Source organism: Cupressus sempervirens, chromosome 5 (assembly GCF_028749045.1).
Source record: "Cupressus sempervirens isolate cs-2001-9-10 chromosome 5, ASM2874904v1, whole genome shotgun sequence".
Lineage (NCBI taxonomy): Eukaryota > Viridiplantae > Streptophyta > Pinopsida > Cupressales > Cupressaceae > Cupressus > Cupressus sempervirens.
Window position 1 is genome coordinate 418447706 of NC_143122.1, and position 144179 is coordinate 418591884.

The 144179-nt window shown below is 33.3% G+C and overlaps 2 protein-coding genes across 3 annotated transcripts; both read left to right on the plus strand.

Annotated features, from left to right (window-relative positions):
- The first annotated feature begins 6150 nt into the window (after positions 1-6150).
- On the plus strand, positions 6151-54367 carry LOC149556560 (B3 domain-containing protein Os06g0194400-like). 2 transcript variants are annotated; one of them, XM_089830908.1, is made up of 8 exons: positions 6151-6353; positions 6424-6508; positions 45365-45430; positions 46102-46200; positions 46456-46484; positions 46562-46730; positions 46810-47016; positions 53909-54367. In XM_089830908.1, the coding sequence occupies exons 2-8, from the start codon at positions 6440-6442 to the stop codon at positions 54269-54271; spliced, it is 1002 nt and encodes a 333-aa protein (XP_089687034.1). In that variant the 5' UTR covers positions 6151-6353; positions 6424-6439; the 3' UTR covers positions 54272-54367. The 2 variants fall into 2 exon arrangements, with proteins under 2 accessions (XP_089687034.1, XP_089687035.1); XM_089830909.1 differs by having other exon boundaries at positions 46562-46697.
- Positions 54368-108725: 54358 nt separating this feature from the next.
- LOC149556561 (uncharacterized) lies at positions 108726-109544 on the plus strand. Its single transcript, XM_089829904.1, has one exon. The coding sequence runs from the start codon at positions 108726-108728 to the stop codon at positions 109542-109544; it is 819 nt and encodes a 272-aa protein (XP_089686030.1).
- The last annotated feature ends 34635 nt before the right edge of the window (positions 109545-144179 follow it).

Below are 144179 nucleotides of genomic sequence, written 5' to 3' on the forward strand. Positions count from 1 at the left end.
GAGGTTGTCTTAAAGGGAGGTCCTAAGGGGGTGTCTTAAGGGGTTGTCTTAAGGGGAGGTCCTAGGAGCTTGTCTTAAGGGGAGGTCCCAAGAGGTACAAGTTTATAAAACATACATCTAAAATCATGTGTATAGTAAATATGAAAGTATGAGAGTTATATAAAAAATAAGTACATATAGTTGAACTAGAGCTCTGGACAAACATTGTATTGTTAGGGTCCTCTTTATTTTTTATTATCTCTAGAAGTTTTTCATGTTCTTCAATAGATAGTTTCCACTTTTGATCTCTACAACATCCTCTTCTTTGTATTGTGTCAAATTGCAACTTTGTCGCTATAACATGGTTACCGTAATTTAATTTTTTTCCTCCAAACATGTATTCAATAAATTCAATACCACTATCAGTTATCCTTTTTTGTTGATAATATGTTCCTTCAACAATAACTAATCCAATTAGATATGATTGTTCATCAACATCTATAGTTCGTTCCAACAACTTGTGTTTTGCTTTTGTGCATTTGAAGACAATAGTCTACGTTTTTTGCATTATCTACTAAGGCTTGGACAACAAAAATATCTCCTACATGTACATAAAAATAGACATATTTTTAAAGTGAAAATTAAATATATAAATTTATTTTTATGAACATACATACATATATATACATATGCACAAACCTGTCGTAACTAAATAAGAAACACACTCATAATCAACTGAATATGCAAGATCATGAATGTCAATGTCAATGTCAACATCTTTAAAAGGAGGCTTTCTGACTATCTCCTTCAAAACCCAATGTGAAACATATCCATTCACAATATTTTCACATACGCTTGTTGGATTGTCCTCAATGCAGTCATCACAAAAATATGATTTCTCTCTTACTTTAAACACTGGAGGTTTGTGGTGTCCTGTACTCACCACTTGATTTAAACTTCTAATACCAAGAATCATTTGACAATTGTATGGATTAGATCAATTTATATCTATTACAAATATAGAAAATAATTATCACGTTTCAAAATAAATATAATTAAAAACTTGAATTTTAAGAATACATTATATATATGTATATATATGCATGTATATAGACACACACACACACACACACACACACACACACACACACACACACACATACATATGTATGTATGTATGTATTACCTTTCACTTCCTAAAATAATGCTTATTGTATTGAGCATCTCGAGTAGGAAAATGATCTTTGCACCATTCAATAATTTAATTCGTACTCTCTATCCCATTACCTGAATGTATAACATGCATATATATAATTTAAAATACACTAAATCTATATATGTGTCTAGATCTATAGAAGATATATATTATAAGTATCAAGAACACACTAGATGCATATGTACCTACTGTAAGAATTTGCCGTAGGGAAAAATTCACCCAAGACTAAGAAGCACTATAACTAGCACGAATAGACCAACAGAGTATGATCAAAATAACAATATGATATTAAATTCCATGTATAGTATACTAGAGGTGCCTGTATATAAAAGCCTCTGTGGTGCATCTAGAATGCCTAGGAGTTAGCAACATGATAAGTCTTACAACCAGGCACATGTCCACCAGGTGTAGATTATCCTCCATTAAGCACAAGAATTAGTGTGATGATGAGAGGATAAGCCTACAAAGGTGTAGCATCTACAATTATGTTGTAGACACCATGTGCTACAATAATAGTGCGAACAACTATGTTGTCTACGTGATGACTCAGTTGTTTATGCAAACTCTAGTGTTGTAGACATCATGTGCTAAATTGGAGTTGCTTACTCCAGTGTTGTAAACACCATGTGCTAAATTGAGTTGCTTACTCAATATTACAACTCATATGAGTACGCAAGCTCCTAGGTGTCTAACCTAAGAAATAATAAAATAATGCATTTATCCTAAGTAAACTTAAGTAAAGTGTAAATAATAATTTTTTACACTAACACCTACAAGTTCATGTTGTTGAAGTGCATGCTTTATACATGCTCTCGCTCCATCATGCTCCCCTTTTCCACATTCACTTTCAAAGAAGTTCCACAAAAACCTAACATTTCTTCTAACATGTTACATGGCTAACCAATTAAATACTTCTGCATATTTAAATTGTCCCGTGAACATGAAATGAGATAAAAAATAATCATATACATCAAATTGAAATACATGTACAAATCAATATAAGTTAAATAAAAATGTACACATGTACACTAACCTACACAACCATCGGATAAGATCCAGTGCTTTGAAACATCTATTCCACGATTTCTAAGATCTCCAAAGAACACTACAAAATAATGAGCCGCATGACTCCTATCATGAACTCTATCATCACTAATATATAAATGAACCTTTTTGATGATAATGTGTTCATTTTCGTCCGAATTTTCTATCTCATCCACCTTAAATTGTGCATGTTTATAAGTCACTTGCACAAATGTTACAACTTGTTTAGAATGATAATATTGCCCTAGAAGCTCTATTTGAGGTGAAAATATATAGTTCTCAAAGAAATCTACAACTGAAAGAATATAACGAGGTGGAAAACAAATTTTTAAATCACAAAAATGTTTACCTTGCCATCGTGCACTATGACAAATGTTGGATAGGTGGATATATCAATGGATGAAACTTGGTCATAAACTCATCGCACCACAATTCACTCTCCTTAAATACAATTTTTTGGGATTCAACTCCCGTCTTATTTGGGTATGTCTCATATTCATAGCTCATCCATGAAATTGGTGTAGATTCATTAATAATCTCAAATTGCAATGGAAATTTACATAAATCTCCACAATCTGCATATTGATTTTTGATGAATTGTACTTTGAACTCATATGAATCTTCTAATTTATCACATAATATAAACTTCACAAATTGTGTCGTACTACTAGGGATGACTGAATTTGGATCAAGTATTGCCATAATTTTTTTATATGATTGCAAGTGTAGACCAAATTCAACATGATTTCGACAACAAAAAGTTTCACATATCTTATTTATGCGTACAAAGGAAGGACACGGGCTCTCAAATATTCTTTGGCATATTTTCACATTTAAAAATTCTTGCTTGAATGTTTGAAATAATTCACTTTGTGCTATATCTATAAAATGTTTTGGATGTTCAATTTTGGCCCCTATCTCTTGATCTTTAATTTGTATAGTATCACGTCTATTGGAATACAAGAGGATGTGGTCCGAAATTCAATAACATATATTTTTACATCTTTAGAAATTTTATTTTTTCAAGGAATCTGTAAATATTCACCCAATTATTCTCATTGTTTTTATCTAGCATATTTCTCCTCCTAATGTATCTTTAAACAATTCTTCTAAACATATGTAGTAAATAAGAAATTGTACGTACTTGTTTTCTATGTGTCAACTTTCTACTAGATATAGTAGTCATCAATGCTCTATGTGCAGTGCTCAAATCACCTCCTCGAGTTGTGTTGCCAATTTTATTATAAGTAGTTTGCAAATTTTCAACTATTATTTTATTAACATTATGCCCATGGTTTTTCCTGTTATCAATACCCAACAACTCCAAAAAAAGCCCCATATCTTTTCTTTTAAATAACTTGACAAATAATTGTGCCTTTCTAAATATACTTTTATTTTTGAAATATTAATCCTGCATGTTTTGACAATACTTTTTAATAGTGTTCTCATTTACCATATGTTTAGATGGAATTTGACTAAAAAGTAGTTCCTTGTCCAAATCCATCAAATTTCCTACACCTAATAATTTGTTTCTATCATTAGAACTACCAATTTGTTTGTTTTCTTGAATCTCATCCTCTTCATGAATCTCGTCTGCTTCATGAATTGCATCTTCTTCATGAACTTCAGTAGGTTGGTTTTGATTACATTTTGTATGACCTTTCATTTTGTCATCTCTTATTCTATCATATGTCTATGATCCAACCTTTTTATTACCCATTGAATACTTTGATCTACAAAAAAATATTTTGATTTAGATTCCACTAGAAATATAATTCAATGCTTCAATATAGAGTATAAAAATAACTAGGTGAAAATACCTTATTGACAATCCTTTGCAGTTGTTGTTAAACTCCACGAAACAATTGATAAATACGACTTCAAAAAATATTTATTTCTGAAAATGCTCCTTTACATTTCGCTATTTACTATATTTATTATAAAATGAAAAAATAATAATTATTTTATATGAAGCCACCAATGTGATTGCTAGCGGTTGGGTTGGGTCAACAAGGGTTACAATCGAAACCATTTCGGCCAAAACGATTATGGTTGAAAGGATTTCAGCCATAACTGTCTATGTGGCATCCTAAGCGGTAGCCACACAAGCAAAAAAAACAATTTCTCCAAACTTTTTACTTTCAAGGCTGATTTCTCCATACAAAATGAAGTTTCTTCAAAAACTAGAAATACGCTTTTGTAGATCTCAGAGTCAAGATTATGGTCATATAAATTTTATAGTATTTTGAGAAATTATAATATGTTATAATTTTAAAATATTACAAGTAGGTATTTTAAGATTCAAGAAGATGTCAGTCCAAAAAAAATAAAAAATAAAAAATCATGTTTATTATTTTTTTTTTTTAAATTTTAAAATGTGTACCTCTAGAGGAGAGAGTCATCTTCAAAAATATGTAATTTGTTTTAAAAAAAAATGTAGATTTGATAGAAAAACTTTGGCGGGAAAAAAAAATCAATTTCTGATAACTTTGACTTTGACCACTTATAACTTGAAAAATATAAATCCAAAATCAAATTTTGCTTTGTTATCCACTAGGTATACATGTCAACTATAATGTTTTACAAAATCATACCAAAATATGATCATTTGCGTATATTTATTTGACAGGAACAAAACTCTATATTTTCAACATTTTTAAAAATTAGAAAATTTACTTTATAAATTTAAAAAATGATAAAATTTTCATTTAATTTTTTTAAACAAAAATTAGAGGCATAAACTTTATCAAATTTAACACATTTCATTAGTTTACACCATCTTCAAATTCTAAACATAAATGCCCCTTTTTTATGTCATTAAAGTTGAATAGTTTAAGTTCTTATATTCTTTTGCTTTATAAAAGGTGACAAAGTTTGTGTTTTTACCCCTATAAGTTACTTTCCCTAAGGTTGAGGTCTCATGGGGGAATGGGAGGTCCCATGAAGAAAAAATATTATTAGTACGAAGTAAACTAGAGGTCCCAATAATATTTTAGAAAGGAAATCAAATTTATTTATTTATTCTCAATACAAAAAAATATTTTAAAGTATATGTTTTTTTATTTAAAAGTTTTAAATAAATAAATAAATAAATAAATAAATAAATATAGGCAAGAGGCTACAACACAATGGTAAATTGTGAACCTTTTATCGAAGAGGTCTTGGGTTCGAATCTACCCATGCTTAATAAAATAATAATTAATAATAATACATAATAATTAATCATAACTTCAAATTTTTTTAAAATAAATAAATAAATAAATAAATAAATAAATATATATAATAAATAATCTTAGCTTCATAATTTTTTAAAATAAATAAATAATAATAATAAAAATAAATAAATATATATATACACACGACTGAAAATTTAAAAAAAGAAAAAGAAAATATATACACACGACCAAATTATTGTTACTTATTGTAATTAATTATTAATTATTTATATATGTTGAGTGAATTCGAATCTAAGATCTTAAATTTTTAGACTGCATTAAAAATTCTTTTCTTTTTAAAAATGTGCTTGGTAAACTTTTTAACGTGATTGGTAGCGTTGGCGCGACACGCCCACTGGTACCACGAGGACAAGAGAGACTAGAACCCGTGACCAACCCTCAGGAAAGATTTAGCCAACCGAGCTAGGACCCCCGCCTAGACTACATTAAAAATTCATTGAACTACAAGATTTAAAATATTCCAATTTTAACTTTTATTTTTAAAGAAAGCCCTTCCATAAAACCTACCCTTAGAAGTCCTTTTGAAATAAAATTGCTACCCTTAAAAGATTAATAAGGGTGAAATCTTAGTACAGCAGAATTCAAATTTTCGAAAAGAGATATGAGGACCAATCTCATGATACGAAAATGCAGATCGAGCATGATATTTATCATTTTAAATTAAATTCCATTCATAATGCGGGGAGGGCCCCCTCCGAGTGTACCCTCGATGGTCACGGATTTCGACACAAAGGCGGGAAACAGCGTCACCCTGAAATTCATATGTATTCTGTTCTCAGTCTTCTTACTTAGCAAGGCAGCTGCGCATCTTCACTTCTTTCATCTTCCTGTAACTTCTCAGACTACAGACTCCTTTCATTCCTTGATATTTTGCCCAGGTATGTATGCAATGTATGTTATTTTAATCACACGCCCTTATTACTCTACTTATAGTATGTCCATTGACAGGGCTTCTACCACAGCAATGGAGACACCTAATTCCTATGAGGAACGCCGGCGGCAGCGAATAGAGGCCAATAAGAAGATTTTAATGGTAAGCCGCTTTCACCCTTAATTTCACTCTGTTTTGGTGCTCTATTTTGAATTGCACATGTTTAACTAGTTTCCGGAATGTCGATAGCATGGATGCCTCCTAAACTACTTTATTTAAGTCCATGTAGTTAGAAACCTTTCTGATCATGATACCAAGTTCAAAAATTTCAACAAATCATCTAGCCTGGCTCTGACGCTAATGTTTAACTTGCTTCTGGAATGTACTACTTGACCCCAAGCCATCTATGTCATGAGCCATTTTTGTATAAGTCTGATACCCTGTGAGAAATGTGGAAAACACTTAACTATATTCTACGGCATGTTAGAAAAATGTTCAAAGCATGTCGCAAACCAGTCCAGACTGGAAATTTTTAGACGCGCCTACAGGTGCTCTATGCAATGGTCCCTTCACATTTTAATTATTCTTTGTATTACAATTAAAATGCCTATGATTTGAAAGGACAGAAAAGCCTGTCTACGAATAATTGTCTCATCAAATTTACCTTCTTTGAAGTAATTTGGTAAGAACTTGTGCAAAATGCTTGTTCACTAGAAAGACATCCTTGAGGGGACAAATGCCTTCCATGAATCCTTGAAGTAGAGCATGATCGTAATAGAATCTAGAGGGTTAGAAACTATGTGTTATTTTACCTCAAAATCAAATAGATAAGGGATTTTGCATCTTATAACTCGTTATGGAAGAATTACCGCTTTAAGTTTATGAGGTCTACAACAAATGGCTGGTCAAATCGGACAAAAGAACTTATAAAGACACATTTTTTTCAGCTACGCAGTCACCATTTTAATATCTATCCATTATAATTTTCTGTCTTGCTCTTTCACCCCAACTTTTCTAGCCATTTAATTCTGTTAAATTTTCTATTCTAGTGTTATTTCACAAATTTTGTGCTGTGCAATTTTCCATTCTTGTATCTCTTTATAAAAAGCTGTTAGCAAGGTGCAAACGTATAGCTTGTCTGTATTGATGGAACTGGGAAAACAATTTACATAAAATAGTGAATCTCAAAATCACCTAGATACGTTGAAGGATTTTTACCTAGGAATCATACAACTCAAGCTATTATATGAGACATTCTTCCTAAATCTCTCACTTCCTAGCTACCTTGCACATGTTCACATCTAAATGCAACTCCCTAGTTTTGGGCTAATTTTAAAGTGGTTACTTTGGTTAATTCGGATCAACCACCCTCCTCTGTGTCTCCCATGTGACTCAAGTTGCTTAACCCTTTGAAGCAATCAAATAATGTCACTGAAGAGATTGACAAATATTTGTTCATATAATGGAGGATTCATAAATACATACATACATATTTCACATTCTCTCCCAGAATGCAATTCTCTCAACCAATTTTTTTTTTGATGGGTAATTTTTGTCAACCAATTCATTCCCAAAAAGTGCATCTGAATAGATGACGAGATAGCTCACTAAGGAAAAATGCAGATTTGAATTTCATTGTAACCGCAACACAGACTAAACCCTTGTTTGCTTAGTTTCTCCATATTGCTAATTTGCGATAAAGAAATCTCCTTTCTTTTTCCTCTCCCTGAGAGGCTTTTTATTCAAAATAGTTTCCATTAGGGATATTACTAATATCTATTTTTACAATGCTTCCACTTCTATAGCTCCAAGCTTATTAGCATATGCCTTTTGTGGATCAATCAATTTAGAAATTTCTACTTATTTTTGCCCTGTTCTCCATATTGGATAGCAATTTCTTTGTAGAAAATTTCATTTTGCTTCGAGCAATGGTTCCAAATTATTATTGCAAGAGCTATTGCCCATATGTCTCTACTATTTTCCCTCTAAGTTGTTTACTCCATACCTTCAACTATCAGATTAAAATTCTCAGGCCAAACCACTTTTATAGATTTCCTCTAATACTATGTAGAAATGCAAACGATTGCTTCCTCAAAATGGAGTTAAACAAGCTCAAATCAACATAAAAAGGAAGGAATGGGAAACAAGAGTTTAAGGAGAATCCCTTCATGTCATTAAGCACTGCCAACTTTGTATAAAGAATCATCGGTTTAGAATAAGGTGAAATGTCGAGAGGAATGTTTTCTATCTATACCGTATTCCTACTAATGAAAAGAGAATAGGTCAACTTAATAGAGGTATATGTCCCAATATGATGTCATAATGTGCAATGTCCTCTTCCAAATTTATCCCAGAATCACAATTGTAACAAATTAGGGTTAGGGTTACATCTTAACCAAGTAAAATATCTCCTTAAACAATGTGATCTTGGATTCAAACTCTATAATCATAATCAAATAGACACATACATACATACACTTCCGATTATTAGGGTTAGACAAGAACACATCACATTCATATATTTTCTATTATACCATACAACCACATTAGGGTTAGGAGGAAGAAACATGATAGTGCCGCCCAAAGTAGTGTACACTAAGCCTAATAGTGGATTGGAACTAGAGCTCTCTTGGCCTCAGGGAGCAGTCAACATGGACATCCATTGGGTGACCTACTTAATGGGGTGTTTGTACCTACTTTCCCTATCTATATGTCATCCTCCTAAAGACAAGAGCCATCATTGCACTGTCGGAAAGGAGACTGTAAAGGGGGTTTCTTGGTTTTTCTATCTAAGCCCAAGAAGGGATTTATATCAGAGCCCTCTTGGCCGTACGAGCTAGTAGCATGGTTATACCTCGGGTGGCCTACTTAGATAACCATCTTATAATTCCCCTCTTATGCCACTGATTCTTTGTAAAAGATGGATTCAGACAGTTCCATTATTAGGCATTTGCACTTGACATTTAATTATATGAATGAACATACATAATAGATAAGTATTGTCAGTAGGGCATAACTCCATATATGCCACAAGACAGTTATGAGATTATAGAATACTGAGAAGAACTGATCATAAATGAGTATCAGACTGCTGCTTTTGAGCCCAGTCTCAATATTAATCACTGTGTTTAATTGATGTATATACCGATAAATGCATATTGATGTATATACCGATAGAGGTTTGATTTTATATTCCTTTTCTTCCTTTATTGGGATGCTTCTTGTTTATCTGCTAATTGTCATCTTCATTGTGTCTTGCTTATTTTATGTTGTTGAATGATTGACTACTGAATGAATTCTTTTGATTATATGATTAAAGGCTTTAGTAAGTGACAATTAAGAGATTGTTGATTAAATGATTGACAAGTGATGATATAATGAGTAGCGGTCTGATATATTGGTGAATTGAATGTATGCTAATTTGATAGAGCAATTTTCTGATTGATTGTATATTTGATTTGATAATTGCTTTTGTGGATTCATGAGTGATGAGTGTTGAGAGATCCTTCAATGCTTGGACTGGTTTCTCCTTTATATTTTATTGGTAAAATGTCACCACCTTTCATATGAACTGCCACCTTTCATATGAATTGAGTCACCAGTTTTCATTGTTGCCTTTGAATATAATATATCACTCCCAAGTTGATTTCTCTTAGATGTTCTTTTCATATGGAACCTTCTCTCTTTTATATCTTCGAATGTGGGGGACAGTCACATGTCGTCATCATGCCTGCTCCTTGCAATGGTCACAACCTTTCACAGTTACCGTCCTTTAGACAAGTTACAACCTTTTATAACTTTATCCTTTTGAGGGAGTCACTTCCTTCTTTTCTTCTGCATTAATTATTTCTTGATTAAAACCTTCATAATTTGTGTTCTCTTTATACTTCTCCTTTATGTCTGCATATACTTTCCTTCTCAATTTGCATTAGCATATTCTTCTATCTCTGCATATACATCTCTTTTATATCTGCATATATTCCACTTTTATCTGCATATAAATTTCTTACAATTCTGTTCTAAGCTCAACAATGATGTCTTCAACCTTTCTTTAATGATCTTCCCTTTTATCTTCTCATTCACAGATCTGCAAATGTAAGTCTGATATAAACTCCTTCCCTTCAAATACACTTCACAACTTAATATATCTTTGCAAGAGTGGCATCTCTTCCACTTTCTTAGTCGTTCCTTATCTTAATTGTTGTTCTTTACTTCTAATTCAGGGATTTTTCTGAATTCTTCTACAATTCCAACCTGATTATTGAAGAGCACACAGGAGATACAGAGGTGGGGGAGGGGTGGTTGGAGAGGGTGGTGAGAGGGGGATGGGGTGAATCAGTATTTCAGATTTTTAAAACTTTAAATGCATAAAACCACATAAAACATGATGAGAGCAACCATCGAGACACTAATACCAAATTTCTCATGGAAATTTCTTTTGGGTATAAAATCAATACACGATAATTTTCATTAACAAATGAGCACTAACCCAGTTAGCATTAGTGAGTACTAAGTTACAGACAGCAACAACCCTCCTCAAAGCACCAGCTTCAATCAGCTGATGCACCAACTTTGACCAGCTGAAGCACCAACATAAAAGCAAAACTCAATGATTTTAGAACACATACTGCTTCTTTAAAATCTTCCCTTTTTTTTACACAAAAGCCCGAACACAAAGCATCAACTCTTCATACTTGCATATTCTGAAAAGCACTGCTCTGAACAATGGATCACTTCTAATCAAAATAACATCGTCAACGCCAATAATATCCTGTCTCCGAAATTAACTTGACAAGGTTATAATTCTGCCTAGTTATTTCAGGAATTAATAAAAAGCAGACCAGAACGGCATCCATTGAGTCTTTATATAGGAAAAACAAGTCCCTTCATTTTATTTTTCTCACATAGTTAGCTATGACAGAACGAGTACTCCAAAGCGTACACCTCTTTCAAAAGTTGCACATGCTGTCATCCATTTTTCAAACTGTAAAATGCTTCTACATTACAAGACTCTATCTATCGATCTATCTATGTATGCTCTACTGGTATGCTTGACTCTAATAATATATTGCGCAGTTATTCTCTACATAAATTATGCTTTATAAAACTTAAAAAAATGCCGCCCAGGAATTAAGTCTAATGCCCAATCGTCGGGAAAGTTCTGACATGAAGATTGAAGGAGGAATCCAATGTTACAAAGATCTGAAAGCCGCCTTACAGAAATCGAAAACATTACAAATGAAAGAAAGAATAAATGAGTTTACTAAAAAAATGCCCAGCATAAGCTCTGATACCTTTCAAACACATGGAGTATATGTAGTGAATACTCATTTAATCTTAACCACCATATTAAAAACCATAGAAGTTGCAACAGTTAACCTTTCTTTCATCCTTTTGAAATAACAATATCCACAAACCATTGGAACATAATAAAGGCAATTCCATAGAAGCCACCAAACTTGAAAATTCAACTGTTGATGTGTCAAACTGACTTGGCACATTAATCTGACAAGGCAAACAAGGGGACAAGCAAATAGGTGACATGCTAATGAAGTAGACAGACAGCCAACTCAAATAGCTCAAGCACCTCAAGAAACTCAAGCACCTCAAGCATCTCAAGTAGTTCGATCCAAATCTTTGGAATTTATACAACCTTGATCATGGACCTTTGACATCAATAACAACATACTCAACAGTCTCCCCCTTTGTCATTGATGGCAACTTTATCTGAAACCAAAATGATGCAAAGAAGCTCTGAAATAATACTGCTCTCCCTGATTTAATCTGAAATAAAATTGCTCCCCTTGCCCCCTTTGACATCAATGGCGAACCAATCTGCATAACTGAAATTTTGGGGATAATAAAATGTTACAATGAAAACTCCCTTAAGACTGTACCGCAATTCAATGATGGAGTGAAATCACTCCCAGCTTCTCTCATTTGATATCATCACGAACGTATATTTTTTTAGTAACCCTGCTTGCATCGACAATCTGTTTACTTTCTTTTCCAATCTCACAGCAATCTAATAAAAAACCAACAATATCTTTGATCATGCAATTGACTCACACTTAAAATATTTTGTTTCAGACTTTCTGCATATAAGACATTTTCAACTTTTGTGTTACCATCATTGAAAACAAGTGTATTTGTACCTTTTATTCTGTTAGATTTATTACCAAACATCTTGCCCTACCTCTATTGATGCATTTGAGAGTGAGAAACTTGATCTTATCTCTACTCATATGCCCAGAACAACCACTGTGTATATGCCATATGTCTTTTTCATTTGTGCAAGAGAGGAAGTTTGCACAATCAAAGATTAAACTAACACTTCTATCTTCTTCTTCCTCCAAACCTTAGCAACCTCCTTAGTTTTGTCCTCTTTCTTAAACTTCTTCTTGGATAAATCTGCCAATACAAACTTTTGTAGTGCGACCAAAATTATTACATTTATTAACCTACAACATTGTGACTTCTAGGGGGAGAAAAATAATTCCTGCTCCTAAATCTAAAACCATTTCTTGCAAAAATTCTTTAGTTGATTGCCTTGTGTCCAAAATAATTGCAAGAAAAACAATATCCATGTAAGGAAGAGTTATTAAACCTGTTCGTATGTGTCTATCTTGAGATAGGAGGATTCTTGACGCAAGGGCAGGGTATATTCAAGCAGAAAGGCTTAACTAAAACATACAAACATGCCCTGCTCATAGTTACATACATAAGCAATATATATATCACATGAAACAATGAAAACAAGATTTTTATGAGGCTAGGCAACTGGCGATCACATCGGTGTAACAATTAAAAGAAAGCTGTCAACATGCTCGACTTTGAGGCCTTTTGGGTTTCGGCCATATACAAGGGAATTATAGATTAGAGTCCAAGCTCGCATCTGCCTCTTCTACATCTAACCAAGCCTCTTATATAGCCAGCTAAGCCACAAGTCAGCTAGTCAAGCATTTAATTACATTATAGATCCAACCTAGGAAGAGTAAACCAAAACCATTGCCAAATGGAACATAAAGCAATGCGCACTCGAAGGTGGATCCACATGTGACTGAGGAGTCGGCTCCTAACTTCGCAATGTGCCACATTAACATTTAGAAACCTAAGTTACCGGTTCGGGTTCAGTTCGAAGTTCGAAGTTCGAGAACCAGTTTGCAAGTTCGTCAAAATTTTGGAAAAGGGTTTGGGTTCGTTAGTACAAAACATATAAAAATTATAAAAAATATATGAATACATACATATTTATGAAGCATGAGCTAAAATTAGAATGTAGCATAGTAGCATAAACACATTTAACAAAAACACCATAAACTTGTAATCATAGTGATCTTACCATCATATAGTCATAGTGCTCATACCATCATATAGTTCAACATCAAAGATTCAAAACATTAAAAATAAATCGTAACATCATGTTCAAGTATCATTGTTTCACGTTCATTGTTCCACTAATGGAATAAAAATCTATCAATATTCTAAGTTCTTCAATCTTTATCTTCTTCTACTTCATTTTCTTCTTCTTTGGCATTAGTTGACTCAGCAATAGAGCTGAGGCCAATGGGATCAGCATTAGCAACAATGCCGTTGGCAGCAAATTCTTCAAAAAATGACAACGAGGGGCCACAAAATAAGTCAATGAGAGACCACCAAAAGCATTTCATAACAACCTTTTAGGTTTGTGGAAGCCAACAACTTAATAAATTTTGCAAAAAAAACACTTTATTGCTGTCCGCGGGGCCTAGAAAGCATGTAGTACGAACTTGGTTCAATTTTTTTTGGCTTGGTTCACCTAGGTTCAAACTAGATCAAACCAGCAGGCAAAAATTGGAACATTGCTCGAACCAGACCCAAACTTCGAACCAGTTCGAACTTTTGTAGGTCCTGGAGGTCTAGGGACGAACCATGGTAACTTAGAAACCGTGCCAAAAGAAACAACATGCCTCACTAGAAGGAAAATGTAGGAAATTGGGACCCCAGAGAACAACTCACAACTCGAGAAATATAAACAATCAAGGCTTGCGCACTTAGGAGGAGGATCAAAGATAGGTCCTCAACATCATGTTAACCGCGCATAACATAGAACCATCAACAGTAACAACTACCTTGCGAACAACATATTGGTACAAAAAAGAAAAGATATTTTGGTGTATGCAAGATTGCTACCAGACCCAAGATGCTCTTGCATCAGACACCTGGCGTTAATAAAGAATTGATGTCCACATTAGGCACTATTCATATTCTGACTTGAATCCAAAGTAACAAGAATCGAAATCGGATCGGAATTGGCAAGGCTGAATCGAATCGTGAATCGGCAATGAATTGGCGATGAATCGGCAAATTTGAAAAAACCCTTTAAATTTAAAGATTTTAACAATTTAAAACTTATTTCATGCACCCTTTATTGAATATAACTTAAAACACACTATAACATCATCAAATAGAAGTTAAAACTTGACATACATAAACATGGAACATAAAATCCATCACATACGTAACTATGTTATCTAAAATGTAAATTGTAGGCTAGTTGAAGTAAATAGAAATCAAATGATCATAATGATTTAAATCATAGAATGTATGTAAGATGATTCATAAGACATCAAATCATAAATGTATGTAAGAATCTAAGATGAAGATCCATGAAAGTTTGAAACATATGTCTATCAATGATTCAGTATCAATATCTGTAAACAAAATATAAAAACAAGGCTCCAACTCAAGCCTCAGACTCATAGTCATCATCATCATCCTCAACATCATCTTGAAGCTCAGCTGCAACCTTAGCCTTAGCCTTTGAGTATCCAGTTTGCCTAGTAGCAAGGCGTCTAATGTAGGTCCTAGAGGACTGTCGAGCCATATCTCTCGCATGTAAGATGGGCTCACGAACGTCGCTAGGGCCTATGCCTGTGCGTGCACGTGTGCGTCTACCAATGCCTGAAGAACGTGCTCTAGCTGCCTTAGCCTCTATATCCACCTGGTCAACCCATGCACGGTCTTCCTCAGTGAAGACTGGATCCACAACTTCTGTGAGCCACTCTGATTCTGGATCAATCTCCTCCAGAATGATCGGAGAGGAGTCAGTGCCCAAAATTTGTCTGATCCTAAGACGGAGGTTGTAATGAACAAAGACAATATCATTCAACTTCTGCACTGTCAACTTGTTTCTCCTCTTTGAATGGATGTGCTCGAACATGGACCAATTGCGCTCACATCTAGAAGCACTGCTTGGTTGACTCAAAATACGGATGGCAATTTTTTGAAGTTTTGGGGTTGTGGCTCCTAACATTTGCCACCATCTATCTGCAACAAGGGAAAATAGAAACAATTAGTTTCATTTACAAATTACAAGTTAACTCTAAAATTATATAATCAACTTTAAGTTTAGAATCTAGATTCATGAACATTGAATATATTATTTAATTTTTACCTGGCTGTAGTGTTGTCTGAGCATTTATGGCCATCCTGCCAAAGAAAAGTGGCCCCTCCTTATTGTTGAACTGGTCTAGCTCAACAATCGCAGTAGCGCCATCTTCATCGCTACTTAACCTCTAAATCACTGTGTATAAGCCAGTGAGAACCTCTGAATCTGCCTTGAACTCAGGACGGAAACGAAATACCGGATTTAGAAAGTAAGTTGCTGCATGGATGGGTCGATGGAGTTGATTTTGCCATCTCCTATCAATGATGTCCCAAATAGGGCCATACCTCTCCTGCACTCCTGCATATTGGGCTCTGATGGCCTCCTTGGCTCTATCCATGCCCTCATAAATGTAGCCCATAGAGGGCTTCTCCCCATCAGCAGTTCGTAGCAAAGCTACAAGGGGCTCAATGACCTACATATAAAGTAAAACAAAAAATTTGAGTCAAAACTTAAATATAAAATAATATAACTTAAAGTAAAAGTAAAATACTAAATTTTAAATTGCAATAAATTTACCTTTAGGATTTCTCTAGCAGGTTTCCAAAAACCATCCTCATCAAATATGCAATCCGCCACATCTATCCCTGCATTGGTCGTAGCATAGGAAGAGGAAATCCAGTCCCGCCCAGCAAACATGCTTCTCAATTCATCCCTTGATGTCAACAAGGACTGCAGGGTGATGAAATTCGAGGCAAACCTCATGATACCTGGGCGAGCTAACTCCTTGCCTTCTGTGTACTTCCTCATTGTGCTAAGGACAAATGAATGATTATAAATGAATTTGCATATGCTTTTTGCCCTTTCCACACATGACTTGACAAACTCAAGTTTGCCAATTTCCTCCAACATGAGGTCAATGCAGTGTGCCGCACAAGGGGACCAAAATATGGTGGGGTGCCTCCCCATCAAAAGTTTACCTACAACAATTTTAAGTCAATTAGAAATTCAAATTTCAAAATTCAAATAAATTTATTTTCAAAACTTGAAGAATTAAAAGTTTACATGTAGCAACATAACTTGCTGCATTATCCGTCACTACCTAGATCACATTTTGTTCTCCCACCTCTGCTATGACTTCCTCAATAGCCTCACATAAGTATGTGGCATTTTTTACATGTGCGGAAGCATCGATGGATTTGATGAACATGGTATATTCTACAAGTAACAAAACAACAAATTAGAATATTAAATGGATCATCAACAAATTAGCATTCAACAAATCAAAATTTACAATTATGTATGTAGGAAAGTAGAATGATCAATCACCTCCACAGGATACAAGAAAATTAAGGAGTGTTCTATTCCTCCTATCTGTCCAACCATCAGTCATGATGGTGCAACCCTTTGCAATCCACTCCTTTCGGTTCTCCTCGAGCTGAGCCCTCATGTCCTCTACCATCTCATCCAAGAGGTATCCGCTCAACTTAGCCTCAGTTGGGGCTTTAAACCCCGGACCATAAATAGCAACCGCATCTATCATGTTCTACTAATAAGGAGCCCCGTCACAAATAAAAATTTAGATGTCAAAGACTCAAATTATAAAACAAGTAGATATAATTAAAGTTACTTTTACTTTTAATTTTAACTTTAAAGAAAACAAAGAAAAAAGAATCAATTACCTGGCTGCAATAAATTGAATGTTGCAAAAGTACCAAAATTTGCATATCTCCTTTCTGGCAGCATCGTGAATCTCCTTGTTCAAACCCATGCCCTCAAGTGTGGGTTGGGAACCAGGAGTAGTGCGGGGCACAAAGTAACTATCCATTTTGTTTTTCCGCACTTTAGGCTGCAATAGGTTGGTGTGGGACTTTGTCTCAGTATGTGACTGACTAGCACTAGCACTAGCACTAGCATGAGCAGAAGAACTAGGATAAAAAGGAGGCCTAGAAGAACCCTTTTCAACACAACCTACGGATGCGGAAGCTGATGCAGACGTGGATGTGGGAACATGGGAGCCAATACCCCTTAACCCTTCAAGTTGCATTTTCCTATTGGCTTTGTCTTTTTCAATTTTTTCTAATGCCATTAAGCAAGTGCATTTTGTCTCAGGAGTTTGGTGAGTGCAAATTGTAACATCGTGTCCAGGTATAGGAGCAATGTGGTATTTCAATCTATAAATACCCCCAGAAGTTATTTTTTCTTTACAAAAAATACATTTTGTTTGATATTTGGTTCTTCCAGGAAACTCTTCGTTATATTTCCAACATTCGTCTTTTCTACCCATTGCGAATTTGCTAAAAATGAAAGCAAAGGCTGCTGCAATAATTTTTTTAATCTAAAATATCAAAGTTTGAAGCTAATAAAAGCTACAAAACAACAAACCCTAGTTTGCAACTTAGTAAAAATAAAGAACATTCAAGATCTAAACTAAAAATCTTGAAAGCTATAAAAATTTAACAAAAAATGCATAATACACTAAAAATTTAACAAAAAATGCATAATACACTAACATGCAAAAAAAAATGAGCACTTATCTCTTGCAAATGAGTTGAGGAGTGTTGAGATTGGCTCCTTAATGCTCCCAATGCAATTGATGGCCTCCCCAAATGGATTGCTGATCTCTTTTGTGCTCTTCCTTCTTGCCGGTTAGAAACCTATGGCTTTTCTTTTCTCTTCTTCTCTCTCACTTTTCTCGTCTTCTACTCATGTTAAACAAATAGAAGGCCCTTTAGGGTTATAACAAAGAGAATATGTCAAAAAGAAAGTAAAAAAAACAAGTGATTTTTTAAAATTTTACAAGTCCATACTTTACTGGTTGTGGGCGATTTCTTGGCAATTTGGGCGATTTTCTTGGATGAATCGCCGATTTGGGCGATTCAAGTGATTCACTCGATGCAATCGGCGATGGCGATTTTCGATTCCAAAAAAATTGCCAGCCATGAATCTGATCGCTGAATTGCCGATTCACGCGATTTTTGGGCAATTCTTGTTACTCTGGCTGAATCATAAAGATCCAACTTAGCTTGTGTAATCGGTGAACTATTTTCAACTGGTTTGTCTTTCCACTGAACTAGATATTCCATGTAATCTTTTCCTCTTGTACTCATGCTTATTCTACTATTCAAGATTTTCTCAATGCTGTCTTTCTTCTTCTTAGGGTAATCCAGGTTATCTTCCATCTCCTCATTTGACTCAAACTACTCAAAGATATCCGCAATATTGAATATGTGTGAAATATCCATGTCTTCTGGTAGTGCCACTTCATAAGCATTTCCACTGTCAACTTTCTTCAGAATCTTACAAGGTCTAAACTTCTTCATTTTCAACTTAATATAGGTACCAACTGGAAATCTATTCTTCTTCAAATGAATCATAACCTCATCTCCAACCTCAAAAGATTTGTGTCTCTTTCTCTTATTTGCTTGTTGTTATATTTTAGATTACTATCTTCCAAATTCCTTTTGACTTCCTCATGCAAAGTTCCTAGAAAAATTGCAAAATCCTCAGCTTCAACACTTCTTGTCTTAGTAGGAAAATCCCTCAACTCTGTGGTTCCCTTAGGATGAAATCCAGTAACAATCTCAAATGGTGTCTTCTTATTACTTCTATTCATAGAATTATTATACGCAAACTCTGCTTGTGCTAAAACTAAATCTCAATTAGCAGGCTTATCCCAAACCAAACATCTTAGTAAGTTACCCAAACTTCTGTTCACAACTTCAGTTTGTCCATTTGTTTGAGGGTGAAGTGTAGAACTAAACTTCAAATTTGTATTCAGCTTCTTCCAAATTGTTTTCCAAAAGTAACCAGTAAACTTAGTATCTCTGTCTGAAATAATAGTATTAGGCAAGCCTGTTAGTATGAATGTTGATGGTATTCCTTTGGGGGAGTATCCTAAGCATTGCTAGAGCACTTGGGAGATTGTTAATGTTGTACTCATGACTATGTTTGTCATTGATGTCAACATAGTATTGTTTTTGTAAAGACTAGTAGAGTAGCAAACATACAATGAGGTCGTACGGACTAAGTATTGATGATTAGGTCAAGCACAGTTAAGGATGTGTTCTACATTGTGTCTTGATGAAGTGGTTAAGTGCGTATGGAGAAAGTCGAAGACATGCAGAAGATATTCAAGATTTACAGAGGACTCTATACAAACAGAGTACTTGAGAAACAATTTTTGATGTTTTGATTGTATCTCCTAATTGAGATAGAATCTCGATATGCAAAGTTGGACAGTGATAGAACATAGCCTGATGATGATGTCAGTGAATGCGCAAGATTAGAGGTCGCACATGTGAGAAGTTGTAAAGACTATGAGCCGAAAGTGTTGTGTAATTGTAAAACAATTGAATATCTTAAAGAGGTCCTATTATAATTAATTGGGAAAGCTTCAAGAACGACTCAAGGAATTGTTTAGAGGACATGGTATAAAGGAAAGATATTTTCCTTGTTTGGAAAAAGGTATGTAGTGTGGATTGTGAAAACAAGAGCATAGTATTTGGTGAATGCGAGTAAGCGATCCAAGGGATTATTGGATGCAAAGTTGGTGATCTAGAATCAAGATCAGAAGAGGTTTGGTCCGGTTAGAGGACAGAAAAGGAGTTATACATTTCTATTATTTTGCAAGAAATAATACGAAGACCAGTTGGATAGTGAGTTTGGTGGTCTTGCCCCTGAAGCTGTTTGGACAGTGGGTCCATCTGCCTTCGACAACTCATAATAGGGTTGGAATCTCCTAACAGGGATTCAAAGTCTCCTAACAGGGATTGATATGCACTGAATGTATTTCATTGGCTCCTAACAGAGTCCATCCTCTAACAAGGAACTTTTATATTAGTACATCATTTTGTGGATACCATCCCCACTGGGGTTTTCCCTCTGATCAAGGGTTTCCCTAGTTAACATATCTGGTGTAATTGTGTATGAGTATCTTTTTATGGTTGTTGATTATATTGATCACATGCTTAAGGATTAATAAAGCTGATAAATGTTTTAATAGTTGGATAACTGATTCACCCCTTTGCACCCCCTCTCAGTTATCTTGTTGGACTTTACTTTCTAACAAAACCATGTAATCTTACCACTTCCTTGAAAAATAATTTAGTTGCATGTAATGCATAAGATGTTTTCTTGTAAGGTATGAAATGAGCCATCTTTAAAAATCTGTCAACCACTACCAAAATAGAACTATTACCTCTCTAGGTTTTAGGCAACCCAAGAACAAAGTCGATACTCACATCTTCCCAAGGCTTATCAGGTATAGGTAAAGTTGAATATAATTTGTACATCCTTACAAATTTGTGGCCAAAAGTATCTATCTAAAATCAGTTTTACGGTCTTATCAATCCCAAAATGTCCACCAAGTCCACCACTATGTTTTTCCTTCGTTATGTTCTCTCTCATAGATCCTTTAGGTATGCATAATTGAATTCCCTTAAACAACATATCTTCTTGAATGAAATAATTAGTCCACTTATCACTTATTGTTTATTCCTTACAAGCTTTCCAAGGTTCAGCAAAATCAGGATCAATTTCATACAAATACTTCAAGTCATCAAAACCAAGTACCTCAACTCTCATCTCTGTCAGCAAATTTATTTTTCGGCTCAATGCATCAACAACCTTATTTAAGTGTCCACTTTTATGTTTTAATGAAAAGGAAAATTTTTGTAAGAACTCAACCCACTTCATATGTCTTTGATTCAACTTATTCTAACTTCCCAAATTTTGCAAAGCTTTAAAGTCACTATACAACACAAAATCCTTAGGCATAAAATAATGTCTCTATTTCTTCAAAGCTTGAACAATAGCATAAAATTCTTGATCATATACTAAATATTTCCTTTTTGCATCATTCAATTTCTCACTAAAGAATGCTACAAGTCTTTCTGCTTGACTCAAACAACTCCAATTGCACTTCCACAAGTATCACATTCAACTTGGAAAACTTTACTGAAACCAAATAAGGCAAGTGTAGGCAATTCTGCAATGTTTCAAAACCCTTTTGTGCTCCATGTGTCTATTTGAAATCCCTTTCATCTCCTCTCATAGTTTCAGTCATGGGACTACAAATAGAATTGAAATTTTTGATAAACTTCCTATAAAAACTTGCCAATCCATGAAGTGATCTTACCTTTCCAACATTCTCTAGTGTAGGCCAATCAAGAATGTCTCTTACCTTTTTAGGGTCCATCTTTAGTCCATCAGCTGAAATTACAAAACCAAGGTACACAATCTCTTCTTTCACAAATGAACATTTCTTTGAATTAATCAGCAACTATTCTTCCTTCAATTTTTGCAATACTTGTCGGATATGTTCAAGGTGTTCTTCCTTACTCTTATTGAATATCAAAATGTCATCAAGGCATATGTTGACACAAAAGTCGGCACCCTTGCTTGAGGTATGACCTTCAAGCAACCTTGTGTAACATGGAAACAACCTCCAAATGTGGGACTTGCGCTCTCAAGCTGAATCTTCGGAGAAATCTGACTTCCTTACTATCAGGATGCACTTGCACTACCACTTTGAAGGAAAAGGGAGAAGGAGAACATGAAAGAAATTGCAGAAATGAAAGGGGGGTGATGCACCAGATAGAAACGTGGTTACTACCTCTACCTATGAATACACTACACGTCAATAGAACCCTCAAAACATACACAACTCTCAGGTTCAATTTATTTCCTAAAGACTCATATACAGATCTGAACAAATGAGATGCTACAAGGAATGTGAATTCACTTACATAACATCCATAAGAAAGTAGATTCAACATACAAACTTGAGAAAAATAAGAAAAAGGTAACATTTAGCATAAGGCAAGCAATATGCACATATACAAAATGGGAGCAAAAAACAGAGAATTATATCACTATAAGGCATAAAAGAACAGAAAAGATCCCTTCACAAATATTTATAATTGCCTTTGAAAGAGTTCAGGCATAACTCTGATGTTTACATTGAGTTCAAACCCAAACCAGGTGGAGTTGAGTTATAAACGAGAGAAATAATTGAGAATCAGAAAGAAGTCTGATCATGGAGTCCAATTCGATGTTGGCAGTGATAGGAAGAGACCAAAACTTGTGCACCCAGTTGCAAGAGATCAAATCACTGAAATTTGATCATTATATGCATTAAAGAGGCATTGAGTGCATTGGCGCCGTGCCAATCAAGGCCCAAGAAGTAGTCGGGCATTGAAGAAATGGCCTTGAAGGCCAAAAAATGCTGGGAGGGATAACAAGACATGTTATCTACCCGTAACATGTAGGGTTGACTGCGGGATTAAATTTGATTTTCCCAAATTTGAATGCTGACTATTGATGAACGTCTCCTCTTTGAAACAGATGGTCTAGATGCCATGGGAAATCTCCCCAATGAGATATTAAAATGCAGTCATCGATGCAGATCGTCTTTGCTATGTGGCACAATTTCGGATCCCAGAGCATCGAAGAAGCATTGCAGCGTGAAGAAACTTCAAAATGGAGATGCGTGACAACATCTCACGTAATTCTGTTTGACAAAACGAAAGGTGATCTTTTAACCCTTCGTGGAATCTCTGCCATCGATTTGTTCATGTGCATATTGAGCGGACTTAAGCCGGAGATGGGACCCTCCACCACGTGGCGCAATTTCAGACCTCGGAACCTTGCGGAGACTCCACAGTATGAAGAAATACTGGGATGAAGACACATGGCAACATCCTATGCAATTTTGGGCTTTTGGGTCTCGAGAGGCATTGGGGTAAGAGTAAGCGTCAGAAAGGCGACGCGTGGAAACATCTCGCGCTTTCGGGAAGATGGGCAAATAGCTCGCGAAAAAACGAGAGCCGTCAAATCTCGCAGTTAAAGTCACCCGACCAAGAACAAAATGAGCTATCATGAAATGTTGGCCGCCAACTTCAGTGCGATAACCCACTGCAAAGAAAACAACTCATTGAAGGTTTCTCTAATCGGATATCAGTGATGGGCTGAATGAGAGCAAAATTGGCCAATAGTATACAATCACAAATTTACTCAAGAACTTCTTCATGACTTCATTCATCAACCTCATGAAAGTACTAGGTGCATTAGTTAGACCAAGGGGCATAACCAACCATTCATTCAAACCTTCATTAGTCTTAAAAGCAATTTTTCATTCATCTCCTTCTTTGATTCTAATCTGGTGATATCGACTTTTCAAATCAATCTTTGTAAAATATTTTGCTACACTCAAAACTATCCATCATGTCATCCATTCTAGGAAAAGGAAATTTGTATTTCACTGTTATCTTGTTTATAGCTCTAGAATTAGTACACATTCTCCATTCTCCATTCTCCATTCTCCATCTTTTTTAGGTGCCAACACAACAATACTGCAGGACTCAAACTTACTCTAATCAAGCCCTTCTCAAGCAATTCTTGTACTTGTCTGTTCAGCTCAATCTTTTCATCAGGTGTCAACTTATGTGGTGCTTTATTAGGCAAACTAGCTCCAGGTATCAAATCCATACAATGATTTATACTTCTCATAGGAGGCAAACCATCATGTACATTATCATAAATGATGTCATGAAATTCTGTCAACAAAGGTTCAATCTTAGGTGCATGTTCTAAGTCATCTTGTTTCTCAGTCTTTCTAGGAATCAAAACATAGTAAACATTCTGTTCTTTCATTTCTCTCGCAAACTTATTACCCTCAACCAAGCATACTTTGACCTTAGTACAGTTACTTTCATCAAACTTTTCCCCCAAAGGCAGCAATATTTGTTTCTTTCCATTTACCCAATAGTATATTGATTCAATCTACCATCATGCAAAGCTTGTCTATCATACTGCCAAGGTCTACCCAAAAGAATATGACAACAGTCCATAGCTTTAATATCACAGAAGACTTCATTATGATAATTCCCAATTTTGAATTTGACAGGGCATTGTTCACTTACAAGTAGTTTGTGCTACTTCTGGATCTAAGCAACATGGTAAGGTTTAGGATGTCTCAATCTCTGCAACTACAATTTGTTAACCAGCTCTTTAAATGCCAAATTATCCTAACTTCCACTATCAATGATTACTTTGCAACATTTTTCAGCAATCTTACATTTGGAATTGAATAAACTTTTCCTCAAAATAGGTTCTTCATCAGCTTCCTCATTCCACAATATCCTTCTTAACATCAAATTCTCACCATTCTCAGGTTTATTAGGTGTTTCATCAATTTCCTCACAAGCCAAAGTATTTCTACTATTACCTCTAGTCTTCTTTACATAGTTAGTGCATTCAAAGGCTCTATGTGCTTCTCCACATTTGTAACAAGTACCTTTAGACCAAGATCTCTCTTCCTTCTTTCCACAATTATTATTCCTAGATTAACCAATATAGCTGCCTCTAGAGTAATTACCTCTTTTACCAACAGGTTCATCTTTCCATCCTCTATCTTGTACTGCATTGTCAAATCTGCTACTTTCTCCATAAGTTCTGCCTCTGCTTCTTTAAAATCTGCCACCTCTTTGTCTTTGTCTTTGATCATGTCTTTTTGTCAATCATTCTTCAGCCTTAAAAGCAAATTGATATGCTTCTTCCACACTATCCATCTTAACATAGCTGATCTCATCTTGAATTGTTGTCCTCAGGCCATTCAAGTATCTAGCCACTTTTTCAACTTCATCATCTACATGTCTAGATCTGATATCCAATTTGTAAAATTCCTCAGTATATTCCTTCACACTCATATCCTTTTGTTTCAAATTTTGCATCTTTCTCGACAAACTAACCTGGTAGTCTATTGGGAGAAACTTCTTTTTCATCTTTCCTAGCATATTTTTCTATGTCTTGATCTTTTCCTTTCCTCTCTCTTGTCTCTCAGTTTGCAAATGATCCTTCCAAAAAGATGCATGACCCTACAGCTTTGTGACTGCCATCTTAACCTTCTTGTTCTTAGGAGTACCTTCATACTCAAAATATATATCCATCTCATAAATCCAATCCAATATTGCATCAGTCTCGAGTCTTCCATCATAGCAAGCAATTTCAACAACAAGTCTAGAGTTAGACCTAGACAGAACTCTCAAAAGTCTTTCCTCATCTTGTTTAATTTTAGGTTCAGGATTTGGATTAGGTGCTGCCTCTTCCTCATTACTAACATCTTCAAGATGTACACTTCTTCTCTAGGCTATTTCTACAACTTCAAACTTGGTTACAATCTGCATCAACATATCCATTATGGCATTATCAACATTTCTTGCAAGATCGTAACCTTTAGCAAGTTATAGGTCAGATTTTCCGATCTGCCACCCTACAACCAATCCAATAAGATTCTCCACGATCCAATGCACAAGAAAGAACTCTTCTCTCATACCCCACTTGACGCAAGGGCAAGGTATATTCATGCAGAAAGGCTTAACTTAAACATACAAATATGCCCTGCTCAGAGTTACACACAGATGCAGAAAGGTTAGATGTAGAAGAGGCAGAGGATGTATTAGGATGTGGAAGAGAATAGCATGAGATATTGAAGAAGAAGATAGGATGCGAGCTTGGACTCTAATCTCATAATTTCCTTGTATATGGCCAAAACCTGGAAGGCCTCACAACCAGGCATGTTGACAAATTTCTTTTAATTATTACACCACTGTGGTCACCAATTGCTTAGCCTCATATAAATATTGTTTTCATTGTTTCATGTGATATATATATATATCACATGAAACAATGTTTCATGTGATATATATATATATCACATGAAACAATGAAAACAATATTTATATGAGGCTAAGCAATTGGTGACCACAGTGGTGTAATAATTAAAAGAAATTTGTCAACATGCCTGGTTGTGAGGCCTTCCAGGTTTTGGCCATATACAAGGAAATTATGAGATTAGAGTCCAAGCTCGCATCCTATCTTCTTCTTCAATATCTCATGCTATTCTCTTCCACATCCTAATACATCCTCTGCCTCTTCTACATCTAACCAAGCCTCTTATACAACTAGCTAAGCCACAAGTCGGCCAATCAAGCATTTCATTACATTATAGGTCCAACCTAGGAAGAGTAAACCAAAACCATCGCCAAATGCAACATAAAGCAATGCACACTCGAAGGCGGATCCACACATGACCGAGGAGTCAACTCCTAACTTTGCAACGCCCCACATTAACATCAAAAACCGTGCCAAATGAAACAACACGTCTCACTAGAAGGAAAACATAAGAAACTAGGACCACAAATAACGGTTCACAACTCGAGAAATATAAACGATCAAGGCTTTTGCACTTAGGAGGAGGATCAAGGATAGGTCCTCATCATTATGTTAACTACGCATAACACGAAACTATCAATAACAGCAACTACCTCGCAAACAATAGACTAGTATAGAAAACAAAAGATATTTTGGTGGATGCAAGATTGCTCCCAAACCCAAGATGCTCCTGCATCAATTCTTGAACTTATTATTTTTGAGTTTTGATGTTGAATCCTTTGAGCCATCAATGCTGGTCTTTTGCTTTTCTTCATTTGTAGGCATAGAACTTTGACCGTCTTCAAGACTAACTCCACCTTTATCTTTATATGATTTGTGTGAGGCAACAACTTTGTCCAAGGGCATAATTTTTTCTGATTTATCTTCTCATCATTCAACTGTGTTGAAGATTTTAGAGAGAAATTTATGAGATGTGAGGGAGAGCTTGTGAGTACATTGCCTGAAGATTTCATGGTCTTTCCTTACTTTTGGAGAGGGATATTGTTTTAGAGTTTCAATTGTTGAGAGAGAGAGAGAGAGTTATTATTATGGATTTGGGCTTGCTTTCTTGAAGATTTATGAAAGTGGAGAAGGTTTTGAATGTTGCATCTCAAGTTTAGATTGCTTTCCTCTCATAGTCTCCTTTTATCTTCGGTTGAATCTTTCCAGGACATGAGGTAGGGATTGAATCGCTCGGTGCCATTGTTTATTTGATGGGATTGAAGTGTTTTCTAAGTTTTAATGCTGTATGGTATTTGTGCTTTTCATTCCTATTATCCTTAATTTTGACAACACAAAGTTGGGGCAACCCCACGCAATTTTCTCATGGATCCGTAGGTGCATGCTCTATGTTTCATGCATGATAAAGTTTCATGAAGGCAATTCATCATCCTTGAATTGTTCTTTATGCAAATTTATTTATGCGTACTTTTTGAAGGTTTCCGTCAAGTTAATCCCCCTAAATGCTTGTTAGAATGAGTTTGTCATCTTTGTCTACAAGCACTCAAGTGTATTCTTCATTTTTACCTTTCTTGGTAGGAGTTTTCAATCTTCTTTTTCCATTAGGTTAATAGCCCTTAGGATCTTGCTTGTTTCAAGCTATCTTAGGTCTCAAATGAAGTTGTCTAGCTCAAGTTATGAAGGAAATGGTGAGGTTTTTCAGGCTAACAACACATTTTATCAAAACCAAAAGTGGGTTCTATATTGGCAATTGCATAAAATAAAATTATTAACATACTAAGTGGATTTTGATGCCTATTTTCAAATTTTAGCTCATTTTGAGTTGATTTGACCATAGTTTTTAATGTTTTAATGAAAATGGCCTTTTTAAAGTCTATTTTCATGTTATTTTAATGAAAACTAGAGTTATATATTATAAATAATTACATGATAGACTTTAAATCGAATTAAGTGGGGTTTTATTGCTCATTGCATATAATTTGATGCAAATCTCCTCCTAAAAGTCCACTACCCATGAAATCTAAGTCCTAAATGCATAAAAGTGAGGTTTTTATATGCAACTACATATTTTTGATTGCCATTGCACATTGGATTTGATTTAGTCAATACAGTTGCTATTTTTGGGCATTTCAACCCTCTAACTTCCCACACTTGGCAAGCAATGAATCTTGACTCTTAAATCCATTTTTTTATAGGATTGAGTCAAGATTCAAAATCTACATAAGTCTCTTTGCTTCAATCATTTCTAAATCTGAAATTCTTTGGATTTATTTCCAATTTTGCATTGAAATTTGAAGAGACTTCTTTCTTTGCATTTTGTAGAAAAGAGGTAAGATTTCTTGTGATTTTCGTAGGGAAAAGTTGTATATTTGTTTGTTCTTTCATTGTTTGCATATCTCTTCATTTCATTTGTAGATTTGCATTTGTTATGATATATAATTTTTTGTTCCTTCTATCTTTCATCTCATTCTCCAAGTTGCATATGCAAGTGATTCGTCTTACTTGCATATGCCGTCCTGATTTAAAAACCCCATTCTTGAATGAAATTACTAAGGAAAACAAACTCCCTTTGCAATATTCTTTTGCGTCCAAAAATCCCACTTTCATGCTTACACACTCATCCGCACTTGTTATTGCCACGTGACTCAAAACTCATGATGGTGGCTGCTTGCACAATTGCTTATGATGCAAACATAACAATTCATTATAAGTGAATGTTATGCTGCCCATTTTCCATGCATTCTTCACACATAAAAGCTTGCTGCCAACACATGCTATTACCCTCCAAAAATCTGTTTTTGGATTTTTCTATCATATAAACACACGTTTTGGGCTCCAATGCATGTGTCCATTCACTGTCCCAAAAGTTTCTAGCCATTCTCCATATGCAATGCTCGCAGAAATTTCCGTTTTTGAGTTTTTTCATTTGAAGAGTTGGTTTAGCCTAAAATCCTTTTCCCTATTACTCAAAGGCCTTCCACTTATATCCTATACACATACTCTTTTAGATATGCAAAGTTCAAGCTTGAGAGACCATGTTATGACTTTTTTTGATGACTAAAGAATGGCAACACACAAAGAAAGTGATGAAAGATGGAATGATTTTCAAGCAACCACCACCATTATATTGTAGAACAAGCAACGATGCAAGTTTTTGTTCCAGATCAAGATGGTCCACCAAACTTGAGCACATGTATAGTAAAGCATCCTTGTAGCAACATGAAGAACACTAATGGGTGATGTAATAGGGGTTGCGTCTTGTTAGACACTTAGAATATTTTCATCATGCATTTGTAATTTGTAATTGGCATGTTGAATGTAATGAAAAAACAAGATGTAATTGCATATGATAGTATCATGTGCAAAACTATAACATGAAATCATCTTGCAAGCGCTTTAAGGCTTTTGGCATTAAATAAGTCAAAGTATGTTAGTTAGCTAGTTAGAGAACAAGTCAAGGTGGTTAAGGGTTTTCCATTTCTTTCTCCACTTTTCTCTCCACTCTTTCCCTATATAAAGGAGGGAGAGCATTGTAAATACTCGTCTTTTAAAAAGACAAAAAATTTCTGCCAGTTTATATATACACTCTAAGACTTTAAGCTTAGATGTTAATTTGGATTGGTTTCAATAAAAGAGGTAGGATTTTTTAAGACTTTGTGCCAATCCAATCAGTTATGTGACGACATTTTCTTGAATGATTGTGAGTTTTAATTCTTTGGTCAAGAGGGATTTGAATGCAATTGTATAGACTTTGAGCTGCCTATTGCATTTAAAGCCAATTTGAACTTTTGAGGACTTTGTGTTGTAGGAGGAAAAAATGTTGTAGTTGGTAGTGGCTGCAACTACTTAGAGCTGAAAACATTGAGCCTTAGTTGTAGGTATTTTTATTAAGTTTGTGAGTGTCTTGTAAGAGACTTTGTACCTTACTGATTATTCTAATTAAGTACTAATTCGGGATAATCGCAAGATACTTTGGGTTCCTATACTTATTCTATAAAATAAAAAAAGTAAATTGCTGCCCCTGATCTTGCTCTTATGTTAATTCTAGGGTCATCAGTAGTATCGTAGCAACAAGGCACTTTTTGATAAGTTGGAAGCTTGTAACTATTATAGTGGTGGTTGTCGTTGTACTAGAAGATCGACCTCTTAATGTCCGATACAACCATTAGACTTATAGAAGACATTGGTGGATGTTAAACCATGCTAGGATTCCCAAAGTGGACTGTTGGTAGTTAGTTCAACAACCCCCCCCCCCCCCCCCAACGCTACTCAAGAGGATTCAAGCTTGTAACATAGCTCTGATACCACTTCTTAGAGTGGCGGATGTCGTTGCACCAAAAGAATGACCTATTAATGCTTGATACAACTACTAGACTTATAGAAGACACATGAGGTTGTTAAATCATGTCACGAATCTCGAAGGGGAACCATGGTAGTTAGTCCAACAGTAAGTTGTATGCAAATCATTCTTGAAAAAGAGGAATTGATTAAGAAAACCACTCTTTTTGTAACATCATTTATGTTCTTGTTGAAGCCACCTAGGTAAGAAGGGGGCCTCCCCCATTACTAAGAGGAGAGAGAAATCTCATGTGACGTTGTCTAAAGTAACAATGTTGTAAGTTGTGGTCATAGTGACTTACAAAGTTTTTAGCTAACAATTCCTAAAACCATCTAGAAGTTTGAGTTCATCTTTGTGAAATTGCTACATGTTTTCCTAGGCCTTTTGCCAACCCATTTTCGGAAATCTATTATTTTCATGCATGAATTTGAGTCTATGGTTGTGGTTAGTTGTAGATGGAGAAGGGAAACTCAAAGATCCCTAATGGGTATCCCTCGTATTTCATTTCCAAGGCTCATTTAATGCCCTTTTATATGCATTTTGTTGGATTATTTCATGTGTCTCGGTTTACCAGTCAAGTTTCTTTGCACGGTACATACTTGTAAGGTCTAAACTTGATACCAGAGGTAGGCCTATGTCTTAACTTTCATATGCTGCTGGTTTGGGGGATTTTTGATAGGTTTTGTGAAAGATACACATAACTTAGTGAAGGCAGGTCTAAACTCCATCTAGGGTTTTCAGATTTAGAACTTAAGCCATAATTTTTGTTTCCTCAACTGAATCTTGATTAAAATCAAAGAGAGACTCTGTAATTACGTTATCTTTAATCCCATCGAAGCAATTGGATTTATAATGTATTTTGTGGAAGATATTAATGACTGTTCTTTGATGACTATTCTTTGCATTTAACCATTGTTTGAAACAAACCAATTTACAAAAGTTGCCAAGTTTTAGAGTTTCTGAACATCTCTATCTTTGACCCTTGTATTTATTAGAATATTATTATTACTTTAATGGTCAATTATGTATTATAGTTAATTACTTTAACAATGTTCGTAAATTTCTTATTAGAAACTTTTTACTTTGCACATTTGTAAAGTCTTTATGATGATCTCTTCGATCATTTGGTAATACATCAAATAGTTTTTACCAACTACTTTGCATAATATGGTATCAGGGCAAATTCTTTTTTCAATAAATAAATTATTTCTTGAATGAAAGTTTGTCTAATTTTTTTTCGAAAATTCTTTTTAGGATGTGTTTGTTCATTTTTACCTAAAAAATGATTTTCGATTTTTTTGAAGATTTTGGGAAAAAATGCTAAACTTGTCTAAAACTCGATTAGGGTTTTCTGAGTCATAATTTGGCAACAATTGGGTGTCATCATTTATTTTTTGGTGCTACAATTGGTGGCCATTTTTTGCAAAATCATGGCTAAGTTTTGTTGGAGTTTTTCTATCTCACTAGAGTCATTTATGGTCTTTTTGGTTGTTTTCTGCAAAAAACGACAACATCAATTCCATTTTTTGTAGTAGCACGTGACCGCTTTTTCTTCTGCAACCCATGACTCTAAAAGAAAGACCTATTTTATGAGTTTTGGCCTTTTTGAGCTCATTTTTGGGCCGCTTTGTTTGCAAATTGTGGCTGTTTTTCCTTCTTTGGGCATTTCGACCCATTCTCCATTGCTCTCTACTATTTTTGGCAGACAAATCTTCACTTTCCACCATTGTTTCTTACAATTATCTATAATTTTTTGAGATCTCATCTAGTTCTTCATTGGTTTTTCCTAGATTGAAATCCGTGCCAATCATACTTCATAATTTGTTTGAAGTTTGCAGCTGAATTTGTCTTTGTTTTTGGCAGCGGGATTCATATTTTTGAATCTATGATCGCCTCTTCTTTAGGTTTCCTATTTGGTGCATTGGGAAACATGCAAGATGTCATCATTGTTTAAGGATTGTCTCAATTAGTTGGCTTTTGAACAAGGGAAGTAAGAAGGGTCTTAGTCTAAAGCCAAATATTGCTAAGTACACAGAGCATAAAGAGTTTGTCTTTTATGCCTTCATAGCTAAAAGATCTATAGACTGTTAAATCTTCAGCTTGGTATATAGATTTTGGTGCATCTCGATATTCAACACACAAGTGTAACTGTTTTATTGATTATTCTCCCTTTACTGATTCAGTTATATTTGGAGAAGGTGAAGAGTATATTGTTGTCAGTAAGGGGAAAATACAAATACAGTTTGGTGGGAGGAACCCTCAATTTATGTTCCATTCACAGAACTTAACCTACTCTCAATGAATAAAATCATGTGGCATTCTCCTCAACTTGACGTTGTATTCAACACACACAAGGGCTCAATTGTTGATTGTGCGATACACACTACTATTGCTATTGGCATTGAAGATCATGGTCTATATAAACTTGGATACTTGTGATTCTCATGAGCATGTTTTCGCAACAAAATCAATATCTATTAATAGTCTTTGACATAAACAATATGGTCACTTGAATGTTCACTATCTTGCTCAGGTTGTTCAAGATTATTTAGTACTTGGCCTACTTGAAATTCAAACTTAGAATTAACGAGTTTGTGCAACTTGTTAGATTGGAAAGCAATATAGGACACTGTTTGAGGATGATGACTCATGACGAGCTAAGGTACTACAGTTGGTCCATGCCAATGTATGTGGTCTAATGAATACTCCTTTTATTATTTGGTGTAGGTATTTTTTAAGTCTTGTTGATGATTTTAGTAGAAAAATGTGGGTCTTTCTTGAACAAGAATAATTTACTGTATTTAAAAAATTTAAGGCTTTAGTAGAAAAAGAGTTTGGTTGTTCTATTATATCTCTTAGGTTTGATAATGTTGGGGTGGGGGAGGGAAGACTCGTGAGGAAGCCTAGATTGGTTGCAAACCTAGGATCAACCATTTGAAAGTTTTTGGCTATTTAGCATATGTTTAGACTCCAAATGCACAAAATCCAAGTTGGATTCCAAGAGTCAAAAGCTTATGTTTACAAGTTATAGTGACAATTATAAGGATTACCAATTAATTGGTGTAGACACTGATCATCTTATCTTTAGTCGTGATGTTGTCTTTGATGATGAATGAGGACCATTTCTCTCTTCCTTGTTTGAGCAAAATTCTGATGATTAGTCTTTGAAGGCCTCTTATTTGGGTGTCAGTCTTCCGTTAGGTCCACTTGATGGGAGGGATGATGTAGGACCTGAATTTGATGATGCCCTACTCAACTTTCCTACGAATGATGGTAATTTTTTGCTTGTGGTTATTCCAGCTCTAGTTATACCTCCTCCTTATGTTGGTACATCTACTCTTTGGCCTAAATGGTGGGCTAAGACTATCAATGATCTTTGTCCTAGTGAGATTTTTGAGGGCTGATGTTCTAAAGATAAGGGCAAACAACTAGATACAATTAACTTTTCTCTCATGGCCAACCTTCATAATATTTATGTTCCTCTAACATTCAAATAGGCAAAAGGGATTCCAAAGTGAGAACATTTTATGGATGTAGAATAACAGAGTCTTGTGAAGAATCACACCTGAGTTCTCTCTTATCTTCCTAAAGGGAAAAAACCTATTAAATGCAAATGGGTCTATAAGGTCAAGTATCATGCAAATGGTACCTTAGATAAATACACGGCCATATGAGTTGCTCGAGGATTCAAACAGCAAGAGGGAATTGATTATTAGGAGACCTTGCTCGTACTGTCAGGATGAGTACAAGTCATCTTCTTCGTTGTCTTGCATTTTGTCATCACAAAATGTAGGTAATAGTACGAAACTTTTTAAAACTAGTTTCACATCTATCTAAGTTGAATTTGATATTCAATTGCTTAATATTATTCAATCAATCAACTCCAATTTGTATATCAAATTGTTTTACTGAAGGCTTTTGTCAAGTCCTTTTCGTTTTTCTTTTTGTCGAGCCTATGCTCAATTTTTGAGGCATTAATCGTCCTTTTCTTTGCTTTTGAGTGTGCGTTTGTTGGTTTTTAATCCTTTGGTCTTGCTCGAGTCATGACTTTACATTTCCCCTTTGATTTAATCTAACTTAGAGCGTAATCGGAGTTGTCAGTCAAGAGATATGACTGTTTTAATGCTCAAAAAGTGAACTTTTTTGATGCAACAACATGAATTAAAAATATCATGTTATATTTTTAATTTGACATTCACTTTTTGAAAAATATAACTTAAATTCACTTTATGTTATGTTTTAAGTTACTTTATCATTTAAATTTTCACTTAAAGTAACTATAGTGCATTTTATGTTATAATTTTAAGTCAAGCTACTTTTTAATTTTTCACTTAAGTGACTATATTAACTATATAGTTCAAAATAATTTTTAGCATTAAAATCAAATGCTCTAGTAAATATTACTTTTAAAATATTATTTACATGTTATATTATTAATATGATATGTAAATATAATTTATGTCCCACTTAAGTAATATTTTAATGAATTTAAATTGACATGTGTTTATTAAATCACTTAAAAATCATCAAAAATGTACATTTTATATGTCATTACATGTAAAATCCCAAAAAGTGGACCTTTTACATGTCATTTGCATATAAAATTCAACTTAGAAACATAAGTCCATCAAAAGAGGACATTTTTGATGTCTTAGCATGTAAAAGTAATCAAAGGTGGACGATTTTGATGCCATTGCATATAACTCATTTAAAATGTGCAATGACATCGAAAAGGTGAGTTTTATAACTTAAATATGCCTAAAACATGAGCTTTCACTTAAAATATGTAGTCAATCCAAAAAGGTGAGTTTTCAAACCAAATGCATATTTTAAAACATGCCATGCCTCCCAAAAGGTGCGTTTTGCACTATGGAGGGATTTTTAAACATGCAATTGACACCAAAAGGTGCAATTTTCACCTTATGCATATTTTAAAACATGTTATGAACACTAAAAGGTGTGTTTCGCACTAAAAGTTCATGTTCTTGCCCTCAAGAAACCCGATTTTGGAAGAACACATGCAAAGAGCCTCCAAGAACCCGATTTTGAAGATTGTGGGAGATTTACTTCATGGTTTTTCATGAAATCTTCTCTACTAGGTCGTTTTTGCTTAGCAATGGGTTTTCAAGCATTGAAATTCAATTTATCTTGCTAAAAAATGTTTTTTCAAATTCCTTCCAAGGGCATGATTTTGGAAAAATCTTCAAAAAACACCTTTTTTGGCTCATGTTTTTGCCCCAAGAGGAATCGATTTTGCATTTGTGGTGTTTACATTGCATCTTGGTACACGTGTTCAACTTTGGAGGCTAAAATGTTTTATTTCCATGCCTTGAAGAATCACGTTTTTGACCAAAAACATCCCATGAGCATAGTTTGCCAAAAACGTTGGAATTTAGAGCAATGATAGGGCACATTTTTGGCATCTACCATTAAAAATGCCTTATTTGCTGCCTTCTCCATTTTGAATTTGCAAGGTTTGAAAGAGTCCAAGTGTTTTTGAAGAAATTTTCAACTTTGGAGGATCTTTTTTCATCATTTTTGGCATCTAATATTCATGTAAGTGGACTTATTCTTTCTTGCTATTTAATTTGTGCTTATCTTGCTGATTTTATGCACATTATTGCTTGATGATTGCCACTTGTTGAAATTGATAATATGGAAAGTGCATTTTTCCTTTAAAAATGATGAAATTGTTCATTTTCATGTTTTTGGTTTTTCCCCAAACTCCAAATTCGAATTTCCATGTTGAAGTACTTTGCTTGTTGACATGTTTGAGTCATTTGCCAAATGTACGTTTTTCTTTTGAAGTTTTTGTGTTTTGTGTGCTTGCTTTTCAATTTTCTCCATTTTGGAGAAGTTATAAATTCTTTCAAAAGAACTTGTTCTTGTTTCATTTCATGCGAAATCATCACATTCCATTTCCATCTTCCAGTCACAACATTTTGAATCTCATCAGACAAATGCGATTACATGTCTTCCATCTCATTCACCATCCGCACATGCATGTAATCTCATTTTCCGCTTCCATTCTCACTCATCTCACTTTCTGTATTCACTCGCACAATAGGATTACACAAAAAGCTTTACGTGTAATTGCATCTCAAAACCTCATTTTTCATTTTCATGTACTTTGACTTCACCTTTTCACCAAAGATGACTATAAAGTTCATTGTCCCTCTTCCATTTTCCATTTCCATCTCTCCATATGCACTCATGCCTTCATGAGCAAATACATGTTTTTCCATTTTTCCCATCTTTCCATGCTTTTCATCTCATCCGTTATCCACACTTGCATGTACAACTCAACCTCCATCCGCATTCGCATTTCATCTCATCTTTTATTCCTTGTTACATGTTGCACTTACATGTAGTCATTTTTCATGCAATAATGTCTTGAAAACCCTAAGTCACGTTTGAAAATCAGCAATCTTTATTCACACGCATTCCCATTCGTTTCACCTTCACACATTCATTTCCATCTTCCATTTTGTACCTTCTTAACACTTCATTCCCATTCCATTTCCGTTCACATTAAATCTCTATTCGATGCATACGTATATGATTTCTTTTTGAGATCATTTCATCGGATCTACAATGTCTTTATTTCGTTTTCGAACCTTTGTTGCTGATCGAGTATCAGTTTGTATGGCAATTCCCTCTGATGATGTGTTTATGTTTTGAGATTTTTGTATTGCAGCGCAAGTGCAAGAGATGCCCTCACCATCAAAATCCAAATCCAAAGGCAAGATGAAATATCAATTTGACAAAGAGTTGGCTCATGCAACTCCATCATCAGTTGCATGTGATCTTGATCCATTGCATGTGTTCTTATTCCATCATCATTGCACAAACTTGTGCACCGTCCATACATGAGGCACCCTTTCTAGATGAAGTAGATGATGATGAGGATTCATTCTCCACTGTTTTCACACCTTCTATTCCAGTCTTGAAAGTCAATACAATGGCTCTTCCTATTTCTTGTGCTGCTTCTCTCATCTTGGCAAATGAACAATACGAGCATTTGGGAAATGTGTTTGAGGATTTTCCAACTCTTACAAGTAGTCAAGTTTCCCAACTTGATGCATTTTTGACGGGTTTTGAGCTTTTCCTGAGGGAAGTTTCTCATCATGTTCCTATGCATTCAGCTGTGTAGACTGAATCTTGCTCAGTCATGACGAAAATACAATTTGGATCAATGCCAATGGTCTCTACTATACCTACTTCTCGGGATGAAAGTTTCAGTTTGCCTGCATGGTTGAGCAGAATAACAACAATGAGAAGAGAAGTGGTTGTGCCTCCAGATAATCTCCCTGTCAAGAAAACCAAATCCAAATCTTTGAAAGCTAGATTGTTTCAAGGATTTTGTTTGATTTGTATAAAACCAAATTTGTAGAAGTTGCCGTGCCCTTGGTGGACAAACTTGTTGACGAACTTGTTTTGATTACAAGTTCACTAAGGTTGAAATTGGGAAACAATCACGTCTCAGTTGTTTACAAGATGCTCAAGATGCATTAGCTAATGTATCAAAAAACAATCATGAGCTATGGGAGAAGAAAAATCAACTCAAACAGGAGGTTTCTCGCCTGAACAAGGTCATTTGGCAACAATATTATCAAATTGCTGTTGTTATGTCTTAGACATTCAAGGAAAGGAAGCTGATTGAAGCCGCCAAGTCTTGGATAGGAGAAATCATCTCTGAAGGAGTTCGAGCCATTACAGAGACATTTGCAGTTCTTGGGCATGTCAAAGAGATCAATGAAATGGAGCAAAACATGATCTCTTCTTTGACTTAAGAAGCAGATGATTTGAAGGAAATCCTCAATGATTGGGATGAAATTGCAAAATTTGATCTAGATGCCTTGGTCTCATGTGACATGCTTCCGTAATGTGAAATGTTCTTCAAATTTCAAGGCCTTATTGGTTTCAAAGAGGAAACATTAAGGAAGCTGATTTCAAAGTCGCACTCGGAGTCATGATTTCAAACTCTGAGTGTTAACAAATTCAAATTGGTCAGGTTTAGTTGATGATAAGACATCCACTTCTAGATATGTGTTTAGTCTGGGATTTGGTGCAGTCACCTAGACTAGTAAGAAGCAACATACAATATCACTCTCCTCCATTGGAACAAAATATCGAGGAGATGTTAAAGCATCTTTTGAGACAGTTTGGCTTCATCAGATGCTTGCGGATATGCATTTATTTTAAGTAGGCCCAACTCCCTTGCTTTCGGATAGTCAAGAGTTCTCAAACATGCCAAGAACTCGATCTTCCATGAAATAACCAAACATATGGACGTTCATTGTTGTTACATTTGGGAGTTGGTTAAAGACAAGATTGTTTACTTGTAGTATGTTCCAACAACAGATTAGATTGCAGATATTTTCACCAAGCCTCTTGGTTTAGAGAAGTTTGTTCTATTCATGGGATGACATGATGTTGTAGATAGATTGACCATTAAGGGAGGGCGTTAGAATATTATTATTACATTAATGGTCAATTATGTATTATATTTAATTATTTGTAGATAAGATCACCCTTAGGATCTTCCTAAGTTTCTTATTAGAAAGTTCCTATTTTGTACATTTCTAAACTCTTTATAATGATCTATTCGATCATTTGTTAATACATCAAATATTTTTTTACCAATAACTTTGCATAATAGTATTAGTGTAGACATAGTTTAAAAAAATTGCGATATATCGCAGGATATTGTGATCAAAACTGCCAAGCAATATACTGACCAAATCAATCGCCGACCATATTTTGAAAAAATCGCACTGCATTTGGGATGAAAAAATCACGATTTTTGGCTAAAAAACCTGTTGATTAAGTTAACTTGAAAAACAATAAAGTTTTCTAAAAAATGTTTAGAGTTTTTTCATTTTTTTGTAGGCTGCGACGGCTAACAAAAGGGTTGCGATGGTTGCTAAGGAAAGGTGCGATTATTGAGGACTGTTAAGGCACACAAATTCAGACTACTGAGAAAACGTAGAAGCACATATTTAGACATTGGAACTCTTTTGACGATATGCCTCAAAGATGCCATCACATGGAGTGCTAATTGTAGGATACACACATAATGGTTTTGCTCTTCAACAGGTTATAGAAAACATTTTTGGAAATTTAATATAAATTTGTCTAAGTATGCCAAATTTCATCCCCAATGAATGACTTGGAAAGTCAATGCATAGTAATCAAATCTCCTCATATACACATCTCTATTATGTTCCTGTATACACACATCAACATCACTATATATATTTTTATAGAGCTATAAGTTGTAAATTTATATAAGTTATGAATTGATGATCATGAGTTTATAGATAAGTTTAAAAAATACAAATTTTAATTTATTTGAACTAGTTTTGTAAATTTACAATACTGTATAATACAGATTTATAATATTGTATATTAATAAATTCATTATAGAGAGTTATAAATTAGTATAAATTGATATCTGTATGTCTCATAAATTATAATCTTGTTAATTTTTTCTTAATGCTAATATGCATATGCATTGAAAATTAACAACATTTATAAGTTTATAGTGTTTATAAATTATAAATTCATTATAGAGAACAAATATATTTATTTATAGTCTTCATAATCATTTATTAATATATATCTATAAAAATTATATATTTTCAAATGTTCGATAAAAGTGCCGATTTATTGCCTGTTTTTTTCTCGAGTTTTTGGCGATTTTGAATTTTTCAAATTTTTAGAGCTAGCCGAGAGATTGCTGAAACCAAGTTTTTCAACTATGGGTGTAGCATTTGATTTTATAATTAAATTCTTAGTGCAAGATCTATTGAAGTTTCTTAGGTATTGTTGGGTGAATCTTTTGTGACTGATAGTTTGGATAAAATTCAGTCACAAAATAGGTAGACTGGCCACAACATGTGAGACAGAGTCTTTCTTACCTTAAAGGGAAGGCCCCCCCTTCTCACCGTTCCTTGGATCAAGTCAATGTAAGGAAGAAATTGAAAGATTTTGAAAGGGTATTACCAATATTCTTTCTTTCTAACTTTTAGAAAAGAATCCATTGCGGAGCGAGTAATGGGCAAGATGAAACCTCTAACTGCACTTCTATCTAAAGCTGTAAACAGTGATACCAATAAACCAATACTAACTCGAAGGCTAGTTGAAGGTGTACTAGTTTGTCTCTAAGTTCGGTCTTAATCTGTGCTATAAGAATAACCATTACTATTGGGGCACAAAGACTTCTAGAAGTAAAGAATTCTAACTATTGTCATGAATTAAGAAGGCGACACAAGCTTCAACCAAAGCTCCTAGTCTATGTGGTTATCGCTCCCAGTCAAAGCTTCAGCTCCAATTGCTTCTTAATTCTTTATGCTCAATTGCTAAAGACACAAAAACACATGAATCAAAGATAACAAATGCAAATCATAGTCAAAGCTTCCAAATTGCACTATCACAATTGAACTCAAACAAAGTTCAGCTACAATTGTTTCTTTGTATTCACCTTTCTTTCAAAATAGTACTACACAATCAAAGTTATGCTTGCATGATTGCTCCAGAGCTCTCTTGCATACAATAAAAGATGATTTTTACAATGAGGGGGCACTCTTTTATACAAACAAATGAGTTGAGAAAAAAGGGGAGTAAAAAGCGGGAGCAACTCAACCAACTTTGACCCGATCAAACTAGGTGAGGGTAATTATTGGATTACATGTCATAAGGATATGCAATCGAATTTCATGTAATTACATGATTTCATGCAATTCATTCTCTCCCTTGTAAACATAAAATCACTTGAAGAAAATGTTGAGGCTGTTGATTCAAAATGAATTAATCTTGTAGACTATTAGCAAAAGCCTTGTACTTCGCGATGATTGTGGGATTGGGGATTTTTGTATACTACACCATTGCATTCCCTTCGATGAGTTTCTAATTTTCATTTGAAAACTTTGATGTGATCAAGTTTTTTCTCGTTCAAGTTGTCGTGAATTCTCGGTCTTTTGAGGCATCACAATTGATGTAAGATTCAATTCATGACAACAAAAGGATGATAACAAGCCGTTTCTTTATAAGAAATTTCTCCGTATTCTTGGCAACATATTTTGAATCTCTTACAAGTGGCCATGAGTTGTGATATTCATTAGTAAATTTTCTATGGGGTGCTTTGTAATTGACTACACTTGTTTCTTTTCTTTGTCTTATTCTTTCGCACGACTCTAAGATAACTAGTGGAACATATTTTATTGGTTTTGTGTGCAAGAATTTGGTTTTTGATATGTTATGTTTCTATGTTAAGCATATGGGTATTATTAGCGTTAACTTTGCTAATATATTCAGAGTTGTTGTCCTATGAACATGAGCGGGAATGAGGTCGTGTCCTTGCCTCTTGCTACAGATGGCAGTACCACTTTTTTGTCTAGCCTTCCAAATGCGGAATGAAGTCATTGTTGAAGATCTTCACTCGGAATTCCAATATTTTGGTGCAGACATTGTTAGGCTCTTAATAGGTTATAAGCATCATTAATATAAAGGTTGCTTCTCTTACTGAAAACGAAATTGCATGACAAAGATTTTTACCCAATGGTCCTCTTGCACTTCTCTGTATGGGTCCCTCCAGGAGCAATTGGCAAATTGTTAGAGGGATGTCATTTCCATTGTCCTTAATGTACTCACACAGCTATGCATCAAATCATGTTGTTTTGGTGGGCGATGCATCTCATACAGTGCATTCCTTAGTCAGGCATGGAGTTTCTTAGGATTTGGAGATGCATTATCAGTGAAGGCATTTTTGATAGACTTTTTAAGCCGCTTTATATTGGAGCCTATCATTCATAGTTGTTCAGTTTTATTCTGGTTATGATCATGTGAAATAGAGTTGTCCATACATGCAGATCTTGCTGAGAAAAATATAAGTGAATTTGCATGAATTATAGAGTTAGAAATAATGTTTTCTTTTCAGTATTCATCTCTTTCTATTGGTTTACTAATCTCTCTTCATTGCAGGATGCAATAAGAGAATTAGTGAGATGAAGATGTTGCTTACTGAATTGATTAGTTTCCATATGAGATTTTAGCTTCAGAGGGAGGCTTCATAATGAAGAGGGAGTGCCTATGGAATCCCATTCATTCTCATATATGCTTGTGATGCTTGTAGTATTTGTAAAATTTGCTACTTAGATGGAACTAAGTCTTATATTGTTATGCATATTTTTATTCTTGTGTGAATAAATGAGATTGTAAGATCAACTATGATAACTCTTTCACTATGTGATAGTGAACATCATGTTGAGCGATTCTGTGATGGGAGTTGGATGTATTGTTGAGAGATTCCAGGACAGTTCACGTTGAGAGAGTCCGTGATCAAAGGCTTAGCAACGAGTTTTACAAATTTGTCATGTTGAGTGATTCCATGATTATGAGTAATTGTTACAGGAGTATCATGTTGAGTGATTCGATGATTATTAACAATAAGTATATTGTTCTCTTAGTGTCATGTTGAGAGATTCCATGACAACATCATGATCAAAACTGTTTGTGTTTCTTGCAGGGCTTTCATGCTGAGTGATTCCATGAAATTTTATAGGATCTATGTGATGTGATTTTATCATTTTTGTTACAGTCTTGTGTAATTGTTATAGTCTTGTGTAATTGTTCAGCTCAGAGGGAGTGTTGAAGATTGTAGCTGCGATAGAGATCTTTATCTCTGGAAAAATGGATGTTATCATTGTTATTGTCAGCTTCAGCTGAAAACGACACTTATGTTTATATTATAATCTTATATGTAATGACATGTGTCATTCGACATGAGTTAAGGCATGGGAATTCAAGGAGTTGAAACTATAATTATAATAAAGAGTCACGTTTGGGGAAATTAGAGAGACCTTTGGTTGGAATGTGAAAAGTCTCTCCTTAAGTTATATATATCACCTTAAGCAATAGGTATTGTACACTTTAACTTTTATGATCAATGAAATGATATTTTTGTTGTGTGGCTGAGTTTTTCCCTTCATTCTAGAAAGGTTTTCCTAGGATATTTCTGGTGTTCACTGTTTCCCTTTTGTCTCTTTCTTATTGCTGTTTATCATCATTGATTTCTGGGCTCTATCTTTAACATAGGAAACCTATCTTTATGCATTTTAGCTAGCGTTTGAGGCTAGAAGGTCATTTATTTATGTTTTGGAGTATTAAAAGCCCATCATTACTGATTGGGGATGTTTGAAGGAAAGTGTTATAAATTCATAATAGTTGCTGACTAATTCTTGTTTCAGCCTTTAGAATTCTGCATGTTGATGCTATTTTGTACTAAATTTTATTCAAATAATAAAATAAGAAACCACTTTTCTACTCATTTATGGACTCAGTAGATATTTTTTTGTCGTTAAAGTTTTGGAAAAAAAAGGTGTTTCTAAAGAAATTTAAGCAATTTAAGCTGTTGAGTTTTTCGCCTAGTAGCAAATTTTGGGTTTGCCAAGTTTTTGCAAAGTCTGGAATTGCCAACTATGATGGAATGTATTAACTTCATGGAAAACATTGTCACAACTCTATACTTAATGGCATATTTCATGTGAAACCTGTGCCCTATCAATCAAAGGAGCCTAGCATAAATTCTAAACAAAGCCAAGTATTTTCTAATACTTTACAATCTAATTGTCCATTATTCTGTACGGTTTGTACGAATGATTCTTGCAATGTAGTATTAGATATGATGCTATAACATGTTTTATCTCCAAAACCTTAGAATCATTGCTTCTCAGTTTGAACCTGTGTCTGGTAACATAGCTATAAAATTCCTACCGCTGCTCCAGCAAATCATGGTCCTCTGATACAGTTACCTAATTTACTGATTGTGGTTCTGATGTTGATGCGGGTGTGGGAATCTGATGTGCGGATGCATGTTTTTAATTTGTTTTGGATGCATTTGGGTGCATATATATATATATATATATATAAAGAAAAAATATATATTTGAGATATATAATATAATTGATATATGAAAGAAATGCAAGAAATATACAAAAATAAACCATTCCATAGCATGACACTTCACCATTGATAGTTCAACTTCAAACTTCACAAACACAAAGTGACAAATATACAAATTGAAATAAAAGGGAGCAAAAATAGAATTAAAAGAATGAATTAAACACATGCAAAATAGTCACTTAAGTGATTTTGGGTGTCCATAAGGCCTTCATATGTGTTGGTGCTGTCTGGATGTGCTTGGATGTTTTCAGGGTGCTCCCATGAAGTGCATCCTGGGACTGTGGGTGCTCTATGGATGCTTTTTAGTGCATTCGGAGAGCACCCACAGTCCCAGGATGTGCTCCCTGGGCACACCCATGCAGAACCAGGGTGCATCCACACACCTGCACACACCAGCACCAGCATCCAGCAAAAACCAGATAGCACCGGTATCTAAGATATTTACATATACTTCAACATAATAAGGTATTAAAGCCCATTTTAGAAATTTACATTTAACGGTTTAGTTTCAGTATGCCCTGAGATGGCATAGTATTCCATATAATCTGCATGATTCTGAAGCTGTTGTCTTGGCATCAGCAATTAGGTGAGAATTTGCTGCAGGATGGGGTGGTATCTATGCTTTTTCTTTGCTAATATTGATTTTTACTTTTTTTTTGATGCCTTTGTGAAGGACCTTGGGCTTCATCAGCTTAAAGAAAACCTTGCGCAAACTCTTGCATCCGAAGCCAAGTCAAAGGTATGTTTTGGAGCTTGCAATTTGATCATCAGGTATGCTCTAGTTTATGTATTTTTTAAAGAAAGAATACTTTTTGCTTATGCTTGTTTGAATGTGTTTTTTAATGTTACATGGTTCTTTTGCATTGGTTGTAAGATCATTATTACTAGCTTCAAACTGGTTCTGATAAGTTCTGCTGGGTGCCATGTCTTGTCATTTATTGCGCTTGTTGAGTGTAGATGTAAATATTCAATATTGTTAATTGCTGTCTCATCTAGTCTGTCTACCTACTTTTTGTCATCTGTGGATGTTAATATAATTCCTTCATTTCTTTCTTTCAGGTCAATCCACTTTGCATGTGAAGCTTTTTGTTTAATGTTCTTGATGTCTATCATTGTTGAGCTTTACCTCATTTTGCTTCTTGGTAGTGATACATATTATTCATCTGTGTTTGTTTATGCCTTTATGGTCGACATCCATATCATCCTGTAAATAATAGAGCATGTAGTTTAATGTTTAGAGTAAAATTTATGATGGAAATCATGTCTAACCTGTCAACTCCTTTGCAAGCATCCATGACATTACTTACACATTTTCTATATCTAGCATGTGAAAGAGAAGCTTGCTTTTTGAATTTATCAGTTTATTTAGTATACACAGCTTGACTTTTACGTTTTGTCTGTCTCATTCAGAAAAGGGAGGTAAAGTCTCCAAAACCAAAACAAGAGTGGCCTGTGGAAAGGAGATGCTCAGCACGTGTTTCACGGCTTCCAGTTCCTATTTATCGTGAAGTAAGCTATGTACAACCAAAACAGGAACTGAATGTGTTACTTTTTTCTTCACTGGACTAAGAATTATTGACTATTTATCCATCAAAAAATATTAGTCAGGGTCATGTTTGTTGGATGCCTGTTTTCACAGTCTTTTTATCTGAACATTTCTCATGCTTCATCTACTCGTTGCTTATTGCAGCATTTTGACTTTACTCAACAGTTCCCAAGTTATGCTAAATTAGTATTGATAATCGATGCCTTGTTTTCTGGTAGGTAGACGAGGTTTCCAAATCTCGGAAAAGGTAATTTGCCATCTCTTTCAATAATTTGTAATCACTTCAACAAATTGAATTCCTACTACTAACACATTGCTGGGCAGTCGAACTTCACGTGACAGCAAAAGACTTCTGCATTATTCATACGCTTCTGATGAGGCAAGAATGCAGGCACAAGAAAGTGCTGAAACACATATGAAGGACTTGGGATCGGAGCATCCCTATTTTGTTAAGTCTTTGGTGCGGTCTCATGTTTCCAGTTGCTTTTGGTTGGTGAGTCAAAAGGCATACCAAATTTGTCATGCAAGTTCTGTAAGCAAAAATAACCTATATATGATTTGTGTATTTTCAGGGGCTTCCAAGGGGATTCTGTGTAAAATACCTACCCAAAAAGGATGCTTCAATGGTGCTGGAAGATGAGAAGGGTGATGAATTTGACACTGTATATCTTGCAACAAGAACAGGGCTTAGTGGTGGATGGAAACGGTTTGCACTTGACCATGATTTAGATGATGGTGATGCAATAGTTTTTGAGCTTGTTGAACCAACAAAATTCAAGGTTTGTATTTACTTCCTATATATATGATAAATGCACATCTTTTTAGACTTGATCTATTTTAAAACATGGGTTATACTGACATTTAGAGACCGTCAATAAATAAACAAAAAGACAGATTCTGAAATTGGTGCTCATCATCTTGAATTATGCCCAGCAACAGTAAGAGGACATGCAAAAATTGTACTACACAATGTGAAGTATACCTCACCAATTTTCTGTGGCACCTGTCCTCATAGTTATCAAAGTAAACCCGATGAATACAGAGAAAAAATAGCGATCATGTTCAATTCAGGGTTTGTTTATCTTTTTTCCAATTTAATCAAGACATGTCTATTAAGTATGAATAGTGCATGTTTGGATCATACAAACGAGTTCACATACATGACAGTTATTAGAAAATAAAATATAGTAAGGACTTTTACTTTAATATTTCATTTATATACACATGATTCTTAAGCACATTTTCCCCTTGTAGTGTGTTCGTTTTCTTTTTCCAAATTTGAAGCTTGAATATTAAACTCTTTTTGTATGCTATATTCTATGCTATAGTTGAAAGTTGTGTTATATAATGTTATCAATAATATCATTTGCTCTTTTTCCTCTATCATGGCTAGAAACAAAATGTAAAATTTAAACATGCTTTTGGACTTAAAATAAGATTTTTAAATAATATTTTGGCTGCTTAAGCAGTCCATGTATCAAGGAACTGCCTGGATCCCTTCCTTGGCACAGTTACGTGATTTAGAGTAGCATTGCGTGATTCAAGCCCTTGGATCCCAATAAAGGGGAGAAGGGGCCACAAGGTGGTCAAGACCAAGTCATCATGCAATATTTAAGGATTGCAGAACAAAGAGAATAAAGTAAAAGATTACAAGAAAAAATTGAAGAAAATCTCGTTAGACAATTCCCAAGTTGGAGCCCTTCTCGAGAGCGAAGTAAAAATTGAAATGTTAGCCAAAGTTGAACTTGACAGGAAAGAAAACCATCTGACAAGTCACATATTGTGCATGGAGGGAGAGGAAGGATATTGCTAGACACTTAGCATTTCCTTATCTCAACTTTTCTAACCAAGTAGACAACCCGTCCATATAGTCAACTTTAGATGAGAAGTATGAAGAAGGAAATCTTGTATTACAGACGTATTCCATTGCATCGAGACTCTATCCATCTTAGGAGAACCTAAAATTGAAGGATCGAAACTAATGGAAGGGCCCCAAATGAAGGGAGTACAAGAGCAAGTTAGATCCTTAAAGAACTTGATGTGTTGGTGGTATTGGAGGTGGATGTTAGAGGATGTGATTGTGACCAAGAGTGCACGAAAAACACCAAAGCATAGCGGTTAGAACAATCCACCTAGGTTCAACTTACAAGACAATGAGTGAGTTAGATAAATGGTGACAACTTTAGCAATTCCAAATGTGGATCGATAGAAATTGTCAAAGTTCATAGGGAATGGGTCAAAATATTTTACAAGGCATTACTAAACGTGCATGACTATTTGCATATCAAGCGGTTAGGGGGACAAGGACTATTGGCTGAGAGTGTTTCCAACGATACTACAACGTAAAACCATTGAATGGTTCACAAAGCAGGATGCTTCATCTACAACCTCTTGGGACACGTTAAGGATGGCATTCAAGGCCTAGTTTAAATTGCCACGACATGACAATGAGATAGTTGCTGAAATTTAAAATATTTTACAAGGGAAGAGTGAAAATATATGAGCTTAGAATTGTAGGCTCTAAGCGGGAAAATCAATTAGTCGATGGGTTGAAGAGGTGGTTTATTGAGGGGATGATTCTCTCATTGCACACAAGGATGAAAATGGTGCATCTATCCTCATACAAAAATGCCTACAATAGGGCAATGCACATGAGAGTGAAAACATGACAACGTCTCCATGGAAGAGGAAGACAAACAATGACAATGAGGGTAGTAGCAATGATGAATCAACGATAGTCTAGGCCTTAGGACTAGATATGATGAGAATGATGAAAGTATTGAAGGATGAGAAAACAACCAATCTACTGAGTGGAAAATTGAGGGGCACATGAAATGTAAGTGTCTTAGATAGATGTTTTGTGAGGTTTTCCAAGTGATAGGCCATTCAATAAAGGAGTGTCTATATACTTTGAATACTAGAAGTGCTTAAGTTCCCTTCACAAAGAGGAGCCTACTCCATCCAAACCACATAATGTATCGCTAGGTAGTTATGCAAATCAATGCCAAGGGTAAAATCAAATACAATGTGCCTGGTGTCTCATTATACAATATTGACAATGTTGTGAATGGGGACATTATGCAGGAGAGTGCTGACATGTCCTTTTGTAAATAAGAGATTGCACCTATCTTAGGTAGTGGTCCCATGAGAGAGGCTTAAGCTCTACTTTTGAGGAAGAGAGTGGTATCGTGAACAGAATTTCATTTTTCTCTGCGATTATTTAGAATCTTCTTCTCAAGAATAGGAGCCTCTACTTTTTAGCAAGCGGGTGAAAAAAGGGTGGGACTGGATATTGCCCCACCAACTTAGGAATGTTTTTTGCCACTTGTCAAAACATTTTAATTTTAAATTTTTGTTGGAAGATTATTTTAGAAGCAAATTGATTTTTTTACTTATTTTTTGTGCACAAAATCTGGAAGAAAAAAGCTATTATTTTCATGAAACCACCAACTTCCTTCAATTTTGGAGCTTAAATTTTTAAGCTGAAATAGACCACATAATTCATGAGACTGGTAGCTTTCAATTATTCCTAAAAGATAACAAGCGACTCGAACTCTTTTTTTTAGGAAGCCCCCTTCCACAGGACCTCAGCCTTATTGTTGTTTGCAACCTTGACTAATTCTAATTTCATGTTTGATCTTTATTTTTTATGTTGGTCCATCTATGAGGAGATGTCTATACAGACATTGGAAATTAAATCTTATGGAAAAGGAATTTAATTTAATTTTTATTAACTCTCTTGATAAGATTTCGGCTTCTAATAGCTGGATAGATGCTGGCCCTATATTATTTACAAATATAATGCAATATTTATAATCTACTATGCATCGCTGTACTTCAACGGTTTTCAACAATCTAGACAATAATTTTTTAGACGTTGTCTCTCCTTTAATATTTTGGTGTCTTCTTAACAAGTCATTCCATAGCTTCACGACTTCTGTGATGTTGTTATTACTATACATAGTTAATTCTTCATGCTGATATGTCAACTAGATCGCTTCTCTTTAGCTGATATGGAATCGTTCTTCCACTAGTGCATATAGTCAATTCTTTAGCAATGTTTGAGTCTCCTTTTGATAGTTATTGCTGCCATTAAGGTCTCAGTTTGAACAGAAAGGGTTAACAGCAAGGGGAGATAGCATCTATGCTATACTTCATGATTTTATTTGATCCTCAACCTTTATCATTAGGCCAACTTCCCCAATTCTTTATTTATCAATTTGCTGATGATTAACCTACACAGGAATACATACAGTGTACATTGACTTCCAATATCGCAATATTCCTCATTACAGAGATATGATCATTGCGTTCTATGACTGTTGATAACTCCAGGTTTGGGCTCCACCAATGATTACCTTTGTGGTCATGAATCATTGCTGGTATTCTTCCTCATTCTACATCAATTGTTTATTGTTTCCTTGTATCCTCCAGTAACTGTGTTGGTATTTAGTCCTTGGCAGATCCAGTGAACCTTATCATCATTAAGTACTATAAATCCTTTTAATCCTTCTGTGAAGCACCATGGCTCTGATATTTTCAACCAATATTTTCATGCCAATCACTCTTTTTATTAAAACATATTATTATGATCACATTATGAGAAGGTTATGAGAGGACAGCTTTATATACTGTTGTCCATAAGCATGCAGGCATAAAATTTTGGAAACTTTCTCAGGTTTGCAAGGGTAAAAGAACTTGAAGCATATAGATTCAATGAAGGAAATTTTGGCACTTAGATGTTGAATTCTTCACCTATCAAATTGTCCTGTATTTCCCTAGTAATCTCAGTCACGTTCTATTCCACATTTAGTAGTATGAGAATATATTACCAAAGCTATCTTTTTTAACAAATTAAAGCTCGTAGACTGCAAAATTTTATCACTCTTAGCTTGTGATCTAAACTTTTTGGCTAGAATTGTCTATTAAAGGCTTTAATTCAACTCAGAATTCCTTATTTCAGGGATTTGAATGTTATTAGTTATCTTTTGTGTCAGTCGGTTTTATGTTTTTGCTGCAGCTTTTATTGTATGATTCATTTCCTACGGTTCCCATGTAAGTCTAGTTACTATAGTTTTGTGTGGCATTAGTGTTTGTGCTTGCAATATATGTTATTTTATGTTTTCCAGTTCTAGTAGACCTTTGCCGAAATGATAAATCTACTAGGTCTAAGCTGTGAATAAATTTTCAAAACTGTCTGAAATAGATTTTCAGAAACAAAAGGCTGAATTTGAAAGTCTTACTAATCAGATTACCCAAACATGGGAGATATTAGATTTTCATAGACACTCTGAGCTGTGACATACACTTGATGCTTGGTAGGAACATTTCTATACACATCTGTCAAATGCAATGGTGTACTTCATTCCCTGTATTTTCTATTGACTAGATGATTCTACATTGATTAGTGAGCCTCATCAAACTTGTCATGATGTTTGTTATATACTAAGTGAAACAAATCACTCATTTATACTGTTACATAGTGGTGCATTGATAGCCAGTCTAGATGCCTTAGGGATGTTTCCTTGATAATGGGGGCTTTCTCAGAAAGGAAAATTACATTCTTGGCATCCTCAACTTCTCGAGTTCAATCATGATACCCTCAAAATGTTTCTGTCCTTTATGGACATATATGGATGTCTCCTTTTTTAATATTTTGGGGATATCTAGGCACCCCTCAGATGTTTGGGGGACATTGATCATAGAAAGATGGAAGGCAGTTTAATATAAATGCTGTTGAATGATTTCTTCCATTGTGATTGTACCGCTATTTCCCTCACAAATCGGTTGAAATCCAATGCACTCTTCTAGGAACAAGAACAATGAAGTCATGATATTACATATACCAAACCCAAGTATTTCTGTATTGAGGACTGGATTGCCGAAATCTTCACCAAACTTTTGGTAGAGGGAAAGTTCTAAAGTTCAGATCAATGCTCAGTTATGGGAAGTTTTCATTTAGGGATAAATGGCAGCGCTGATCTCTTTTCTTTATGCTGTTAAGCAGAGCTAAAAGGGAGATAGTGTTATTTGCCAATATGGTAATCTTCTCCCAGTATTATATGGACATATTTAACAGTTTACATGTGGCCTTAAAGGTTAAAAGGCTTTGTTACGATTACTATATTTTTAGGTCATCCTCGGTTTGTGTTTATCACTAGGATACCCCTTTATCATCATGTAAAATTAAATGTGTCATCTTATCAGTCATATCATAGTTCTATTGCACATTTTGTACTCTTTGAACTTATTCTGCCACTTCTAGCTTTTGAAACTGGTATTGGGACTGCTGTATGTCTACAATGGTCATCCCCCTTTGAACTATTCATGCTGCCTCAGAAAGAAGGTAGTTCTTGGTTTTCTGACAGAGGGACCACCTCAGGTGTATTCATTTTCACAGGAATTATTGAGATGCAGATGCCATTGCCATTCATTCAGGGAAAGCACTGTGAAGAACTCTATATGGCCTCACAGCTTTACAAAAACTATGGAAATAAAGGCATTTCTGACAATTTTCATGTGGACAATATAGTTGTGGCCACCAACAATAGCCTTTTTCTATCTTGAATCCTCACCTCCAGGGAAGCTTCTCTTTCTTTGAATCTGCGTACTTCTGTCTGACTAAATAGATGCACAGGTTCAGAGAGGTTTAAATTGGTGCACAGTGAATGCTCTGGTCACCTTTTCTAGCAACACTTTGTGGAGATTTTTGCCAAATGCTTTGTTTTGGATGCCTAATCCATGAAACATCCAAGGATTCCTTATGAGAAAGAGCAAAATATTTGTTAAGAAGCAAATTTGGCTTATCATATTGCTACTAGGATTCAACTGTGTAGTTTTTTTGAGTCAAAACTATTGACCCATATTTCATGAGCAGTGGTTCATAGAACCCATCTCATGAAAATGAAGCGAACACTCAACACACATTGGATCTAGGTGATGCTCACAGAGATGGAGCACACTTCCTTCTCGGGAGGTCACCCATCCCAATACTACTCCAACGTGAGCGCGCTAACTATAGAGTTTCCTCCATGGTTAAACTCACTCTGTTTGTAACTCCATTTGCAAAACCTTTCCCAAGTGTTGTGCGCCTTATGAACTATTCATTAGAAAGCCCCTTAAGCTCATCAATTGATAAGTAGGAGATATTTTCCACAGCATCAAATTATGATATGGCTACCAAGATTCGACTGCATAGTTTTTTGAGTCAAACTCATTGACCCATATTTTATGAGTAGTGGTTCACATAACCCATCTCTTGTGAGAATGAATGGAGCACTCAACACGCATTGGATCTAGGTGATGCTCACAGAGGTGAAGCATCAGGACTTCCGAGGAGGTCACCCATCCCAGTGCTACTCCAGCTTAAACGCTCTTAACTACGGAGTTTCCTCCATGGTTAAACCCACTCTGCTTGCAACCCCATATATTGCTAAAGAATGACTTTCTGTTTCCCATTTTAATTTTTTTGTTTATAATTTTACATGCTTTACATCTGTAAATTGTTAGTCATTGTTGAATGTAAGAGCTTTGTGGTCCAAGGCAGAAGAACAATCTTATAATCAATTTATGTAGCTCTTAGAACAAGAGATTTGGTGAATAGTCTGAAAGAGTGTAATGAAATGTTACGTTATGTTTAATCTATTTCTGATAACATGCTGTTGACTACAGGTGCATATTACCAAAGCAAAAGACTTTGAGTCAGGTACTGCATCAAAGAAGGCTCCAAGTATGAATGGTGATTTGCCCGAGAAATCTGGTGCTGCTAGAAAATTGGTGGTGAAGAAGACTTCAAATGTGAAATCGGTAGAAGAAACTTCTTTAAGAGAACAAAAAGTGACCAAGAGGTGTAATAGTGAACAAGATTTAACATTGGGCAAGGTTATTAGTTCAATGCTAAATCCAAAGAAGGGAAATGCTAGCAAGAAGGTGTCTGCAAGTCAAACAAAAGCTAGAACCATAACCGTGTCTCAAGCTACAAATTCTGTATATAATGATCGATCTACAAGAGTGAAGCGAGGCAGGGAAAAATAGAGATTCTTCTTAATGATTCTAAGAAATCTATTTCATGATATAACTAGAAGTGTGGGAATAGAGTATTTACTCAATTGTGGAAATTACTTTCAGAAAGCATGTCTTTTTTTATCAGGTGAAGTTCATAATACATATTTATACCATAGCTAAAACCTTTAAAGTTGAGAAGCAAAGCCTCTAACTGCTAATTTAGGTTATCAGATCCCACAGTAGGACCATTTCAGTCTAAGAAATAGAAAACACGACATAATGAATTACCAGAATTAAAGATCTATTATCAGCCCCTGAGGAGGTTGTCTTCGATTTCATTCATCGAACATTCAAATTTTTGGTGTCAAGCAAGCAATTATGTTTCAACTGCAATTTGGATCTCAGAGCTTATCTGGCATCAAGAGAGAGTTTTGTTTTCAAGGCCTTCACATCAGTTTGCATTGTCTTGATCCTCAAGTAACCTGGAAATTGCCTGCCCTTGTAAGAAATGGATGCGTATTGATTGAGAAATAATCAGTGTAACACAGGGACATGTCCACCCCTGGCCCAACCCACCCCCCCACACACACCTGACTGGGGACATCCCCGAGTCAGGGACTTGGCATTCCCACCACCGCTTTTGCACCATCGCGCTGCCAGGGGTTTCTGCAAGCAAAAGTTGCAGCTGTAGCACTTGTGATAGAAAGGGGGTCTATTGGCTACTGTAAAGGTCACTGCTACACACACACACACACACACACTACATATGCATATTTATGAACGTATGTACATGTTTTTTTAAGTTTTGATATCATGCTACTCATTCTATTCATCTTTATGATATTTATGATATTCATGTTGCAACTTTTCTATGTTGAAGTATTTGATATTATAATCTATTAGTTCTTATACACTTATACATCATTTCAAATACTATATGTATAGTATATTACAGCACCCCTACCCCCTTGCCCCATCACCATCCTTCTGCTGTCCCTGATTTGAAACCCCTTTTTCCCATCCTGGAAACTCATCCCAATGCCCCAATGCTGGGTGCCAGTGTTACACTGAAAATAATTCAAAGTTGTGTTCATGAAAGTACAGAAACTTCAACTTTTCAACTGTATTCACTATTTTACAAAATTAAGAACTTCATTGATATATGCTGGTAACATGTTTTGTTTCTTCAAACATGTATGTATTTGCACGTTTGTTTGTGGTTCCACTGCTATTGTATCCATTCTGACCTCAAATTGTATTCTTGCCCGGGAAAACATTAAAGGCTAATAGCATATAGAAATTTGGGCCTATGGTCTAGAAATATATACCAAATATCTAAGTTACTGATTCAGTGTGGATGCGGGTGCGAGAATCAGGTGTGCAGATGTGCAAATCTTTTTTGGGAGTTTTGGATGCGTTTGGATGCATTTGTGTGTGCGTGCGTGTGTGCATATTTATGAAAATATGTAAATGTACAAATTGGGTACTCTTTCCATATTAAACACTTTCAAGAAAAATCTCTGAATACAGTTCCTGGTTTTTTTGGTTGTATGCATGGGTGGATGTTTTGCATGACAACTATTCTTTAATCTTGGGCCATTTGAAAGTTCAAAATACATTATTGACAATTTAATAGTATATTAGTTTATATTAGGAATGTTAATACCATGATAATGCACTGGTCAATCACGAATACTTTATATTTTGAAAAATGAAGTTTGTGGTTAGTTCCTGGCTAGTGTCAAATATGTGTGGAAATATATTGTTTGTGGTTATGAATTCACTGTCATAGAGATGAGGCATGCATTCATTTTATTGGAGTCCTGGATGCGCCTGGGTGCTCCGTGGGTGGCTGCTGGAAGCTCACCCTGGGCATCTGGATGTGTGGAGCATCCATACGCAACCTGATACTCGGGGTGAGCTTCTGGCAGGCACCCACAGGGCACCTGTGCCTGCATTAGCCTCTGCAGGCATTCACTAGCTAATAATACAATATAGCTGCTTGTCAATCATTCTTTTTTGTAAGAAAATATGCAGAACAACTTTTCATGGGGACAGTTCCTTTCGACATTTGGAGAGTAATGAATTTTAAGCAGGATTTAGCTATACGTTTAAGCCAAAATTGCATGCTTTTGCAAAATTTTGGATTATTCCTCTTAGGGTTAAGTAACTTGCATGTTCTTTAGGGTGATGTGAGACATTTCTCAAAAAAGAATATGCAAAATATTTCTTATTATTGCGTCTGCAGAAGATAGGGAGTAAAAATATGTAAAATTATAAAAACATATGCACATGAAAGCTTATTGTTTCTTTTGTTTACCTTATCAACGGAATACATGAATACCACATTTATAGTTGCATTAACTAAACCAATCAGAGAGATCATCAACTATGAGCTAAAGGGTGTGTATAACATATAGCTACCACTTGGATTATCAACCCCAATGTGAATTCAATAGTTTCAAAATTGCTAAGATTGTTAACCACCATGTTTAACTATTATTTCTTTCCTTGTCAGCCTTGATATCTTTGTCCTACATGTAGCTTTTATGAATCTCCATGATCTGTTTCTGAGGCTGAGTTTGAATTTTCCCGAGAACTCCATACAAAATCTGAATTTGTTATTTACTGCTTAGAGCACCTAAATCTACAGATGCCAATTAGTAATTCACTTTGAAGACAAAATTACCACAAACAGATTTGCAAGATCTACAATGCCTGAATTTTCTTCATGGTAATTTAATTTTACTCCATGTGGCCTTATTTTGAACTACTTTAGGTTTTTTCTATTGGTGTTATGGTATCTGGCTCCAGCATCTAAACAACTGCCAAGAGTCAAAGGTCATAAAATTATTCACTCCAATGAATCAGGCACAAATGAGTTTCAGCCTCCAGAACAACATTGATTTTGCATTCCTCTGCCACTGGTGCTAGATTAGCTATTGGTACTATACTCCGCTTTTGGTCTTTATCTATTTAATAGGGTCTACTTTCAGGGCCTATGTGGTCAGTGATTTTATGCCATTAAATCAGATTCCTTTTCTGTGACACCTAAGTTCACATTCCATGTCAAAGGCCATTTTGGTGACATGAAACATTTTGATATCAATTCTGACATAGTAACTTTGCAATCAATTTGATGTCGATATTAATGACTATTGGTGCTGAGCTTAATTTTGGTGCCAAAATCATATTTGGCATTAAACTTCACGAAGTCTTGAGCAATTATAATTTTCCAAGTTGACCCTTTATGAATCTTGGAAGCTCAATATTGTTCTACTCCAGCTGATGGTTATGAAAATTTGGCTTCAATATTAGTAGCGGAATGCAAGAATTTTTGCATAGAACTTGTATTACCTACAAATTGCAAATGAGTCTGGCAGGACTAATATGAGTAAGCATAATTGGAAAAAAAATCTTTCTTGACAAGCAGCCTGCTCTGCCCTGTTCGAACTCTCAGAAGAAAGCGAATAAATCAAATCAAATCTTGAGAAGAATGAAATGCTTCATGAGTGTGTGGTAGGCAAAAGTCAATGCCAAGGCATTTAAATGCGGCCAAGTAACCAGTAAATCCATTTTACTGATAACGTGATCTAATAAAAATTGTTTACCGAATGATCTTAATAATCATACTTGTATTTGACCACTTTTCATAAAGCTAGATTGTTTCTCAAGTATTATGTGTTGTAGAACTCGTCATAATCTTTGTCTTATTATTGTATTAATTATCATTTATTCTACTCTAGAAAGAAATAGGCCTGTAATGTGCAAAGCCAATATATACAGCATGTTTTCTGATGTAGAAAGTAAAATTTATCTTCGCCAAGAGTATTACAAATTCCTTAAGCAATTTCAGCAGATTGGCCTTACGAATATCCCATAAACATCTAAAATTATTGGTACAAAAGCCATTTGGAGCTGGGGATTCAGTGGACTGCATTTAGATTACTCATCTTAATAATCATACTTGTATTTGACCACTTTTCATAAAGCTAGATTGTTTCTCAAGTATTATGTGTTGTAGAACTTGTCATAGTCTGTCTTATTATTGTATTAATTATCATTTATTCTACTCCAGAAAGAAATAGGCCTGTAATGCGCAAAACCAATATATATGGCATGTTTTCTGATGTAGAAAGTGAAATTTATCTTTGCCAAGAGTATTACAAATTCCTTAAGCAATTTCAGCAGATTGGCCTTACGAATATCCCATAAACATCTAAAATTATTGGTACAAAAGCCATTTGGAGCCGGGGATTTAGTGGACTGCATTTAGATTACTCTTTTTCTTCTCCGGTTCTAGTGACAAAACCCATCAATTCCTGGTCTGTCAGTCAGTTATGACTGAATATGTTGTATTTTCAAGTATTGCGGATCAAGTGCATAATAATTATGATTTAATTAGCAGATCCTTTATATGGGTTCTGACATAGTTATATATTTAGTTGAACTCCTCAATCACAATGCTATTTCATTGGAATGTTTTTGTTAAATGATTGAATGTGTCCTATAAATTTGTGGTAACGTTTCATATACTTATGCCATGATTAATCCAGATCATTATGGACATTTGCCACCAAAGGCTACATTGTGAAGATTATAATCAACCTACTTTATTGGAGTTTGCTCTTCAACTTAAAAGGATTGCTTTCTGTCCAGAGCTGGTTGTGCTGTACTTTAGTTTGTTTTTAATGTTTCTTGGTTTTATAAAGGAGTGGCAATGCACTCTTATTCAACTACTTTTATCATTGAGTTATTTTTTAAGAACGGAGAAAATTGACATTTTAAACGCTTGAAATATTTTACTGTCCTTACATTGCCTGACTTTATTGAGAATTTAACTCTTGAGACCAATGCATTTAAATTGAAATGTATTCTGAAGGAAAGAGTGTTGATTGTGGTCTGGATTAAGACCAGATATGTGAAACCGTGTATTGTCCGTTTTGGGCATTAAATATCTTTTTTCCTTTCAAGGCATGTCCTATGTGATTAAAACTGTGAGGATTCTTAGACACTCTACACCAAATCTCCTACTGCACTGGTATATCTCCATCTTTTATAATAATTTCCACTAGTCTTGATTTTGCAAATACATAGAGGTAGGCTGTATGTTCTTGTAAGATTGCAGTCAGTTTTCTCTGAAAGAGAGCTTTCTTAGAATTTTTTTCCATATCTTAGGTAACATTGATTTGCTCGTAGGGATGGATACCCCACAGCAAAGTCTAGTACAGAAGCTTAGGTTGAGATGGTGTAAACATAAATTAATTTTCATTTAAGCAGTTATTTGGTCAAGAAGTTTAGTATTGAGATAAGTCTATTTTTCACCTTTTCATATTTAAAAAGAACACGCGTTACATATCAAAATGAATAGATACAAATGTATTATAAATATGTGCATTTGATAAGTGATAAAATATTTCGTGGACTGAATTCTCTTGGTTGTTTTGAGTGACAAACAAGAAGTGAATACATAAAGTGTTATTCGCTAGCACTTGCATCAAGAGGAGGTTCCATTGTGCCAATAGGTGTTTAATTTGAAAGCATAATGAAGATTTCAAATAAACAAAGTAAGTGTTTGATAATGTAAATGGGAAGCAATGCAATGGACATCAAATGCTAGGATATTTATAGAATGTGCAATTTGTATTAACAACCTTGACTAGTATATTGACAGGCTTAAATCTGAACTGCTACTAGAAATATGTATAATATGATTTAGATGTTGATGTTTGCTATGACCTAAAACAAAGGAAAATGTTAAAATATATGATTGAAAACATGCAAAAGGCTGTAACATTTTATTTGGCTGACAAGAAAACGGTTGAAATCCTGCAAATCATTATTTCACATGCTACAAAGATTTGCCAAAGTAGACTTTTTATATTATTCAAAAAATCATAAAAGTGTGGCTTCTCTTAATAATATAAAAAGTTAATAGATAAACACCCTATTTTGGTATGACCTACAATCTATTATAAATGGTGCGAGTGCTAAAGAATCATGTCTATAGTATAATATAAATTAGTTCACATTTACTATATCACTATTAGCATAGTCGCTATAAATATTTGCAGATCTCCATTTCCAACAAAGTATTAAGCGTTTTGAATAGCAATTAATTCAGTTGCTATATTAGTATCCATTTGAAAAACCAGCCATGGCACTTGTAGCAATGCAATAGCATTAACTATTAATAGATAAAGACTGGTGGACCACAAGATATAATAGTATTCATGTAACTTGTAAATATTCTACTTAACTTTTTATATAATATTAATAGAAAAAATGTATAATATTAATTTCTTGTATTTGTGTAATCTCTTATAGTTCAAAATTTATAAATAATATTAATGCTAAATTAATACTATTGTGAGTGGTAGATAAGACAAATTCATTTCACCAGTTCAATTCTTGCCCCTCACAAATAGTTAAATTAAAAATAAGGGTATTCACTAATGGTATTCCCTTATAAGAGTACAATATTGAAAAATAACCATGGAAATACTATAACATCTGAGGTGTGCCTTTATAGAAATATACTTGAGTATTTATAACGAGCCTAAAATATATTCCTAGGAATAAATCTACATTAGGGTTCTAGTTGAAATATTGCAAATCTTTGTCTCAAATTTTACAAATATTGACTAAAAAGGTAATGCTTTGAGATAGTTTTGAACAATTTCCACAAGATTTAAGTATGAAGCAAATGTTGACCAGTCTCTATCCATGGACATGATTAAATTTTGTCACAAAACTTTAAAAAAATGGAATAACCCACCTAGAAAAATGTTTTGCTTCTATTTCCCTTTGGTCTTATTCTCATCTTTGATATCATCAAACTCTGGACCTATTTGACGGAAGAAATTAGAATCAATCATGAATGGTGAAAAATTAGGTTATCCAAGTTCATGAGATTGTCTTTAAAATAAAACCTTCTTTTGATGCCTTATTGTAAGAAATCAAACAATTGGGGAAACAAAAGAAAATGGGAACAACTACAAAAGAAAACTTGATCTAAGTTGAAAAAATCTAAGTAAAACTAAAAGTTGATGGACTTATTGTTTCAATTTAAGCATTTTGAAAAGCACTAAGTGTTGGTGGAAAATAATGCTTACAGGTGAACACAAGTAAGCAACCTAGTCACTTACAGACTGTTGCGTAGAATTTTTTTGGTGAGACATAAAACCAATGTGTGAGACTAGTTTTGAGCAATGTATGGTGGTGAGCTTGCTTGGGAGGGAAAGCTTATCATCTTAATTAATACTATGTAAAATATAATAAAGCTAGCATTTTCACTTAAAGGAGGTGCAATAGTTATGCGGATAGAAAGATATAGAACTTGCATTTTATTGCTCCTCTTTTGACATTCAATTCATATTTATACTAACAAACAACTAATAGAAGATGACGATGATACAAACTCTTTACCATTAGGCCTATTCATATATACATAAAAGATTTGCTAATGAAGATGACACTACTAACTCTTCACCATTAGTTCTATTCATGTATAGTAAAGATTCACTAATAGAGGACGACTCTTCACCATTAGGTTCATATGTATGTATGGCAAAGAGTCGTTAATAGAAACATGTCACCACAAACTTTCACCTAAAAACCCACTCATATTTATAGTAAAGAAAAACTAATACACAAACTCTTTACCATTACGACCATTTATCTATACATTAAAGAGACCAATTAAGAATGACAACAAACACTTCACTCTAAGCCCTTCTCTTTGGAAAGGGTTGATATTTGAAGTCAATAAATTAAGCAGTGAATGTTGGTGAGGAACAAATGTTCAAGAAGCTTTGAGGCTTTTGATCTCTTTATTGGGTCCTTTTCAAGACAACATCTAATAAATCTATGGAACTCTGCAATGCATTGTCAAGTGCGAAGGGTGGCTTTTGTACACATATGGCATACAAATTTGGCCACTTTTCAACCCCATGAAATGAGAAATGACCCAAAAGCATTCCAATCATGTAAATCCAAAGCTCCATATATCCCCCGCATACCCACTATATCTTACGATATAGGTTTGTTGGTCGAATTCTTACGCAACTCCTATAAGCATATGTTCCCATAGAGGATTTGTAGAATGGATTTATGGTGTCTGTCTGCCAACATTAGCTAGAAAAGACTCAGGAAGTCATTTTTTTTCTGTGACAAATCAACAAAGGAGGCTCCATCCATGTAATCAAAAATAAAATTGATGTTCTCTTTCGAGGAGACCCTCTGACATTTGACAACATAGCGTCACTGAATTTTCCTGAGGACGTCCATCTCCCCTGCGATGGGGGTTGAATCTATTTTCTTAAGCATGTCTATGGGGGATGAATCAAGGGTTACACACATGACTTTGAGGGTGTAATAAGAATAGGATTTACAATAAAAGGCGTTGTGTTCCTTCCTGTGAGTAGAACAAACCTAAAATGCACTATTGAAAATATTTCATATATAATTTTAAAAGAATATATTAAATCTAAAGTTAATTTTATTAGTATCTTTATGAAATGTGAACCATAATCTTAGAAAATAAGCAAGCATAAGTTTAAAGAATTTAATGTATTTCCTTTAAATTCATATAATTTTATTTGAATGTATAAAGTAAATAAATCAAAATAAAAATTTATTTTATATTCCAAAATAGATACAATGAATTTTATTGTTAAACAAAAATATATATAAATGCTTTTGTAAAATTAAAAAAATTATATATTAATTATTATTTTATGTTAAATTACTTTATTTGTCTACAAATAATAATCATTTAATGTTAAAAAATTACTTTATTTTTGGACAATCTATTGTATTACATTGATTCTGAATTCGATCATGTAACCATTTTTACCATGAAAGTTTCCCACCAAAAGAGAGCAAGAGATGCAAAAATGCCCACTTTTTCATCAACCAAATATCCACTTTTTGACACTATTTTTGATCAAAAAAACGCTCTTTTTTTGACACCCCCCTGTCTTTAGAGTTGTTTTGGCATTTTTCATGTCACGGTACCTTACAATCCCATCTTCACAGGCCAATGTCGGATCCATCAACCCTTTTCGGCGAGCCAATCGGCGAGGCTAAATGAGGCCACTGTGGGCATCGTCTCCAAAAAAACACCACTTTGTTTTCTCTATACTTTAGGGCAAAAATGACCATACCAACAACTGATAGCCATCTCTCACCATTATAGGTTGTATCATACATTATATTTTAGGGCACTTTCGGCGGACTCTTTACGCTCGTTCTAGGGCAGGTGTGTTTTTCATTTTTTTCATCTTTTTTTCATTTTGTGGTCTTATATTGTGTAAGCCATAATATTTATTCAATTGGGTAACCAGAATTTTTTCATTTTTTTCCATAGGTTACCCTACCATCTACTAGCCTAAACATATACCTACCATCCACCTCCGGCCTACCTACCCTACCATCCACCTACCCTACAGATTATTGAAGACACCGACTATATATTATATATAACATACTAATCAGGTAAACAAAGTCATTGTTTGATCGACGAAGTATACACGTTACCCATACTCGGTTGATTAGTTGATGAGTGTTTCATAGACAACTTATACACGTTCTCCATACTTGAAATGATAATAATAATGAGGGGAAAAGGCAGGCTTTGCGTGGGACACGAGGGGAATCGAACCAGCGACATTACCCTGTATTTTAAAACCACACCGGAGAAGCCAAATTCTATGATCTTTGGTCGCAGATTCCTTTCAATTCAATTAAAGTTCAGAAATCCAAAATTTTAAAATGTCAACGAAGACAACTAGGATCTCCAGCTGCGCACAAATGAAGGTTTTCTTCCCCCAAAAAGAAAACTTTAATTTCTCTTATTTATCATACTTCACTGTGGCGCAGGGTTTTTGCCCCCATGGAATGCCTACATTGTGGCCATAGATTATTCAACTACATTTACCCTGGCAAACAGGTAGAACGGTTTTTTCAGTGGCTTATATGGTGACATGCCTGGTGTTTTTGTTAATTCTGAATGCATGGGCACATAGATCCAGTGCTTGACTCCATAGCAATTTAGGGCTCTCTATTTATTTTCCAATCTCAGTTGGATTAAAGATAGTCGCAGGCAAAAGCATCGCTGAACGAATTCTTTCTCATATTTAACTCATAAAGATCTCTAAGTCGTTGAATGCTTTCTATATGTTGCCCCTCAAGTTCAAAATAATAGCCGAAAATATACCCGAACCCTTGGCATCTGCAACTCTCTCTTCACAAATCTTACGAATGTGCTTGGCTGACGCTAGTTATTCGTTTCCATTTGTATTGTTTGTTCAGATTTCTACACCAACAAATTTGTGATCTGATTTGTAAATGGGCCGGTGTTGTTTGTCACCTCATTGGCATGATGATTTTTTGGGTTTATCCATTTTTTATTGTTGGTTTTATCTGAAAAATAGTCTCCAAAAGTGGCGTCATTAAATTTCAGTGATAGAAAAAACAAAGATGGAATGGTTGGGTCTGTCTCTAGTTGTTTCCAATACAGTTATGAGGATCACAAGGGAGTTAATAAGGGTCCGTTTGGTGAGGGGAATAAGAATATGTATTCTAAAAATTTTGAATTCCTTGTTTGGATGTACCAAAATGAGATTGGAATATGAAGCAAAAATGGAATACGTATTCTATTTTTGGCCCAAAAATGGGGTTTTGCAATTCCACCAAAATAGGTGTTATTGGAATACGTATTCCTATTCCAGTTTTTTTAATTTTAGAAAACATAAATTTTCGAGTCCGTGAATTCCCATCAAATATTGGCTGAACCAAACGGAGAACATGAATACGTTCTATTCCAGAATACGTATTCCTATTCCGCTCACCAAACTAGCTAAATACATTGAATATTGCAAACTAAACACGTCTTTGAACACAGTGGAATTAAATACATTGATTATTGCAAATTAAACAAGTCACCAACTGCTTTTGTTTGCATGCGCCAATTTTTCGAAGGTTTGCACCTATTTATTTCAACAAGTTTGTGACAATCAAATAAAATTTCTGTGTGAATATTCCAATTGGAGTTTCCTCTATAGCCCATGGACTAATTATTAGTCCTTGTTCTTTCTAATTATTTTCATTTTGTTTTATTTTATTTTATTTATGTAACACATAAACTAAATAAATTATCAATTTGTTTATATTTTTCCCCTCTTTTGAAGATTCGTTGTATCAAAATATTACCTTGTAACTTGTTTTTTTCCTTCTCCATGCATAATCTATTTAGGTTGTGATGTATTTAAATTTCTCTTCTACTATGAATTTATTTGCAAGTTACAGGTCAAGCAACAATTCAAGATAGTGATTGCAAGATGCAAAATGAAGATTGCATGAGTGAAGGAATAAATTTAATTATTTAATTATTTATTTATGTTCTATTTCAAGTTTTTTCATTGTGCATTCCTCTATGAGCAGTCCTTTCATTGACTTTTAATGTTTGGCTCAAACCCATGTTTCTTATAATATAATTTATGTGTCAAACATATGTTGAGATCTTAGCGAGATGAAAACTCTATCATATATTTGTTAGTATCCTACAATTCTCTCAATGCTAAGGATTGCATGTATAAATTCCAGAGGAAAGTTCAAGCATTGCAGTTTAATTATAAATATTATGTAGGGGTTTCTTTTGTATACATTCATATGGACCTAATAATATTAACATGCTATTTATATTTTAATGTCAATTAAAATTTTTATTTATTAAAGAAAAAGAAAAAAAATGTAAACAATAAAAATGTGTTTTTTCTTATTTGTATATGTTTTTTATAAGATAAACAGGTTTTACGGGATCCTGAAACTCATAAGTTTTACAAAAAACAAGGCTGATAATAAGCAAAAGAAGCCCAGCCAGAACAGAGGTCCAATAGCTAAAAAAGTCCGAAGGCCCAGCCCAAAACAAAGGCCCACAGAAAGGCCAGAAAACAAACAAACTAAAACAGACTACAGAAAGCCTGTCCAAAAGCCAAAAGCCAGAAAGACGAAAATACAAAAGACAAGAAAACTAGTCTTCAATTATCTTCTCCATTTCCTGAATAGTCTGAGCTGCCTCGACTATCTTTTGTTGCTCCTTTGCCATTTGATCCTGGACCTTCTCCATGCCCTGATCCATACTGGTGAACGTACTGATTGTGGCCTTGTCATCATCCGGCCTGGCCTTATCCCTGTTTTGTCCTCCCTCCTCCACTAGGAAGCCTCTGTCCTCAAGTTTACCAGCAAGGGATTGGATATTGTTATTCATCGAACTCAGGAGAGAAATCATCTGACTTGCCAGGTTGTGGTTGTAGTTTTCAAGATTCCTAAATCTCCTTTCATTTAAGCTTTCTCTATTATCCTGGTCCTCCTGGCTGTCAATACTTGTCTTATTCTTATTTGTATATGTTGACATTGTTGAGGTATAATGATTTGTAGATTGGAATGAAAAAGAGAGATAGAGATATCCATATCTTTTTGAATTTTATGTTGATGTCTTTTAAAAGTATTAGAGGTGTTCATTTGAGTTATAAAGTTTAATAATTATTTTCAATGATAAAGCAAGTTCTTCAAAGAAAATATAGGAAAATTGTACTATAATAATTGACATTATTAGCTATATTTTAAAATCTAAAACTTTCAATATACAATTTGATGATTTTACAAGCTACTTATCAAAAGATTTACTAATAGATTATAAATAAAAATGGAAGTAAATGAAGAAAATATAAAGGAATGGTTAAAATAGAAAATCTATTTATAAAAAAAGTCATTTTCTTAATAGAAAATTGTATAAAATTGTAATGAGGACACCTTAAATGTTGAATAGAGGGAGAGGACTTCATTTTTCATTAATCTATATTTAATCAATAAAATATCTTTAATACTATAGTTCTCTATTTGTCAATTATAAATTAAAAAATTAATTTATTTGAAAACTAATTTATGTTTCATTAAAAAATTAAAAGAATACAACTTTAATTAATATAGAATTTGAAAAGAAAGAATAATAAGATAGCAATGTTCCTTTTTTTATAAACTTAATGTTTCTTAAATATTGTTAATAATATCGATAGATTTTATTGAAATCTAGATTTTAATTTTGAAAATTATTGATAACCTTTAAAAAAATTAAAGGACATTAATAAATATATTTTAGAGTTAAAATATAGACACATTCTATTATGATCAAGATTCAAATTTTGATTTTATAAGAATAATATTTTTAAAAATTCACATAGATTTTAGTTAAAATTTAGAAAGATTTTATTGAAATAAAAAAATATATTTTCAAATTAATTTTAGAAATGTGATGATTCCTTTTAATTCTTTTTAAAAATGAAATCAAATTTAATTTTTAGAATAATTTCAACTTTCATGTCAAAAAGAAAGATAGAATGGTAATTTTTTTTAAAATCTAAATTTATTTTTAATTAAGTTGATAGGCTTATATGTGGGAGCTTTGCTCTTGGATTTTACAAATTTTTATCGGAAAATTGTGAGCCCCGTTGTTAAAGCTAATTTTCGACTACTTAGAATTGTTTTCCAACTATTTCAGTTGTTTCCTGTTTTTTCATTTATTTATTTTGATTTCTTTCTAATTCTTGCACCACATAAATTATAGATTAGAGAAATAAATTGATTCTATTTTTCTACCCTTTCTATTTCAATTGGATTTGTTCAGTTTTTAATTTCTCTTACTTACCGTTCAACCTATGGTTTATTATTATATGTATGAATTTTCTCTACTGTGATCATCCAAAACCATATTAGATTCAGTAAGTCTTTTATTGATAGATTTTTTATGTAATCTTTCCTCCTATGGTTTATTATTATATGTATGCATCTGCTCTACTGTGATCATCCAAAACCGTATTAGATTCAATAAGTCTTTTTATTGGCAGATATTTTATGTAATCTTTTCTCAATTTTATTTTGTATGTAAATCATATGAAGTTTTCTCAATACAGATCGATTTATGAATTAATGAGTTATATCATTTTGAATTTCTATATTAATTAGATAGTTCTTCTAACATTAAATATTTTAATTAGTTATTTTTACATTAATGAGAAGTTCATAGTTGATGAAATTTATAATTATACACATTTCCAACTATCTCCAATGCCCATCAAGATCTCCAAGCCAAATGAGGTGTTCTTTCTTGCACACCAGTAAAAATTAATGCAATCGATGAAATACCAAAAGAAGTTATTTATCATTTCTATACATTGATGAAGAGGTAAATCGATTTGTTTGTTTCATTGAAATTGGATATATTGTAAAAATGTGCACTTCTATTCTATACATTGATGAAGAGGTAAATTAATTTGTTTCTTTGTTTGTTGGTGATTATGTCAGGATATGTTGTTTATTTAAAGGTCCATATTCTACTCAGTTGTCTATTTTATAGTTATTTCACTGCTAATTGCTACTTATATTTTTAATAATAAAACTTTCTTATTTCTTAAAAAGAATAAAAAATTATAAAATAATAAATATCAAGTTAAATAAAAATAAATTCACTTAAATATCATTGTTGAGCTTTGATATGTGATATGAGCAAGTGCCATGTAGTGGCATGTACTTGCCTGAGAATGTATTGTAATAGAAATAGTAATTAAATATTACAATAATTAATCAATAGAGTAAATGTATTATAAAAAGATAGATGTATGATAAAATTATTATTGAAATAAATATTTCAAATCAACTAATCTAATTTCAATATTAAAATTTAGTTAAATAAATAATAATTTTATAAATAATCTCATCAAAATCCTCACTTTTATTTGTGGAAGTTAAAACGAAACAATAATCTAGTAATAAGTTCGAAATTACCTTGAAAGTCAATGAAATTAATAAAGTGGTAGTACATTTCCGAGCAAACTCCTAGCATCATTGAATTATATCTACATTCTAATCAATGCTAGTAGAAAGCTAATCTCATTTGATAAAGAAAGTGGACTATGGAATTGCTAAATTTTGAATTGTTAGAAGATTCTATTAATTTTTAAATACAAAATAGTCACTCTTAATTTTCCACTATTTCATTTGACTTCCACTCTTCTCTAAATTTTTTATTCAAACTAAATAGGGAAACAATCTTTAAGTTTATTTGTTTCCTTCAATATATATTATTCTATTTTAGTTTTAGAATTTCAAAGTCTAGAAAAAACCTATTTCAATATAGAATTCTAAATTTATATGTAAATTAACTTTACATATATTTTCCAATCAAACAACTTAAGAAAGAACTAGATCCAAAATCTCACTTTTAGATGAAATATATGATTAATTCCACTTTTACTTAAAAAATAGCTTTTATTCTCTCTTAAAGATATCAATATCTAAAGATTTATTTTTAAAAAATTACTTATCATTTAATAATTGATGTAGATATTAACAATTTAAATAGATAAGAGATTTCTTATCTAAATTTCAAAAAACTTTTCTATTCTAAATGTTGGTGTATTATATTTAATACATATTTTTTTGGTAGTAGTTATACATATTGAAGTAAATTTCTACTCTTCTCTATACTTATGCTTTTATATCCTTGAATTTAGGTATGGTTATCTTCTTAAAAATTAGTGAAATATTATTGTAATATAATGAATTACAAGTTTTTTATAGATTTCTTATTCATTGTGAATAAGAACAATTACAATCTCTTTAACTCTTTAGCAAGGTATATCTTAATTAAATCATCCAATTAGCTTCATTATTAATTGATTAGTGTTGATAGTTTTTTTTTTTATTACAATTTTAGTCATGTGGTTCTTTTTAAGAGTAGTTGAAACTTTAACATGATATCCAAGTCATAGTTTTCCACTCAAATTTATTAAGCATTTTTGCAATGGATCGGTTTTCTCTAACCATAAAAATATAGATCATTGGATTTTAGTAAAGAGAGTTCTCTAAGAACAATAGTTCTAGTAAAAGGTAATTATAAATATTTACAAGCCTATCTGGGTGGATATGAGGGGAAAACAAATTTTTAACATAAATAGATTTAAAAAGCTTCAATATACTAAATTACTTGTTAATGAAAGCACATTGTCATCAAGGGTGTTACAAAAAGATGTTGCCCTCCACATATACAAGCCACTCAAAATCAATAAGAATAAAATAATACATTCCTATCGACTTTTTGTTGCATGTACATAAACATGCAACTGCTAGTTTTAATTTTATTTTACAACTAAAATGATTCCATATCTTTCAAAGTAAAAGTAGTAAATAATATTTAATTTAAACATGTATAACATAAAATATAAATTTTAAATTATGATGATAGGATACTCAAATTAAGGCTAAAATTATGGTTATTTTATTATTAATCTCAAATGATAAAGTATGATTTTAAAAATCATAATCCTAACAATATACTGTTATCCCTAGTGTTAACTTTAATACAAATCCTAAAATTAAACATAATTCTAACAATGATGTAAGCTCATATCGTAACCCTATTCCTACCCATATTGTTAAATACTAGATGTTAAACCCTAACCCCAACTCTTAATGGTAATCCATAATCGTAATTGCCAAACTATAACCTTAATTACTAACCCTGATAAAAAACCTTGATATCCTTAACCATCATACCAAGAATTGTGTAAACCCATAGTCTAACCCTAATTTTATACATAAACCTAAACCCATGATTAGCCATTTGTAAAAAGTACATTTGACACAAACTACCTATTGAATTTATATTGTATTTATTATCAAATATTCAAGTCAAAGTTTAGGTTTTGGATTTTCTCTTTATATCTAGATTTGAACCTACTCAATATAGAGTTTCTCTTTTATTTTTCTGACTTATATTCACTATCTTAAATATTTTTTAAAATTTAAATGATAATAATATTTACAATTGTATTGAAAATATTAAGATCAATTAAAGTGATTTAATGTAAAATTATGTGAATAAAATATACAAGATAAGATTTTTGGATGATAAAAGTGAGCTAGATTTCATAAATATTAGACATTTTTTAAAAATGTGTACTTAATCAACTCAAGGAAAAAACATAATAGAGTTGAGTTGTCTAATTTTAAAATTTAAATGTTGCCAACATGGTGGTCAAGTCTACATCTATATGGTTGAGTTCATGGCCACAAAGATGATCCTAGGAGGTTGATTTAGGTGGATATGAACTATACTAGGGTTAATGTATGAATACATATTTAATTCATTGAATAATATACAACTATTTATAATACTTATGTCGGTAAGTTGGGGTTAAATATGTTGAATTCATGTGTGTGTAGGGAGAGGCAAAAGATATAGAAATGAGTCAAACTCAACAACATTTGCATATGTATACATATATAGATCATCTTCCAAAATGACAATAAGAGTACTTGAGAATTTCCATGGATATGCAAATTTTAGATTATCAATAATATGTTATATTTCAATTATAACTTTCTCTCAAATTTTCATGACATTTTTTAACAATCAATCTAAAATAAAATTGTTACCAATGTCTTTAGAAATAATATCCAAACAAGATCTAAACATGTGTGTTGGGTTAATATTACAATTCAATTTAAGTAATGCATTCTCAAAGTTTTATTATTTTTTCATTTTGATTATTTAAAATTCAAACTATTATATTTAATGTCATGTTGAAGTCTATTCTTTGATCAAACCCATATTATTCATTTGTCACATTTTCATCCTTATCAAATATATCAGTCCTATCGGCTTATCATTGCACGTACAAAAATGTGCAACTGCTAGTTATTAGTCCTTGCCTTATGCAAGGTGGGGAATAAATGTTTTTGGTGATGGGACATAATTAATTCAAATTAGACCAAGTTAACATAATCTAAAGTTTCATTATGCAATATTAAACAAGGGCTTTGGTGGAGCTAGAGTCCATGCCTTTTGTTAAAAATTGAGAAAAGGAATAACCTATGATTGAAGTAGAGGGAGTACATAGAAAAGATAAGAAAGGTTAGTAAAGTTTGACTAAAACATTTATAAACAAGGATTGATAAAAGCTTGAATCATCAACTCAAAAGAAGGAATTGAAATACAAGTTTTTGAAAATCTACATCAATAATTGGCTAATATTTTTAATATATTGAGTCTATCCATGTTCTTTGAAAAAAAAATCCTTAAAATGTATTCTTGCATATTTGAACACACTATGCACTTGTATTAAGGAATATTTAAAAGATGGATATGAGGCATTTACCAATCATCGTTTCTTTATATGATTGTGAATGAAAGTCTAGAAAGAAGCTCTTGATATCACAAACCTTGCACGAGGCGCACGTAGAATGCAAAAAAAGTTAACATACTTAGCAACTTATGTGCGCATGCGCCTCTCATATAGCTCGTTCCAAATCAATGTTAGTGATAGGAAAGATAAATATTGCAATGACAACAATGCGACTTTAAAAAATATCTGAAGATTGCATAGAAGATAATTGTTTTTTGGATATGCAATTTATTATAAAAAATAAATTTAGATAAACATATAAATATGCAAATTTTAAGTTTTAAAATATGATTACTTTTAAAATAAGAAATTTTTTTTTAAAAAAAAAATAGCTTGGAGACATGGAAACAATTTATAATATAAAAGAAAATATAAGAAACATTTGTATACAATTTGTATTATATATATAGTTATTTTTTTTATTCCATTATTTACAAGTTTTCAAAATTTATATATGGATCACAACTACGGAGAGAAATTAAAAATAGAAATGTTTTTGTACAAGATATCATAAACATTTTTAACATAAAATAATTTTAAAAATATAAAATATATATTACTTCTCTAATTTTATAATTGAAGAAATCAATATGAGTTATTTTATAAAATTTGAATTAATTTTTTTAAAATAATAGGAACATGAAGTAGTACAAGTTAAAAATGTTTTCATTACTCATATAACTAATATTTTAACTAATTATTAATACAAATTTGTGATCTTGAACAATGCTGTTATGTATTAATTAATATAATGGTCGACTCATGAAAACATATTATCCCTGCTTAGTCTGATTTGAAGTCTTAATTTGAATGGCATCTGTATGCCAACTATTATTGAAGGTTTGGAACTACTAAATCTTCTATGTAACCATTTAACTAGGTAAATGTTTAATATGCTAATTCATTGTCAAATTGCAAGATCTTTTATTTAGTTTGTACAAACTCCTTCATTGACATTAGTGGGACAAACTTTTCCATCTAAAGAATAGTTTTCTTGCCAGATGGAGATTAGGAGTTTTGTTAATGAGACCAAAGGTGCTAGTTCAGGAAATAGAAGGCGTGTCCATTGAGAGAATATGAAGATGTCATGATTAACAAGCTGAATAGAATTTAGAGATGAGTCAAATTTTACGTAGGGAATAAAAAATGTTCAACAAGAGAAATGCAAAGATTGTATTTATTTTCCTCGTTGCAAATCTGCTAAATGTTAAAGTTTTGCAACATGTGTCATACTATTTTGAAACATAAGAAATAATGTATATGTATTTATATTCCTTTAAATTGTCAAGGCAGAGGATTATGTTGAAACAATTATGTGAAAACCATGGAAGTATTTAAGATGATAGTAAGACGCGGCTACTATTTACTCTCTAGTTTGCTTCACAGTAACCAACTTGAGGTGGAACATCTTCCATCTAAACATGATTTTTGTCAAGTACTAATGAGCCATAAATATTATGGAGCCTTTGACATAAATTTGTTTATAAATTGGCTCTTTCATAAAATTGGATTCCACAACTCACATATAAATCACTTCCAATGGCCCAAAATCATTTTGAATCCAATGGTGTAGCCCACAAGTGTGACTCAGAATTATGAACAACATAGAGTATTATTGACTGGGAAAATGAAATTTTCAGGTTGAAAAACAAGTGAGATGGAAAAGGATGGAGACATTCTTATGGGGCCTACATATTGGTGAAAAGCAAGAGATTTATCAAGCATTTGTAGTTGTGGGCATATATGTTAATTTCTGTTTTAATTCTAGATTCAATTTATAATTGAAGTATTATTTTTAGAGCATGATCAAACTGTGCCCTTTATTTGTTTTGTTTGTGGATGAAGTTGTGTAAAACTATTAAAAGAAAATGTAACTTTTTATGTATAGGAAGAAGTGGCCATGAAAATGAATGGACCCTCTGTATGCTACACAGATTCCCTGTGACAGTTGAAGAACATTTTTTCATTTGTGGTATGGTAAGGTAATGATTCTGTCAATTATATTGCCCTCTTCAATATGTATTTTAGTTTTTCTTGCTGAAATCATGAAACTTCAAATGGGCTTTCTTGCAAAAAACTTTGGGGCTGAACTTGGGAAGGATTTTCTCAGTGGGTAGGGTGGCTCCATTTGAAAAGAAATGAAGTGACGTGCATTTTTTGTGCCACGAGGCTATAGTGTTTAGTGTGTAGGAGAGGTCTTGTATGGTGGGTTCATGTTGAAAGAGAGGGTATTTTGAAATTGGATGTGGGGTTAAACAAGGTGCATGTAAGGATAGGTGTTTAATTTTATTTGGTCAGGAAATAAGAACCCTACATGTTGCCTTTGTATAGAAGTATGCAAATAAACTGCTATGTTTTTGGGCAAAATAAGAAACCTATGTTTTGTCTCTGTTTCACAATTCAAAAATCTGAGTTTTCCTAAATTCTACAAACATTTTTCCTTTTCAAAACTGCACAACAGAACAAAAATCTATTTGAGCTTTCCAAATTGTTTCTCATGACAAAGATCTTCTACATGTGTGGAAAAAATTTGAAATCAAATAAACATATGAGAAAACTCAAGTGTATAGGAACTCCATTTAAATAGAATAACATTCTACTCTTCAAACTTGACATGATTGTAGAAATTTTCAATATAGAGGGAAACCTATAATCTAAAAAATAAGAAAATTATCAAAATAAAATAAAATTGAAAGCCCAAGACGAATAGAGCAAAAATACCCGCTTAAAACAAAAAATGTTGATAGTATTTAAGAGAGGATGAAAGGTTTCAACATCTAAATGGAAAGAAAATTCATGAACAGATATGATTAAACCAACTAATAACATTAGTTTGTTTGTAACAAGTGTTAATTTCTACTGTAATAGGTTATAGGTGCTACAAATAGATACAAGGAAAATGAAATTAAACAAGGTAGTATACAAGCAAAGAAAATTCGAGTCAAAACAATGTTTTTCTATAGATAGCAAAATATTAGATTGGATGTTTTGGACTGAATGTTATTTGTCTATGCCTAAACACAGGATACAAATTTCTAGTTGTAAGACATAATTTTTCCTTAAGTATTTGCAAGATCTGTGTGTTGGAACTTGTAGGCAGCAAAAATATTATACTCCATATAGTTGCAAGTGGATCAATGTATTCAACATAATATTGTTCATCAAAGCCTTTCTATATAGACCAAAATTTTATAGTAGAAGTGATTTCTATCAAATATATTGTTCGCAACATATGTGGAAGGTCTTCATTGGATTCAATGTGATGATGTAGATTGAAGCCTTCCAATGACCAAAAACATGGACTGTAGTCTATGAGCCTTAATTGACTTGCAATACATCCCAAGATGGCTTCGTTAAGTGCAAAGGCATGGAAGGGAAATAAGTATTTGACAAAGCAAAAGGAAAAGAAAGATGAATTAGTTCTATCTTAAATTGGTGGTTTCTCCTATAATGGAGATGATATTGTCATTCATTGCAATAGAGAAAAGTCCCTTGTATTTCAAATGTTCACAAGTGTTCTTGAAGCATTTTCCCAATCATGGTACATTCAACAATTTTATTTCTAGTTTCTATGGTGCATTGCAAGAAATGTCCATAAGCAAATTTTGTGATTTGGCCACATGCAAGACATTGGACATTTGCGGTGGCTGAGGATGGCGCCAACAAAGTTGGTTGGTTGCATTTTGTGCACAGTAGCTAGTATGGTTGTAGATAAGCACTCTTTGGCCAGAGGGTTCCGATGACCTAGGAAATAAAAGAAGATTTTGATATCAATTCAAAATATCTTTTATCTAGAATATGATTGCATTATTATTGGAGAGGTGGTATGGTTTTTTCGATTACCTAGATACTACAGGAGAGTATGTTTTGTAGATCCTTGATTGTACTTTAATTATTGAGGTTGTCAACATATGTTGATGGTGTTGTTTTAATGCTATTTTTTCTTCTAGGCCCACTATAGACAACATTCTTGAGGAGCAAGAGTGGTGTTGTAGTAGAATGTAGGATTTTTTGGAGTGTTGTGTAAGCTTGAGGATGGAAATCAGGAATGGTTGCCTACAATAAAAATGAATGTGTCAGTCAGCAGAGCAAACAATTGTATATTGAGGAAAAAATAGCAAGTGTGGATGTAGAAATGGAATAAGAAGATTACAATGGATGTGTTTGATATTGATTCTCCATCTTTGACGTGGATGTCATACTCCTTTGGTGTTTGTTTGTGAGCTGCCACTATAACACCTAACGTGCCAATTGAATAGTTGTTAGGTGACTGAATAAGTTGACATATTCTTGTGTCAGGCATCAGTTTTTGGTGGTTGCAAACTTGGTCAATTGTTTCAATAGATGTTTGTGCAGTGAGTTGGATGCAATAGTCTGCGTCACCTCTTTCATATTGTGTCTTTTTCTTGAAAGAGAAATCTTTTATGTGGACACTTGCATCAGGCAAAAGCTTTGTCATAAATCTGTTGATTAATTGGTTGGTTAGGTTGACTATTATGGTCATGTGACCATCACTATCAACAAGATCAACATGCACTATAGGAGCCTTTGTTGGGCTAGTTGGATTTTGGCATAAACAGGACCATAAGTGACAAGGACATCACCTTCAAAAATAGTACCTAATTGCATCGTACAAATATCTGCAATGGTGGACAAATTGTTTTCTTCTGTGCTGAGTCTATGAAAAGAAGAGATTATTATTCTAGGGTCTCCAATGATATGGAAATGAAATAAATAGTTTAAGAACTACACAATCATTTATACCTTTTTTCTAGGTGTCTATCATGAGATTTGTTGTTATCTTCTACAAGGTTTTGCTGTCCATGTGAGGATATGAACAAAGTTCTAGAAAATGTATACAACAAAGTTAGTAGAATAACTAAATATGTATATAAATAAAATGGATGCATGAAAAGGTATGGAATGCTGTGTATATTATTGCAATACCTTTTTGTGAGAGATGAACTCTGCTTTTGTAGCTTGTTTGTATCAAGGCTACTGTCAGCTTCATGTTTGCTGATTTTGGATGGCTCCATCGAATATCTGTTCATGAATTAAACTATGACATTGTTCAGATGTAAGAGCAATACGAAAGTGAATTTGACAAAGGTCATGTGAATGAAATAGGTCAATATTCTCATGCAATAAAAATGTGTAAGACTTATATGTACTTGTGTAAAGATATGGTATGAGGGAGGCTTGTAAAGGAAATCATAAAGTTGTGTTAAATACTGGTTTTCTAATGCATAATAAAGAATCTAAGCTATTATGTCAAGGTAATTTTCGAAGATGAAGGCTTTGTAATTTACAAATGGAGTTGTAGAGATACTACAAAAAGATTTGACCAATATGTATCTAGGAAAATGAATTTTGTAGGTTCTTGATTAATATTACGTATCCAAAAGTGGTCTAGTAAAGTACCTGCAAAATTTGTTGCTTTGTCAACTATTAAAGAGAAGTTGTATTATTGCATGAGTTCTGCAAGCATTTTTTGTTTTTTATTAGGATGTAGTATGTCAATGTTGAAGTCTCCTGTAATGATTACTTTTGAATTTGTTGGCAACAAGGTAAAGGTTCTTAGTATTAGGTTTGATATGTCAGTGATAGGTGCACCTGGTCTAATATAAACATTAGTAATTCATATGGTATGATCGATATGTAATATATCAATGGTGATTGATTCTAGACAATTTGTTGCAAAAGAATTTGTATTGAGTATTGTAGTTGTTTTCATATAGCAAGTCAATATACCATGAATAGAAAATGAAGAATAATAATTGTATAGTTCATGTAGAAATGGGAGGTGTGCATCGGTCTTATATCTTATTTCTTGGAGGCATAGTACATGTGCTTTGACCAAATCATGGTTGCGAACAATTTCCTCTACATGTAATGGTAGGCTGCGAGTATTTAGTGAGCATATGATAAGATGGAGCATTGATAGGAGAGGGAAGCTATATTGAAGTTTCTATTTTGCTTGATTTCAAACGTGTTCCATTTCCTTGTCGACTTTTTGTGATACTTTGAAATTTTGATGTTGTAGTTTGTGTATCAAATATAATGCCTCAATTGTTTTTACACGAGATAGGGCTGTGTAGGTTAGACCATGTTGGTATACCTTTTGAGGATCAAAAGCGATTCCATACATTGTCATACCTTGTGCCCTACGGATAGTTGTTGCAGATGCTAGTTGAAGAGGGAACTATTTTTGTGTGATAAATTTAGTAGGAGTTTTCATTTTCCTGGCTATTTTCATTATTGGGGTCTAAGAAGGTGAAATAGAACTGGTGTATAAGCTTTGCATTTTCCTATGCCGTGATATGCCAATTGTAGTGTCATTGAATTGAATCCGTAAAATGTCTTCATGATTTGTTGTAAGCAGTTGGAAGACTCCATTAGCACCATTGACTTGTCCATCTTGTGTGTTAAGGTTAGTACCTATTAGCTCAACTAGAATGCCTGGCTTTAGATTAATTATAGTAGGCAATGATGATTTCTGAATTTGGCAGTGGATATTGTTGGTGTGTGAGTTTGTTTCATCAAGAGCTTCAAACATATAAAGTGTACCAAGCAAGAAGTCCAACATTCATCTATTATGTTCAGAAATAGTGGAGTTTCTGTGGAACAAGTACGAGAATTTAGGGTCACTAGGAGGTGTCTTGTAACATGTTATATTTAAATGGCTGAGGTCTTCATCATTTTGTTGACTAGTTCTAGCATGATTAAGAACGGATATGAAGTGTTTGTTTATTTGTCTCACGACAATGTTTAATTCAAAGCATAAGACATTTTCTAGCCAAAATGTCTATGGAATTTTTTCACTGTTGATTGTTGACTGTTCAAATATCCAATTATCGCATACGGGTTGCACTTGGTATAAGTCACCACAAAATATGATGTTAACATTGCCAAATGGTTTTATTGATCTGTGTTTGATTTGGCAAAGTCTTCTATCAATATAATATAGCATTCTTGAACCAATTAATGACACCTCATCAATGAGCAAGACCTATAGTTAATCCAATTTCTTGCTTAAGTTGTCAAGAGTGTTTGAGTCCAATGGCAACATCTTTGAAGAGTTACATGGCAGCTGGAAAATAGAATGTGCAGTTATGCCACCTACATTGAATACAATTTTTCTTGTGGAAGCAACAATAATGCCTTTGGGCTTGTACAGGTTAGTTTCTAGTTGCTTATCATAGATCCAGATCATTGCTTGAAAGAGGACTTTTGTTATAAACATTTTTTCAGTGCCAACACCTCCTGCCAAAAGCAAGTATTGTGGTGTGTCAAATGCTGGTCTCTTTTTCATGAGAACATCTTCCACTATTGACTATTTCTCTTCATTTAGTTGCCTTCGCAAGTTGAAGTATTCTTTATTTGGAAGAACGAATGGGTGGGGAATTTTTGAGAATAGTGAGCATATACTAGCATGCATTTTTTGTGAGGCTTTATATGTTTCATGTTAGAAATAATGACATATTTCTCAATTTAATTTTGACCTTATTTTTGTGCATGGTCAATGTCAAGGTCTTTTGTCGGGTGATTGTTGTCACTAGCTTCTATTGCAGCTTCATTGATGTCACCTCATTTGCTGTCTATTGGCAAAGTGAACATTTTTTCATTCCTAGTGATTTGTATTTTGTGTGTTTCAAATGTTGAACTCCATGATTTGTGCCCAGTCAATAGCGAGTTTTCATTGTTTTTGAAAGGGACATAAAGCATGATTTTTTCTCTACAAAAATTTTCATGATTAGTATGCAGATTATATCTTACATAACATATGATGCATGGTCTTGTTCTTTTGTTGGGCTTTGATGGGTTGTTTAGGTAAAGAGATGTATATTTTGCAAGTGACATTTGGTCAAAGAGTTCTAGCCATTGTATATACTTGTCTATTGTAGATGCATACATGATATTTTCATATTCGTCTTTCTCTTTTGCTAATAGCTTGGGGCTTTTAAGCATAACAATTCTGCTTTTCGATGGAGAGGCATTGATGAAGACGATACTTCTTGAGTTTCTTTGTAATGGTAAAGACAAGGCAATATGAACTGCTTGACGATTGGACATCTGTTGGTAATTTAGCAATGCATTTCCTAGTTTGTGTATGAAGTGTCCCTTCTCATTGTAAGCATAGGTGCATTGTTTTCGTATTTGGTTGAATGCTTGTGACAATGTTTTATCTTATTTTTTCATATATGAACTGCAATGATGCAACAACATATGCATCCAAGATAAATTGTGTGTCTATATTTGCACACCATAGTGCAGGCACTTTTCTAGCAAATGAATTTATCCATATATCAGTTGGTCATCTTTTTAGGAAGATAGTGTTTCAAGACAATGATGCTTGCAAGATGGCAATGTAATCAGCTTCTTCAAGTTGAAATTCATTGAGGAAATTGTCAAATGTAACTTCCTTTGTGTAATGTTTGGTTTCTAATTGTTTGAAGAAAACTTTTGCTCTATCTTTAATTGTAGGATCAATGTTTAACAATGGCTCCAATATTGTTGTTTGTCTCATTGGAGGAAGCAGAAAGATAAACCTATATCTAGATGCTCTGTACTTTTTGCATGTTTTCGTGTGGTGGTGACTTTGCATTTTGACAAGATTTGGATCTACTAGTGTAGAGTCACATGAAATGTACTTGTCAGAAGTCCTCTATGTTATTGTTTTTGCAATGTCCGAAGACAAGTGCATATTTGATCCATAACATGAAGTGGACATGTTCATTGTCTCAGTTTTGGAATTCGGTGAAAAAAATAAAATCAGATACTTTTTCGAATAAGGTATCATTTTTTAGCATCATTTTTCTAAATGCATTAACCCTGTGATTGAGATAGCGATTGCAAATAACTAGGTTTTTCCTTATTTCTAAGTCCAAGTCTTTATCCTCTAAAGATTCATTTTGGCTTCGTTGATGGGTGTTAGAAATATGTTGCAATGAATTGCATAGTGGCTTCAAAAAGTGTTCAACACTTCTCAATGTAACGAAAAAGGTTGGGGGCCAAGTTCTTGGATCATTGCAAAAATATTTTTTCTCGTATTGTGTAAATAGTTAGGAGATGTATGAGTACTTTTGAACAATCTAAAACCAGTTGGAGATATCAAAATGTTTTCTAGGTTTGTAGGGTTTCGCACATCCCTTGCATATAGTTTGTCATCTTTTAATTTAGCCTTCCTTATACAAACCCATGCTACCGAAGATATCTATTGGATTATTATTTTGATAGCCTTAAAAAAAATGTTTTATATGTGTTGAAAAGTCATTGTCTTTATGCATAAGCTCCCACTTAGTAATATTTTGGTAGGTAAATTTTTTGATGATTTCTTATGCTCGTGGAAATCCAAAAAACAATGTTGGGAAGTTCATTTCTTCTAAGTAAGTATCTTGGAAAATGCCAAGAGGTTTGAAGCCTTCTGCTAGTGCAATTTCAACAATAGTTGAACCAAGATCATTGATTGAATTTGATTCATTAAACCAATGTATAAGTGATTTAGGTTTAGGTTCTTCTTCATCTTCATGTACAATATCATCTCGATCTATTCTACCATCTATGTTCTTATTTGTTTGTTGTTGCATTTTCTTATTTGCAAATAGAAGTTGCTAGTTTTTATTGATCGAGATTTTTTTCTTTCTATACAATGGTGTCTTGAACAAGATCGTTAGAGCATTCATGACATGAGCAGGTCTCACATTTCCTTGTGCATATGCATTTTCATATTGTAACTTGCATTTTATTCTAACTACAATAGTATTTGTCTCATCAATGTATCTAAGCAATGCATGTTGCACTTTATCAAAATTGATAGGAACATTGATTATTGTACCATTCAAGCCATATTGTGCTCTTTTGTATCCCAATTGCCTTATCTGTGCAAAAGCAATACACAAGGAGACAAGCCTTTCTTCTAGGCTAGTGAAGGTTTGTATTATAGGGTTTCGTTTATTTCAGCTTATGTTCCATGGAGCAACATGATCAGGGATACTGCCATCTACAATGGCATCTACACAATGTTTGCAAATGAGATCACTTGTTGCAATTATCTTTGTGGCTGGTTGAAGAGAGAGCAAAGATAAAGCATTAACAAATGCACTAGTGACTTTGTGGATGTGTTTGTTGAAGTAGAACATTTCACAAATTGTGCATGCTTGAGTTGGGGTATTGTTGATTTCATGTAGATATTGTCGAATTGATTTTTCCTGTGTTCTATTTAGTGTAGTTTGATATGGATAGCTTGTAGCCTGGTGTCTTGTATGTGGCTTGTAGAACATGTATTTCTCTTTAATAGTTGTAGTTGTCCCTTCTTCTTTCGTGATGTTGTTAGTGTCAGTTGATTGATTGTTGCTAATGTTTGTTGATGGTTGCTATCTATTGTACATTGTTGCTTTCAAATGTCTAAGTGAACAATGAATCTTTATGTTGTTTCTAGGTCTAGTTGTAATAATTGGAGTGCCTAAGCTGTTAATAGGAGACAATTTTCTCTTTCTCATTTTTGTTGCAATTTCTATCTTGTGAGAGAGTGTGTTTAGTTGTTTTAGTTTGATTTAATATTTGTTCATTTAGTTGGAGTGGTTCATAATGGCAATGACCTATGGTATTATTGAAATAGATCAAGTCAATGGATGTTCTTGGTTGAATACAATTGTAGTAGACGTGGACTTTAGATAACAGATTTGGTTGCCATATGTTTATGGAAATATTGAAGATGTATGACAACCATAGAAAACATGATGCACAACCTTCCAAGTTGCTGTTGGCATATTGTATTCCAACCTTCCCAACTAGTGTGTGTGCTTGCAAGAGGAATTCATTATCTAACATGGGAAACTGGTTGTCCATATGAAAGCAACGCAATGCAAATTTGTTATTTACTTTTAATGCATTGGCCAATGACTTGGCCATGAACAATCACAAGGCAATTGCATCAAACCGGCTATCAACCAAGAAGGCTATAGCTGCAAAACTAATTTCACCATATGGAGAAGTAAATGCAACAGATTGTTTTAGACCAATGCAAGCTAACTCTTCTTCAGTTATGTCTAGAATAGTTGGTATGGGGGACAATAAAAGTGACATTTGTTGTTGCATAGTTTGTATTGTGTTGTATGTACTTATTCTTGAGAAGATAGGTTCATAGTGCTCGACCAACAGATTGATATCATGGAAAAGAATTGATATTGTAGGATGAGGTGCATCTTTTTTGAAATGGAGGTAAGGTTTTTTGCTTGTCAATGACCAAATGCATATGAGTATGTCCAACTAAAGAGACAACCAATGGATACAAAATGTGTCACCCCAAAGGCCTGATTACCTAGCAAGTTGGTTTTAGTTTTCGAGAGGCGCATTCTCCGCAAGTATGTGGCCTTGTTAGTTACTTTATGCAAATCATAAAGCAATGAAGGGTGGAGCTCATGTAGAAAAGAGGTTAAAGCTATGACACAACCATGGTGTAGCGAGTGCAAGAAATGATCGACAAGTCCATTATGAAGTTCAGTACATGTATATTAAGAATGAAGTGATACTTGTATTGTATCAAATAAACAATCACCAATGTTGAAGTTAAATGAGTTGATTCAAAAGCAATGAACATCGTCAAGAGCATCGTCAATTGAGCTAGTTTGAAATATGTTACTTGATTTGTATGTGTTTTCTATTATTGGATTTGCTAATGCCTGGCCTAATGTATTTGGTCAAGCTAAAATTATATTTGTCACTTGATGAATGAAAAAAAGATCAAGTAGTTACAGGTTGAAGATAACAACAGGATACAGTAATCCCACTACGCCACCCTCCTGTAACATAGCAGGGAAAACATGTTGTCAACTATAACATTGGAAAGACAACAAGCTTAGTTATGAATCAAAAATATTCATTAAGGTAGTATGTTGAATATTGTCAACCTCTTTGTAAATAGTGGTTTGTGTGTTCTTTTTTAGACAATTCTTAGTCAGTTTTATTGTGAACAACAAAGATGAGTGCTGACATGTCTAATTGCAACTTCTAAGAGAGTAGGATGAGGAGGGCCTACTCTAAAATATGTACAAATGTTTATTTTTTACCAAAATTTCAAATGCAAAAGAAAGGGAAAACATTGAATAGTTGTTTACAAATTATAGCTATTGTTGTTTGCACGTTACAACCCAGGCTGAAGTTAAAGAAATAGGCTTTGTTCAATACAAAAATCATGTTTAGAAGGATTGAGACATGACTTCATTTCGTGCTCTTTGATGGTAGCTATAATCTACCACTTCTTTTATTTCTACTGCAAGTATTGATCAAAGAGCTAATCACTGATGCCAACATATATAGCTATGAAAGAAATATAAACAAGTAAATTTACTTAGCGTATAAAATTGATATAAATCTACCACCATCAATCTAAGACATACAAAAATGGGATGAAAATTGATACCTATTGTAAATTGCTATGCAATTTAAAGGTCTAATATTGAAGCCTAGCAAGAGAAGACCTTACCTCTAACATTCAGAGCACTAATTTTAGCCTTATTCAGCAGAAAGAAAGAAGACTATTTATGACCAAGTAGTGCAGGTGTGGATCAAATCTGTTCATAGTGTTCATTGTTACTAAAACTATTAAAATATATTTTTAATTATTCATCAACTGTTGATTTGATTTTGTGAGGTCTTGAAACTAATTTTTTTTTTCTATTTCAAAACCTTTGTTTGACAGTATTAGACTTAATAGTTTGAAGGTGATACCTACAGGGAAAAGTAGTGGGACAGAAAACAAGTAATTTGTCCCAAACTGATCATACCTATGATTATGATTTTGTTAAGTATTGCTAAGAAAGGCCTAATAACAATGTTATGTGTAAGTGTAACATTTGATTTTTCAAGGAAGGACAAGTTACAAAAAAGAATAATGCATTGAGTCTTGATTTTTTAAATGTTGATGCTTAAATAATACTATGACACTATATGTGAAAGAAGATCGAAGTTGGTAGCAAAAACTATGAAAGGCCTTATAGGTCCACTTCAATTTGCCTAACTTTTGTTTTCTTTTGAAGAAGCAACTCTACCTGAAGGATTTTATAATAGTCATCTTCTGTTTTCACACAATATCTTGATTATTCGTCAAGGGAAGTTCAAAAGTTGAAGTCCTACCCCATGCCCTTTTATTCTTTCACAGCCTATAAATTCATATACCCTGTTCTTTCCATAAAAACACAATTCAATAACTAAAAGAAGAACAAACTGAATGTATAAAATGGGAGAAGTCGACACAAACAAACAACAGCCACTGATGATTTTTGTTTCTCTTGATTTGTTCCAGAGACTAACTGGGTAACTTTGATCAATGTAAAAATGGAATTCATTATTAAGAAGATGAAATGTATCAAAGCTAAAGCAAATGGAAAAGCCTAAAAAATATTTTGGAAATGGACAAATTGCAGGCATCGAAAAATGGATTACCTTCAATTCAATGTCTGCACACGGTGCCTGGTTGAAAAGCTTTAGGTGTATCTTCTCGCTATCGAATGCTACCTCTGCCCCGTTACCAAACTCTGCAACTTGAGGGTTTCCACAAGACATAATAGAATCTAGTTATACATAGAAGAAGGATATTTGCAGGGAAATTAAAACCAACAAAAGACAAAGCGAATTGGAAAGTGTATATGAAACAGATGTCCTAGCTTCCGATTCCGACAGAAGCACATGGCCCAGTTTTTAGATACATTTTTACCCATATTATACCATTGATGATAAGGGAATTTCAATAATAATTAAAGATTCATTAGTCAACACTCCATGAAAATTATGCCAAAAATCCATTTCACAGGTTTCAATAGAAATAAAAGAGCTCAGTTGGTTGACTTGAGTTAAGAGCTATGAATTATGGAGATAGGTTTTCTTTCGGTAATCAACAGAACATATCAGCCAAGCACATCCACAATTTTTTCAGGCCTACCTATGCATTATCATTTTCAAATCATATAGGAATATTATTTAAAAGTATATATCACATTTAACATACATTCAATCTAAACATAGTTTTATAATCATATTATACCGACATTTGTGAAGTAGTTTCAGGTAAAAAGCCCATGATGCACAATCTCTAAAGTTGGCTAGATTTAAGATGCCCTCAAGTAAACTACTTTAGGCTTTGACCTTCTGTTAGGGTTACTAGATCCTATTAGAAGATCTTAGTAGAACTTTGTGAAGAATGTTGCGGAGATGTCCAGTTCGGAACACAAGGTGGGTTTTAGGGCAGATGTGAGAAGAATCATTATGGAAATTATGAGAATTATACATGGATTTGGTAGTAATTAATATGAGACTAGGTGCATTTTGCTAAACCATCTTTTCCTTGAAAATAGGAGCCCCTCATATTTAGACCTCTAAAATTGAGCAAAAAGTAAAATTCATGGGATCACTTCCATTAAAATGTTCCTAAAATTTCTTATAGGCCACAATTCTATTTTTATGGAAGCCTCCCTCCATGGGACCTAAAAGTGTCAGGATTTCCTGGAAAATGAAGAGGATGACAACAATAGTCTTTGCTTAGTTTATAGTGTTGGCAATCTTCCCCTACATTTATTTTTATTATTCTTGTCTAATTTGCCTGCAAGATAATCTCCAAACCTATTTTGGGATTCATTGCAACTCAATGACTCACCGCTAATTTAGACATGCAAAGAAGCCTAGTTTTTAATTCACCTGAATTATGAATCGGATGAAACTAGAATTATATTATTTATGCTTTTGTATATCTAATTGCTAGGCTACAGTTCTACAACTTTAATGTGTATTTTTTGAGGTTTTTATTGGTACAAACTCCCTTTATAAAAAATGAAAAAAAGTAGACAATTAAATGATATAGTGAAAGTGTGGAAACCCCAATTTTAGGAAATTTCTATGAGCCCTAAGCTTACGAGGATTATTATGTATGCTCATCAATTTTACATGTAAGTGTCACAAATTTCAGCTCATGTTTTTGCTTTCTATTTAAGTTATTGACTAGATTGTTTTTTACCTAATGGTGCATTCTATAATTTGGCACGAGTGTTCTAGAAGAGAATTTTGTAGGGAATCAGTGACACATTATAACAACTTCCGATTCAGATTATCCTCTTCATGGTAAGTGTATGCTTAACCATACCATGTGCTAAAACTTAAATTATTAGTGGCATAATATTATTTGTTTGATATCTTTTTTTAAGCTCCAATATGGTAACCATCCTTGCCAATGACATGCAGAAGTTCTAGGTTCACATGTGCATAATAGGCAAGAAGAAACATTGTCAACATTTTATGAATGCAAATGCCAAGGTTTATCGTTGGGGAGAGCAAGTGTGAAAATTTATTTCAGATGTTCCAGGTGGAAAGAGGCTGAGAGATGTGGAAAGGTTAAAACACGAGGATTACAGTTAGGTTGAGGACCAGCTCTAGGCAAATATCTTATGGGTTTTAGAGTAAAGGAGGAAGAGATAACTCAAGACATAAAAACCAAAACCATTCACACATCTTCTATGGAAGGACTTGGGGATATGGAGATCCCAAGAAGCAGTTGCAATGTGAGTAATCTGCCTCGAAATGTTATTGTTATTGAGGATGATAGCGATGATGGAGACAATGATAGAAATGATGGAGACAATGAGAGTGACAATGATAGTGAACCATGTACAAAGAATTTGACAAACAACAATGAAGACGATGACCATGATCTAACTTCAGAAAGTGATGCTAGTTCTACAAAAAATCTAAGAACTATTTTATTTCAATCAATAGGGCAGAGTTCCAATCACAACTTTTATAAAATTTTGAAGTCCACAAATTCTCCTAAAGATGAAGATGAAGATGATTGTCAAATACTTTCTATAGGAAGATTCACGCCTTTCAAATGTATGAGAAGTAAACACAACAAAAATTCTTCTATGAATGGCAACTATGTTTGTGAAAGTTTGAGTTCAGATAGTGACCGTGTAGACTGTGAAGTTATCATAGAAGGTTCTTATGGAAAACTTCATGAACAATGGGAACAAGCATCATTGAAAAAAGAAGTTTTTTTCGGTATGGAATATCATAGATCTTATGTTGAGGAAGAGGTTAGTGTTTCTAGTTCAAATGTCTACCCTTATAGCCCTTCTAGAGAATTTGATCAAGAAGGAAAGAATGAGCAAGCTAATGGTGATTTCCAAAAGCACCATTATGATAGGTATTCAATAGATCCTCCAAATCTTGTAAGTGCTAGTGGTATAGTTTACACTTCCAGTCAAGATGATGTGACAAGCCATAGAACTCCCAAAGAGCCAGAGGCACAAAATCCCAAAGTAGAGATCTTCAACGAAGCCTCAATTGGTCAATCTACAAATACTTTTGAGGTTAAGGCATCTAGAGAGGTGAATGAATTTGGTGAAAACAATGATGTAATCAAGATGAGAGAAGTTCATTTGGATCTTCCTCATTCTAAGTCCAAACAAGTGACAGATAAAATTTTAAAATCATCTGTTGCAAAAGCAAAATCTGAATTTGCAGTGGTAGAAAACTCAAGTGAATGGGTTGTTGATCATGAGAAGCTAAAGAAAACAACATCATTTAGATACGCTGAACTAGAAGAATGAGCACAAAGACAGTTAGAGCTATAGCACTAGGTTTGTACTCTTTCCCAATAGGAGTATCTTCTTGTTCATACTTCAATTTCAACCACTTTCAATATGTTTTTTTCCATGTTAATAGTTACTTTCAGTATATTGTATTTTGTGAGGCATTGTTATGATTGAATGAATTTGTGCCTTTTCTACCATCCATATTTCAAGATTGCGTGTAGAAAAGCTATAAGAACATTAGATTGTTGTTGTTGAAATCTCACAACAACTGGCTTGTTTTAGTTTCCTAAGCTATAATTTTGCTTGAAGTTGATTGTTGCAAAATAGGTACTTAGGCATTGTATTGTTGGGTTGATTGTTAAGAAAGAATCCTTATAATGCAAGGTGAAATTACATTAGTGTTTATAGCCTTATAGGTAAATAAAGTTGGTCATTGGAATTGGAACTATTGAGTAGAATATGATTGAAGTGCATGAGAAAGTGTCTATTTTTCAAAAGATGAAATGGAGCAAGTAGATATACATTTGTGAGATTATGTTCAAAGTGTCAATTACAAAAGTGGATGAAGTTAGACAAATTTTGTGAATTAGATTTTAATTTAAATCTCAACAAACATTGTGAAGCACAGAAAAGGAAACTAAAAAACTATGGCAAGTCTATCGGTACTTCAAGAAGTTGGCAAAGATAGGGACCATTATTTATAAAAATCCAATAAGGAGGTCATGAACAACCTATGTACAATGAGATTATGAAACCAAATTTGTTAAAAACACAAAAAAAATTAGTGAAATTGAGTTCTATAGGATTTTCCAAAGGTCTTAATTCCTTAATCTATTTGTATGTACAATAGAATAATCAGATTGGTGCCACATTGCTATGGTATTGTTGAAAAAAGATGTCAACAAAGGTGATAAATATTTGGTCTCAAATGTGAATGTAGTGTAAACTCTTGATTGTGTGCTCCAAGGAAGTGATTATTTAATTCATCTGGCAATAATAATTTATTTTTTCGAAAACCCATGAAAATCACCTACTAGTAGGAATTTTATCAATTCTTATGACAAAACTATTGTAGTCCCAAAAAACAACACTACAATACCAGATACAGAAAGTTGTGTATGTCATTTCACTTTCATGCCTCAAATGAAAACCATATTAATATTTTCTCTTCATGCATAGAGCTCACTTTCCATATCCAAAAAGATATAGGAGTTTAAAAAAACTCTTGTTCTGAACCTCAACAACGATACACATTTCAAAGAATCTACACTTCTCTACCACATGGGAGATATATAATGCAATAATTATAAACCCATTTCATGTTGCGGGCACGTAGGATTGACTAAAAAGGCTCTTTAGACATTAAATATTGCATAACTAACTTTCATAGAGCCCTTGTGAAATGAATGACTACAGAAAAGAATGATCAACACCCCTACAAGTTTAGTCTACACAAACAAGTGTAATGAAAACCCAAGGTAAAAATTCATACATCCTCAGCTATTCATTGGGAATAAATCATGTAGACAAAATTGATTGTAAGGCCAACTGCAGTTGAGGTTTCAAGGAGGACCATGTTGAAGAAAGAGAAAATGGGGAAAGTATTTTCTATAATTGTTTCTGGAGATTCACCATATGAGCAATAGTATGATCTATTTCAAGGTCCTTTACAACACATAAAACCTTGACAGATATAGTTTCCTCATCATTCTAGGTGCTTGTTCCCTTGCCCCAACAAGAGTAACAATTAATTATATGGAAAGATGCATTGGCCCCTCTTAAAGGGATTCTGCCTCAACAATTTACAACATATAGCCAACTACATCTAGAATCTTTTGGAAATAATAATTATGATTACGAATGAACTGAAATTAAATGATTTGGTGTAACCATATTGATATTATTAATTGGTTTGATTAGAGTGATCTTCTTCTCAAGCCTACTATTTGGATTTTCAAGGAAGATTTCCTCAGTCAAAAGTTATTCGCAGGTTAATCATTCCTAAATTTTTATATTAGCCTACAAAATAGAGGGGAGTAAATTAACTTTTGAGAAACAGGGAAAATAAATTGGTTAGTTAACCTCTTTCAAAACAATGGAAAGTTAATAAACTTATTACAAATTTCTAAATGTTAATACAACTTTCTAAAGCACACGAGATTGGAAAGTTAACCTCTTTTTCTAGTCAAGCCACAATTAAAATTTAAGACTTGTATGAGTTTCAAACAATCATTAACCCTTCCATTTTATAGTCATCTTTGCAATTTTTGGGACAAATTTAACCTGCACAGGTGATCTCAAAGGAATGTGGAATCACAGTCAAAATTTATGGAATGCCTGACTGAATTCAGCCTAGTAATGTCTCCTTTAGAAATCACATGAAAACATTGAAAACAATGGACGCGTATTTAAGACACATTAAAATGTTTATGAAAACAACTTCAAGGAAATGTGGTTGTGTGATGATGATGGCTGGAGGCATAGACATTATGAGTGAAGTATTGATAAAAATGCCATGACACTTACAATATGAAATGATAAATTTTTTTAGGTCATTACTTGCATAAAGAATGAGGAAGCACAAAGTCAACACATAAAATGTTTCTCAGAACACAAATAAGAGATTTCATTGCAAGGAGTGAAAAGGAATCATCACAAATTATATGCAAAGGAATAATGTTTAAAACACTTCCAAACAAGTGCAAATAGAAGTTGGGCATGTATGCATAGTACCAAAACATAGATAAAGAGTTTCAACCGTACGATGGAACAATCAAAGTTAAAATATGAAGCCATTAACATAGCATAAATCTAACATTTGATTACAGAGATATCCCAAAATTTTGGAAAGAGAAAACCCCAGGTTTCAAGTTAAGAAATTCATTTGCAGACTTGGTCTTTGTCTGGTAAAAAAACCTCTACAAAAAGACCTTTACACTATAAGAGCCAAAAATGGTAGCCCGCAAAATAGAGGGGAGTAAATTAACCTTTGAGAAATAGGGAAAATAAATTGGTTAGTTTGCCTCTTTCAAAACAATGAAAGTTAATAAACTTATTAAAAATTTATGAATGTTAATACAACTTTCTAAAGTACACGAGATTGGAAAGTTAACCTCTTTTTTTGGTCAAGCTAGAAAAACCCAAAAATAATAAAAAGAGAAAAACCCAGAATTAAAGTATAGAGATAATACAAAATTTTGGAAAGAGAAAACCCAGGTTTTGAGTTAAGAAATTGATTTGCAGACTTGGTCTTTGTTTAGTAAAAAAAACCTCTACAAAAAGACCTTTACACTATAAGACCCAAAAATGAAATAGTCTAGCAATTATTCATAGGAAGAAAAATAGTCAGATATCCCAAAATAGAAATGAAGAGTTATTTCCATGAATTGCATAGGGAAGATTTATTTCCATAAATCACGAAGGGAAAAGTAGTAATCTTTGTGCAAAATATTTAGGGCTTTAAGTGGCCAAGAAAACAATAAGAAGCCCATGAAATGATTTTTGAGAAAACATACTATTTCATTTTAAAAACACCAATTACAACAAATGAAGGTTGTCATAGGCAAAAAAATTAATCTTTTGCTCAAAATTTGCATTTAAACCTTCATACCTAGTATCGTTGTGAATCCAGAAATGCACCAATTTTTAGAAAAGACGATGGCCAAAGCTTAGACGGTCGAAGAAATCTCCACCCTCTGCTCTCCAAACTTTGATGCCGAATTGAACCCATTGCCATCAATTTATTGTGGCCCTCAAAATCACATTTATGCAGAGTTAATATGCAAGCATGTAAATTGCGAAACTGCCTCTTCGAAATGCGCTTGTTGATGTTGCTTTCTTCATTTATTTATCCCTTTTTTCATTTTCAACAATAGAACCACTAACAAAATTACAACCGACCAATAGGAAAGCAGGGAAATTTAAAAAAATAGAAATTAAAGTCATTAAAATACTATAAACCATACCATATGTTTATTTTCTCTATTTTCAGTGACATCTCAAAGCAGGATTAATAGTTTTTATTTCACATGAAAACAATAGTCTCTGCCTTTTAAAAGGTAGGGACTGATAATTTTTTTTTACCATTCAAATTCTAATTTTCTATTGGTTGATTGGATTTTTTTGAGGTGTAATTTTATTTTTTAATTGTGAAAAATTGTACAAAAGTTTGGAAGGTGATAAGATTACATTTATTGTAACAACCATTTTTGTCAGGAAGTCAGGATGATTTATTGCACTAAATTGACACTACAAATTTTTCCTAATTATTCTTTAAGTCAGAGGGTTTTGAGACATTGGCAACAAGGGTTTTTGAATTGTTTTCAGCAATAAGGATGTGAGGATGAGTGGAGAAAGTGAAGCTTTGAGTCAAAGACAAAGGCAGATGTGAGTTGCAAATCTTGCTTGAATTTTTGAAAAGGATATTTGTTAAATTTCTTCTTTGCTAGTCGTAAATCATCTGAAGCAATTATTTTAGTGATTGAAATTTGCACTCTTCCTGGATAGTCAAATTACTTGTGCCAAAAATGTAGATGAGCTAGCAATGAAAAGCATCATATGCTACAATAGTGGAGTGGGGCACGCAATGCCAGTTTGCATTATGAATCTGTCGCTGGGATTATCGATTTGTACAAGTTACCTCCTCTTGCCATGGATTGTAGCCTCTGTAGCCACATTTCAATCCTCTCCACAGACAGCCGCAGTTTCTCATTCATCAAATTGTGGGGTTTCATGAATGGAGGGCAACTATCATCGCCAAAATAGATCAAATTCAAAGGGATCAGATGAAGGGTTATGTTCATCAGCGATGACACGAATTGATATATAGGGATTTATAAACCATTTTTGTTTAACAAAGACACCTACCACTACAGATCATAGATGATATTCCTGACTCCTTTATCACTCTTCAAAAGGATCAAACTTCTTCTGTATTCCTATTACCACTTTCGCTCCTTATTTTGTAACAAGGGATAACAAATTTGTATTCAATTGGAGTAAATTTCTTTGAATTGTGAGTAAATGTTTTAAAATCTGAAATGATATGATTTTAAAGAATTCCTCTAGTACATTCCCACTGACATTACATCTTATCTCCATCTGTTGCTCATGTTTTTAGAGGATAAATTTTGCTTCAAACTAAATACGTGTCAATGAAGCACTCAAACTCTTTTTTCATTTTTGATTGACTATATTTTCAATTTTTTTAAAAATATTTTTTTCCATTTAATGTTTTTATATAAATATTTATTTTGAGTTTTGATTTAATGTTTTTTACAAATTGATTAATCAGTCATTCATCTATTAATATTATATATTATTTAACTTAATCTAATATTTTTAGTACATGATAATATTAATTTAAATTAATCATACTAATAATAGAAAATTACCTAACTACTATAGATAGAATCACTGACTATATGGTCTACTCCTTTGAAAATATGTCTGAGCACATATATAGTGTGCAACTTTAGCACAACACATCAACATTTTGCATCAATGTCAAACTATCATGTTGTTTTGATATTATTGTCCCTCATACAAACAATGTAAATCTGATTATTGCTTATATAATGCATACAAAATGATCATTTTACGTATACAACCTTGTCAACATACCTATTCATATTCATATGTTACATGTACTATTGTTGTGCAATTTTAAAATTTGCTAATTTCCAAATACATTTGGGGCATTCTATTTCAACTATCAACTTCCTCCCTTTTTGTAAAGTTGAACCAACTTTCGAAATAAATGTCCCAGTTTCATGGACTGAATAAAAAAAAATAGATTTTGTAGTATGTATAACCCTCCTTCAATCTCCCCATAGAAGGTAGGGACTAAAGCTTGATTGGAGCTCTTGTTATATTTTTGTAATGATATGCACCCAAAAGAATAAGGGAGGTTTGAGAGGGGTTGGTTAATATTACAATATGTTGGATAGTTAACATAGGCGTTTAGTTCAATGGTTGGATGCGGCTATCCTCCCTGCAAATTCCTCTATTAACTAAATTTCAAAAAATTGAAAACACAGTGAAATATTTTGAAATTTTCAGCATTTGAACTTCATTGTTTGTATATTTTGTGATCGAAAACAACAAAATTTTTGAAAAATTTTTGCCGTGTTTTCATGAATCTGAAAAAGAATCACGTTTGACTTTATTTTGTCTTTGGTGCATTTTGTCTCAAGATTAGTAGTGCCTATTTTTTTTTTATCTTCAACATTTATACCACTTTAAACGTCAAGTGGGAACAACTTAAACATCACACACACTAAGCTTAATTCCTAGACCAAAAGTATTAAATAGTCAAAGTTGACTTTTTTTTCCCAAGCTTAATTCTTCTCAAGGGTCTGTTTGGTTCCTGGAAGATGACAGGAATTGGATTTTTCAAAATCTTGATTTGAAAATTTTCACCTTTGTTTCAAAATTGGCAAAATGGAATTAGCATATCGGACTTCCAATTTTGCCTCAAAACCAAGTTTTCCAACTTCCTACTAGCAAGTAGGAATTGAAAATCCAAACCTGGTTATGCTTTTTAAGGAGTGTAAAAATAATAGATTGGACTACTTTTTGAAATTTGCCATCAAATCCAAGCTTACGCATAAAAATGTGTCTTAACATGCATCTTTTGGTTCAAATAAAATCCTAAAATTTGGAATGAAGATTTACAAAATCTTGCTTTGGTTAAACCAAGGTTTGTAGAAATCTCAATTTTTTAAATTCCACGAACCAAATAGACCTACTAGTCTTATGAGATTCTAGATAGTTATGATTGTAGAGTTGACTGATTTGGTGATTTGTGACTCCAGAATGACTTATGATGAGATTTGAGTGAATTATGAGTGAAGGGTCGAGTTGTTCATTGATTTGTAACCTTAGAATTGTTTGTTATGAGATCGTACATAATTATGATTGAACGCTTGACTGGTTTGGTGATTTGTAGCTTAAATTTTACTTGACATGAGTTTGTAGCCAATTCATAGTCAAAGTTTGATTGATTTGAATACTTCTAACCTCAGAATGACTTATAATAATATTTTAGTTGATTTTGAGTGAAGGGTTGACTAATTTGATGATATGTAAGTTCAGAATGACTTGTAATGAGATTGTAGTTCATTCTGAGTGAAGGGTTAATCGATTTGGTTATCTCTAACCTCATAATGACTTGCAATGAAATTTTGGATATCTCTAATTGATTGGTTGATCAGTTCAGTGATCTGTAATGGACTCACTAAAAAAATGGGTCTCATTGTAGAGATGATAACTTTTGATTTCATTGTTGGATTTTCCTAAGTTTTATATATGTTGTTGGATGGCAAAATGTGCCCAAAATTGACGGTCATATTTAAGAACCAAGTTTTGATTCAAAAGTTACAAGTCTCTGTGTAAGTCTATACAAAAATGGCAAAGTTTAAGATTGTGTTTTCTTTCTATTCTTAGAATTTCCTTTTATGAGATTCTAGTTGGTTATGAGTGTACGGTGACTGATTCAGGGATTTTTAATTCTAGAATAATTTATTATGATATATGCCTGATTTGTGAGTGAAGGGTTGAGTTGTTCGGTGATTTGTAACCTTAGAATGGTTTGTTATGATATCGTACCTAATTTTGATTGAATGCTTGACTAGTTTGGTGAACTATAGCTTAAAAATGACTTGTGATAAAATTGTAGCCAATTCATAGTCAAAGTTTGACAAATTTGGATACTTCTAACCTGAGAATGGCTTGTAATAACATTTTAGTTGATACTGAGTAAAGGGTTAATTGATCCGATGACATGTAACCTCAGAATGGCTTGTTATGAGATTGTAGCTCATTTTGAGGGTTGACTGATTCAGTGATCTATAACCTCAGAAAGACGTCCTATGAAATTTTGATCAACTTAGATTGAGCGGTTGACCAGTTCAGTGATCTATAATGGAGTCATGGTAAAATGGTTATTGGTATAGAAACCATAACTTTTAGTTCCACCATTAGATTTTCCTATGTTTTGGATATGCTATTGGGGAGCAAAATGTGCCCAAAATTGATGGTCAGATTAAAGAACCAAGTTTTGATTCAAAATTTATGAGTCTCTGTGTACAAGTCTATACAAAAATGACATAGTTTAAGATTGTGTTTTCTTTCTAACCTTAGAATGGTCTGTTATGAGATTCTAGTTGGTAATGAGTGTAGAGTTAACTAATTCATGTATTCATAACTTAAAAATGAATAGTGATGAGATTGTAGCTGATTCATAGTTAATGTTTGACCAAATTGGATACTTCTAGAATGGCTTGCAATAATATTTTAGTTGATTCAGAGTGAAAAGTTGACCGATTCAATGATATGTAATCTCAAAATAGCTTGTTATGAGATTGTAGCTCATTTTGAGTGGATGACTGACCAGTAAGGTGATCTATAACTTTAGAATGAATTTCTATTAAATTTTGGCCAGCTCTGATTGTGGGGCTGATTAGTTCAGTGATGTTTAAGGGTGGCAAGTGTGTCCCACTGATCTGAACTGCTAGGTCGCTGAGCACTATGTTTACTAGTCTTCTGTTCAACCGAGTCAACGAGCTTGTGTGTTGGTCTTCTTACATAGCTTATATTCATGTCACCCACCTCTATCAGCGCAGCTATCTACTCTCACATCTTCTACGCATTTTCCAATACTTAGTCCAACATGGTTATCGTTGTGTCTGCAACAAACTCCACTACTTGATTCATAGTCTTCTAACTTGCACTCCATTCTCATTAAATATGATAGCCTAATGCATCTCTAGCCAATTTATTAAAGAAGTAGCAAAAGTGCTAAAGGTATTGAAAGATCAAGTCATGGTAGGAGGAATGGTTACAGAAATATCAAGTGATCCAGCCTATTGATTTGTAGAATTCTTGAGTATAGTAAAAATTGTAGATTTTGGATCGATTCAAATTGTGTATGACAGTATAGTCAAGTTGCATAAATTTTGAGGTATAGATCAGGATGATTATAACAAAACTAAGAATTCAATGGATTTCTAATCTATGGTCCATCATGGATATAGTAAGAGCAACTTAGGGGAAAATTCCTCAAAGCAGATAATAGTGAAAAAATGGAGAAAAGTTGTATTCTTAATCTATTTATATATATTAAGATTTCTAATAGTCAAATATCAATAATAATTTTATAAATCACTCTCATTAATATAGGTGGTGTAAAATAATTTAACATTTATTTGTAAAGCAATAATAATAATAGAATTATCTTTGACTATATTTTACTTCAAGTTTTGTATTAAAAATAATTTTTAATCTTTAAAAAATATTTAATGCTTAAATATAATTTAAAAATATATTATTAATTTTTAAATTATATAGATTATATGTAATTTAAAATTAATACAAATATATAATTTTATGCTTATGTGTTATATTGACAATACATTTGAAAAATTACATATAATATATTTATAGAGTAGAATAAATTTATATCTAACATAATTTAACGAGGAGAAAAATATTATTGAACTTATTTTAAAATTTATTTTTACATATCTTTTTATAGATATTTTATTTATACTCAAATTAGAAAATTACTTTATCACATTTTTTTACATTTTATGTATTGAATTTATACTAGTTAATTTTTATACATTTTTCATTTTAAATTACAAATGCATAAAAACGTAGAGAATAAAGGGAGAGAGAGAGAGAGAGAGAGAGAGAGAGAGAGAGAGAGAGAGAGAGAGAGAGTAAATGGAAGGTGTAGAAAATAGAAAGATATCAATAGAGAGAAATAGGTAATGACATAGAGATAGAAAGGAAGATGAAGACATGGATAGAGATGGTTATCAAAGAGAAGGATATATAGAGAAGAAAAAGGATATATGAAGATAGGGAAAAAGGGGGCAGATAGAGATGGTAGAAATATATATGGGAGACATAAGGAAATAATGAGAGATGCATAGTTATAAAGATGAAGATAAAGATAGGAAATGATTGATAGATAGATAGATAGACAGGGGAGAGGAAGATAGAGATGAATATAGAGGGAGAGGATGGGAGAACAATAGATAAAGATACACAGATAGATTAATGGAAAAGATAGAAAGTGATCTAGGGGGATACAAAAGGAGACATGGAGAGGAAGATATAGAAAAAAACAGACTGGTAGAGACTTAAGAAGATATAAAGTGTACATTAGACAAAGAGATGTCAGATAGACAAATGCTATTTTGACCTTCCATACCTCTACAACATACCCATTGCACACAAAGGTGTGACTGGTAGTAGTAGATACAATGTAATAAATGTCGATTATGTAGTTGATGTTATAATTTTTTTCATAATGGGGATTGTGAGTCACACTCATGGCAATGACCATTACAAACACTTTTTTAATACCTAAACCCTTTTAAAATTACTACAAAGGGTGTTGTCCTTAGTAGTTATTTACTTGTCAAAAACAAAATATAAAATTATTAATTTTTATTTATCGATTTTAAACTAGAAGGATTGCACATATTCTTTTAGTTATTTTTTTCTCAATTTGATTTAAAAATTATTAGACTAATTTAATAGTGACTTTTTTAATACATGATTTATATTTGATTAATCAATGATAGTTTTCAATTTCAACAAATCTAGTTGAATTTGATGAGAATCTCGAGGACATTGTCTAACTCGACTTGTTTCAATAAGAGACTCTAGGAAGAGGGTGAGCAACTTGGCAACCACCCTCTCTTTATTGCAAGAAAAGGTATACGAGGGTAAAATAAGTGAGGAGAGCGACTTTAAGGAAATTTCAAGTTCCTCGTTGAAAAATGGTGTTATTTTTTTGGTGATTTTTTGATGCTCAGCGACCTTCATGGCCTTAGACATTTTAAGACTATTTACAATTTTAGGCTTTATACTTTAAACCATATTTGCTATAGCCTTGCTAGGCGTACTAGGTTTAGGATTGTTAAGACTTATAATGGTTCTACTAGTTTATAATCACATGTTGTTTTTAGCATCATGGTTAGAATTTATGCTATTTTAGTTAGAGGAAATTCTTGGTGGTTGGTTCTTATGACACTATTAATAACTGGAAATGGAAATATGCTCACAATGTTTTTGTTGTATGTACTATGGAATATCCCCCTTCTTTTTGGTTGCTTCTAATATCAAAAACAACTTCTATAATTATTTTACAAATATAAATTATCATGCTTTTCCACATTTTATTTATTCTTTTAAAGAAATTACTTAACTTTTTAAAGTTTGCAAGATCTAAGAAGTTCTTATGTACATATCTGTATATTGATCATTCCTCTGATTCATTCTCTTTGTGTCAACTTAAACATTTTGGACAATTGCATGTGAAAGCAACCAAAACACTTATGTGGTATTGGAACAAACCAACCAGGGCTTATTTAATGAAGTTGCCCAACTTGCTTAGAAAAACAAGAAATTAAAAGACAAGTTATGAATAAAAACCACCAATCTAATAATAAAATATCCTATGCAAATGAAGAAAAATTCTCATAGTGATTTTAAGTGTAAAGAACAAAATATAACATAAAAATAATTTAAATAAAAATAAATAAAATTGACATGAATCCGTTAATAAATATTTAAGCTATATTAGCTCTAGGTCCTAAGATGGTAATAGTAAGATGGGAACACAAAATGAACTGAATATATATTTTCTCATAAGCTTAAATTGCCAGATAATAGAGAGGTTGGAATTGAAGTAGAATAATGGTTTACTAATCTTGAAAGACATTTTGAATTACAAAATAGTAGTAACCTTGGGCACAAACTACCACATGCAAATTACATAACAGTACATTAAATTCAAGGTAGGATAATTTTTGAGACCATAATTCACAAACACATAAAATTAAATGGGATTAATTTAAAATGATTTTTCAATGTAAAAATTGTTAGATCAATCAATACAAGAGTTACAAAATGAATCCGTTGAACCCGGAGAAAACTAGCAAATTGTAATTGAATTTGAACAAAATTTTGAAAAATTAAAATACTTTGTGTCATAAATAAAATGTTGGGATTGAGTTGTATGATTTGTAATGGGTTTACAAGATGAATACAAAGCAAACGTTTGGTGTGGTAAATCTATATCAATTGATTAAGAAGTTCAAATTGCAAAACAATTTGAAAAACCTAATAACTTTTTATGACAAAAATAAGATAAGTATAAAAGGATACATAACAATTCTTTAATAAAAACATAAGAATGGAAAAAGTATTAGCCCTATCATAATAATATTAATTGTCAAATGGGATATAGTTGCACCTAATCTTGATCATTCTTTTAAGAAATAATGAGAAAGTTTCAAATATTATATTGTGGAATACATAATTATACACATCTTATGTGACATATGTGCACATCTTATATGATACATAATTATGCACATCTTATATGAAACATGTGCATGATATTTCTTATCTAGTTTTAGATATTTTTTTCTGATTATTTTAGATTGGCTAACATTTTCATAAAGTTAGATAATGGAGAAGAACATGAACATCATATTAATCTTGGACTAGAAACTTAACGAAAACATAAGTTAATGAATTTGAACTTTTGAAATATGTTAAACTTAAAGCCATTCGAGAGTGGTCTATACCAAAGATGTCCATAAAATTAATTTTTTTGGAATCATACATATCATTTATCACCTTGAAAAAAAAAACTAAAATTTGCACACACCTTTGTGTTAATACTTGTCAATTTATGTATTTGTCTTAGCTTGATCATATCTAAAATCCTGAAGCCCTACCAATCAATTTTTTTTATTGTTATATTTTTTCATCCAATGTCACTAATAAGTTTCCAGTTATGTAAGTTGTGATTTGACTTTATGAGCTTAGGGTTGCAGTACATAGACTATATGAGCAAGTCATGGCTAATATCAAAAGTATGGATGGGATGTCAAGGTGCTTTGACAATGACAATGATATAGGTGTCCAAAAAGGTTGCCTCATATGAATATCCTATTTTGAGTTATATATTGACATGTTAGAAGAATCGTTAAACAAGATTAATGATAATGGGGTTCCACTAGCCAAATATGTGATAAAAGTACTACTTTATATGGGTGGTCTCATTTTAATTGCTACAACGACTGATGATCTTAGGGAGCACTTGAAGGGATGATCTTCTATGTGAAAAAAACATGAGGATGCAAAACACTTTTTTTAATGACAATGCTTTAGAGATTGTGGATGAGTACAAGTATATTGGGACCGACTTCCACAAAAACTCAAATAGGAGACATGTAGATAAAAAATAATTCAAGGTTAGAAAGCATTATATTCTTCACAAACCAAGAAGATGTTTTTTGGTTTGTTGGTTACTCAAGTGATCATTTATGGATGTAAGATAAAGGGTAACAACATGATGGCTCAAAGATGGAGGCAACTAAAAAGAATCCAAAAATAGTTAATCATCAACAACACCAAAATTTAAATGATTGTCTTATATGAGATCTTATTGGTGACTTAATTGGTTATAGAGGAAAGACTTGACATAACAAAGAACACATCGATGAAGAAAAATGTCAAATGGTTGGAAATGTGGAATGTTAATATGCATGAATGTTTATATTTCGATGATGGAATAAAAAAGTTTGTGAATGAAAAATTAAGGAGTTTCATATGGGAAAAATAAAAGTGGCACATAAAAGGCTATTATACCAAAGAATTCAATCCCACATGAGATCATGAGGAGAAAGTATACATAGGAGATAATATCAAATACAAAGATAAAATTTTCATAGCAAAACTTATGAAAAATTCATATCATTTGAGGTATGAAGTAGATAGGTGGATGATACCTTAGGAAGAATGAGAGGAGAGAATATGTTTATTCTATGACATGGGAGTTTTAGAGGCAAAATGACATATTATCATGGAGTGTCTAGCATAAATAGACATATGCTCTAGATATGAGAATATTTTAAAACCTAAGAATTTAGGTTCAATTTTTGAATCTAAACACAACTAGACATGACAAAAAGCATAGTGGTTAAAATTCAATGTCAAACAAGTGACTTAAAGAAGCAATTTCAAATGGCTTAAAGTTATGGCACCATATTCCAGGGTATTTTTTTTATTTTGTGGGGATCCCATAAACTACTTTGATCTTACATATGTCATTAAAATATTTCATTTATTTATTTGATCATTTATGTCATCATAATCAACCCATTCACCTTGTTCTCCTAGTTTAACTAATCAAGTGTTTTACCTTCACATACACAGAGTTTTGGTTTAACTACCATACCCATTGATTGTCACTGACCCGAGTCCATTAAGTAATAATTTTTACCTACCCTTTCTAGCCTAGTTACTTTTCAAGTTGCTTTCACCTCTGACCTTATCCTTTATCTTAAACTTTGTTCCATCTAGTCACATGGATGACCCACATCAACATGTGGTTGCACGATTAAGGAAACATGTTCGACCATAGTAAGATTGCAATGAATAAATTAATGAAAGATCTCAATAACATCCACAAGGCCTAAGTGACCTATGGGAGCACCCAAGAAACAACAAACCCTAGAATAGGGCACCCAAAAATTAGGCCTTCTGAAACTACTTATTAAAGTCATCTATTCGAAAATGAATTTTGATCACTAAGTTTGTTGTCCTGTCTAGTTGTGATTCTTCAAAAATAGTTCCTAAATTGCTAGCTTTTAGGATACACTCATATCTAGAATGGAATCCACTGTGTGCTAGGCACTCCATGAAAAAATGTCAATCAATATCTACCACATGTTGCAAAATTAGCATATTCTCTCCTACTATTCTTCCTTAGGTATCATCCATACTTATTTCATGCCTTAGATGATGAGAACTTGTCCTAAGCTACATTGTAACGCCCCACCAAGGGATCCAAAAGAATTAACCTAAATTTTTACTAAGTTTTCCAAACATTTTTAAAAAAAAAAATAATTTTAAAACAAGAAAGATAAACCATTCACATCAAACACATAGTAGCGAAAGCAATAACATACAATCAACTGTAAGCATACATAACAAGTTACATTCCTTAAGGATCCCAAGATGTTGAGTCACATTTAATCTAACTAGTACTAAGTCTAAAAACTACCACATCCACCTAAAAGAATAATTAGAAAGTCCAATGTCCATAATATACATTCATTTTCAAATGCCTATTCAAAATGCTCAATCATCAACATAGAGAAACGTACCAGTAAATAACATCCATCATAAGATCCAAGAACATAATGAAAATAAATGCCAACAAAGAATGCTCTAGCCACGGTGACTACGGATGGACCTCAAATGGTAAGAGTGAAAAAGCACTACCACTCGACCGCATGGAACCTAAATGGTCCACTCCCACCACGCTGAGGAGATAATCTCAAGTCCCAAATAGGCTATCAAATCACATAGCACAAATACACTCTAAGTCCAGGAATCCTAAAAGTTTACTAACTCAAAGGTTCCAATCACAAATCGACATCTAATCCCAGAGGCACAACAAAGACATGTAGGAAACCTACTATGTAAGTGGGAAAGTGTCATCGCATGAATCATGCTAGAGTTACCTTGGTAGTCTCTCAATAGACCCCAACCCCCTAGTGATCCCTATGCGGCCACTAGTATCCTCTCGTACTGACGAGGCATACTACAGAATGCAAGGTCGCAACCAAGCGTTCTCTCTACTCACATCCTAGTCTGTACTAGCACTCGAGGCATGGGTGAGAACATACAATTATCTTATTAGGTTCATTTTGATCCCCATTTAGTGTAAATGTTTTCACTTATTAAATAACTTACAATGAGTTACCTTGGCAGCCACTTAGGGCCCCGGCCCCCATTGCAAGCCACTTCTCAACACTACAAGTAGATAACCTACCCTAGGCTCATGGAATCATAAATCACAAAATCACCTCAGTCCTATACAAGCGAATGGAAAAATACCAAAAGATAATTCACAATAAGAACATCAAATCTCCATGAGCAACTGAAAAACATCCATTTATAATCATGACCACAATAGTTCTCTATTAGCAACTGAAGGTATCAATGATAATCACAATATCCATCGGTCCTCATCGAGCAACCGTATAGTATCTCAAAATAAATCTCAATATCCATATCAATGATAAATCACCATATCCATTGGTTCTTAACGAGCAACCAAAAAGGCATCTCAAAGAAAATAATATTGATCGAAGACTCCAAAATGTTTGAGTCAAAACATGTCACAACATGACATCATTAAGATCAAAACAAACACTTTAGTCCCATCAAGGCGACTGGAAAGTAAACCAAGTATAATTGATCGATGACTCAAAAATGGTTAAGTCAAGTATCTCAAATACATACACCTCATCTTCACACAAGAAGATTGAAGAGCATCAACAAACAATAAATACACACATCTCATAGAGCATGCCATCACATTACCATGGTTGGGTTTAGAAAGATCGAGATGAAATAACATCAACATGCCATCACATTCACATAACCCTCGAGCCTCTGGTAACAACCTAAGACTGGTCAAAGCTAGGACAACCCAAACCCCAAACATGGATAGCATAAAGAACAAGATACAAACACATATTTTAGTTTGCTTTTGCAATCACATGGTTAAGCCAAATATTAGGTTTCAGTTTTCGTTTTCAAGTACATTTCAAGTGTATAAGATTCTTCATTTAATCTACAACTCAACCCATTTATTTTTTTGAATAAAACATAGAATTATCCTTTCATTATTTTAGAACAATTTTCTAAAATAATTATTTACTCATTTAAATCATTAAACTAATTCCCATTGAATTTTAATAAAATCATTGCATTATTTTACTAAAATCAATGTTACTAATAATTAAATGAAACTCCCTTAATTCCAAGAGCATCTCCCATTATTCAAATCATAAGAATAATACTTATCAACTTTCAAATAATTAGTTTACAATTTCCTTAAAACACTTCAAGGACAGTCATTTATTTAAAATAATCTTCATTGATTTTAAGTAAAATCAATCTCATTAATAATTCAATTATTTAATTCCACTAAACACTTATTAATTTTTCTTTTAATTTGCCCTCACTTAAAAATCCAATTACTTAAATTGACTAATAATTAATTACACTTCTTCTACTATTAACTAATCTTAATTAAAATTAATTTAATTAGATTAGTTAATAAATCTAATAAAACTATTCTAATTTATTTTTTATTAAAAAAGAAAAATGGTAGAAACCAAGCGAATTGCGAAACCCAAAAAAAAGCAAGGATATTATACCAAAGCAAAACCATCGGTTTTGCAACATTATAATAATTTGCAAACTGCAAGCAATTCAAAAAGTGACAAGCAAACGACTATCGTAATTAATTCATACCTTAATTCCAGAACAGCAAACCCTACCCCCAGGGCAAACGCATACCAAACTAATCGCAGGGTTCTGCAAGGCAATGTGAAAGCTACAAATGTTGGGTTTCAAATTACTTCATCCAATAGATTTGAAGCTTTATCACACAATGAAGCATATCGCACTAAATCGTTCAAAAATATTGTGGAAGCACATGAAAATAGGAGGCATGAGCTCCTAAACAATGGCATAGAGGAAGAATTTCCATAGACAACAGGGAAAGGATGGCAAATCATCCAAAGGCAGAAAAAAAAAACAGACCCAAGATCAAACTCACTTGCCATGGCAAAGAGTACAAAAATGGCTAAACCCTAATAAAGGCCAAAGACAGGAGATTCCATCCGAAAGTAATACAGAAAGTAAAGGGAAACAATAAGAATCTAATGCATGGTTGCCCCCGCGACAAATATCTAAGGCCAACCATACGACCTTAGTGTTGCGGCCATTTCCAGCCAAAAGAAAGGAATCAGGAACTCTACAGACCAAGATACAAAATTTCTACACTCCTCCACACAAAAGGAATATAGAGCCCCCAAAGTCAAAAAAAATAGAGGAAAAGAAACCATCAGATCAAAGCTTTTCCAATACAATAATCATCAGTGATACGATCATTGAAGAACGATGGCTTGAGTGCGAAGAAAGAGGACTCTTTGCTGTTTGGAATGGCCCTAGCAAGTATATCCCGCACTTAAAACATAAGATTGAGAAATACTGTTAGGAACAGGTAAGTATAAGATTCTTTGCAAAAAAATCATTGTTCATTGAATGCAAATCAAAGATAACAAGGAACTTACTAGCGAAGATAACAAATTTTTTTTACAAAGGTTTTTTAGTTAAATTCATAAAATGGGTACCTAACTAGTCAGAAGAAAATCTAAATATGACTGCATATTGGTTAAAATGTAAAAATTTCCCATTGGAAATTAAACATTTTAAAACCCTAACTAGAATAGGTGACTCCTTAGGTAAATTGATTGGCATTGAATCTGATTACTACAAGAAAAGTACTGTCAAATTTCTGGTAGAATCAGATTCAAAACTAGCAAAACCTATACTTAAAAAGTTAATCACAAACAGATCGATCTATAATTTAGAATTTGTAACCTGTGAGGGAGAATGCTCTGGCATAATTATTCGTAGTACAAAAGTTGGCTTTAGAGATACAAATATAAAAGACTCACTCAGCTTCATCTGTCAGAGGAAAGGATCTAAAAATAAAGAACCATCAGTTGGGGAAATACAAGATGATTCTCCTAGTGGAAGACATCTCACAGAGCAGCCTAAGGTGGTTCAAGAAGGGATAGTAGCAAAAAATCTCAAGGAGAAAATGACATTAGATAAAGACTTTTCTACAGTAATCATGAAATGCAATAAATGCAGAATAAATATTGAGGAATTGGAAATGAATAAGAAGAAATTAAATGCTTTGAATCATGAAATAGCAATCACACAAAGTGATATTGAAGATCTGATAACTATCACCGAACAAATGTACAAAGAACACTCTAATACACTGGAGGATGAGCAGATTAAAATTGATGATGGGGAAAATCTGGAATGACCGGTCACTAAGGGTTTACCCTCAAAAACAGAGGAATTGACAGATTCCTTAAACGTAATGAAAACTCCTACTCAGAATCTGGTTAAATTACCACCAGTGGATGATAAGCAATGGAACCATATAACTATTTGCAAAAAGAATAAGAAAAAGAACTATAAGTTTTGGCAAACTCCAACAGATGGCTCAAATATATTTCCTAAAGACTTGGATAGAAGAAAGACAGAAGGTAATGATAAGCACACAGTGATGCTTTCACCTGAAACATCAAAGATTTTAATAGAAGTAGGCCTATCAGTAAAAGAGGCAAATGAATTAGAACTAGATTTGAAATTAAACACATTAGATTGGTTAGAAATGGAAAATCAAGAACATAATCATACTCCTAACATGACAGAAAAATCAGAAACTAAAGAAGGATATCAGAATTCTGGGACTAAGAAGGATGACATATCTAATCTTCTCATTATTGATCTACTTATGGATGAATCAGAAAGAAATGAAGATGAAAACAAACAGATAGATATTGAGTTATTAGGCATAGCTGCTAATGAGGAAGGTTTCACTCTCCCTAAGTGTGGTAAAATTAAAGGTAGAAGAGGGAGAAAATCTCTTAAAGAACTGAGAGAGGTAGCACGGCAAGCTAAAGAGCAGAAGAAAATCAATAATATATTAAATGTTGGGAAGGGGAAGAGCCTTCCCAATTCGCAATGAAGATAACATCTTGGAATGCTAGAGGTTTAAATGCCTCTAGCAAAAAAAGACTATTAAAACAAAATTTAATAGCCTTTCAATCTGAAATCACACTTACTCAGGAAACTAAATTAGATGTGGTTGAAAGTACTAAACTAGGACAAAGATTAAAACAATGGCAGTCAGACTTTAAGGAATCCTTGGGGGCCTCTGGAGGACTCAAAATAATTTGGAATCCACAGGAAGTCAAGCTTAGTATTCTTGACAAAAACTTTAATTGGATGAGCTACAAAGTGACAAGCCTAAAAAGCAATGTTAAATTCCTACTAATCAATATCTACGGTCCCATACCATCTGTGGATAAAATCTCAGTATGGAGAGAAATCAGCACCTTTCTCTTTAATCATCCAGAGATGTCAGTGTTTATTGGTGGAGATTTTAATGCAATAATGACAAAGGAAGAAAAATATGGTGGAAGTCAAGTAATATCTCAGATAAACAAGGAATTTAAAAGTTGGGCAGAAAGGAATATGCTGATAGATATTCCAACAAAAAATGGAATCTTCACATGGAACAATAGAAGAAAGGACTTCAATTATATTGCTAAAAGACTGGACAAATTCTTATTTAAAGGGGATTTAAGCAGCTTTGGCATTGATATTTCGGCAGAGATTCTCCCAATATCAGGATCTGATCATTTTCCTATAACTCTTAATATTTTAGAACATATAAAACCCTCTAGAAATGCCTTTAAATGTGAAAAAATGTGGTTCTTAGATACAACATTTATGGAACAAATTAAGAAATGTCGGGAAGATGATCAGCCTCGAGGATAAAAAATGTTCTGCCTGATAACTAAAATGAAAAACCTTAAATACAAAATAAAGGAATGGAACAAAGAACACTTTAAAAATATTTTCAAAACAAAACTTGAAATAGAAGAAGAACTAAAAAACCTCAATAACGATGTAATAAGAAATGGCATGGATAATAAAAAATACACTAAAGAAAAGGAATTAATGATTAAATAAGAAGAAATATTAGCAAAAGAAGAAATATTCTGGCATCAAAAGTCACGAAAAAAATGGCTAGAAGAAGGCGACAGAAATACAAAATTCTTTCACAATAGTACTCTGCAAAATAGAAATCTTTGACTCATAACACATATTAAAAGCTGTGAAGGAAACATGACCTCTGAACCATCTAAGATCAATGAAGAATTGATCAATTACTTTCAAGATTGTCTCAATAATCATGAAACTTTTGATCTTAACACCCAAACGGAATTGCTCCAATATATCCCCAAAATTATCTCAGACGAAGATAATAGATCCTTAAATAAACCATTCTCTCTGGAGGAAATAAAGGCTGCCCTTTTCAGCATTAACCCTGACAAATCCCTTGGCCCGGATGGCTTCCAAGCCTTTTTTTATCAAAAATGTTGGGATATAATTGGGGAAGAACTATGGACAGCCATAGAAGCTACTAGGAATGGAGGTTGCATCCTCAAAGAAGTTAACCATACCTTCCTGACACTTATACCAAAAAATAGGAACGCTGAAACCCCTGGGGATTATAGACCTATTGCTCTCTGTAACACCATATATAAAATCCTCTCGAAAGCCCTTGCCACCCGCCTCAAATCTCTTCTCTCCAAAATAATATCAGAAGAACAAATTGGCTTTATGCCAGGAAACTCTATAATTGATGGAATATCCATCATACAGGAAATAATTCACTCAACTAAGATCAACAGAGATGCATGTATGTTCCTTAAATTGGATATCCAAAAAGCATATGATAAAGTAGACTGGTGATTCTTATGCAAGACAATGGAGGCCTTTGGATTCTCCAAAAGATGGATAAATCTCATTTATCAATGCATTTCTACCCCCAAATTCACAATCCTTATAAATGAAACACCTGAAGGCTTCTTCAATGTTTCAAGAGGTATTCGACAAGGTGACCCTTTTTCACCCTTCCTCTTCATAATAATGGTTGAAACTTTGGGAAGATCTATTAAAAAAGCTCTAAATCACTCCAAAATTCATGGCATTTCGGTAACAGATAATGTCAAAAACACTACTCATCAGCAATTTGTTGATGATACCATTATGGCTGGTCTCAGCACAATTCCTGAAGTTAGGAGCTTCAAAACCATTCTAGATAAGTATACTAAAGCATCCGGACAGAAAATTAATGCTAATAAATCTGAAATTTTCTTTCTGAATACTCCGAAAAATCTGGAAGACCAAATTTGTACCACTCTAAGGTTTAAAAAAGGAAAACTTCCCTGTAAATATTTAGGGATCCATTTAGGAAACGAGCAAAAACTAAACCTGGGATGGCAAGAAGTTCTTACTAAAATCAACAAACAAACTGAAAATTGGAATGGGAAATGGTTAACAAAAGCCGATAGAGCAACTAAAATCAAAGTTGTACTAACAGCGCTCCCAACATATTAGTTATCTTGTTTGCCAATTCTTAAAAATATCAATAAAAAAGTCAAAGCCAAATTAAGAAACTTCTTTTGGAACAAAACCGAAAATAAAAAGAAAGCAACCCTAATCAAATGGGACAATATTTGCAAACCTAAGAATACAAGAGGATTAGGAATTAAAAATCTTGAATGGCAAAATGAAGCGTTAGGGGCCAAATTGGCATGGCGTATGTTTCAAGATAAGGACAACAAATGGGCTAGAATCCTCTACAACAAATATCTGAATCTCGACGATCCAACCTCCCTATTCAGAATTTGAACCCCCCCACCCCCCCGCGTGGATCTGTATTCTGGAATTTTTTGACAAAATGTCGTCATCTTATCTCCAAATATGTAACATGGGAAATTGGTAAAGGCAATAACACCCTCTTTTGGGAAGACTCATGGAATGGGCTACCTCGCCTTAACACGTATAACATTTCCACTCAAACAATAAATCTCCTAAAAGACAGATGGGGGACAAAAGTAATAAATTATACGGAACAGGATCCAACAAATGAAGACAACCCTTGGAAGTGGAAATCCCTTTCCAACCTTAACATACAAACAAATGAGAAATCCAAATTAGAGGATATCCTCCAAAATCGTAAAATTCACTTTATGAATAAAGAGGATAGACTAAGATGGGCCCCATCTAATGATGGAAAATATAGCATCAAAGAAGGATACAACCTGATCCTCAACTCTCATAGATGGGAGGAAATCAATATCCCCATGAATCTATGTTGGGACCCTGCCATTTCATCCAAAGCTAGAATATTCCTATGGGCAGTTATCCAAAAACGTATACTCATTGCAGATAGACTCAATAAAATGGGCTTCCAAGGCCCCTCCAGATGCACACTTTGTAAAAATAATAGTGAAACTGCTGATCACTTACTTTATCAATGTAGTTTCTCTAATGAATGTTGACAGTGGCTTAAAGGAAAACTTAGCTAGACATCGCCCCTCCTAGAGACTTGGAAATATCATATTCGTGATTGGCCTAAAAATAGAGAGGTAAACATTTATGATAAAATATGGAATATCGCTCTAACAATGGTAACATGGGAACTGTGGAAAGAGCGAAACAAAAGAATATTCAATAACATAGAAATGTCTCTTCCTCAATTGGTCAATAAAATGGAAGCCTCCATAACAGAAGTCCTAAACAACCACCTCAAAAACTCTCCCAAAATGGAAGGTACACTTACATTATGGGATGTTGAAATCAAAAAAAATTGGCCTCATATTATTAACCCTCCATTATACTATAAAACAAAGAATCTCACTGCAAGAAAAGAGTGTAGATGGGTACCCCCTCCTCAAGGATGGACAAAACTTAATTTTGATGGAGCCTCTCGAGGGAATCTAGGGATATCTAGATTAGGGTTTATCCTAAGAAATCATTTGGGTCAATGGCCAAAAAAGAAAAACCTCTTGGCCTTACAACCAATAACATGGTAGAGCTAGAAGCAGTAAATGAAGGACTTTCTTCTGTGATAAATATTAAATCAAAAAATTAATGATTGAAGGAGACTCCCAAATCATTTTAAATGCATTAAGGAAAAGAATCACCCCAAATTGGAAAATCAACTCGAAATTAGAAGAAGTAACCAAAAAAATAGATAACTTAGAAGAAGTCATTATACAACACATATACCGAGAGGGCAATACCGAGGTTGACAAGCTAGCTAATGAAGGAGTGGATGGCAATAACATCTTTCTAATTAATCAAATAACAAACTTAAATTAAAGTTATTACTCTATTACTTTAATGCCCAGATCGTAATTTAAACTCTATACATCTTAGGATATATAAATATATATTCATATAAGGTTTATATATATAGATATATTATCGAAGGTATATCTATGTATATAAGGATGTATGGAAATATAAATATGTCCTAAAATGCATAGACCACCATACTCTACAACATTATATTTAAATCACCCCTGTTCAACACATTGTATAACTTATTATGGTATCTGCTAGAACAACTGAAGAAGTTGAATAATACTAAGTGTACTCCCTTAAATAACTGGTAGATAGATTCAATTTTGGACTGGCCTCTACCGAAGCTCATGTAATAATCGCTAAGTGTAACTCAGAAGTACAAGGCTACTGCAAATTGGCTCAAGAATGAACACTCTGTATCTAGTTAAAACTTTATTGACATAGTTAGTTTTCTGATAGATAGTATTAATGGCCTCATACATACCTGCAACATATCTTTACACTCTAAAGATCGATGCATTCTGCTCTAAAGGTTTATGGTTTCTATTTATGGAATCTATTTCATTGCTTATGATATTTAATATCTATTCCTTGACTGCAAATTACTGATTCTCATAATCCTTTGTCCTTTATTGAATTTTTTTAAACCTTAACCATCTACGCTTAGGGCTCGGATCTATAGTATAGAGGATCCATTCCCTTTTGACCATCGATTCCCTTTTCCCTGGCACATGTCATCTCTAAATTCCTTTATCACCTTGTTGGATTATGCACCCCTTCTGCTTAACCTTTTCCCCTCCCTAGTTCCACCTCAGCCTCCTATCCCCACTTCTTATTTCCTGATATTGTTTAATGTGATATTAAGATTAATAAATGTCAGTAACCTTATAACGGAACTACAGTCTATAAAGAGTGGTATATGTATAAACATATGCAAGTCATTGGCAAATATATGGTTGCTATATAATAGCACACATGTATGTGTGAAGGATTGCATAAGTAGATATACACCCTGCCCTATATAGGCTATGTAGTTGCAAAAAAAAGTATTAATACTTGTTGACTCTTATTTTTTCCTTTCCCCTTTTCACTCTCAGTAAGACATAACACTATCCCATTTTAATTGATCCACTATCACATACAATACTTACTAACAGTAATTATCTATAAAATCAATTATGGTGCATGATAATAAATGGCATACTTAATAGTTCACAGTTCTAGTTGTTTCAAAATACCCAGAGCTCCCAATGTAGAAACTCGGGCTCTGATACCAAATGTAATGCCCCACCAAGGGATCCAAAGAATTAACCTAGAATTTCACTAAGTTTGGTGACATTTTTTTTTTTTACATGAAAGTAAATACCATACATAACTTATTCACAATAATGGAAGCAATAGAAATGTCCATCTGAAAAGTAAACATACCATACATAATAGATTACATTCTTTAAGATCCCTTAACGTTGAATTACATACATGAATCCATCTAGTACAACCACCACATGAAATAATAATGATAAGTCCAATGTTCATACATTACATTTCCAAATGCTCAATCATCCACTTTACATGTCACAAGGTATGAAGGCTTAAAAGAATATACATATGTGAAATAAGGTACATCATCCTATTCTAATCCATGATACATCAAAGACAATGACATGATACATCATCATAGAAGACATATACATCCATCATAAAGATCAAACAAAATAAACTAAGTGCACGGTTCCTCCCAACCGTTAATAGCATCATTAGACCATCGTGGGCCCTAGCCATCCCTTCGTGCGTAACATCCCAAATCACCAAAGGGATCATCGGTATTAACATAGTAGGAATGTCACTCCTAACATATACAACATCATATGTAGAAAGTAATCTAACATGCAAATATAAGCATAAGATAACATCATCTAACATATGCTTATCATTAATGAAAGGATACGTATCCACCATCACGAAGGACGCATCAGCCACGATGTCTCGATGAATCTCAAATGATAAGAGTGGAAAATACACTACCACCGGACCACGTGGTACCTAAGTGGTCCACTCCCACCGTGTTGAAGAGATAATCTCAAGTCCCAAACAGGCTATCCATAACACATAGCACAAATCTCTATAGTCCAGGAATCCTAAAAGTATACTAACTCAAAGGTTCCAATCACGAAACTGACATCTACTTCCCAGAGGCACACAATGACATGTAGGAACCTACTATGCAAGCGAGAAAGTGTCATCGCAGTTATCACATACAAGTTACCCTGGCAGTTAGCTAAACTCCACGGGTCCATACTGATTTCATGCGGCCACTAGTATCCTCTCATATTGATGAGGCATACTACGAAATGCAAGGTCACAACCATGCATCTCACTACTCCCATCCTAGCCTGTACAAGCACTCAAGGCATGAGCGAGAACAAAACACTTATCTTTTTAGGCATGGCCTCTTAGGGCCCCGGCCCCCATTGCAAGCCACTTCCCATCACTACATGCAGATATCCTACCCTAATGTTCATGGACTCATAAATCTCAAAATCACAAAAGATAATCCATAAAATCATCAAATATGCTTAAAAGCATCAAATCTCCATGAGCAAACATCCATAGAAAAACATGAACACAACAGCTCTCTATTGGCAACTGAAGTATCACTAATAATCAAAGTATCCAATGGTTCTCAATAACCAAAATATATATCTCAATCATACTGATCGAAGACTCCAGAAATGGTTGAGTCAAACATGTCACAACATGACATCATCAAGAATAAATCCACATCTCAGTCCCATCGTGGCGACTAAAAAATAATCAAGGATAACTGATCGATAACTCAAAAATGATTAGCTCAAGTGTCTCATACACATACATCTCAACTTCACACGTGAAGACTGATGAAAAAATACAAACAGTAAATACAAACATTTCATAGAGCATACAATCACATTACCATGGTTGGGCTTATAAAGATCGAGACCAAATAAGATCAACATGCCAACACATCTCATAACCCCTAAGCCTCTGGTAACAACCTAGGACTGGTCAACACTAGTTAACCCAAAACTCAAAACAAGAAGCATATAGAATACATGATGCAAACACATGTTTTGGTTTTGCTAAGTTTTCAAATTTGAATTTAGAAGTCTCAGTTTACGTATTCCCAAATTATATTAAGTGGAAAAATTTCACGTTTTTCTTAACCCATGTATTTGTTTGATAGATAAAAGTTTCTCTGCAAAACTATTAAACTCCATTTGCTAATTGTACTAATAATATTTTGTCTATATAAACGTTGTTTGAAAAAGATCCCTATCACAAACCAATAAGACTCATTGTAGATTTTAACATGAATAATCTCCAAATTCTTAACATTATCATCTTCATTAAACAACTCTAAAATTGTTTAATATATATTAAATAGTATTCAATATACATTATAAAAATTCCACTATATTAAAATATCTTTTCTTTTAATCTTCTCTCATTTAAAAATCCATTTACTTAGATTGACTAATAATTAATTACACTTCTTCTACTATTAACTAATCTTAATTAAATTTGATTTAATTAGATTAGATAATAAACCATATAAAACTAATGCATATTAATAAGATTCTAATAAGGGAAGATTGCAATAATATCTTTAATCCATTCCATGCTTTGGTATATTTTTTTTTTTTCTTGTGAAGTTTTAGCATAAAGAACCCTTGGTTATGAGAAATGGAGAAATATTTGTCCTTGAATAAAACGGTTTCAGTATGACAGCCATATCTCCCTAATGAACTGTTGGATCGGGCTGAAATTGAAATATGTTGGAGAGGGCCAAGTCGCACCAATTTTGACTGGAGCGATCAAATAAATTCGATCACAATAAAAATTTATGAATGACTGAGTTCGGGTCTATCCAAGGGGCAGCGACAAGGCAGTTTGTGATGAATTAAAAAATAATTGTTCTCTAAATTTAACTATAAAAGGGTTTATTCATACGCATCTACAAATATAATTGATAGAAAGATTACATCTAATCATTCGAATTTTCACCATAAAATTTCTATTTTAATTCTAAATTTTGTCTTTCTAATTTAATATAAAATCGAACCCAAATCTGATTCATATCTAATTATTTCTCCTTAATTGGATCTAGGGTTTTTCTATTGTTTTCTTCTCAACCAAATAGCATATCTAGATTCCAATTTCAAATTATAGATTCAATCTTAGAGAAGTTTCAGACACATATAACAGACACGATGAAGACAGGAATGCATGATGCAAAAATAGCATAAGTAAAATCACAAGAATCTACTCGAATTCTGATGCTAATTCGCTCTTCCTTAGAAAACCTGCAGAGCAAGCTCCCTTCTTCAGAGTTCTTGAGTCCTCCAATGCTCCAATTTCCCTCCACCCTCCCCCTAAGCTTCTATGAATGCCTAAATACAAAGAGCTCTCAAGAAACTTTTGGAATGCTTCTTGAAACCGTTGAAAGGTGTCACCAACTAAGCATGGGTCTTTTCCAATTCTTTTTGATGAGTCATAGAATTGTAGACACCTTGTGCTTAATTGATGCACTAACCCCCGTGTTGTTGACACATGTTAATTCCCATGCAAGCTTATAACTCCAATAATTTATATTTAAATTTTATAACTTTTATTTTAATCTTTTATAACTTTTATTACTATTATTTTATTTATTACTTTATTATTATTTTATAATTATTATTAATTTTAATTTTTAGTTTTCTTTTAACTAATTCCTTTTCCCCAATAATTCACATTACAATCAAAATATCAAAGATCATGATATTTTATTAATTTTTTCAAATAAATAATTTATTAATTAAATCTATTTGTTAAGACTTAATTAATGGAAAATTCACCATAGACCTCCAAGATAAATATGAAAACCCGTCATAGAACAAATCATACAAAATAAATCTAAAGGGTTAAAAATCACGAAATATGTCATCCGACACATTCGGTGGGTATTCAACTTTGATACTTGTCCTAACTCACTAGGACAAATGGTTTTTAGGTTTGGGATTTGGACTTGAGAATTTATCTCCCTTCTCTTATCATTGAGATAGTATAATAGGGTACGCTCATCCTGGCAATTCAGGGAAGTCGATACCCAGTACCTGCAACCTGCAGAAAAACCATGCATGTACATACAATATATAATGCTAAGCTAAATAGACAATGGCAGGAAGTGGTGCATTGTGTAGATCCCGACTAAGCAGGTGACTACGACTCCCTTCCTTAACCACATCAGAAATGCCATACAATAAGAAAACACGCACACCATACACATGCAAGTATGGGGTAAGTAACCATAATAAAACACATGAGATAATAAACCATCTAACTAATCATCATTAATAACTGAAAATGATGTAATGATCATCATACATACATGAAATGTAAAGTTTAATTGATCTCATCATATATCAACTGAATCCCTATCATAATATCTGATAGTGTCAAAACAACACCACTAAACCATCAACATAAAACTAGTCTACATAGTCTGATAACAATAAGTCTAGAAAAGATGTGAACAAGGGTAGGCACTACAATATATATATGTGTGTGTGTGTGTGTGTGTGTGTGTGTGTGTGTGTGTGTGTGTGTATACACACACACACACGCAGAGTTTATCACCATCACAACACACGCACACGCACACACACATATATATATAATGACATATATGTATATGTGTATGCAGATTCAAGAATATACACAGTTTACTTAGAAATTCTAATTTTCAGAATTTTTCTTTAAATCTTTGATCTTCAAATTTATTCAATAAATAATCTAATAGGTTTGGCTATGAATTTAAACCCTAGCCCCATTTTCTTTCAGATCTATGCATATAAAGATTTCCACATAAATTCAATTGCCCATATTGAGAATGCATACAATAAAAATATGAAATTCCTCAGAAGACATATGGAAGACACGAAGAAGACAGGGAATGCAAGATGCGGAAATAGCATAAGTAAGGTCACAAGAATCTACCTGGATTCTGATGCTAATTCGCTCTTCTTCAGAAAACCCGCAGAGCAAGCTCCCTTCTTCAGAATTCTCGAATCCTCCAGTGCTCCAATTGCACTCCAAATACTATGTCTAAGCTTCTAGGGATGCCTGAATATAAAGAGCTCTCAGGAAACCTCTAGAATGTTTCTAGAAATAGCTAGAAGGTGTCACCAACTAAGCATGGGTCTTTTTCAACCTTCAAGATGAGTCATAGGGTCGTAGACACCATGTGCTTAATTGATGCACTAACCCCCATGTTGCACGTGAGAAATAGAAAAGTGCGTTAACTCCCATGCAAGCTTATAACTCCAATTTACTTTTTATATAATTTCTATCTAAATATTTATAACTTTCATTTTAATTTTTATAACTTTTATTTTTATTATTTATTTATTACTTTATTATTATTTTATAATTATTATTAATTTTAATTTCTTATTTTCTTTTATTTAATTCATTTTCCTCAATAATTCTCATTTAATTAATTACAATCAAAATATCAAATAACATGATATTTTATATTAATTTTCTCAAATAATTAATTTATTAATTAAATCCATTTATTAAGACTTAATTAATAAAAAAATTCACCATAGACCTCCAAGATAAAATATGAAAATCCATCATAGAGCAAATCACTCAAAATCAGTCTAAAGGGTTTAAAAATCATGAAATATGTCATCCAACACATTCGGTGGGTACTCAACTCTAATTCTTGTCCTAACTCACTAGGACAAATGGTTTAAAGGTTTGGGATTTGGACTTGAGAATTTATCTCCCTTCTCTTATCATTGAGATAGTATGACAGGGTACGCTCATCCTGGTAATTCAGGGAAGTCGATACCTGGTACCTGCAACCTGTAGAAAAACCATGCATGTACATTTAATATATAATGCTAAGCTAAACAGACAATGGCAGGAAGTGGTGCATCTTGTAGACCCTGACTAAGCAGGTGACTACGACTCCCTTCCTTAACCACATCAGAAACGCCATACAATAAGAAAACACACACACCATACACATGCAAGTATGGGGTAAGTATCCATAATAAAACACATAAGTTAATAAACCATCCATCTAATCATCAATAATAATTGAAAATAGTATAATGATCATCATGTATGCATGAAATGTAAAATGTAAATGATCTCATCATATAACCACTGAATCCATAACATACTGCCTGATAGTGTCAAAAAAATACCACTAATCCATCAACATAAAACTAGTCTATCACAGTCTAATAATAATAGCATCGATGTCCAGAAAAGATGTGAATGAGGGTAGGCACTACATCCACCCCCCATTGGGTTAGGCTTACTCCTGGAAGCCTACAAACAAGTAGGCATATAACTCCCTCAATCTAGCTACATCCTCCCAAGTAGCTGAAGAATCATCAGTAGGGTCCCATTGGACCCTTATCTGCTCAATGGTTCAATCCCTAAGGGTCAACCCCCGCTGCTCCAGAATACGGACCGGCTCCAAAGCCAGTTGCTCGTCCTCTACCTGCAACACATTCCAATCAAGAACATGCACAATATCAGGAATATACTGCCTAAGCATTGAAACATGGAAAATATCATGAATGCGAGCTAGGTTGGGTGGTAGAGCAAGACGGTAAGCAACCGGGCCAATCCTCTCTAAAATCTTGAATGGTCCCACAAAATGAGGTGCTAGCTTAGAACCCTTTCCGTACCGGATCAGACTCTTTCGCAATCGCACTCTCAAGAAAACCTTATCACCCACAGCAAACTGCTTATCAATCCTATGAGCATCAACATACTTCTTTTGCCTATCCTGTGCCGTAGTCAAGTGCTTACGGATACGCACTACCTATTGCTCCATATCATGAAGCATCTCAGGACCCAATAAGATGTGATCCTCAAGACTGTCCCAACTCAATGGTGTACGACAAGGATGACCATATAATGCCTGAAATGGTGTCATACCAATAGAACTATGATACTCGTTGTTGTAAGCAAACTCCACCAGGTAGAGATAATCCTCCCAATGTGCCTACCTATCCATCACATACATTCGTAGCATATCCTCCAAAACCTGGTTCACCCTCTCTGTCTGACCATCTGTCTCTGGATGATATGCTGAACTAAAGTTTAGCTGCACTCCAAGCTCATGCTGCAACGATATCCAGAATGCAGATGTGAATACAGGATCTCTGTCAGAAATAATCTTTCTAGGAATACCATGTAACCTCACAATATCACGCATAAAGACATTAGCTACAGAAGCTGCTATGTAGGAAGACCTAATCGATGAAAAATGTGCCACCTTAGTCAACCGATCAATGGTGACCATGATAGCATCATGATGTTGAACTATCATAAGTAATCCCACAATAAAATCCATGGAGATGATATCCCACTTCCAAGAAGGAATGAGATTTGGCTGCAAAAGTCCAGCTGGGTGCTAGTGTTTTGCCTTAACTCTCTGACACTCAAGGCACCTACCCACAAAATTAGCAATATCTCACTTCATCCCAGACCAAAAGAAAAAATGTCTCAAATCAGCATGCATCTTCTTGACACCTGGATGTGCTGAGTAAGGTGTACGATGGGCTTCTGCCAGTATCAAGGTGCGAAGCTCATCCAAAAAAGGCACATAAATCCTCCCCAAATGTCTCAAAAGACCATCTGACTCTCGAACGTAACCTGCAAACTTACCTTCCAAAGATCTTCTTGAATCAATCTCTCTGCACACTTCCTGATACCAGGAATCTGTAGGAAGTGCCAGAAGAATTTGACTCCTCAAATCCACACTAAGGGTCATCAATGATACCACGTGTCTCCTGCGACTCAAAGCATTCGCCACCACATTCTCCTTACCCTGAATGTACTTAACCTCAAAATCATACTCGCATAGAAACTCCATCCATCGCCTCTGGCGAGCATTCAAATTAGGCTGAGAAAAAAATGTACTAAAGACTATGATGATCGTTGTGTAGCTCAAATCTGTGCCCCAACAAGAAATGTCTCCACCTTGTCAAAGCATGAACTACTGCTGCTAACTCAAGATCATGCGTAGGATAATTTAACTCATGATCCTTGAGCTTGCGTGATTCATACGCAATCACCCGTCCATTCTGCATCAACACTACCCCAATCCCTTCAAGAGAAGCATCTGTACATACCATGAAATCACCTTCTGGATCAGGTACGGCTAGAATAGGTGCACTAGTCAAAAGCTCCTTGAGCTTTTGGAAAGCTTCCTCACATTTCTCTGTCCACACAAACCTCTTTCCTTTCCTCTGAAGAGAAGTGATAGGATGTGCTATCCTAGAGAAGTTCTAGACAAATCTGTGATAATAACCAGCTAAACCCATGAAATTATGAATCTCTGACACATTAGTCAGTGTCGGCCAATCTATTATCACTTGAATCTTTGCAGGATCCACTAAAATACCATCACCTAAAATAACATGCCCTAAATACTAAATCTCCGATTTGAAGAATTTGCACTTAGTTGCATTAGCATAAAGCTGTTTGTCCCTTAAACACTACAATACCAACTGTAAGTGTTCCTCATGCTCCTTCTGAGTCTTAGAATATATCAATATGTCATCAAGAAACACAAGTACAAACCTATCAAGATATGATCGAAAAATACCATTCATCAAACTCATGAAAATCGATGGAGCATTAGTCAATCCAAAAGGTACCACTGTGAACTCATAATGCCCATAGCGCGTTCGAAAAGCGGTCTTGTGAATATTTGCTTCCTTAATACGAAGCTGGTGGTATCCTGACTTAAGATCAATCTTGGAGAATATTGTAGCTCCCTTGATCTGATCGAATAAGTCATCAATCCTAGCCAAAGGATACCTATTCTTAATAGTCACCTTATTCAACTATCTATAGTCAATACAAAGGCGCAAGAAATCGTCTTTCTTCTTCACAAAGAGCACTGGAGCTCCCCATGGTGATACACTAAGTCGAATGCTCCCTTTGGCCAAAAGTTCCTCTAGCTGAAGACGTAGCTCACCCAATTCCTGTGTAGTCATGCGATAAGGAGCTTTAGAGATAGGCTCTGCTCCAAGAATCAGATCAATACTGAAGTCAATGTCCCTCTTTGGAGGCATGCTTGGAATCTCACTTGGAAAAACATCCGCGTACTCTTGCAAAATCGGGTGATCCAAAGTCTTCCTCACAGGATCTTCCTCATCAAGATCATTTACCATAATAGCAAATATCTGACATCCCTTACGGAAACTTCACTTCATTTTCATAGCAGAAATCATCCACAGAGATATAGGCCTCGGTATCCCAACTATCTGCACATCATTCCCTTGGTCATCTTGGCACAAAATGATCTTCTTCCTACAATCTATACTGGCTCTATGAGATCCAAGCCAGTCCATGCCTAAAACCACATCATAGGAACCAAGGGGTATGACTCGAAGATCCACTGTCGTATCGAAGCTTCCTAAACTAAGTCCACACTTATGAACTACGGAATCTGTGGAAACCTTAATGCTTGAGGCTAGTTCCACTTGCCAACCACGATCTTGCTTCACTGCATCTAGCTTACACTTAGAAACTATATATGGTGAAATAAATGAATCTGTAGCTCCTAAATCAAACAATACTGAAAGAGATATACCTTTAATAGCACCTGTGGTTCCAACCACTGTTCCTTGATGATCTGCTTGACACTGGTCAACTGCTGCAAAAACTCTATGAGTACTACCTGCATCACCAACTGTAAGCTCTGAAACTGTAGGTCTAGGTCTTGAAAACTGAGGTGCTCGCTGAGGACACTGAGCTACATAATGTCCAATCTGACCACATGAAAAACATTTCATATTTCTTCTAGAACCTCTTCCCATAGGTGGTACATTAGATTGCTGGCGACTGTTCCTGCTAACAAAAGACTGGCTACTCCGAGCTGGCTGATTGGTCTGATTCTATTTGTTGTGTTGAGCATTGCGGTTGTTCTTGGTGTTAGAACCTTTGCCACCGCCTTGAGCTGGAGAATTTGAACCCTTCTGTTGCTGTGTTTTTTGAGACTGCTGTTGATACTATTTCCCCTTAGAGAAAGAAAAATTCTTGTTACCACCTAAATTGTAGTTGCCTTTAGATCCTGATGCTGCTGGCGCTCCTACAAAACCACCTTGACCAAGGTTGACACTTTTCTCAACAAGGATTGCTCGATGCATCGCATCCTTGAGGGTTTTTGGCTCAAATACCTTAACTCCCCCAATAATACGGTTATTCAAACCCCTAATAAAATGTTGTGTCAACTGAGCTGAATTTTCACTGAACCCTTAAAAAGGCATAAGCTCATAAAACTTACGCTCATACTCGATCACTGACAAAGTGTACTGTCTAAGATTATGAAATTCATCCGCCCTTTGTTGTTTCCATTCCTCTAGTAGGAATCTTTCACAGAAACTCTCTAGAAATAACTCCCATGTAACACTGCTCATATCAATTCCCAACTTCTTCTCCTCTATTGTCCACCAAGTGGCCCCAAAATTCTCTAGATTAGTGATCACAAACCTTGCCTTAACATTGTTGTCGAACTCCTGCATGGCAAAAATCTCATCGAGGGAAATAAGCCACTGCTCGGCCACATAACCAAAACCTTGCCCATTGAAAGGCTTAACCTTGGATCTTGAAAGATCCTTCATCTGAGTGGACACAATGGACCTCTGACGATCCTTCCAAGGACTCCTAGACCTGGGTCTATGCTCTTATTCTGTTTGATGCACTTTAGGCTGTACTTGAATAGGAGGTAGACATTCTAGAATAGTCTGCATCATCTATCTCAAACCAACCTTTTCAGACTCAGCTTGGTCCTCTCTACGGCTCTCTTCCTGTTGCCTACTAGAGTGCTCTTCCCTGCTCTCTACGTAAGCCGATCCCTCATGGGCAGACCCATGGACATTGATAGTTCTGCCATGTCCACGACCTCTACCATGGCCTCGACCACGGCCTCTAATAGAAGACCTAGTCCCAGATACCATCCTACAATAGTACAAGGTACTACGTTCAGTTCTATGTCTAGGTTTAAGTAAAGTTTCCAATTTTGAAAACTAAGTGTTGAAGTATGAAAAATATACAAGTAACAGTTCAAGTTCTGTTTCAATTCACCTAGTTTTCAAATTGAATAGATACATTTGATAGTTCAAAGTTCTAGTTGTTCCAAAATACCCAGAGCTCCCAATGTAGAAACTCGGGCTCTGATACCAAATGTAATGCCCCGCCAAGGGATCCAAAGAATTAACCTAGAATTTCACTAACATTAGTAGCATTTTTTTTTTTCATGATAGTAAACATCACATATAACTTATGCACAATAACGAAAGAAATAGCATTGTCCATCTGAAAGTAAACATAACATACATAACAGATTACATTCTTTAGGATCCCTTAACATTGAATTACATACATGAATCCATCTAGTACATCATCCACATGAAATAATAATGATACATTCAATATGCAAATGTCCTTTCTGAATTACATTCCAGAATGCACAATCATCCACTGTACATGTCACAGGGTATGATAGGCACAAAGAATAAACATATATAGAATAAGGTACATCATCCTATTCTAATCCATGATACATCACATGATACAACATCATAAAGAACATATACATCCATCATAAAGATCAAACATAATAAACTAAGTGCACGGTTCCTCCCAACCGTTAATAGCATCATTAGACCATCGTGGCTCCTAGCCATCCCTTTGTGCGTAACATTCCAAATCACCAAAGAGATCATCGGTACTAACATAGTAGGAATGTCACTCCTAATATATACAACATCATATGTAGAAAGTAATCTAACATGCAAATAAAAGCATAAGATAACATCATCTAACATATGCTAATCATCAATGAAAAAGGATACATATCCACCATCATGAAGGATGCATCAGCCACGACGTCTCAATGAATCTCAAAATGATAAGAGTGGAAAATACACTACCACCCGACCGCATGTACCTAAGTGGTCCACTCCCACTGTGCTAAGGAGATAATCTCAAGTCCCAAACAAGCTATCAAAATCACATAGCACATATCACTATAAGTCCAGGAATCCTAAAAGTATACTAACTCAAAGGTTCCTAACACAAAATCTGACATCTAATCTCCAGAGGCACACAATGATATGTAGGAACCTACTATGCAAGCGAGAAAGTGTCATTGCAATTATCACGTACAAGTTACCCTGGCAGTTAGCTAAACTCCATGGGTCCCAACTGATTTTTTGCGGCCACTAGTATCCTCTCATACTAACGAGGCATACTACGGAATGCAAGGTCACAACCATGCGTCTTACTACTCCCATCCTAGCCTGTACAAGCGCTCAAGGCATGGGCGAGAACAAAACACTTATCTTTTTAGGTTCATTCAGTTAGTATTAGGTGTGAATGTTATCACTTATTAATCCAACTTACAATGAGTTACCCTGGCAGCCTCTTAGGGCCTTGGCCGCCATTGCAAGCCACTTCCCGTCACTACATGCAGATATCCTACCCTAATGCTCATGGAATCATAAATCTCAAAATCACAAAAGATAATCCATAAAATTATCAAATATGCATAAAAGCATCAAATCTCCATGAGCTAACATCCATAGAAAATCATGAACACAACAACTCTCTATTGGCAACTGAAGTATCACTAATAATCAAATATCCAATGGTTCTCAATAACCAAAATATATATCTCAATCATACTGATCGAAGACTCCAAAAATGGTTGAGTCAAACATGTCACAACATGACATCATCAAGAATAAATCCACATCTCAGTCCCATCATGGCGACTAAAAAATAATCAAGGATAACTGATCGATGACCAAAATAATGGTTAGGTCAAGAGTCTCATACACAAGAATCTCAACTATAACAATCAGTAATCACATCCAATACATAGAGCATTCTATCACAAACCATGGTTGGGTTTATAAAGATCGAGATTAAAATATCATCATGACATCACAATCACATAACCCTCAAGCATCTGGTAGACGTCTTATACTGGTCAACACTAGTCAACCCAAAACCCAAAACAATAGCATAAAGAATACACAATGTAAACACATGTTTTGGTTTTGCTAAGTTTTCAAATTTGAATTTAAAATTCTTAGTTTACGTTTTTCCAAATTATATTAAGTGGAGAAATTTCACGTTTTTCCCAACCCATGTATTTGTTTGATAGATAAAAGTTTCTCCCCAAAACTATTAGACTCAATTTTCTAATTGATCTAATAATATTTTGTTTATATAACATTGTTTGAAAATTGACACTCTCAATGAATCAAAACTTCGATTATATATTCTAATAACTAATCTTAATTAAACTGAGTTTAATTAAATTAATTATTAATATCTCTTCATAATTGACAAGCTCAATATCAATATTTTAAATCATTAAAAGAGTGATCCATTAATTTAGAACTTTATAATATTAATTTATAATTAATTATATATACATATATACTTATATACATACATACATACATACATATATATATATATATATATATATATATATATATATATATATATATATATATATATATATATATATATATATATATATTTATATATACATACATAAATATATATATATATACATACATAAATATATATATATACATACATAAATATATATATATATATATATATAATAACATTTAATAATTAATGATATTGCAACAAAATCGAGATTCATATCCAAATCTCATATGAAATAACGTTGCAAATAAAATTTTATATAATTTAAAACCAAACTCAAATCGCAATGCGATTTTAAAATCGCGTGGTCCAATACATCCGCACCGTAGGTACACTGCGGATCGCAGGTACACTGCGGGTCGTAGGTACCATGTGATCTCGCAAGCCTACGGTGGGTGGGGTATATAATACCCGCCCAACATCATATATATATATATTTTTTTAACACAATTTTCAATAACATTTTTATAAAAACATTCCCATGCGATATGAAATACTATTAACATGAAACTCTATCGCGATTTGACATTTGATTACTATATATGTATATATATACATATGTATGTATATATATATATATATATATGGGTATATATATATGTGTGTGTATATATATAAATATATATACACACAGAATTTATCACCATCACAACACACACACACACACACACACATATATATAATGATATATACGTATATGTGTATGCAGATTCAAGAATATACATAGTTTACTTAGAAATTCTAATTTTCAGAATTTTCCTTTAAATTTTTTATCTTCAAATTTATCCAATAAATAATCTAATAGGTTTGGCTATGAATTTAAACCCTAGCCCCATTTTCTTTCAGATCTATGCATATAAAGATTTCCACATAAATTCAATTTCTCATATTGAGAATGCATACAATAAAAATATGAAATTCCTCAAAAGACATATGGAAGATACAAAGAAGATAGGGAATGCAAGATGCGGAAATAGCATAAATAAAATCACAAGAATCTACCCGGATTCTGATGCTAATTCGTTCTTCCTCAGAAAACCCGCAGAGCAAGCTCCCTTCTTCAGAATTCTTGAATCCTCCAATGCTCCAATTGCACTCCAAACGCTATGTCTAAGCTTCTAGGGATGCCTAAATATAAAGAGCTCTCAAGAAACCTCTAGAATGTTTCTAGAAATAGCTGGAAGGTGTCACCAACTAAGCATGGGTCGTTTCCAACCTTCAAGATGAGCCATAGAATCGTAGACACCATGTGCTTAATTGATGCACTAACTCCCGCGTTGTTGACACATGAGAAATAGAAAAGTGTGTTAACTCCCATGCAAGCTTATAACTCCAATTTACTTTTTATATAATTTCTATCTAAATATTTATAACTTTCATTTTAATTTTTATAACTTTTATTATTATTATTTATTTATTACTTTATTATTATTTTATAATTATTATTAATTTTAATTTCTAATTTTCTTTTATTTAATTCATTTTCCTCAATAATTCTCATTTAATTAATTACAATCAAAATATCAAATAACATGATATTTTATATTAATTTTCTCAAATAATTAATTTGTTAATTAAATCCATTTATTAAGACTTAATTAATAGAAAATTCACCATAGACCTCCAAGATAAAATATGAAAACCCATCATAGAGCAAATCACTCAAAAATAGTCTAAAGGGTTAAAAAATTATGAAATATGTCATTCGACACATTCAATGGGTACTCAACTCTGATTCTTGTCCTAACTCACTAGGACAAATGGTTTAAAGGTTTGGGATTTGGACTTGAGAATTTATCTCCCTTCTCTTATCATTGAGATAGTATAATAGGGTATGCTCATCCTAGCAATTCAGGGAAGTCGATACTCGGTACCTTCAACCTGCAGAAAAATTATGCATGTACATACAATATATATAATGCTAAGCTAAACAGACAATGGCAGGAAGTGGTGCATCGTGTAGATCTCGACTAAGTAGGTGACTACGACTCCCTTCCTTAACCACATCAGAAATGCCATACAATAAGAAAAAATGCACACCATACACATGCAAGTATGGGGTAAGTATCCATAATAAAACACATAAGATAATAAACCATCTGTCTAATCATCAATAATAAATGAAAATAGTATAATGATCATCATGTATGCATGAAATGTAAAATCTAAATGATCTCATCATATAACCACTGAATCCATAACATACTGTCTGATAGTGTCAAAACAATACCACTAATCCATCAACATAAAACTAGTCTATCACAGTCTAATAATAATAGCATCAATGTCCAAAAAAGATGTGAACGAGGGTAGGCACTACATATCTCATTTTATTAAATTAAATATCTCAAAAAAAATCTCTCTTCAGTTCAAAAAGGGAAATTTTCAATTCACTATTGATCAGAAATGAGTTAAATTAGTTAACTTCTTTTTCTACTCAAATTGAATCAGTTAACTCCTTATTTTACTCAAATTAAATTTGTTAACTCCCTTTAATTTGGAAATCTTCCTTTATGACTGAACTTCACCTTTAATCCTGACCATTGATTGAAATCAATCTCAACCATTGATGAATTCCAAGAAAGTCTATTTAAGAGACACTCGTCTCTTTATTTTGAAAGGTTGAATGAGAATTTGCATCGAATTGTTGCTGGAATTCATACTCACATTTGCTCATATTCACATACGCAAAGATCAAGTTTGACCAAAAGTTGATCAGATTTAACCACGATTGACTTGAGTTGTCTAGTTTCGAAAAAAAATTTGAAATAATTAAACGAAATTATTTAATTAAATGGAGTACTTACTTCTAACTAATTAAACAAAGTTATTTAATTAAATGAGAAGCCCTTCCTAATTAATTAAATGAAGTTATTTAATTAAATAAGAAAAGTGTCTCTAATTAATTTTTAAAAAATTAATTAAATAGAAAAAGTAATTATGAGAGCATATCTCATTTTATTAAATTAAATATCTCAACAAAATCTCTCTTTAGTTCAAAAAGGGAAATTTCCAATTCACTATTGATAAAAAATGAGTTAAATGAGTTAACTCCTTTTTCTACTCAAATTGAATCAGTTAACTCCTTATTTTACTCAAATTAAATCTGTTAACTCCCTGTAATTTGAAAATCTCTCTTTATGACTGAACTTCACCTTTAATCCTGACCGTTGATTGAAATCGATCTCAACCGTTGATGAATTCCAGGAAAGTCTATTTAAGAGATCCTCATCTCTTCATTTTGAAAGGTTGAATGAGAATTTGCATCAAATTGTTGCTGGAATTCATACTCACATTTGCTCATATTCACATACGTAAAGATCAAGTTTGACCAGAAGTTGACCAGATTTAACCACGGTTGACTTGAGTTGACTAGTTTCGAAAATATTTTTGAAATAATTAAATAAAATTATTTAATTAAATGGAGTACTTACTTCTAATTAATTAAACAAAGTTATTTAATTAAATGAAAAGCCATTCCTAATTAATTAAATGAAGTTATTTAATTAAATAGAAAAAGTAATTATGAGAGCATATCTCATTTTATTAAATTAAATATCTCAACAAAATCTCTCTTCAGTTCAAAAAGGGAAATTTCCAGTTCACTATTGATCAAAAATGAGTTAAATCAGTTAACTCCTTTTTCTACTCAAATTGAATCAATTAACTCCTTATTTTACTCAAATTAAATCTGTTAAGTCCCTTTAATTTGGAAATCTCGCTTTATGACTGAACTTCACCTTTAATCCTAATCGTTGATTGATATCGATCTCAATCGTTGATGAATTCCAGGAAAGTCTATTTAAGAGACCCTGATCTCTTCATTTTGAAAGGCTGAATGAAAATTTGCTTCGAATTGTTGCTGGAATTCATACTCACATTTTCTCATATTCACATATGCAAAGATCAAGTTTGACAAAAAGTTGACCAGATTTAACCACGGTTGACTTGAGTTGACTAGTTTCGAAAAAAAATTGAAATAACTAAACGAAATTATTTAATTAAATGACGTACTTACTTCTAACTAATTAAACAAAGTTATTTAATTAAATGAGAAGCCATTCCTAATTAATTAAATGAAGTTATTTAATTAAATAAGAAAAGTGTCTCTAATTAATTAAAGATTATTTAATTAAATAGAAAAAGTAATTATGAGAGCATATCTCATTTTTTAAAATTTAATATCTCAACAAAATCTCTCTTCAGTTCGAAAAGGAAAATTTCCAGTTGACTATTGATCAAAAATGAGTTAAATCAATTAACTCCTTTTTCTACTCAAATTGAATCAGTTAACTCCTTATTTTACTGAAATTAAATCTGTTAACTCCCTTTAATTTGGAAATCTCCCTTTATGACTGAACTTCACCTTTAATCCTGACCGTTGATTGAAATCGATCTCAACCGTTGATGAATTCCAGGAAAGTCTATTTAAGAGACCCTCATTTCTTCATTTTGAAAGGTTGAATGAGAATTTGCATTAAATTGTTGCTAGAATTCATACTCACATTTGCTCATATTCACATACGCAAAGATCAAGTTTGACCAAAAGTTGACCAGTCTAAATAAATGGATTTAATTAATAAATTAATGATTTGAGGAAATTAATATAAAATATCATGTTATTTGATATTTTGATTATAATTAATTAAATGTGAATTATTGAGGAAAAATGAATTAAATAAAAGAAAATTAGAAATTAAAATTAATAATAATTATAAAATAATAATAAAGTAACAAATAAATAATAATAATAAAATTTATAAAGTTAAAATGAAAGTTATAAATATTTAAATAGAAATTATATAAAAAGTAAATTGGAGTTATAAGCTTGCATGGGAATTAACGCACTTCTCTATTTCTCATGTGTCAACAATGCGGGGGTTAGTGCATCAGTTAAGCACATGGTGTCTACAACCCTATGGCTCGTCTTGAAGGTTGGAAAAGACCCATGCTTAGTTGGTGACATCTTACAGCTGTTTCTAGAAGCATTCTAGATGTTTCCTGAAAGCTCTTTATATTCAGACATTCATAGAAGCTTAGACACAGCGTTGGGAGAGCAATTGGAGCATTGGAGGACTCGAGAATTCTTAAGAAGGGAGGAGCTTGCTCTGCGGATTTTCTGAGGAAGAGCGATTTAGCATCAGAATCCGAGTAGATTCTTGTGATTTTAATTATGCTATTTTCGCATCTCACATTCCCTGTCTTCTTCGTATCTTCCATATGTCTTCTGAGAAGTTTCATATTTATATGCATTCTTAATATGGGTAGATTAATTTTATTGGAGAATTTTATATGCATTCATAATTGTAGATATAATCTTTGTGACAAAAAAAAAAACATACATGGTTATATATTCAGATCTGCATACATATACATACATACATACATACATACATACATACATACATACATATATATATATATATATATATGTATGTATACATTTATTATGTATCCATTATAAAATTCGATTATATATATATATATATACATACATATATACATACATATATATATATATATATATATATATATATATATATATATATATATATATATATATATATATATATATAAAATTTACCGAATTGAGTGATTGATAAATCGCAGTTGGAAATTTAATAAATCGCATCGCGATTCATATCGCATGAAACAAGTGTATATTATAATGCCGTGGGCACGATTCGTACCCTACACTTACGGAAGGCAGAATCCTGCCGTCATAGGTCTGCGATGACAGGGGTACTACATACCCGCTGTTGGCGCAGTGCCTACGACCGCAGGTACTGCGTACCACAACAAGAGTTTGGGGGGGTTTAATTGATGTTAATGTTATGCAAAAAAAATGTTATGTTAAAACGTTTATAAACAATCAATTCATATTGCTATATAATATGGTGTCAATCGAAATTGTTAAATCGATTTTACTAAAACGTATTAATATATTTACATATGTATGTATGTATATATATATTTAAAATATATATATGTATGTATGTATATATGTAATATGTAAATAAGTTATTTATAAATTTAAGTTATTATTATTTGATCAATGATTTATATTGAAGATTTATTTTCATAAAGGTGACTCTTTAATAACTTTCAACTATTTAATAATTTAATTGTTTTAAATTATTAAATAAGAAATTTATAGTTTGGTGGGGGATGTATCAAACAAATATTATAAATTGGAAAATGGATTTTTTTTAGTTCTGTTAAGGAAAAATTATATCCAAAAACAATATGAGTGTTTCTCCATTCATTCTTCAAACTTGGGAACTTAAACTGAGATCTCTACAATTCAAGTTGTAAAACCAAAACATGTGTTTACATTGTGTATTCTTTATGCTATTGTTTTGGGTTTTGGGTTGACTAGTGTTGACCAGTATAGGACGTCTACCAGAGGCTTGGGGGTTATGTGATTGTGGTGAAATGATGATATTTTAATCTCGATCTTTATAAACCCAACCATGGTTATGTGATGGAATGCTCTATGTATTGGTTGTGATTACTGATTGTTATAGTTGAGATTCTTATGTATGAGACACTTGACTTAACCATTATTTTGGTCATCGATCAGTTATCCTTGGTTATTTTCTAGTCACCATGATGGGACTGAAATATGGATTTATTATTGGTGATGTCATGATGTGACATGTTTGACTCAGCCATTTTTGGAGTCTTCGATCAGTATGATTGAGATATACATTTTGGTTATTGAGAACCATTGGATATTTGATTATCAGTGATACTTCAGTTGCCAATAGAGAGCTGTTCTGTTCATGATTTTCTATGGATGTTAGCTCATGGAGATTTGATGCTTTTATGCATATTAGATGATTTTATGGTTTATCTTTTGTGATTTTTAGATTTATGAGTCCATGAGCATTAGGATAGGATATCTACATGTAGTGATGGGAAGTGGCTTGCAATGGGGGCTGAGGCCCTAAGAGGCTACCAGTGTAAATCATTGTAAGTTGGATTAATAAGTGATAACATTCACACCTAATACTAACTGAATGAACCTAAAAAGATAAGTGTTTTATTCTTACCCATGCCTTGTGTGCTTGTACAGGATAGGATGGGAGTAGTGAGACGCATGGTTGTGACCTTGCATTTCGTAGTATGCCTCGTTAGTATGAGAGGATACTAGTGGCCGCATGAAATCAGTATGGACCCGTGGAGTTTAGCTCACTGCCAGGGTAACTTGTACGTGATAATTGCGATGACACTTTCCCACTTGCATAGTAGGTTCCTACATGTCATTGTGTGCCTCTGGGATTAGATGTCAGATTTTGTGTTTAGAACCTTGAGTTAGTATACTTTTAGGATTCCTGGACTTATAGAGATATGTGTTATGTGATTTTGATAGCCTGTTTGGGACTTGAGATTATCTCCTTAGCACGGTGGGAGTGGACCACTTAGGTACCACGCATTCGGGTGGTAGTGTATTTTCCACTCTTATCATTTTCAGATTCATTGAGACATTGTGGCTGATGCGTCCTTCATGATGGTGGATATGTATCCTTTTTCATTGATGATTAGCATATGTTAGATGATGTTATCTTATACTTTTATTTGCATGTTAGATTACTTTCTACATATGATGTTGTATATATTAGGAGTGACATTCCTACTATGTAATACCGATGATCTTTTCGGTGATTTGGAATGTTATACACGGAGGGATGGCTAGGATCCATGATGGTCTAATGATGCTATTGACGGTTGAGAGGAACCGTGCACTTAGTTTATTATGTTTGATCTTTATGATGGATGTATATGTTTTTGTATCATGTGATTATCTCTACTTTGATGTATCATGGATTAGAATAGGATGATGTACCTCATTCTATGTATGTATATTTCTTGAGGTTGTCATACCCTGTGACATGAATAGTGGATGATTGAGTATTTGAAATGTAATGTATAAACATTGGACTTATCATTATTATTTCATGTGGATCTTGTACTAGATGGATTCATGTATGTAATTCAACGTTAAGGGATCTTAAAGAATGTAATCTGTTATGTATGTTATGATGGACAATGCTATTGCTTCCGTTATTGTGCATGAGTTATATATATGGTATTTATTTTTTAAAAAAATAAAAAATGCTACTAAACTTAGTGAAATCCTAGGTTAATTCTTTGGAACCCTTGGCGGGGCATTACATCTCCTCTGTTCAAAAAGGGAAATTTCCAGTTCATTATTGATCAAAAATGAGTTAAATCAGTTAACTCCTTTTTCTACTCAAATTGAATCAGTTAACTCCTTATTTTACTCAAATTAAATCTGTTAACTCTCTTTAATTTGGAAATCTCCCTTTATGACTGAACTTCACCTTTAATCCTGACCGTTGATTGAAATCGATCTCAACCGTTGATGAATTCCAGGAAAGTCTATTTAAGAGACCCTCATCTCTTCATTTTGAAAGGTTGAATGAGAATTTGCATTGAATTGTTGCTGGAATTCATACTCACATTTGCTCATATTCACATACGCAAAGATCAAATTTGAACAAAAGTTGACCAAATTTAACCACGGTTGACTTGAGTTGACTAGTTTCGAAAATAATTTTGAAATAATTAAATGAAATTATTTAATTAAATGGAGTACTTATTATTTTAATTAATTATTATTATTTTATTAATGGAGTACTTATTTAATTATTATTTTAAATAATTGAAATCGATCTCAACCATTGATGAATTTTAGGAAAGTCTATTTAAGAGACCCTCATCTCTTCATTTTAAAAGGTTGAATGAGAATTTGCATCGAATTGTTGCTAGAATTCATACTCACATTTTCTCATATTCACATACGCAAAGATCAAGTTTGATCAGATTTAACCACGATTGACTTGAGTTGACTAGTTTCGAAAAGAATTTTGAAATAATTAAACGAAATTATTTAATAAAATGAGATATGTTCTCGTAATTACTTTTTCCATTTAATTAAATAATATTTACTTAATTAGAGACTCTTTTCTTATTTAATTAAATAACTTCATTTAATTAATTAGGAATGGCTTCTCATTTAATTAAATAACTTTGTTTAATTAATTAGAAGTAAGTACTCCATTTAATTAAATAATTTCATTTAATTATTTCAAAATTCTTTTCGAAACTAGTCAACTCAAGTCAACCGTGGTTAAATCTGGTCAACTTTTGGTCAAACTTGATCTTTGCGTATGTGAATATGAGCAAATGTGAGTATGAATTCCAGCAACAATTCGATGCAAATTCTCATTCAACCTTTCAAAATGAAGAGATGAGAGTCTCTTAAATAGACTTTCTTGGAATTCATCAACAGTTGAGATCGATTTCAATCAACGGTCAGGATTAAAGGTGAAGTTCAGTCATAAAGGAAGATTTCCAAATTAAAGGGAGTTAACAGATTTAATCTCAGTAAAATAAGGAGTTAACTAATTCAATTTGAGTAGAAAAAGGAGTTAACTGATTTAACTCATTTTTTATCAATAGTGAACTAGAAATTTCCTTTTTTGAACTGAAGAGAGATTTTGTTGAGATATTTAATTTAACAAAATGAGATATGCTCTTGTAATTACTTTTTCTATTTAATTAAATAATCTTTAATTAATTAGAGACACTTTTCTTATTTAATTAAATAACTTCATTTAATTAATAAGGAATGGCTTCTCATTTAATTAAATAACTTTGTTTAATTAGTTAGAAGTAAGTACTCCATTTAATTAAATAATTTCATTTAATTATTTCAAAATTCTTTTCGAAACTAGTCAACTCAAGTCAACTGTGGCTAAATCTGGTCAACTTTGTGTCAAACTTGATCTTTGCGTATGTGAATATGAGAAAATGTGAGTATGAATTCTAGCAACAATTCGATGCAAATTCTCATTCAACCTTTTAAAATGAAGAGATGAGGGTCTCTTAAATAGACTTTCCTGAAATTCATCAATGGTTGAGATTGATTTCAATCAGCGGTCAGGACTAAAGGTGAAGTTCAGTCATAAAGGGAGATTTTCAAATTAAAGGGAGTTAATAGATTTAATTTGAGTAAAATAAGGAGTTAACTGATTCAATTTGAGTAGAAAAAGGAGTTAACTAATTTAACTCATTTTTTTATCAATAGTGAACTGAAAATTTTACTTTTTGAACTGAAGAGAGATTTTGTTGAGATATTTAATTTAATAAAATGAGATATGCTCTCGTAATTACTTTTTCTATTTGATTAAATAATCTTTAATTAATTAGAGACATTTTTCTTATTTAATTAAATAACTTCATTTAATTAATTAGGAATGGCTTCTCATTTAATTAAATAACTTTGTTTAATTAATTAAAAGTAAGTACTCCATTTAATTAAATAATTTCGTTTAATTATTTCAAAATTCTTTTCGAAACTAGTCAACTCAAGTCAACCGTGGTTAAATCTGGTAAACTTTTGGTCAAACTTGATCTTTGCGTATGTGAATATGAGCAAATGTGAGTATGAATTCCTGCAACAATTCGATGCAAATTCTCATTCAACCTTTCAAAATGAAGAGATGAGGGTCTCTTAAATAGACTTTCTTGGAATTCATCAACGGTTGAGAACGATTTCAATCAACGGTCAGGATTAAAGGTGAAGTTCAGTCATAAAGGGAGATTTCCAAACTAAAGGGAGTTAACAGATTTAATTTGTGTAAAATAAGGAGTTAACTGATTCAATTTGAGTAGAAAAAAGAGTTAACTGATTTAACTCATTTTTTATCAATAGTGAACTGAAAATTTCCCTTTTTGAACTGAAGAGAGGTTTTGTTGAGATATTTAATTTAATAAAATGGGATATGCTCTCGTAATTACTTTTTCTATTTAATTAAATAATTTTTAATTAATTAGAGACACTTTTTTATTTAATTAAATAATTTCATTTAATTAATTAGGAATGGCTTTTCATTTAATTAAATAACTTTGTTTAATTAATTAGAAGTAAGTACTCCATTTAATTAAATAATTTTGTTTAATTATTTCAAAAAAAAATTTGAAACTAGTCAACTCAAGTCAACCGTGGTTAAATCTGGTCAAATTTTGGTCAAACTTGATCTTTGCGTATGTGAATATGAGCAAATGTGAGTATGAATTCGAGCAACAATGTAGTGCCTACCCTCGTTCACATCTTTCTAGACTTATTGTTGCTCTTATTATCAGACTTTGATGGACTAGTATTATGTTGATAGATTAGTGGTATTGTTTTGAGACTATCAGACATTATGTTATGGATTTAGAGGTTATATGATGTGATAATTTAGACTTTACATTTCATGCATACATGATGATCATTATATTATTTTTAGTTATTAATGATGATTAGTTAGATGGTTTATTATCTCATGAGTTTTATTATGGATATTTACCCCATACTTGCATATGTATGGTGTGTGTGTTTTCTTATTGTATGACGTTTCTGATGTGGTTAAGGAAGGGATTCGTAGTCACCTGCTTAGTTTGGATCTACACGATGCACCACTTCCTGCCATTGCCTGTTTAGCTTAGCACTATATATATATTGGATGTACATGCATGGTTTTTCTGCAGGTTGCAGGTACCGAGTATTGACTTCCATGAATTGCCAGGATGAGCGTACCCTATTATACTATCTCACTGATAAGAGAAGGGAGAAAAATTCTCAAGTCCAAATCCCAAACCCTAAAACTATTTTTTCTAGTGAGTTAGGACAAGTATCAGAGTTGAGTACCCACCGAATGTGTCAGATGACATAATTCGTGATTTTTAACTCTTTAGACTGATTTTGTATGATTTGTTCTATGATGGGTTTTCATATTTTATCTTGGAGGTCTATGGTAAATTTTCCATTAATTAAATCTTAATAAATAGATTTAATTAATAAATTAATTATTTGAGAAAAATAATAAAATATCATGATTTTTAATATTGTGATTATAATTAATTAAATGAGAATTAATTGAAGAAAAAGAATTAAATAAAAGAAAATTAGAAAATTAAAATTAATAATAATTATAAAATAATAATAAAGTAATAAATAAAATAATAATAATAAAAGTTATAAAAATTTAAATGAAAATAATAAAATTTAAATAGAAATTATTTAAAAAGTAAATTGGAGTTATAAGCTTGCATGGGAATTAACGCATTTTCTATTTCTCTTGTGTCAACAACACGGGGGTTAGTGCATCAATTAAGCACATGGTGTCTACAACTCTATGACTCATCAAAAGAGGTTGGAAAAGACCCATGCTTAGTTGGTGACACCTTCCAGCTGTTTCTAGAAGGATTCTAGAGGTTTCCTGAGAGCTCTTTATATTGAAGCATTCTTAGAAGCTTAGATATAGCGTTTGGAGTGCAATTGGAGCATTGGAGGATTCAAGAGTTCTGAAGAAGGGAGCTTGCTCTGCGGGTTTTCTGAGGAAGAAGCGAATTAGCATCTAAATCTGGGTAGATTCTTGCGATTTTACTTATGCTATTTCCGCATCTTGCATTCCCTGTCTTCTTCATGTCTTCCGTATGTCTTCTGAGGAATTTCATATTTTTATGCATTTTCAGTATGAGCAATTAAATTTATTTGAGAATTTTATTTGCATAGATCTAAAAGGAAGATGGGGCTAGGGTTTAAATTGTGGCCAAATCTATTAGATTAATATTTGGATAAGTTTGTGATTTAAAAACTTATAGAAAAATTTTGGGAACTGAAATTTATATATATATATTTATATTTCCAAATCTGAATACATACATACATACATACATACATACATACATACATACATACATACATATATATATATAAACTGTGATATTTGATTAAATTTTGTATATATATATATATATATATATATATATATATACTTCATTAAAAATTCGAATGTCACATATTTCACAGCGAGCGAATGACGCATCGTGATCAAGGAAGGTGTTTTAATAAAATGCAACATTTAAAAAGATAATTTAAAATGTGAATGGGCGGAGGGGACGTGATTTTTTTTCACCCCCGTCGGCGGCAATGCCAAATGGACTGCGGTACCACAGAGTACCTGCGGTCTGCAGTGTACTTGCGATCGCAGTGTACCCTGCAATCCGCAGGTCACATATATATGCTTGTTTTAAAGTTCTTTTAACATTTGATATAAATGAAATCGTAATCGATTTTCATATGTTATTTCGTTTCAATCGAATTCAATGTTATTCAATTTTATAAAACACGATAATAATAAATATCGATATTATTCGATAATTATAAATATTTATATATTATATATGTATGTATATATATTTATATATATTTATATATATATATATATTTATATATATATATATATATATATATGTATATGTATATATGTAATATGTAAATATGTTATTAATAAATTTAAAATTATTTGATAAAAGATTTAAGAATTCTTTTTTTATAATAATGAATAATTTTGTAATTTTATAATTTAACTATTAAAATTTAATTAATAGTTTTAAATTATAAAATATATAAAGTATATGAAATTTAATTAAAAGTTGGTGGGGATCGATTTCAACAGAATATTGTAATCGGAAATTGGATTTTAGACTTATAAAGGAATACTTTTATCCATCCAAAAAACAATACATGGAAAAAAGTACAAAATGTTCTTCTAATTCTTTCTCTAAACTTGGAAACGTAAACTGAGACTTTTAAATTCAAATTTGAAAACTTAGCAAAACCAAAACATGTGTTTACATTGTGTATTCTTTATGCTATTGTTTTGGGTTCTGGGTTGACTAGTGTTGACCAGTATAGGACGTCTACCAAAGGCTTGGGGGCTTTGTGATTGTGATGTCATGATGATGTTTTAATCTTGATCTTTATAAACCCAACCATGGTTTGTGATGGAATGCTCTATGTATTGGATGTGATTACTGATTGTTATAGTTGAGATTCTTGTGTATGAGACACTTGACCTAATCATTATTTTGGTCATCGATCAGTTATCCTTGGTTATTTTCTAGTCGCCATGATGGGACTGAGATGTGGATTTATTCTTGATGATGTCATGTTGTGACATGTTTGACTCAACCATTTTTGGAGTCTTCGATCAGTATGATTGAGATATATTTTGGTTATTGAGAACCATTGGATACTTTTGATTATCAGTGATATTTCAGTTGCCAATAGAGAGCTGTTGTGTTCATGATTTTCTATGGATGTTTGTTCATGGAGATTTGATGCTTTTATGCATATTTGATGATTTTATTATGGATTATCTTTTGTAATTTTGAGATTTATGAGTCCATGAGCATTAGGGTAGGATATCTGCATGTAGTGACGAGAAGTGGCTTGCAATGGGGGCCGGGGCCCTAAGAGGCTGCCAGGGTAACTCATTGTAAGTTGGATTAATAAGTGATAACATTCACACCTAATACTAACTGAATGAACCTAAAAAGATAAGTGTTTTGTTCTCGCTCATGCCTTAAGCGCTTGTACAGGCTAGGATGGGAGTAGTGAGACGCATGGTTGCGACTTTGCATTCCATAGTATGCCTTGTCAGTATGAGAGGATATTAGTGGCTGCATGAGATCAGTATGGACCCGTGGAGTTTAGCTAATTGCCAGGGTAACTTGTACATGATAAATGCAATGACACTTTCCTGCTTGCATAGTAGGTTCCTACATGTCATTGTGTGCCTCTAGGAAGTAGATGTCAGATTTTGTGTTTGGAACCTTTGAGTTAATATACTTTTAGAGTTCCTAGACTTATAGAGAGATGTGCTATGTGATTTTGATAGTGTATTTGAGACTTGAGATTATCTCCTTAGCACGGTGGGAGTGGACCACTTTGGTACCACGCAGGCGGGTGGTAGTGTATTTTCCACTCTTATCATTTTGAGATTGATTGAGACATCGTGACTGATGCATCCTTCATGATGGTGGATATGTATCCTTTTTCATTGATGATTAACATATGTTAGATGATGCTATCTTATGCTTATATTTGCATGTTAGATTACTTTCTACATATGATGTTGTATATGTTAGGAGTGACATTTCTACTATGTTAATATCGATGATCTCTTCGATGATTTGGAATGTTACGCATGGAAGAATGGCTAGGGCCCACGATGGTCTAATGATGCTATTAACGGTTGGGAGGAACCATGCACTTATTTTATTATGTTTGATCTTTATGATGGATGTATATCTCTTCTATGATGATGTATCATGTGATTATCTCTACTTTGATGTATCATGGATTGAAATAGGATGATGTACCTTATTCTACATATGTATATTCTTTGAGCTTGTCATACCCTGTGACATGTACAGAGGATGATTGAGCATTTGGAAATGTAATGTTTAAACATTGGACTTATCATTATTATTTCATGTGGATGTTGTACTAGATGGATTCTTGTATGTAATTCAACGTTAAGGGATCTTTAAAGAATGTAATCTATTATGTATGTTATGTTTACTTTCAGATGGACATTGCTATTGCTTCCGTTATTGTGAATAAGTTATGTATGGTATTTACTTTCATGTAAAAAAAAAAATGTTACCAAACTTAGTGAAACTCTAGGTTTATTCTTTGGATTCTTTGGCGGGGCATTACATTTGGTATCATAGCTCGAGTTTCTACATTGGGAGCTCTGGGTATTTTGGAACAACTAGAACTTTGAACTATAAAGTGTATCTCTTCAACTTGAAACTAGGTAAACTGAAACAGAACTTGAACTATTACTTGAATATTTTTCATACTTCAACATTTAGTTTTCAAAACTGGAAATTTTACTTAAACATAAACATAGAATTGAACTTAGTCTATTGCAAACATGCGTCTTTTGATTGTAATAGTACCTTGTTTTGTTGTAGGATGATATCTGGGACTAGGTCTTCTGTTAGAGGCCATAGTAGAGGTCGTGGAAGAGGTCATGGTCGTGGTAGAGCTGTCAGTGCCCATGAGTCCGCCCATGAGGGATCAGCTCGTGTAGAGAGCAGGGAAAAGCACTCTAGTAGGCAACAGGAAGAGAGCCGTAGAGAGGACCAAGCTGAGTCTGATGAGGTTAGTCTAAGACAGATGATGCAAACTATTCTAGAACTTTTACCTCTTGTTCAAGAACAGCCTAAAGTGCATCAGACAGAACAAGAGCATAAACTCAGGTCTAGGAATCCTCGGAAGGATCGTCAGAGGTCCATTGTGTCCACTCAGATGAAGGATCTTTCAAGATCCAAGGTCAAGCCTTTCAATGGGCAAGGTTCTGGTTATGTGGCCGAGCAGTGGCTTATTTCCCTCAATAGGATTTTTGCTATGCAGGATTTCGATAGCAATGTTAAGGCAAGATTTGCGATTACCAATTTGGAGAATTTTGGGGCCACTTGGTGGACGATTAAGGAGAAGAAGCTGGGTGTCGATATGAGCAGTGTCACGTGGAAACTATTCTTAGAGAGTTTCCGTGAATGATTCCTACCAGAGGAATGGAAGCAGCAAAGGGCAGATGAGTTTCATAATCTCAAGCAGTACACTATGTCAGTGACTGAGTATGAGCGTAAGTTTTATGAGCTCATGTCTTTTTTAGGGTTCAGTGAAAATTTAGCTCAGTTGACACAACACTTTATTAGGGGTTTGAATAACCGTATAATTGGGGGTGTCAAGGTATTTGAGCCAAAAACTCTCAAGGATGTGGTACATCGAGCAATCCTTGTTGAGCAAAGTGTCAACCTTGGTCAAGGTGGTTTTGTAGGAGCACC

What these genes read in the sequence shown, in the direction of transcription:
- LOC149556561 (XM_089829904.1), top strand. Translation starts at nt 108,726, where the DNA reads ATGAAGATAACATCTTGGAATGCTAGAGGTTTAAATGCCTCTAGCAAA.
- LOC149556560 (XM_089830908.1), top strand. Translation starts at nt 6,440, where the DNA reads ATGGAGACACCTAATTCCTATGAGGAACGCCGGCGGCAGCGAATAGAG. An exon ending in CATCCGAAGCCAAGTCAAAG is followed by an intron (nt 45,431 to 46,101) that starts GTATGTTTTGGA and finishes TGTCTCATTCAG; the next exon opens with AAAAGGGAGGTAAAGTCTCC. An exon ending in TTTCCAGTTGCTTTTGGTTG is followed by an intron (nt 46,731 to 46,809) that starts GTGAGTCAAAAG and finishes GTGTATTTTCAG; the next exon opens with GGGCTTCCAAGGGGATTCTG.